This window comes from Capricornis sumatraensis, chromosome 2 (assembly GCF_032405125.1).
Source record: "Capricornis sumatraensis isolate serow.1 chromosome 2, serow.2, whole genome shotgun sequence".
Taxonomy (NCBI): Eukaryota; Metazoa; Chordata; class Mammalia; order Artiodactyla; family Bovidae; genus Capricornis; species Capricornis sumatraensis.
The window spans coordinates 218702299-218845859 of NC_091070.1; the positions used below are offsets into that span (position 1 = coordinate 218702299).

At 51.7% G+C, this 143561-nt stretch overlaps 1 protein-coding gene across 1 annotated transcript; it reads left to right on the forward strand.

The window, feature by feature from the left end:
• Positions 1-43503: 43503 nt before the first annotated feature.
• On the forward strand, positions 43504-96523 carry TWIST2 (twist family bHLH transcription factor 2). Its single transcript, XM_068966198.1, has 2 exons — positions 43504-44021; positions 95959-96523. The coding sequence occupies exon 1, from the start codon at positions 43504-43506 to the stop codon at positions 43984-43986; it is 483 nt and encodes a 160-aa protein (XP_068822299.1). The 3' UTR covers positions 43987-44021; positions 95959-96523.
• Positions 96524-143561: the final 47038 nt, after the last annotated feature.

Below are 143561 nucleotides of genomic sequence, written 5' to 3' on the forward strand. Positions count from 1 at the left end.
GCAATCATTCCTCCGCTGCGAAAATGGATGAAGGCCACCAGAGCTCGCCCCTGCAGGCAGAAAACTCGAGGTTTCCTACACCCTGGGCAGCCATGAGCAGAGATGGAAGAGACGGGAGGACCTACTGCCTCCCGGCCTGGGCCGACCAGGCAATCAGACCCCAGCATTTATTTATGGAGCTAATTTTGCATGTGTTGCTCCCATTTCCGCCTGCAGATAAAAAGCAGAGATAATCAGCTTGGCGCTGGCCGTGGCCGCTGCGGGAGCCCTGTGCCGGGACCGCCTTAAAGCAGAAGGATCCCAGAGAGCCTGGTTCTGGATTTGGTCAAAGAGCGCACTCCACCGCAACCTCGCAGGCGCCCTGCTCAGCATCGCGCCCTCCTGCCGCAGGTCTGCAGAGGGGATGTCTGCAGCCTATCCACCACGTGTGGGAAGCACTTTTGAAAGGAACACTAAGGCCGTGATGTGCTTTCCTACTAAGAGCTCTTGGCCACCATCATTCCCCCTCAGGTCTCCAGTTCCTCTCTGAGGAGGAGTCGGAGCTTTCCTGAATCTTTGTCCCACCACAGTTTGATCAACCAGCTCCTTTCCTGAGTGTGACTGTCTCAGAGATCGTTAATAGTTAACAGGGAGAAAGCCTCCTCCACGACTGTGTTGCAATTTCTGCTACAAACGTGTGTCCCTTTAAGAGTGTTTGTAGAGCTTTGCACCACACCCCTGCACAGTACAGGCACTGCCCAGCACTCTGGGGGACCACTGGGAGTTTGGTAATGTGTAGTTTGCTCTCACAAAATTTCTTCACCTGTCATTGGACTTAATTTTATTAGCATTAAGGTAAATACTTAAAAAAGAAAAAACAAACTCACACCTTAAAAATCAGTGGAGTAGTAGCTGATGAAAGAATTATAAAATTATTTTTGTGCTAATTGAAAAAGAGAATGGTCTTTCCTCCACCCCCCAAAAAATAACTCCTGCCTCTTCAATTTAAAATAAAAATTAAATTAAAATTTAGATTAAAATGCCAGAGACAGAAACAGGTTACCTAATATGTTTTGAAATTTAAACTTAATTTTGTTATTTTAAGAATTTAGAAGAATATTTTTCCTGCTCAAACAATCATATATTCACCTCCCCTAGAAGTTTTCAGAAGTCCCCTCATACCAATGGTATTGCCTTTTTCAGTTAAAACATATTCACAGGAAGCATGAAATGACTAGTTAATTCAAACATTCTCTATTAATCAGCTCTACAGTGAAGGCTTTTAATACTGATGAAAACACGCTTTGCGGGACAAACAGACTCCCTCTCCACTACATCTATCGGGGCGTGGGATCAGATCCAATAACTTGAGAAAATAAATATGACGAGTCTCCTACAGACCTTAAAAGCTGATTTGTGGGAGCTTTGTTGCACTGAAAAGTGAAATTAAATGGGCTTCAGACATAGCGTAGCCTTGTGATTTGAAGCAGACAAGAAAAGCGTGGAAGTCTGAAAGAGCGAACAGGGACGGTAGGCCAGTAAACAGTTCGTCTCAGTTTGCAGGGAGACAGGTTTAGGTGATTGAAAAAGGACACTCTCCTCTCATATTGGTGCATTTTACCCCAAAGCCAAGTAAAGCACAGACGTAGGAGGGGCCCTTCGGCTTTCACACTTGCGCACTAGCCTTCCAAAATGCACAGGCGTGTCTAACTCATCTTTCTGCATTAACTATGCCACTAAACAGTTGTTAATCATTTTATGGGGGTTATTGTTATAGGCAGACTCTTATCTTAAAAATGTTGAAGGAATTAAAAGAAACAGCTGCTTGAAAATTTGGTTGTGAGTATCTTGTAATGAAGTGTCGCCTTGGCTGAAGGCAATCCCCTGGCTCTCTGATCATTTACGGGAGGAAGAAGGGCCTTTGAGTGCCTACTACCTGCGGCACGTGACACCTCCACCCCACGCACTTCCTAGGTGGTGCTAGTGATAAAGAGTCCCCCCTGCCAATGCAGGAGACGAGGAGACGACACACGAGTTCAATCCCTGGGTTGCTCAGCTCCCCTGGAGAAGGAAATGGCAGCCCACTCCAGTATTCTTGCCTGGAAAATCCCATGGACAGAGGAGCCTGGTGGGCTAGCATCCATGGGGCTGCAAAGAGTCAGACACGACTGAGCAGCTGAGCACCATCCCACACCCAGGTAAAAATTCCCCCAAGTCTAAGTCTGATGCACATATATGGGAGAAGGAGCAGGGGTCCACCACAGGGGTCACCCGGCCTTTGGGAGGGGGAGAGCCTCACAGACCGCAGAACCAAGGACCACGCTGGCTCCCAGTCAGGGCAGGGAAGAGCGCCAGTGCGGCGGCTTTCACCCCCACCAGCCCCTCGGCCCAGCTTCAGATTCACACGCGTGCTCCAGAGTCCAGGGGCGTCCAGCGCTCTCGGGCGGCCAGCACTGTTGCTGGAGGGTGCTCTGACTCCTCCCTCCCTCCCACCTCCTAAGACAGCCACTGGGAGCAGGCAGGGTGAGGCAGCGGTGGGGTGCTGCCCATTGCAGGGCAGAAGCAGGGCAGGACCCCACTCAGAACAAAGGAAAGGGGCTGGCACCCCCACCCCACTTTGCTTCTTCCCAGGAGTGACTTAGCTGACTCTTGCCCACAGTTCTTTTTCTGCACTGACCCCCGGGAGTGGGGTTAGGGGTGGCGGTCCTACCCAACACCAACAGCACCACATTGGGGCAGCTGCTAGACAGCCGCCTGCTCCGGAGGGCCACCGAGCATTTCATCTGGAGGCAGACGTGTGCGTTCACTGGGGGCTTTAAATCAGGGAGAAGATGATTTCTCTGCAAGCGTACACGCCAGCTGTTGTCATAGCCCACCCCACGACAGGGTGATGCAGCTGACTCTCCTGCCCCAGAGACATCACAGCTCTGCTCACACTCTCTGGCACCCACTTTAAAGACGCAGTTGTTGCCACGGCACCTTTCTTAGAAGGTGACTCTTCAGCCTGGCAGGGCAGTGAGATTCTCCAGCATATCAAGATTTCACTTACGTTTTATTGTTGAAAGACCTTTCTTCATCGTTTAAAAGTTTAATGACACACAGCATACATTCAAAAGAGTACAGGTGTAAATAAAGGTAAACACGCCTCCGAAGTCAGCCATCAGAGCTAACGGTGCCCAGAAGTCCCTCACACGGCCTGCTTCCGGGCCTTAACGCACCCCCCACGAAAAAAACTCCACAATCGAAACTGTTGATAACACAGGTTCGTCTGGCCACAGATTTGTTTTTATAGGAATGAAAGCATGGAGCATACATGTTTTGTGTCTGGCTTCACTCACTGATTTTGTATACGTGGGGTTTGTGTGTGTAGAGGTAGGCCATTCTTTCTCATGGCGAATGGCACACGCCTGCATGAACACACCACCATGTAGATATCAAGCTGTGCAGTGCTCTCAACACCAACACGAGTGGACATGAGTAGGTACCAGACGGGAGCAACAGCAAAGGCACTGATGCAACTCAGCTGCTTCGCCGTCAACGTTTAAACGGTGGTGTTCAGTCACTAAGTCGTGTCCAGCTCTTTACAAACCCATGGTCTGCAGCACGCCAGGCCTCCCTGTCCTTCGCCATCTCCCAGAGCTTGCTCAAACCCATGTCCCTTGAGTCAGTGATGCCACCAACCATCTCATCCTCTGTCTTCCCCTTTTCCTCCTGCCTTCAATCTTTCCCAACATCAGAGTCTTTTCCAATGAGTTGGTTCTTTGCATCTGGTGGCCAAAGGATTGGAGCTTCAGCTTCAGCATCAGTCCTTCCAATGAATATTCAGGACTCATTTCCTTTAGGATGGACTGGTTGGATCTCCTTGCAGTCTAAGGGACTCAAGATTCTTCTCCAACACCACAATTCGAAAGCATTAGTTCTTCGGCGCTCAGCTTTCTTTATGGTCTAACTTTCACATTCATACATGACTACTGGAAAAACCATAGCTTTGAGTGTATGGAAATTTGTTGGCAAGGTGATATCTCTGCTTTTAAATGTACTGTCTAGCTTTGTCATAGCTTTCCTTCCAAGGAGCCAGCGTCTTTTAATTTCATGGCTGCAGTCTCCATCTGCAGTGATTTGGGAGCCCCCCAAAATAGAGTCTGCCACTGTTTCCACTGTTTCTCCATCTATAGTCAAAAGACTATGTATGCCTTTTTTTCCTTCTGTGATTTAAGCCAGCATCCATTTGTTACCTCATAGTTCCTGTGAGTCAGGAATCCAGGCACAGCTTAGCTGCGTTCTCTTAGCTGAGCTGCATTCTCAGCGAGAGTGCAGAGTCCTCCTCTCAGCCCCTCCAAGTTGCTAGTGGAATTCAGTTCCTAGCAGTGGTAGGACTGAGTCCTCGGCTCCTGTGGGCAGCAGTTCACAAGAGCTTCTCCAGAGTCGTCAGGAACATCTCTGACCTCTGGACCGTCTTTTCCAGGGATCAGCTGATGAGGTCAGGCTGTCCAGGATAATGGCCCCACCCATTCGCAGAAGGTGGGAATAACAAGCACTGAGGCTGTGCTGGAATTCTCCCTGCTTCATCTTTCTGTCTTCACGTGGCTCTCTGCATGGCAGTTTCAGAGAAGCCATTCTCACTTGCTGGCTCAGGGCTCCAAAATACCGAGATCCAGATTTTTGCTTTTTCAGTTCTTCTGTCTCCCTTCCTGCTGGTCCAAGACTTTTTCCACTCTTTCTATTTAGAGGAATTCCTTCCTTGCAAAGCAGGGTTGCGGCACTCAATCCCTTTCGCTTCCCTTTGTCTGAGTGTGTGTTTCCCCCCCTCTTCATTTCTAAAGGGTAGTTTTGTCAGATGCAGAATTCGTAGTTGAGTTCTTTTATTTCAGCATTTGAAAAAATGTTGTACCATGTCCTTCTGGCTTCCGTGAATTCTGTCCAGATACCCACTGTCATTCAAACTCTTCTTCCCTGGGTAAAACATCATTTCTATCTCACTAATTTCAAGATTTTTGCTTTGTCTTTAGTTTTCTGAAGTTTGGTTATAACGTGTTTTGGCATCGGGTTCTTTGAATCTATCTTATTTGGGTTTTTCTCAAGTTCTTGAATCTGTAAACTTTTATCTTTTGCCAAACTTGGGGAATTATTCAGCCATTGTTTCTTTGAACACTTTTAGGGCTTTCCTCTCTTCTTTTCTCCTCCTTAGAGACAAAAATCTTAGCTCTTTCGTTGTAAGCCCATAGATCCTGAGGCTCCTTATTGGTCTATTTTTTTCTCCAGTGTTCAGATGGGGGTAATTTCTACTGCTCTCTCTTCAAGTTCACTGATTCTCTCTTTTTCACTCTCCATTGTGCTGTTGAGTCCATCCATTGTGTTTCTGATTTTGCTATTTCAGTTATATCTTTCAAGCATCCATTATTGTGGATTGCATCTTTGTTTTGAATAGATTGCTGTTGTTGATCAGTTACTAAGTCCTACTGTTTGCCATCTCATGGACTGCAGCACGCCAGGCTTCTCTGTCCTCCACTATCTCCCCGAGTTTGCTCAAATTCTTGTCCACTGAGTCAGTGACGCCATCAAGCCATCTCATCCTCTGCTGCCCTCTTCTCCTCCTGCCTTCAATCTTTCCCAGAATCAGGGTCTTTTCCAATGAGTCAGCTCTTCCCATTAGGTGGCCAAAGTATTGGAGCTTCAGCTTCAACATCAGTCCTTCCAATGAATATTCAGGCTTGATTTCCTTTAGGATTAACTGGTTTGATCTTCTTGCAGTCCAAAGGACTATCAAGAGTCTTTTCTAGCACTACAATTTGAAAGCATCAATCCTTCGGCATTTAGCCTTCTCTATGGTCCAAATCTCATATCAAAACATGACTACTGGAAAACCCATAGCTTTGACTATATGGACTTTTGTTGGCAAGGTGATGTCTTTGTTTTTTAATATGTTGTCTAGGTTTATGAAAGCTTTCTTTCCAAAGAGTAAGCATCTTTTTATTTCATGGCCGCAGTCACCATCTGGAGAGATCCAGGAACCTAAGAAAATAAAATCTGTCACTGCTTGCACTTTTTCCTATCTATTTGCCATGTGATGGGGTCAGCTGCCATGATGTTAGTTTTTTGAATATTGAGTTTTAAGCCAGCTTTTCCACTCTCTTCTTTCACCCTCATCAAGAGGCTTTTTAGTTCTTTGTTTTCCGCCATTAGAGTGGTATCATCTGCATATCCGAGCTTGTTGATATTTCTCTCGGCAATCTTGATTAAAGCTTGTGATTCATCCAGCATGGCATTTTGCATGATGTACTCTGCATATGAGTTAAATAAACAGGGTGACAATATACAGCCTTGTATTCCTTTCCCAGTATGGAACCAGTTACTGTTCCACGTCTGGTTTTAGCTGTTGCTTCCTGACCCACATGCAGGTTTCGCAGGAGACAGGTGAAGTCGTCTGCTACTCCCATGTCTTTAAGAATCTTCCACAGTTTGCTGTGATCCACGCAATCAAAGACTGTAGCATAGTCTATAAAGCAGAAGTGGATATCTTTCTGGACCTCCCCTTCTTTCTCCATAATCCAATGAATGTTGGCAATTTGATCTCTGGTTCCTCTGCCTCTTTGGAACCCAGCTTGTACATCCAGAAGTTTTCAGTTCATGTGGTGATGGAGCGTACCTTGAAGAATTTTGAGCATGACCTTGCTAGCATGTGAAATGAGTACAATTGTACAGTCATTGGAACATTCCTTGGTATTGCTCTTCTTTGGGATTGGAATGAAAGCTTGCCTTTTCCAGTCCTGTGGCCACTGCTGAATTAAATAGTTTACATATGACTTTTTAAATGGTGTATTTCTCACCATGTCCTTCCACGTCATATTTCAAACCTTACTTAAGGCAGAAATGCCTTTGAGTGAACCCTGTACAGTTTTAAAGCTGCAAAATCAGACCTCCATAAATAGTTAACTCACATGCACTGGTCCACCCTGTAGGGAGGAGGCCCCCTGTATCCACAGGTTACTCAATTCGTGATTTCCATGCTTGAACCTTCAGGGGCTTCTGCTCAGACACAAGTCCTCCCTCCATAGGGCTTGCGGTCTGCCTGGTGATCAGATCAGGTGTGAGGCCTTCCTCACTATCACTAAGGCTGATTCTAATCTAAGGATCCTAAAAGTAGAGCCTGGAGTCCTGGGGAAACCCAGTTTTAGAGACTGGGTGGCTCCCCCGACAGTAAGACAAACTTCCCTCAGTTGCCCGTCTCCCTACTTTAGTTGAAGCCTGTGGATCTTAACGTAAACGTGGCAGCTGCTTCGTGACTCAGTTCTGGGTGCTAAGCCTGACAGGTGTGGGTTCTGCTCTTTGGGGAGGCTGAGCCCCTGGCCCACCTCATCTGGGCGGCGATCTAGGCCTCTGCTGGGCCCCCTGATGAATGTGCTGGTCCTCTCCATCTGAGCCAGCAGGAAGGTGCTCAGAACAGTCGTCCCCTCTCTCTGCTGGCCAGAGCCTGGGCCCCCTCCATCCCTTCTCTGCTCAAACCCCGCTTCCTCCCATCCAGTGGGTCTAAGAGACAGGAAGGTGACCCCAGTGGCTCCTGCACTTACCACAGGTAAGTCCTAATACAGGTTCTCTGTATTAGGCCTGTAATAAGTTCCCTGGGGCCACCACAAGGAAGTATCACAAACCTGGTGGTTTCAAATGCCAACTAAATGTTGCAACTTGCCAAGGGCTTGCCTAGTGGCTCAGTGGTAAAGACTCTGCCGCAGTGCAGGAGGCCCAGGAGATGCGGGTTTGATTCCAGAGTCGGGAAGATCCTCAGGAGAAGGGACCTGCTACCCACTCCAGTATTCTTGCCTGGGAAATCCCATGGACAGAGGAGCCTGGTGGGCTATAGTCCGTGAGGTCACAAAGAGTTGGACACGACTTAGTGATAAACAGCAAGAACAGCAGAGATCTGCCCCCACAAGGGCTGAGTCACTGGCCACTGCAGTCTCTGCCCTTCAACACGCCCTGAAGGGTTTGAGGTAGATACGCGGAATGAGGTGCTCCCAAAGGAATGCGTTCACTCACAGTTCTAGGTGCCAGAACTCCAGAGTCCAGGTGTCAGCAGGGCCAGGCCCCCCTGAGGCTCCGGAGGAGGACTCCAGAGGGTCCAGGGGCCTCTTGGGCGTGGCTGCGTTGCTCCAAACTCCGCTCCTGTCTCCACGCGGACTTCTCTTCCCTCCGCGTCTCTCCTCTTCTGGGTCTTGTAAGGACATTTTAGGGTCCGTGCTGGAGAGGACTCCTGAGGGTCCCTTGAGCAGCAAGGAGATCAAGCCAGTCCATCCTAAAGAAAATCAGCCCAGAATATTCATTGGAAGGACTGATGCTGAAGCTGAAGCTCTAAAACTTTGGCCACCTGATATGAAGAGCTGACTCATAGGAAAAGACGCTGATGCTGGGAAAGATTGGAGGCAGGAGGAGAAGGGGACAGCAGAGGATGCGATGGTTGGATGGCACCACCGACTCAATGGACTTAAGTTTGAGCAAGCTCCAGGAGATAGTGAAGGACAGGGAAGCCTGGCATGCTGCAGTCCATGGGGTTGCGAAGAGTCAGACACAATTGAGTGACTGAACTGAACTGAATAATCCGGGGTGGTCTCGTCTTGAAATCCTTGTGTTAATCTACATAGTCCCCTTTTCCAAATAAGATCGTGTTCACAGGTTCCAGAGTTTGGGGCATGGATATTCTTTTGGGGGGCAACCATCCACCTTACTCCAAGACCCAGTCATACCCAAGGAAAGAGTTGACCTCTGGAGCCAGAATGCCAGTTCTGAAAGCCCTCCTCCCAAGACAGTCCTTTCTTCTCTGGAATTTCGCGTTCAGTTTAGTTTGTTCCAGGCTCCTTCCAAGAACAATAGAAAAGGCCCCCAGGCAGGAAAGATGGCCTGTTTCATTCTGACAGTCCCCCCACCCCACCATGTAGCAGGAAGTTTTCACCATCTCCTAAGGCTGATATGATACAGTCCAATGATTTAAAAAAAAAAAAAGTTGTGTTTTTTTTTTAAGTCATCTGGAAATCAGAACAAGAAAGTTCTCCACTTAACTCTGCCACATCTGGGTGTGAGTGATTCATCAAGACGCAGCCTCGTTCTGGTTTTCATTTCGAATGATGTTTACAAGGAGTTTAAAGCGGTTGCCTCTCAAAGGGTCCTCGTTAATATATGGCCACTTGCTTCTCACAGAGCCCAGCTTCTCCGCTTAAAAGCAGAATAAGATTTTCCACAACCATATCTTAGGAAACATTGAAAGGATTAACAAAACTCCTATTTGCAAATCAATTTCAGATCTACTGGTTTGAGAGTGGAAGACGTTGTTATTTCATTTGCTAATTAAAACCATTTCCCTAAAATTTTGCTTTCCTCCCTAATTTGAATAACAAAGAGACACAGAGATAGAACCACATCTGTTGACTCTTCTCAAATATTTCTGAATACGGGGTGGAGGGAAAACATGAGACATCAAGAGCGTGACGCGCAGGCGCAGACAGGCACGGAGGAGACGTAGGCATGCTGATGGCAGGGCGGCCGGGGCCTGGGAGCAGACGTGTCGGTCCAGCTCTGGAGGCTCCAGCGCAGACCCGGGACTTGTGTTCCCTAACCCTCCTTTTGTCAGGATCAAGTCAGCATTCACGCGGCCCACGTTCATTTTAAGTATTCTTTTTTCTCCCCTCCATCCTCAACTTCAACTCCCCCCAAAAAATGTTGATTACATTAGAATGTCTAAGGATCAAACAGAAAGGGAAACAGATGGACACGCAGCAATTCATATTGAGTTAATCCCAGGTTAGGCCTAAGTATGTAAATGGTCTGGCTGAGTACAATCTTTGTAAGATTTTTTTAATGGGAACAATGCAAGTGGTGATTCCATATGGCCGAAGAAGCCAACGGATGTAGCTTTTCCACTTCCCGTTTCAGCCATTCGGCATCTTAAGACACCAGTGCCCTTTCGGATGCCTTTCTTTGCCTTGACCTCAGCCACATCCGAGTACAGCTAGGAAGCACCATAGACCTGAGCGTGCCTGAAGCCTCTCAGCTCCTCATTCCTGGGCCAGGACCCACCTTCCCGGAGGCCAGGGTCTCCAAGTAAGCAGCCTCAGCCAGAGGGCTCTTGCTTGTAACTTGTTTGTTCGTGTTTGGAAACCTGAGTAAGAAACACCCCTCACAGGAGACGGTCCTCTGGAGGGCAGCTATGGACGTGAGGCTCGCGAACCAGCTCTCCGGCTTCTTTGCATTATAGAACTGCCAGAGCAGACGGGGAGAGCTGGACATTTGGGAGATAAAGTGGGCAGGATGGAGCTTATGGTGGTGCCCAGCAGACCCTCTCCCTCTTTCAGACAGTGGCAGGAAGTCACACCCCAGTACTCAGAGTCCACTGAAAAGATGTACAACTTGAGAGCTGTGAGTTAAATTTTATTTAAAATTTAGTTAAAATGAGGACTGTAGTCCGGGAGGTGGTACGTCAGGCAGCTCTGGGAGCCTGCTCCAAAGAGGCAGTGCGAGGGCCGGGATACAAGGTTTGGGAAGGCAGGGTTCAATGCCGTGAAGCATCCATTTTACAAAAGGTCTCTGCCAATCCCAAGGGTCTGATGAAGGGATTCAGCGCTTCTCTAGACGTGAGGAGACGCAAGGATTGAGACCATAAAATCTGTTCCTGGAAACATCCAACTCTCTAAAGACCTGCCCCACCAGGTTCCCTGGAGCACGGAGAGCTTTATTCCACCCTGAATTCCCTCAGGGGTTGCTGATGGTCAACAGCTATAGCAGCAAGGGGTTCAGTCTCTGCAGAGGCAGATGGCGAATGCCTTTGTTGTTCAGTGGTTGACAGTTTGTAGTCGACATCACCTAGCGCTGGGTGAGACGGCGGGGACCAAAGCCCCGCCTCGCCCAGGAACTGCCCCACCCTCGGTTCCTGTACCCATGGCTTCAGTGCACCCACGGTGACCCCTTCTTTCAGTCTCGCAGCCACTGAGTCGCTGGTCACAGCGAGGCCTCCTGGATACGGACGCCAGTGGTCATCTCTGCCCTTGCATTCAGAGCTATGTGCAAGCTATCATCCTGGGCCCTTTTCCTGCAGCTTCTCATAACATCCTTGACACACACACACTTCTGCACAGCAGGAGGGGGAGGAGGGGGATGGGAAGGAGGAGGGGGATGGGGAGGAGGGGGAATGGGGAGGAGGGGGAATGGGGAGGAGGAGGATGGGAGGAGGGGGAGGATGGGAAGGAGGAGGAGAATGGGAGGAGGGGGAGGATGGGGAGGAGGGGGAATGGGGAGGAGGGGGAAGGGGAGGAGGAGGATGGGGAGGAGGGGGATGGGGAGGAGGGGGATGGGAGGATGGGGATGAGGGGGAAGGGGAGGAGGAGGATGGGGAGGAGGGGGATGGGGAGGAGGGGGATGGGAGGATGGGGATGAGGGGGAAGGGGAGGAGGAGGATGGGAGGGGGGAGGATACCCACATTTTAAAGATGAGGAAGCTGTGGCTCACAGCAGTTGGCTGATCTGTGCTGGGAAGCTGACAGTAACCAGGGTTTGGACGAGCCTCCCTCTCCTTCCTCTCCCGCTCACGCTCCTGTTGCTTCCCTCTGTCCCTGCATCCCAGTTTCATCAGACTCCCACATCCTTCCTCTCCCCAGGCTCTCCGAGTACCTTCCTGGCCAGCACCCCTAGGCCCAGCATTTCCTAATCTAAAGCCCTCCATCCATCATTACCAGAAGCAGGTCCTTCTTGACCTCTTTAAGCGACTGAGCTCAGAACCTTGGTCCAGCTTCGCATGCCTCCTCAACCTGACCCCTTCCTGCATCCGGGCTGCTTCCCTTCAGCTCCCGACGCCAACTTCCTTCCCAGGAAGATGGTCCTAATCACTATCCCTGGGACAGCTCTCCTGCCCCTTCTCTCAGACATCTGGTCCCAAAGGAGAACCCACCGCCAGCCCCTGCTCCTGGAAGAGGGCTTTCCCGCATACCCTCCTCCCACGCCCATCCTGCCACCTCGCTCCCTGAGAACCCGTTTCTGGAGGCCTCTCCGTCAGTGCTCCAGGATGAAGGGGACTCTGGGCATCCGTCCTGCCTCACTCTGGGCCACGCCAGAGCGCTTGCGTGGTGGGCGATCTCTGCTCTGCTCTTAGTCTGAGCCTTGCAAGCTCAGGGTATGCGTTCCCTTCTCTCTCTCCCCGTAGCCGTTTCTCAGCATGCTCTTCGGCTATTAGACCCCCAGCCCCTCAGCATCACAGCGCAGCTTTACGACCCTTCATCTGTGTCCTCCTTGATGTAAGGAGACTCTCTCTGGGATGCTCGTCTCTCCTTCTATCTGTTCTGGAGATTGTAAACGGTGCTTCCTGTGTCCTCTGGGGTCCCCTGAGCTGCTGGAATGAGGTCCTTACTGTAGGGGTCTGAGCCTCCACCCCTGACATCTACAGCCAACCAGAGCAGGAAGTGTTCTTCTCCACTCCTGTCACGGAGCACTTGCCAGCCTCCCTGGGCACATGCCTGGCCCAGGGACTGGCCCTGCCTCTTCCTCTCTGCCTGGTTCTTGGGCAGCGGTGTTGGTTCACTGCTGCCTCCCTTTCCTCACCTGCAAACAGAGAGGATCAGCCCTGCCTTGGGGGTGCGGAGGGGATGGAGGGAAGTGGAGAACGCTGAGCTGAAGCCTGGGGAGAGGACAAGCCGCAGAGGCTGGCCTTGCTTCCTGCCTCCCTCCCACTGTTAAGAGTTCACAGCCTCTTGGAGGTTATGGCACGTCCTCGGCAAGACTTCGGAGTGAGCTGCAGGCCAAGTCGGCCTCCTTGCTTCCTCGGGGGGAGCTAGAACCAGCCGCTCTGGCTGAGGGCACTCAGCAGTGGTGAATCCTCGGGAAGGCAGAGCCAGTGGTTACTGAGTACTTGTTCTGAGCTATGTGCTGCCCACCTGGGCATCACGCACAAGCGCAGGCCGCCCCAGAGGCCACACTCCCCACCTCTGATGAGGCTGATCCTCTGATGCCGCGCTGGGATCACAGTGCTTCCTCCTGGCCTGCCTCTCCAGACCCTGCTGGGCTGCCATCTGGACCACTGCTGTCCCCTTCCTCTTCCAAGGAGGTGAGTGTGTGTCCTTGGCACCAGGGTCAGCTGGCAATCTGACAGCGTGAAGTCGAGGTACTGTTGGAGATGTGAGTCCAGGGTTGGGCTGAACAAGATTGTGTGTGTAACAGTGGATCATTCTTGGGGTGTAAGGAACAAGATTCAGACTTCAGATGAAACTGACTGGCGAAGCAAGGCTGCAAGAAAGCAAGTCCATGAGCTTACGAAGAAAGACGACTTCATCGGGTTTGGGGTGTGACTGACGGGTGGTGGTGTCGAGCGGGGACCCATCGCAGACGAGCCGCCGAAGATGGTGGTAAGGAAGGCGAGTCAGTCTGAGGCTGGAGCAGGTGCCCTCCCGCGCTGGAACTGATCCGGGACAGTCTGGAAGAATCTCGGCTCTGGCTTGCTTGTTTCTTTGTCATACTGTCGTGTTTTTCTTGGAGAAAAAGTTTCTTGACTTTTATCTTCCAAATATTCTGCTGAAATGTTTATTTCAGTAATCATGTGTCGGTACAAGTTGTTTAATCATTCACACGTTTGTTTACTTGCGCAGTTCAATCAACGTTTTGTTGCTGTTCAGTCACTCAGGCATATCTGACTCTTTGCAACCCCGTGGACTGTAGTCCGCCAGGTCTCTCTGTCCATGGGATTCTCCAGGCAAGAATACTGGATTAGGTTGCCATTTCCTTCTCCAGGGGATCTTCCTGCTCGGGGATCAAACACACATCTCTTATGTCTCCTGCGCCGGCAGGCAGCTTCTTTACCACGAGCGCCACTTGGGAAGCCCCATGCTTGGTCGTTAGGAGCCTTCTATTCAAACTGATTCCAGCTTTCATTGGTTTCATGAGCCTGGGGAAGGAACTGGATCTCTTGAGGTCTTTCAGTAAAAGGATCTCAACCAGCCCACCTGACCTTAAGTGTTACAATGGTGAGTGGTGTCGTGGGGAAGGGATGGCATGGGAGGGGGAGGTGGGCTTCGTGCCCACTCTGGCCTCCAATATGCTTTCATTTCCAGGGGCCCCCTGTTTCTATCTACAAGGTGTTGTATTAATAACAGAGGCTTCCACGAGAGAAGGCTCATCAGAACTTTAAAAAAGGGAGGCAGGAAGCCACAGTTTACCTCTGATCGCATCCTGCTCTGTTATCAAACTCACACACTGGCTCTTCAAAGCAGACTTTGAAGAGAGCTTTTATTGAACATTTTTATTTGTCCAAAATGGAAAGAATGATCTCATTAAGGCCAGAGCTGTGATTTCACTTTAGGTTCAGGGGAGGATAAACCAGCTCCTTGGTAACAAAGCCCATGAAACACACACGTGTTCACTAAATAGCCAGTGGACGCTGGCAGAACCTTTCTCATTCAGTTCTACAAAATGCTCTCGGTTCTGTATTGCAGACTTTAAAAAAGAATGTGCCTGGGACAGCATTTCAAGTCGAGGACAGCGTGGTGAGCACGGACGGAAGGCGAGTGCCAGGTGCGTTTGCTGGGGGTGTGGAGTGGTGCGTGCAGTGAAAGGCTTCTTCCCCTCTAGGGAGCACCCACCTTGTCTCAGAGATGAGACCACCTCTCATCTGTGCCTCAGTAGCCATCGCAGTGGCCTTAACAATCCCAGCAGCCAACACTGATTGGACACATACTGTGCCCCAGTTCCAAGGCCTTTTCCCAGGCTCTCAGGAGGCCTGGCACGTGGGGCTCAATCAGCAATGTGAATTACCATCCTTGAGGCTTCGCTTATGTGCTGTGTCCTAGAAGGGCCCAATCCTGACTTGACAGTGACTAAAAAGCCCTCAGATATCATCTGGGCCCTGGAAGCAGCTCCAACACTGGCCCTGAGGCTAACTCAGCACTATTGTTTCAGACAAGTGTTACCACTGTGGACGCGTTAGCTCCAAGGCCAGCCTCTGGAGCACTTGGCCTGCATCTGCCTTTGCAGCTTAAAGAGGGCTGACTGCCTGCTGGGAGGGCCCAGGGTGCTCCCTGGTGACAAAACCGCACAGATTGCGTGCACCCAAGCCTCCTAAAGGCCCAGGTGGCTCAGAAATCCCTGTCCAGTGACCACTGACACATGTCAGGTTTGGAGACGACCTGTTTTTCTTGCACAAGACCCTGAGTGACACAGGTTTTCATGCCGTTTGCTTCTGTTATTATTCTCAATGAACTGCCAACTCCTCCTAAAGTTTATTGAGTCACGTTCCTCAGCTCTACACAGCTGACAGCAGCTTCGAATGTTGAAGCTAGAGCAATGCAGAGTGATTATTTTTATTAATTTTACAAACACTTTATTTTGACTGCATCGGGTCTCAGCTGCTGTGTGCGGGATCTTCCAGTGAGGCGCATGGATTCTCTAGCTGTGTCATATGGGCTTAGAAGTTGTAGCGCTTGAGCTTAATTGCTCTACAGCGCATGGGATCTGAGTTCCCAGACCAGGGACTGACCTCCATCCTCTGCATTGCAAGGAGGAGTCTTAACCACTCGACCACCAGGGAAGGCCCCAGAGTGATTTTTCAATTGACAATAAGTTTTTACATTTCTCTGGGGCAAGAAATGTACAGCTTCCTCTACCCCAGGTCCTACACGGTTTTCGTAAATATTTCCTGAATAATTTCTCTAATGTGCCTGGAGGTTGGTATACTTAGGAGAAGGCTCTGGGGCAAATGTGTTAGCAGTGTAGGAAGGATAAGGCATTTCTCCGTCACCCTCGTGCCCAGAACCACTGCTGGAATAAATCCAGGGCATCAAGGACAAGCCCAGCCAGATCTTTTTGGAGCAGATTTTGATTGTGAAAGGATAATTATTGATCTTAATGAGGTTTCACTACAGTCCATGAAAGCCATTATCATATTTGGTCAGAGGCCTCCTGGGAGGGCCTGGAGATGGTGACTCTTAGGAGGAAAATGAAAGCAAATACAGCAATTAAGCAAATCCAACTGTCTGGTGCAACAGGGGCTCCCCAGGCCAGACTTCAACCAGCAAAGCAAACAGCATTAATGGGGCAGCAGACACCAAGCCACTTGGCCTCATCAACTTGGGCTTAACCTAGGTGATCAATCCAGAAGGAGCCATGTTTGCTCCCTGTGGCTGCCGTACACGTTGCCACAAGCCTACGGGCTTTCAGTAGCACACTTCTATTATCTTACAGTTCTAGAAGTAGGAAGTCTGAAGTGGGTCTCATGTGGCTAAAATCAAGGCGGCAGCAGGGCGCTGATCCTCCTGGAGGTCCAGGGGAGAGTCCACTGCTTCATCTGCTCCAGTTTCCGAAGCATTCTTTGACTCATGACCTCATTGCCTCGTTCAGCTTCTGCTTCTGATGTCCTGTCACTGTCTCTCTGACTCAGACCATCCTGCCTCCCTCTTTAAGGATCCCTGTGATTACACTGGCCTCACCCAAATAATCCAGGATAACTTCCCGTCACAAGACCCTTAACTTAGTCGCATCTGCACAGCCCCCTTTGCTGTGTGAGGTGAAGAGTCCACTGGTCCTGGGGATTAAGACAGAGGCATGTTAGAGGGCTACTATTCTTCAAGAGAGTTCCAGAGAAACATCTACTTCTGCTTCATGGACGACGCTAAAGCCTTTGACTGTGTGGATCACAACAAAGTGGGAAATTCCTCAAGAGACGGGGAGACCGCCTGACCTGCCTCCTGAGAAATCTGTATGCAGGTCAAGAAGCAACAGCTGGAACTGGACCTGGAACAATGGACTGGTTCCATACTGGAAAAGAAGTACAAGGCTGTATATTGTCACCCTGCTTATTTACTTCTATGCAGAGAACACCATGGGAAATGCTGGGCTGGATGAAACACAAGCTGGAATCAAGATTGCCGGGAGAAATATCAATAACCTCAGATATGCAGATGACACCACCCTTATGGAAGAAAGTGAAGAGGAGCTAAAGAGCCTCTTGATGAAGGTGAAAGATGATAATGAAAAAGCTGGCTTAAAACTCAACATTTAAAATACTAAGATCATGGCATCTGGTCCTATCACTTCATGACAAAGAGATGGGGAAACAGTGGAAACAGTTTCAGACTTTATTTTCTTGGGCTCCAAAATCACTGCAGATGGTGACTGCAGCCATGAAATTAAAAGATGCTTGCTCCCTGGAAGAAAAATTTTGACAAACGTGACTTCACTTTCACTTTTCACTTTCATGCTTTGGAGAAGGAAATGGCAACCCACTCCAGTGTTCTTGCCTGGAGAATCCCAGGGACAGGGAGCCTGGTGGGCTGCCATCTCTGGTGTCGCACAGAGTTGGACACGACTGAAGCAACTTAGCAACAGCAGCAGCAGACAAGGTATTAAAAGGAAGAGATGTTAATTTGCCAACAAATGTCCAAAGCTATGGTTTTACCAGTAGTCATGTATGGATATGAGAGTTGGAGCATAAAGAAGGCTGAGCACTGAAGAACTGATGCTTTGAGCTGTGGTGTTGGAGAAGACTCTTGGGAGTCTCTTGGACTGCAAGGAGATCCAACCAGTCCATCCTAAAGAAAATCAGTCCTGAATATTCATTGGAAGGACTGATGCTGAAGCTGAAGCTCCAATCCTTTGGCCACCTAATGTGAAGAGCTGACTCACTGGAAAAGACTCTGATGCTGGGAAAGATAGAAGGCAGGAGGAGAAGGGGACAACAGAGGACGAGATGGTTGGATGGCATCACTAACTCAATGGACATGAGTTTTTGCAAGCTCTGGCAGATGGTGAAGGACAGGGAAGCCTGACGTGCTGCAGTTCATAGGTTTGCAAAGAGTTGGACACAACTAGGTGACTGAACAACAATTCTGCCTCATTGGAACAGCAGTCTAAATCAGAGGATGATGATGCTCCTTCTGGGAGGGGAATCATGGAAGATGATGGTCTGTACTGGCTGTGGGGCCCCGCTGGGATCACCTGTGAAGAGGGAACAAGGCCAGTAAAGGAGAAGCCTGAACATCTTAAGGCAGCATGTGTGAGAATGAAAGTGAGGACGATATCTAATGCCTACATCAGGCTTCACTCTTCTGCTTCCTTTTCTTACTTGTTGCAACAGCTGGTTGGAGTACATACCATCATCATCCTAATGTACTGAAACAGAAATTGAGGCTACAAAACAATAAGTTACTTGCCCAAGATCACAACTCTGTGTGCCTCTGTCGTCAGTGGCAGAGTCTGAATACAAACTGAGGCACGGATACTCAGTTTCCTCTCTTATGATGCGGTTAGATTCTCAGAAGCATGAGAGCAGAAGTTCTATCTAATGCAATAAGACAAGAAAAAGAAAGACAGGCATACGGCATAGGAAAAAGAAATACATCGGCCGCAGTTTGTAGATAACACGACCGTCAATGTAGAAAACACCAATATACCTACAAAAAATACAGCCTCCTGGAACTAGTAAGGTATTAATTACAACAAAGTTGAAGGATACGAGGAAGTCAGTTTCTTTCCTATAAACTCACCGATGATCAAGTGGAATTGAAAACATAATACCGTTTATATTAGCACTCCCCAAATATGAAATACTTAGGTATAAAACTAACACAACAGGTACAAGATCTATATGAAGAAAACTTGATGACAGAAATCAAAGAACTAACTAAATGGAGAGGAAGCCCATGCTGACAAACAGGAAGACTCAATATTGCGAAGACGTCAATTCTTTCCAAGTAAATCTATGAGTTCAAAGCAATCTTACTGAAACTCTTAGCCAGCTATTTGCTGGCCATTAAGAACTGATTTTAGAGTTTATGCATAGAGACAAAAAACCCAGAATAGTCAGTGCAATACAGAAGAAGGACTAAGTCAGAGGGCTAACAGTACTAAATTTCAAGACTTAATGGAAGATTTTCAGAATCATGAAAGCATAAGTCCTACGAATCAAGACAATGTCTAACTGGTGAAAGAAAAGAAAAACAGATCAATGGAATAGAATAAAGAACACAGATGGGCTCCACAAATACAGTCACTGATCTCCAATCAAGGGGTAGAGGCAACAGGATGGAGCAAAGGTGATCTTTACAACAAATGGCGCCAGAACAATTGGACATCCACATGCAAACCTGAGTCTAAGGTCTGTGTAAGGCACAGACCTCACACCCTTCACAAAAATTAACTCGAAATAGATCATAGACCTAAACATAAAATGGAAAACTTTGAAACTCCTAGGAGATAAAATAAGAGAAAACTTAGATGACCTTGGGTGTGGTGATGACTTTTTAGGTACAATACTAAAAGCACCCTTCATGAAAAAAAGAATTGATATGCTGGACTTCATTAAAATTTAAAACTTCAGCCCTGCAAGTGTGTTAGTCACTTAGTCACGTCGGACTCTTTGTGACCCCGTGGGCTGTACCCTGCCAGGCTCCTTGGTCTATGGGGTTCTCCAGGCAAGAATACTGGAGTGGGGTGCCATTCCCTCCTCCAGGAGATCGTCCCAACCCAGGGATTGATGCTGAGTTTCCTGCATTGCAGGCGGATTCTCTGCCAGCTGAGCCACTGGGGGAACTCAAGGACAATGTTGAAGGAATGAGAAGACAAACTGTGGACAAGAGGGAAATACTTGCAGAAGAAACATAAAGGATTCTTTCCCAATAAAGATGCAGCCAACCTAATTGAAACGTGGAACAAGATGTTAGCAGACATCTCACTAAGGATGTGCAGATGACAACAGAGATGCCTCCATCACAGGCCTCCAGGTAAATGCAAACAGCAAGATACTACCACACACCTATCAGAGGCAAACTCTGAACCCTGGCAACCTCCAGTGCTGCCAAGAATATGCAACCGCAAGAACTCTGGTTTACTGCTGGTGGGAATGCAAACCGATACAGCCACTTTGAAGACAGTTTATTTTCTTACAAACCTAAGCATACTCTAGCCATAGGATTCAGCCAACATTCTCCTTGATAGTGACTCAAAGGAGTTGAAAACTCATGCTCAGACAAAAATTAGCACAGATATTTATAGCAGCTTTATTCATAATTGTCAAAATGTCCCTTAGTAGGTGAATGGATAAATAAACTGTGGTACATCCAGACAATGAAATATTATTCAGTTCTAAAAAGAAACGAGCCTTCAAACAATGAAGTGAGAGGAAGTTAATCTGAGAAAACTACACACTGTATGATTCCAACTTTATGTTATTCTGGAAAAAGCAAAACTATGGAGACTGTTAAAGGACCAACAGCTGCCCGTGGGTGGAGGAGGCATGAACAGGAGGAACACAGATGATCTTCAGGGCAGTGAAAATACTTTGTCTGATATTATGTATATAATGGTGGATATACTTGTCCAAAGCCACAGAATATGCAACACCAAGAGTGAGCCTTATATAAAGTATGGACCTTGGGTGATTGCGATGTACCAGCACAGGTCCACTGAAGGTGGTGTCTGCAGCCATGAAATAAAAAGACGCTTGCTCCTTAGACAGAAAGCTATGACAAACCTAGACAGCATATTCAAAAGCAGAGCCATCCCTTTGCTGACAAAGGTCTGTGTAGTCACTGGAAGTTTAGTCACTCAGTCGTGTCTACTCTCACCTCCACGTGGACTGTGGCCTCCCAGGCTCCTCTGTCCATGGGATTCTCCAGGCAAGAATACCAGAGAGGGTTGCCATGTCCTCCTCCAGGGCATCTTCCCGACCCAGGGATCAAACCCACATCTCCCGCCCTGCAGGCAGATTCTTTACCAACTGAGGTACCAGGGAAGCTCTATAGTCAAATCTATGGTTTTTCCAATAGTCATGTATGGATGTGAGAGTCGAACCATAAACAAGGCTGAGTGATGAAGAATTGACGCTTTCGAACTGTGGTGCTAGGGAAGACTTTTGAGAGTCCCTTCAACAGCAAGAAGATCAAACCAGTCAATCCTAATGGAAATCAGTCCTGAATATTCATTGGAAGGACTGATGTTAGCGTTGAAGCTCCAGTACTTTGGCCACCTGATGTGAAGAGATGACTCATTGGAAAAGACTCTGATGCTGGGAGGGATTGGGGGCAGGAGGAGAAGGGGACGACCGAGGATGAGATGGCTGGTTGGCATCACCGACTCGATGGACATGAGTCTGAGTGAACTCCGGGAGTTGGTGATGGACAGGGAGGCCTGGCGAGCTGCGATTCATGGGGTCGCGAAGAGTCGGACACGACTGAGCGACTGAACAAGCACCACGAAGCACAGGGCCGTCAGCTGTAACACAGGCACCACTGCTCCCACGGGGGATGTGGATCGGGGAGAGGCTGTGCTTGGGGTGGGGGGCAAAATGTATACGGAAATTCTCTTCCTCTAGATTTTATTGTGAACCTAAAACTGCTCTAAAAATAAACTTGAAAAAATAAAAGAATTGGGAAAGTACCATTTCATTTTTCGTGATGCTTTCCAAGGGGCAGTCCTTACTGGAAGGAGCCATCAGGGTAAGACCGTCAGACTCTGGAATGAAGCATTTTGCCTGTGATGCAAAGATCTTTCACCCATGATTCATGATGCCAACAATTTCCTGCTGATTCCTCTAAGTTTAAATCAACTTGACAATACGCATTCTCATGTGTTCTTCAGATCCAGTCTCTTCACAGGACCACGCTTCATGATGTAAGCCACAGACAATGCAAGTCTGTGAAGGATGATCAGTGTGCCATGTGTCAGAGGAAGGATCAAAGGTTGTGGGTGCGTGCTCTAATATGGTAGGATGTCCTTCCAAAAGTCCAGGGCTCGGGGGCTCCCTTCCCTACGGAGAAGTGGGGGGGGGGACAGCTCCTCTGAACAAAGGAGAAAGACTCAAAGGAAAATGTACATCATATGAAATATCTTTATGACGCCAAAGATAAGGAATGTCAGAAAGAAGAGAAGAAAGGTGCCAAACGATGAGTATGAGTTGCCATGTGACCAGCATCAGGCGCCTCTCTCTGTTCATCCGGAAAGAAGGGAAGTTGCTTCATGGCTCCTGGGTCTGTACAGATCCCCAGCTCAGAGGCGCCCTCAGCATCCGACAAGCTTGGATTTCAAGATAAATCCACAAATGTGTGGGCCAGCTGTTCCACTTAATGCAGACTCTGCACGTGAGAGTTCTGCCTCTCTGGGCTCTGGATTCCTCGCAGCAGCGCTGAGCCAACCCTGTTCCTGTGCAGAAGCCTGGGTCACTTGAGTCAGCACCTGGGAAGGAACCTTGAGGCAGAGGGGGACAAATAGCACCCTTCCCCAAGGCTGCTTCCAAAAGAAGTGTCATGGCCAAGAGTGAGGGTCAGCCCTGAGTGGTCATCACTCAGGATGAGAATGGGACCAAGCAAGAGGTTGGGGGTTGGGAGAACACAGGAGCAGTTCAAGGGGCAAGACACACCTAGCGCCAAGACGTTCTGGATGCATGGGGTCACCTGATCCCCGAGGAGGTGGGTGCCTGCTTAATAGATTGTCCAAAAAGTGACACTTCTGAGAGCAAATGAGAGTGTTCTGATAGCCACCCTGGGGTCTGTGATTCACACCTCCTGCGAGGTGGTAGCCCTGGATGAGTGTTCTGGGTGAAAGGGAAGGACAGAGACTAGGGACCTCTCTGGATGTGCCCATCTCAGTCAGAGATGGGCAGATGCAGGCAGAGAGAGACACGACTCGTCCATCTGCATCCTGGATGGGACGAGGGGTGCATGGATACAGTGCACTTCCTGATACTAGATTTCACACGGGAAAGAACTCTCACTTGGAAAGCTCACACCTTTGACAATTTACAAATTAGTTTCCCCTAAGTGCAGGCAGCTGCGACCGGCGCACTAAGCTTGGCCGAGAGGAGCTATACGATGTCCGAGGTCTGGGGCAGAAGCCGGGAGGACCCCATGCCTGAAGGGCGGCGGCCAAGAGGAGTTACCCCACGTTCGAGGTCAGGGGCAGCGGCTGAGGGTGCCAGGCTGCAATGGTGCAGGAATGGCCAAGAGGAGCTAACCCGCGTCCAAGGCCAGGGGCGGCGGCCAGGAGGAACAACCCCACGTCCAAGGAGCGGTGGCTGCACGGGCACAGGAGGGCCTAGGGGAGCCATCCCACGTTGAAGGTCAGGAAGGGCGGCGGTGAGGAGATACCCCTCATCCAAGGTAAGAAGCAGCAGCTGCACTTTGCTGGAGCAGCCGTGAAGAGATACCCCACGCCCAAGTTAAGAGAAACCCAAGTAAGATGGTAGGTGTTGCAAGAGGGCATCAGAGGGCAGACACACTGAAACCATAATCACAGAAAACTAGTCAATCTAATCACACTAGGACCACAGCCTCGTCTAACTCAGTGAAACCAAGCCATGCCCGCAGGGCAACCCAAGACGGGCGGGTCATGGTGGAGAGGTCTGACAGAATGTGGTCCACTGGAGAAGGGAATGGCAAACCACTTCAGTATTCTTGCCTTGAGAACCCCATGAACAGTAGGAAAAGGCAAAATGATACGATACCAAAAGAGGAACTCCACAGGTCATTAGGTGCCCAATATGCTACTGGAGATCAGTGGAGAAATAACTCCAGAAAGAATGAAGGGATGGAGCCAAAGCAAAAACAATACCCAGTTGTGGATGTGACTGGTGACAGAAGCAAGGTCCGAAGCTGTAAACAGCAATATTGCATAGGAACCTGGAATGTCAGGTCCATGAATCAAGGCAAATTGGAAGTGTTCAAACAGGAGATGGCAAGGGTGAACGTTGACATTCTAGGAATCAGCGAACTAAAATGGACTGGAATGGGTGAATTCAACTCAGATGACCATTATATCTACTACTGCGGGCAGGAATCCCTCAGAAGAAATGGAGTAGCCATCATGGTCAACAAAAGAGTCTGAAATGCAGTACTTGGATGCCATCTCAAAAATGACAGAATGATCTCTGTTCATCTCCAAGGCAAACCATTCAATATCACAGTAATCCAAGTCTATGCCCCAACCAGTAACGCTGAAGAAGCTGAAGTTGAACGGTTCTATGACGACCCACAAGACCTTTTAGAACTAACACCCAAAAAGATGTCCTTTTCATTATAGGGGAGTGGAATGCAAAAGTAGGAAGTCAAGAAACACCTGGAGTAACAGGCAAATTTGGCCTTGGAATGTGGAATGAAGCAGGGCAAAGACTAATAGAGTTTTGCCAAGAAAACGCACTGGTCATAGCAAACACCCTCTTCCAACAACACAAGAGAAGACTCTACACATGGACATCACCAGATGGTCAACACCGAAATCAGACTGATTATATTCTCTGCAGCCAAAGATGCAGAAGCTCTATACAGTCAACAAAAACAAGACCGGGAGCTGACTGTGGCTCAGATCATGAACTCCTTATTACCAAATTCAGACTCAAATTGAAGAAAGTAGGGAAAACCGCTAGACCATTCAGGTATGACCTAAATCAAATCCCTTATGATTATACAGTGGAAGTGAGAAATAGATTTAAGGGACTAGATCTGATAGATAGAGTGCCTGATGAACTATGGACTGAGGTTCATGACATTGTACAGGACACAGGGATCAAGACCATCCCATGGAAAAGAAATGCAAAAAAGCAAAATGGCTGTCTGGGGAGGCCTTACAAATAGCTGTGAAGAGAAGAGAGGCGAAAAGCAAAGGAGAAAAGGAAAGATATAAGCATCTGAATATAGAGTTCCAAAGAATAGCAAGAAGAGATAAGAGAGCCTTCTTCAGCAATCAATGCAAAGAAATAGAGGCAAACAACAGAATGGGAAAGACTAGAGATCTCTTCAAGAAAATTAGAGATACCAAGGGAACATTTCATGCAAAGATGGGCTCGATAAAGGACAGAAATGGTCTGGACCTAACAGAAGCACAAGATATTAAGAAGAGGTGGCAAGAATACACAGAAGAACTGTACAAAAAGATCTTCACTACCCAGATAATCACGATGGTGTGATCACTCATCTAGAGCCAGCCATCCTGGAAAGTGAAGTCAAGTGGGCCTTAGAAAGCATCACTACGAACAAAGCTAATGGAGGTGATGGAATTCCAGTTGAGCTGTTTCAAATCCTGAAAGATGATGCTATGAAAGTGCTGCACTCAATATGCCAGCAAATTTGGAAAACTCAGCAGTGGCCACAGGACTGGGAAAGGTCAGTTTTCATTACAATCCCAAAGAAAGGCAATGCCAAAGAATGCTCAAATTACCGCACAATTGCACTCATCTCACATGCTAGTAAAGTAATGCTCAAAATTTTCCAAGCCAGGCTTCAGCAATACGTGAACCGTGAACTTCCTGATGTTCAAGCTGGTTTTAGAAAAGGCAGAGGAACCAGAGATCAAATTGCCAACATCCGCTGGATCATCGAAAAAGCAAGAGAGTTCCAGTAAAACATCTATTTCTGCTTTATTGACTATGCCAAAGCCTTTGACTGTGTGGATCACAATCAACTGTGGAAAATTCTGAAAGAGATGGGAATACCAGACCACCTGACCTGCCTCTTGAGAAATCTGTATGCAGGTCAGGAAGCAACAGTTAGAACTGGACATGGAACAACAGACTGGTTCCAAATAGGAAAAGGAGTACGTCAAGGCTGTATATTGTCACCCTGCTTATTTAACTTCTATGCAGAGTACATCATGAGAAACGCTGGACTGGAAGAAACACAAGCTGGAATCAAGATTGCCGGGAGAAATATCAATCACCGCAGATATGCAGATGACACCACCCTTATGGCAGAAAGTGAAGAGGAAATCAAAAGCCTCTTGATGGAAGTGAAAGAGGAGAGTGAAAAAGTTGGCTTAAAGCTCAAAATTCAGAAAACGAAGATCATGGCATCTGGTCCCATCACTTCATGGGAAATAGGTGGGGAAACAGTGGAAACAGTTTCAGACTTTATTCGTTAGGGCTCCAAAATCACTGCAGATGGTGACTGCGGCCATGAAATTAAAAGATGCTTACTCCTTGGAAGAAAAGTTATGACCAACCTAGATAGCATATTCAAAAGCAGAGACATTACTTTGCCCACTAAGGTCTGTCTAGCCAAGGCTATGGTTTTTCCAGTGGTCGTGTATGGATGTGAGAGCTGGACTGTGAAGAAGGCTGAGCGCTGAAGAATTGATGCTTTTGAACCGTGGTGTTGGAGAAGACTCTTGAGAGTCCCTTGGACTGCAAGGAGATCCAACCAGTCCATTCTGAAGGAGATCAGCCCTGGGATTTCCTTGGAAGGAATGATGCTAAAGCTGAAACTCCAGTGCTTTGGGCACCTCATGAGAAGAGTTGACTCAGTGGAAAAGACCCTGATGCTGGGAGGGATTGGGTGCAGGAGGAGAAAGGGACGACAGAGGATGAGATGGCTGGATGGCATCACCGACTCGATGGACATGAGTCTGAGTGAACTCCGGGAGTTTGTGATGGACAGGGAGGTCTGGCGTGCTGCGATTCATGGGGTCGCAATAAGTCGGACATGACTGAGCGACTGAATTGAACTGAACTGAACTGAACTGAAGCCCTGGAAGACTAACAAAATTACTTTGACAAAGAGACTCATGAGACGCAAGTTGAATATAAGCTCTGGTAACAAGTGATGTAAATGACAAGCTTGATGTTTCTCTTGGCCACAAACAGCCATGAACGTGTGAGGCCACCGCACAGCCTGTCTCATATATGCCTGCAACAGTGACCGGCAGGGGGACAGTGGCAGTGAGGCATGGCTGGGGAGAACTTTCAGTGGAATCTGCTTCCATCTGGGGCTTCCCAGGAGACTCATGGGTAAAGAACCGCCGGCCAGTGCTGGAGACGCTGGAGACACAGGAGGCCTAAGAGTTGAAGGTTCGATTCCTAGATCAGGAAGATCCCCTGGAATAGGAAATGGCAACTCACTTCAGTATTCTTGCCTGGCAAGTTCCATGGAGAGAGGAGTCTGCCGGGCACCAGTCCATAGGTCGCAAAGAATCAGACACGACTGAGCGATGGGGCGATTGAGCTTGCGCGAACTGTTTCTACTTGGGTTGTAAAAAGTTGCCGGGGACCAGCACTCTTACTCTGACAGTGAGAAGCTGGATAATCTACAAGGTCATCATGTTCCTTTAGTCCCTAGCGAACTGAATTCAAAAGGCCACAGAGAAACTGAATCCCACGTGTGAGGAGAGGTGGGCCACGTGGATTGCCCTGTGTTTGACAGGGCATAAAAGGAGGTAGTCAGCATACAAGCAGGCAAAAAGAAACAGTTAATGAAAGTTAACGATTTCTTAAACTCAGAACATGGGTGCACTGGGCTGAATGTGTGTACTCAGTCATTCTGTCGTGCCCAACTCTTTGCGACCCCATGGACTATAGCCAGCCTGGCTCCTCTTTCCCAGGCAAGATTACTGCAGTGGGTTGCCATTTCCTCCTCCAGGAGATCTTTCCGACACAGGGATCGACCCCTCATTTCTTGCATCTCCCGCATTGGCAGGCGGGTTGTTACCTGCTGAGCCACTTGGGAAGCCCCAGAGGTGGTCTCCAAAAGCTATGTCCATGTCCTGATCCCTGGAATCTGTTTCCTTACTCAGAAAAGGGGTTTTTGCAGATGTGAGTTGAGGATCTTGAGATGAAATCACCCCAGATTATTCAAGTGAGTCTTAGGTCAGATGGCAAGTTTCCCTCTAAGAGACACACAGAGAAGACAGACATAAAGACACAGAGGTGGTGTGAAGGCAGACGCCGGTGTGCGGCAGCCATGAACGGAGGATGCCAGCAGCTGCTAGAAGCTCCAGGAGGCAAAGAGACCAGGTCTCCCCTAGGGCCTAAGGAGGACTTCTGTCCTCTAGAGCTGCCAGAGAACAAATTTCTGTTGTTTTAAACCAGCAGCCATGGTAATTCCTTAAGGCAGCGCTAATCAGCTAGTACAATGGCTCACAGGGCAGCTCAGCATCCCTGGTAATTCCAGACGCGAGGGGAGTCTGGACTCGGTCCACAGCATTTTCCTATGAGCCTTTACCAAGTTCTTTCTAGAAAGGTCGGGGGAGAGGGGGGGACTTCCCTGGCAGTCCAGTGGTTAAGACTCCATGCTTCCAGCGTGGGGGGTATGGGTTTGACCTCTGGTGGTTTTCCCAGTAGTCATGTATGGATGTGAGAGTTGGACTATAAAGAAAGCTGAGCATGGAAGAATTGATGCTTTTGAACTGTGGTGTTGGAGAAGACTCTTGAGAGTCCCTTGGACTGCAAGGAGATCCAACCAGTCCATCCTAAAGGAGATCAGTCCTGGGTGTTCACTGGAAGGACTGATGTTGAAGCTGAAACTCCAATACTTTGGCCACCTGATGTGAAGAGCTGCCTCATTTGAAAAGACCCTGCTGCTGGGAAAGATTGAGGGCAGGAGAAGAGGGCGACAGAGGATGAGATGGTTCAGTGGCATCACCAACTCAATGGACATGAGTTTGAGTGAACACCAGGAGTTGGTGATGGACAGGGAGGCCTGGAGTGCTGTGGTTCCTGGGGTCACAAAGAGTTGGACATGACTGAGCGACTGAACTAAACTGAACTGAACAGGGAACTAGGATCCCACATATCGTGTGCCCAATAAATAAATAACATGTAAATTACAATTTCAACTTTCCCAATTAAAAAAAATATATTAAAAGAAAGATCAGGGGCAGAGAAGGAGACCTTGGAGGCTTTCTCAGTGGTGCAGAGGCAAGAAACCCTTCCTGCTTCCTTTTTTATGATGAAGCAAAAGAAAAGCTGGGGGGGAGGGTCAGCCCCCAGGGCCCAGGGGAAGATGCTCTACCTTAGAGGCGGGAAAGAAGCAAAAGCTGTCTCCCCCGAGGGAGGGGCTAGACCAGCTCAGTAGGAAGAGGGTCAGGAAACTCTCCAACCCAAGACTCTCCCCCATGCTAACAAGGGAGGATCTGGCAGTCAGGAGGGAAGGGCAGGAGTGCTGAGAAAGCCTCATGGCTGAGACCTCGGTGCAGACCTGAGACAGACCCAAGCAAGAGAAGAGAAACCTCTCTGAATCCTGCCTGCAGGGCCTGCAACCACAGACCACCATCGGGAGAGGGTCAAGAAACCCCTCTTTGTGGAGCAGAAGCACAGGGAAACCGGAGCTGAGGCTGCAGTGTGAACATGGAAGAAGATTCCACAACGCTGCGGGCGTTGAAACCAGACCCAGAGATGGTCTAGATGTTAGAACTATCAGATTGTTGTTCCGTTGCTAAGTCATGTCTGCAACCCCTTGGACTGCAGTGCAGGAGAAGGCGATGGCACCCCACTCCAGTACTCTTGCCTGGAAAATCCCACGGACGGAGGAGCCTGGTGGGCTGCAGTCCATGGGGTCGCTAAAAGTCGGACACGACTGAGCGACTTCAATTTCACTTTTCACTTTCATGCTTTGGAGAAGGAAATGGCAACCCACTCCAGTGTTCTTGCCTGGAGAATCCCAGGGATGGGGGAGCCTGGTGGGCTTCCGTCTATGGGTTGCACAGAGTTGGACATGACTGAAGCGACTTAGCAGCAGCAGCAGCAGCAGCATCTGTGTATCTGAGGTTATTGATATTTTCCTGGAAATCTTGACTCCATCTTGTAAGTCATCCAACTCAGGATTGCACATGATGTGCTCTGCACATAAGTTAAATAAACAAGGTAACAATAAACAGCCTTATTGTACTCCTTTCTCAATCCTGAACCAGTCAGTTGTTCCATACAGGGTTCTAACTCTTGCTTCTTGATCCATATACACGTTTCTCAGGAGAGGTAAGGTGGTCTGGTATTCCCATCTATTTAGCAGTTTTCCGCCATTTATTATGATCCATACAATCAAAGATTTACTGTAGTCAGTGGAACAAAAGTAGATGTCTTTCTGGAATTCCCTTGCTTTCTCTATGATCCAGCAAATGTTGACAATTAGATCTCTGGTTCCTCTGTCTTTCCTAAACCCAGCTTGAACATCTGGAAGTTCTTGGTTCATGTAATGCTGAAGCCTAGCTTGGAGGATTTTAAGCATAACCTTACTAGAATGGGAGATGAGCGCAATCATCCGGTGGTTTGAACATTCTTTAGCACTGCCCTTCTTGGGAACTGAGATGAGGACTGACCTTTTCCAGTCATAGCTGAATATTTAAAAACCAAAGATAAAGACAAGATCTTAAAAGAAACTGGAGGGAAAAAATATATACTCTGTATACAGAGGAACAAAGATAAGAATTACAGAAGATTCCTTGTCAGAGACTTTAAAAGCCAAATGACAGCAGAGTGGCATCTTTGAAAGATGAAAGGCAAAAGCTGCTGTCCACCCAGAATTCTATAAACTATGGAAATATCGAATATCCTTCAAAAGAGAAAGCAAAACACACACTTTTAAAGACCATAACAACCGAGTCAATTCTTTCCCCATCTTCTTCCACTACAAAAAAAAAAAAAAAATTAAAGAAAGTTCTTCAGGCAGAAAGTGTGATATCAATGATACCAGATATATATCTGAGTCCACACAAATGAATGAGGAATGCCAGAACTGGTACAAATGAGTAAATATAAAATTATATTTTAATCTCTTTCAAAGGGAAACAACTGTCTAAAACAGAACACAGGAGTGATATGGCAGGACTTTTCACACGTGTGGAAGGAAAAGTATGGTAACAGAAGCAGAGTGAGCAAGAGGGAAGGTGGGAATAAGCTCGCGAGTCCCATGCAGCAGCGTGTGCAGTGAAGACTGTCATCTGGAGACAGGCTATGGTAAGGTAAAGGTGCGCACGGTAAAGCCTGGGACAACGACAGAGAGTAGGGGGAGAGGAGAATAAGCCAGATGTGAAGCAGACTCGAATACGCACCAGTATTTACTTAGTCTGAAAGAAGACTCAAGAACAGGGAAAAAGGAACGAAGTAGCCGAACAGAAAACAAGATGTAAGACACGGATTTAAATTCAGCTACGTGAACGGCTGCATTAAATGCAGACTCTCCCTTTAAAAGACAGAGATTGCACAATTGGAAAGGAAACGAGACAACTATACACTTTTTTGAAAAAACAACAAACTTTTAAGTATACTGCCACAGAAAGGTTAAAAGTAAAGAAAAGTATATATTCAGAAAAATACGTATGTCATGCAGACACCAGTCAACAGAAGCTGAAGGGGCTGCATGAATATTAGAAAGACTAAAATTTAGAACAAGGACGGTTACGGAGAAAAAGGGGGACCTTATAAATGGACACATTAGCCAATCCATCAAGAAGACATAATCTTAACTGTGTCTCTCCCTACTAACTGAGCCTCAAAATACATTCAGCAAAAGCTGAGAGAAGTGAAGGCGAAAAATGGACAAACCCACAACGATAGCAAGAGATTTCAACACTCCTCTGTCAGTAGCTGATACCAACAAAATATAGAAAAAATTAATAAGGCTGTAGAAGATTTGAAAAGATCCATCAATTTGAACTAACTGATACACTTTAGTACACTGCACCGAATATTATTTTCAAGCGTCTACTGAATATTCACAAAAATAGAACAGACAGCCATCAAACCAGTCGCAACAAAATTTAAAAGACTGAAGTGGTACAGAAAATAGATATGGTTTTCACTGTAATGTACCTAACCCAGAAACCAGCGACAGAACAAGATCTGGGCATCCCTATATTTGACTGTTAACCAACAAATAGTCCAGTCAAAGAAGACACAATGAGAAGTTAGAAAATAATTTGAATTCTCAGAAAGGAAAATATGCTAAAATTGGTAGGATGAAGGCACAGCAATGCTTCAGGGAAACTTATATCATTCACTACTTATATTAGAAAAGAGGGGGGTTCCCTGGTGGCCCAGTGGCTAAGACTCCACAATCCCCTTGCAGGGGGCCTAGGCTCAATTCCTGGTGAAGGAACTTGGTCCTACATGTCACAACCAAGAGATGCGGGAACTGAGGACCTTCCACGCTGCGATGAAGGAAGACGAGCCCTCATGCTACAACCCAGGCTGGGCAGCTAAAGAAACAAAAACCCAAATAAATACTGAAAAGAGGAAACTCCTCAAATCAACTCCCCAAGCTTCCAACTTGGAAAACTGCAAAAAGGAGAGCAAACTAAAGCCATGGCAAACAGAAGGGAAAACAAAGATAGGACCAGGAGTGAGCAACGCAGAAACAAGAGAAACAGTCAACAGAAGCGCCAAGCTGATAACCGCACGCACAGAGCGAGCAAGGAAAGCGAGCGTACACAAGGCACAAATATTAAGGATAAGGCAGAGGGCGCAGAGACTAAAGGGACGGTTAGAGAATGCGATTACCAGCTTCACAAACTTACCAGGCAGATGAAACACTTTCTTTAAAGGCACAAGCTGCCAAAATTCTCCCAAGAAGAAGCAGATAATCTGAATAATCCTACATCTGTTAGAGAAATTAAATTCATCGTGGATTGAATTTCTTTGGATTCTACAAAGAAAAGTACAGACTTAGATGTCTGCATGAGCTTATATTACCAAACATTTAAGAAAGAAATGGGGCTTCCCAAGTGGCGCTACTGGTAAAGAACCTGTCAGTGCAGGAGATGCAAGAGGCGTGGGTTCAGTCCCTGGGTCGAGAAGATCCCCTGGAGTAGGAAATGGCACCCCACTCCAGTATTCTTGCCTGGGAAATTCCATGGGTAGAAAAGCCTGGCAGAAAGAGTTGGACATGACCGAGTACAGCAAGAAAGAATATCCATTCTCCACAACCTTTTCCAGAAAATACAAGTGGAAGGGACGCCTGCCAACTTATTTCATGAGGCCGATAATACCTTCGTGTCCAAACCAAGGAAAGATGCTACAAAGGAAAACAGCCACACTAGATATAAAAACTCTTAACAAAATGTTAGCAAATCAAATCCAACAATGTATACAGAGCAGGATCAATCCTGTCTAAGCAGAGTTCACCCAAGAGATGCAAAACTGGTTCACCATATGGAATCAGTGAACGTGACTTGCTGTACCAACAGACTGAAAAAGAGGAAACAGCGTGAGCCACTCAGTAGATGTAGAAAGAGAATCTGGCAAAATCCAACACCTATTCATTACAAAAACTTCAAGAAAACTAAAATTGGAAGGGGATTTCTTCAACCTGATAAACAGAACCTATGAAAAGCCTACATCTAATATCATACTTGATGGCAAGAATCTGAATATTTCCCTCCTGCATTTGGGAAAAAGGCAAGGGTTTCTGCTCACAACATTTTTTTTTTTAATTTTCAGAATTGTATGGAGGTCCTACCCAGTGCAATAAGACAAGAAAAAAAAAAGGCACATAATAAGAACGAACGCAAACATTTTATTCAGAGACAACATGTCTGTCTGTGTAGAAATGGAAAATACAGGATAAAGTTTACCCTTCGAGACAATTAGCACATTCACAATGCTGAGCAGCCATTACCACTACCTAATTCCAGAATATTTTTATCAATCCAGATGGTAAACCTGTACACTTTAAAGTCACTTCCTATTCCCCCCTGTCTTAAATGTTCCTGAGGTTTGTTATAATTAGATGAACTAAGACTTCCCTGGTGGCTCAGACGGAAAGCGTCTGTCTACAATGTGGGAGACCTGGGTTTGATCCCTGGGTCGGGAAGTTCCCTGGAGAAGGAAATGGCAACCCACTCCAGCACTCTTGCCTAGAAAATCCCATGGACGGAGGAGCCTGGTGTCCACGGGGTCGCAAAGAGTTGGACACGACTGAGCGACTTCACTTTCACTTTAAGGCACCTAGAAACAGACGTGACTGTCAGGAAGCAGGAACATTTTATACTCCCAGATTCAAGGAAAGAGACAGCAGGGCCACTGAAGAAATGCCAGGGTGGTCCGGAGGTAGATGAGAGGGGGGCGTGTGGGTGGGAGCCTGTATCATGGTCTGTGTGGGACCGGCAAGGCTCAGTGGGGTAGCAAGTTGAGCAGACTTCGGGCTGGAGAGTGAAACGCTTTGAGCAGCTGGGTCTTGAAGATGGTCCCAAGTTGTTGGTAACTGGCCCTGGGATGCTTTAGGGAAGGAACCGTGTTCCAGACAGAGGAACTGGGTTGGTTTACATATCAAAGGGATGTCCTCAGGCAAGCTGTTTGCTATCTCCAGGAATCAGCTGACTCTGGGAGGGGCAGTCCCTCTCTGGGCCCGCGAGGCCCCAAGATGTCAAAGCATTATAAAATACAGAAAATGGAAAACATGATTAATACATCCCCTCCTCCTAACCCCTGGCAACTACTAATCTAATTTCTGTCTCTATGGATTTGCCTCTTATAGACATTTCATATAAATGGAACCATACAATACGTGATTTTTTATTTCCTGGCTTATTTCATTTTATACAATGTTGTTAAGGTCCATCCATTTTGTAGCATACATCAGTATATCATTCGTTATTTTTAAAAATTTTGTTACATGATGTTGAAAGGTTACTTTCCATTTACAGTTATTACCAAATATTGGCTGTATTTCCCAAGCTGTAAATACATCCTTGAGCCCATCTTACACCCAACAGTTTGTGCCTCCCACTCCGCCAACGCTAAATTTCCCGTCACCACCCCCACGGGTGAGTACCGGCCTGCTCTCTAGCTCTGTGAGCCTGCATTTCTGTTATTGTCACTAGTATGTTCTATAAGTGATACCCAACAAGAACTTCATTCTTTTTAAAGACTGAATAATATTCCGTTGTATGGCTACACCACGTTTTGTAAATCTGTCCATCCATCCGTGGACATTTGTGCTGTTTCCAAGTTTTGGCAATTTCGAATAGCTCTGTTATAAACATTTGTGTACAGGCTTTGCTGAACACCTGTTTCCAATTATTTGGGGTATTTAGTACCCAAGGGTGGCATTGCTGGGTCACGTGATCATTCTATATTTAACCTATTGAGGAATCACCAAATCGTCATTCTGGGTAGCTCAGCCATTTTACACCCCGATCAGCAAGGTGTGAGACTTCCAATGTCTCCACATCCTTGCCCACTCTTGCTATTTTCTGGGCTTTTGCTGTTTATAGCCATCCACAGCTGAAATCTCATACATTGTTGGTGGGAATGCAAAATGGTCCTGCCATTTTGGAAAACAGTTGACCAGTTTCTTCTTAAGTATCTACTTACATAGGATTCAAGAACCCCACTGCTAGGTATTTACCTGAGAGAGAAGAAAAAAGACTTAAACGCAGCTTTATTCATATCACCAAAAGCCAGATACAACCCCCACGTCCACTGGCTGACAGATGGATGAACAGACTGTAGTGTCTCCCTATGACGGAATACTCAGCATGCACGCACAGTGTGGGTGGATCCAAAAGGCAGTGCTCTAAGCGTGAAAAGCCGGACACAAAGGGCTATGTCCTGTACCACTTCGTTTTTATGACTTTCTGGAAACAGCAAAACAGGCACATAAATTAGATCTGTGGGTGCTGGTGGCTGGGGAGGAGGAGGGGCATAGGGGAACTTTCCAGAGTGATGGAAATGTTTGCATTGAAGAGATGGTTCCCCATTCGTCAAAAGGCATCACGTTTTAAATTCAAAATGGGTGCAGTGTACTGGGATAGGTGATTGGTGGGCTATATTTAGCCCATGAGGTCGCAGAGTCGGACACAACTGAGTGACTGAGCACACACACACATGCCTTCAAAAAGGATAAAGAGACCCAGTTCTTCGTTCCATAACTTAGAACCACTTTCCTGCCTGAGTATATGGAATACACTTGCTTATTGACTGGGGATCTCAGGGTCTCAAACACACAACAAAGGAGTCAGAGGAGGACGTGGGGAGGGAAGCTGGACCATTCTCCACCCACCCCAGCGACAAGAGCTGGCAGGCTGGCTTCTGTTTCTTGTTTTCTTTCTTAATTAACGTAACCAGCATCTTCATCATCTTCTCTCCTCCTCCTTCACCTTGCTCTTCATCAATCTGATCAGTAAGAAAACACCTAGTTACTTGAGGATCTCCATTCTTTGCGCTGCTGCTATTTCCATATTAGTATATCCAAAAACTTTTCCTGCGGGATTTAAAAAACACAATATTCCAGAGTTTTTACACGAAGACTGTAAAAATGGAAAATGTGTGCAAACATTTTCCTCTTCAACTGCAAACCTCTGTACAGCCAAAAATATGATCGATTATGATCCAAGCTGTTCAGCCGTGAGCCAGTAAGCCACAGATTTCAGAATGGATCCAGAGTATAGAAGTCACACCCAAAAGATGTACCATGTATGAGCAAAATACTTCCCCTGTGGCCCAGGGAAATAAAGGTGACACCTCCTTCCTTTGATATCAGTGTTCATGAACTGTTCCTCAGTGGGGGGAGGGTGCAGTATCCATCAGAAAAATAAAACAAAACCAGCTTTCCTTTACATTCAGAGTTCAGAGAGCATCTCCTTGGACTTAGGTGTGAGGGCCTCTTTGACGAGGAGGAAGGGAAGGTCAGCAGAGCCACGAGGGGGAAGGCAAATTAGAGGGAAACCTGGGGTGGGACTCAGGCCCCTATCAGCTTCCGACCAGACTTCCACCCCAAAGGAGGGGAAACGGAGGCATTCTTGGTTGCTATTTACGCATCTTCCCTAAAGTATGAGATGAAGAAATGAAGCAGGAACATAGAGTCAAGTAAAATAATTAAAAATGCTTTAAAAAATGTGTAGCCTGGGGAAGTTCATCTTGCCCTTTCTCCCTACGTAAACACACACACACAAACACACATTTTCTTCTTTAAACAAGGGCAGCCAATTGCTCTGTCTCCTGGTCACTTGGGAGAGCCCTGCAACCCACTTCCTCACTGCTCTGTTGACCTCTATAAAAGAGAAATTTGCCATACACCCTGAAGTGTTTCCCCTAGAAGACTTCTTTGATGAGATTTTATATCTAAGATATAATCAGAGTTTTAACGCACACATTTAATTCCACATGTGTTCTCTAAAACATTTGAGGTCGAATTTGTATGTTTATTTAGATAAACGTTCAGGACCTTATCGAATTTTCAACTTGCGCATTTCAAGTTTCCCAAAGAACATTTTGAAACATGTATACAGTTTTAATTTAAGATCTGCTAGAACTCAAAAGTGTCATGTGGAAGGGAGATCGTAATTTCTAATTGTAAAGTATTGGGGACGATAAATCCACATGACCTTTTCAGGAAAGTTTATGACCAGGCCACGGGAGGGCAAGGGCTTTATGAGGGGTCAGGGCATGTGTGGTCACCAAGGCTCCCCTGCACATTACTTAGATTAAAGAAAATCAGAGTCCCTAGGTTCTGGAAGTAGCCACCCTGCCCCCTGCCTTTCTAAAACTCCACAGTGCATCCAAGTGTGACAAGAAGCTTAAGTTTCCAAACTTGGATTTCAGTTTCTGAAAACAGAGCCTAGACACTGTCATGTTCAGGGAACCTCAGGAATCTTTCACCCCAGCCTATTATTTCAGAGGGGAAACTGAGTCCCACTGAGAGGAAGAAACTAAGCCAAGTGCCTAATCCAAGGACTAACCTTGGCCCTAACCCTGGTCAATGACAGGACATCGAATCCTGACTCCTCCTCAGATCAAATCCTGCAGCCTCTCTCTCTTAAATCCCTCCTCATCCTCCCCCCCTCACGCCTTGCCTTTGCCTGGTTCCCGGCCCCTTGGTCCTCTGGTCCCTTGGTCCCCGGTCCCTTCGTTTCCTGGTCCCTTGCTTCCCTGGTCCATTGGTTCCCTGGTTTCTTTGTTCTTAGGTCAGCTGGTTGGGCTTTTTCAACAGCCTCCCAGTTGGCTGTCACCTTCCATGTGGCTGTCAACCTCTCTCAAAGTAAAAGGTGGTCATCACATCTTTCCTTAGAACCCTGCTTTGATCTCCATCACCTTCAGAAGGAAATCCAGCCGTGGTAACTGGTCTCCTGAGACTGTGGAGAGCCTGGCCCCGACTTCACCCATGGTGCTGCTGCACCCCGCCTTGCTCATGGGCCCAGTGTCTCTTCTGGGGGAACCTACCCACTCTCGGGGCCCTTAGCCACATGGTGGAGTCCAGCCAGATGGGGTTCCATGCTCACCTTTTATGCTGAAGCGAGAGGAGAAAACTATCGAATCAGCGATGCCACCCCACGGGGATGCGACCCTGGAGAGTGATGCCTGTCACCCTCAGGCAGAAGGGGGAGGCCCCCTTGCACCAAGACAGAGTGAGGCCCACACACAGAGGGAAGCACAGCTGCAGGGTGGAGAAGGAACAGAGAGATCCAACATCACTGAAACTCTGGACCCAGCCAACCCTGACGCCCGCTGGAGCCTGAGCTCCCCGAGTTGTGAGCAGACTCTCTTTCTGTTAAGCAGGTACAGGCTATATGTGTATCACCTGCAGCCGGGAGTGCCTGCCACTGCTCTTGAGCTCCCAGCTGCAGGAGCCCTCCTACAGTGGGGACGCCCATGCCTCTTTCACCCTGCGGGCCTTGCACACCCTCACCTCTCCTGGTGGACTTGCTCACCCTTGGCTGATGTCCTTCCCAGCCCCCCTGACCTGCCGTGCTCTGCCTTCTCAGCCTGGGCTCACCACTCCACCACACCCCTCGACGTGCTGCACCGTGAAGTCTCTGCTGTGTGGCTCCCTCTCTTCCTTAGCTTCGATACCAAGCGCACAGTCAGTGATAGTTACAAGGCCTGTACTGATACTCTTCTGTCTTCCGTTCATTTCTCTCTGCAGTGTACAACAAAGTGCATGTTTCTATTAGAGTGTGACCACAAGCCATATTATCTCTGCCCCCATCAGAGTCAACAGGATCTGCTGGGCTCCACTGGAAAGTGCAAAGTCTGAAGAGCAGGGTTTGATGGTGAGGGGGAAGGAGAAGGCAGACGATGTAAGTAACAGATTTTAAGATTAAAAACCAAAATGACAGGGCAGTGAGAACTCAAAGGAACTATTTGAAAAGGGTGGGGACGGGGAGAGAAAACAAGCCTTCCTGAGTCATGAATTAGAGTGAAGCTCATTAAAGTTTGGTGCTTTCAAACTGTGGTGTTGGAGAGTGGTGGGACTCCTGAGAGTCCCTTGGACTGCAAGGAGATTCAACCAGTCAATCCCAAAGGAAATCAGTCCTAAATATTCATTGAAGGACTGGTGCTGAAGCTAAAGCTCCAATCCTCTGGCCACCTGATGCGAAGAGCCAGCTCACTGGAAAAGACCCTGATGCTGGGAAAGATTGAGGGCAAGAGGAGAAGGGGGTGACAGAAGATGAGATGGTTGCATGGCATCAGCAACTCAGTGGACATGCTGCTGCTGCTGCTAAGTCACTTCAGTCGTGGCTGACTCTGTGTGACCCCATAGACGGCAGCCCACCAGGCTCCCCCGTCCCTGGGATTCTCCAGGCAAGAACACTGGAGTGGGTTGCCATTTCCTTCTCCAATGCATGAAAGTGAAAAGTGAAAGGGAAGTCGCTCAGTCATGTCCGACTCAGCGACCCCATGGACTGCAGCCCACCAGGCTCCTCTGTCCATGGGATTTGCCAGGCAAGAGTACTGGAGTGGGGTGCCATTTCGGAGCAAACTCAGGCTGGTGTGCTGCAGTTGATGGGGTTGCAAAGAGTTGGACACTACTTAGCGACTGAAAAGCACCTCCTAGAACCGCATTGGATGATGGCCCCTCCCAGTCCACCATGGTCGGGAAGCTCTTGCGCAGTGACAAGATCCCCACAAGACCAGGAGCCATCGAAAGCTCCCGGCTCTCTGGTGAAAAGATGCACCTTGTCCACCGCGTCCACGTCTCACTGCGGCCCTTAGTTCAGCTATTTCTCCAGGGAGAGACTGTAAACTGGACCCCAGGGGCGCTCTCTGCCCCTGGGTCACTCAGTGCTTCTGTGTCTTTTCAATGGTCAGGCTCAGCAGATGCATGATTTAAGAGGAAGTACTAAGTGAGCTCACACTGATATTCCAGCAAATTTAGCAAGACACGCTCTCCCTTCTTTCATTGTATATTTGTATCTCTCTTCTTTTAGGCTGGAAATCTTGGCTCCCAAAGATGTAAACATAATACCTTGCTCTAACTTACAGTTTCAGAATGACGGCAGCAATCCCGTTACTAGGAACATGGACACCGAAAACAAATTCAGACTTGATGCGCTTCTTTCCTGTCCGCTTTGCAGTGTGCCCCTCCAGGGATGCGTGCAGTCAAGTCACAGCATTTAAAGTGATCTTTAATTATTCCTGCCTGCTCCAGTAAGCCAAGATGACACAAAATTAGGTACATCTGTCTGATTTTGCTTTTGACTTTTTAGGGATTTCTATTTTTCCTCATTTTGCTTCAATTTTTAAATAATTATGCGGAACACTTACATGGTTCCAAAGTCAAATCTACAAAACAAGGTTTATGCAGAGGAGACTGGCTTCTGTCCCAGAGTCCTACACTTTCTTCTCTCTTTACATTCTTTTTAGGCCACTGTTGATCTTTCCAGGGTTGTTTTTAAATTGAAATTTGGTATATACATTCCACGTGAAAAAAAAAAGTCAGAGTGTGAGTTAGTTGTTGATTTGATGTTAAAGGCATTTCTAAATGTGTGGCAAAGGCCCGCGTTATCTCACATTACGAGTGAGTGCTGTCAGGAAAACAAGGGCCCCTGGGGAGAGCCCTGGTGTTTGTCTTCCACACCCCAGTCCAGAGTGGGGGTGTCTCGGGGTTCTTTGGCAGAGGACAGGGCCCATGCTGTGGCTGGTTTATGTGGGAAACAACTTATTAGGGACTATCACATAATTGCAGCGGGGCTGATGACAGACTCTAGGTAGAGTGTTTTGGACTGACTTGCAAACTGCAGTGCAGAAGTGGAGCCCTTAACTCACTGTATCAGGAAAACTGGTTCCAGAACCAGGCTGGAACCAGGGAGCGACTGCCACCGCCATCTCGGCCAGCCCCCCGGGCTGCTGGGTTCCGCACCAGAAAAGGGACGCCTTCCTTCCCCTCTAGATGTGACCAGACACTGCATTACCAGGAGCAATCAAACACCTCCACCCTGGACTCACCAAGGACGGGGCAGGCAGGGCCGCGGCCCTCTTCCCTCTCACACCCCATAAGATGGCATCTTGCAGACCAGGGCTGCCAAAGGCCGAGCGAGGTCATTTGCAGCCTTTCATCCCCTGCGATTCAGGAAGGAATGGTAGAACAAGGATGCAAAGGAGACTGAGCACCTACCTGGCCACCATACCCACCATGCACAGCGGGAACCATGCTTTTAAGCCTTGTTGTGCTAAGACTGGAAGGTCCCCCGGAGGAGGAGATGGCACCCCACTCCAGGACCCACTCCAGGATTCTTGCCTAGAGAATCCCACGGACAGAGGAGCCTGGCGGGCTGCCGTCCACAGGGTCACAAAGAATCGGACACGACTTAGCGACTTAGCAAGCGAGTGTGCAAGGCAAGGGCGCCAGTGTCAGAATGAGGGCCTGTCCTGTGCCCTCCTGAGCGACGTTTCAAGGGGAAATTTTTAAAGCGGGTTTTCCTACAGGAGAATCTTACCTGTACGCAACAGTTTTACTTGGACATCAGTTGTCAGCCCCTCACAAGCCCACTCCACCTACTGCGGCAGCTGAGCTACATGACCGGCTCTCAGACCCCAACTTCCAGACATTATTCTTAGGCCCAAGCGCAGTGAGACAGACAGCCCAGTGGAGCAGACTACCAGGCCGACTCCTCTGCTCCTTAGACCGCGGGGTTCAAGGGCAGGCGGGAGGCGGAGGGATGTCTCTGGACTTATTTAAGCTGGGCGGAAGCGGTGCTCTGGCAGCTGGCTCCCCACACTGAGTGACACAGAGGAGGTTAAGAGCAGCAAGTTCTTATTGTCTCCGGAAGGCGAACGTCCGTCCTTACGGGACCCAAGCCTCGGGGAGGCTGGGGCCCTTCGAGGCCAGATCACTCCCTGGGCCTTTCTCGCCCTCTCTTTAAGCTTTTATTTTAGACCTTCTAAAAAAGAGACAAGGAAAGCGCTGCTCTGGATAATGTGAGGGCTATGGCAGAGCTGGAGAAGGGGGCGGGCGGTCAGGCGGGGAGGACCGGGTGCGGCGACTCCCAGGACGCTGCAGTTCTAGGACCTTGCGGCCCGCGGGCCCGCCCGGGAGAAGCTGCAAGCCCGAAGAGCGGGGACGCGGCCGCGTTGCGCTGGGCCTCGCTCCGAGGCTCTGCCCCGCAATCGCTGGCTGTGGGGGCCGCCCTGAGCCGCCCGGCCGCAAGCGCAGCCCTCGCCCTCGGGTTTCCTAACGCGGGGGTCGCGGCCCGCCTAGGAGCAGCCGAGGCCGAGCTCCCCCGGCCCCGAGTGCAACTCCAATAAAAGGGCCCAGCGCGCCCTTGATCACGCGGCTTGCCTGACAGCCCGCTCAGGCCCGGGCCTAATTGAGCCCGGCTCACCTGGGAATAGGTTCAAAGGCATCCAGGCCGTAAACCACCTCCAGGCCCCGAGCCAGAGCGGCCTGGCGAACAAAGAGTCCCCGAACCACTTCAAACGCGCCCGCGCTCGGCGTCCAGATGGCGCGGGGCCGCCGGCCCCCCGCCCGAGGTCGCCCGCCAAAGCCCGGCCGGGCCCCGCGCCGCGGCCGTTCGGGCTGCCCGCAGGCGCCCAGCGTAGGGGAGGCCGGGCGCCTCCCCAGACCGCCCTCCGTCCCCGGCCGATTCGCAGAGAGGGAGCCCCGGGGCGGGGGCCCGGCCCCGGGGCCTAGCCTGCGCCTTCGCCGGGCTCTCGTACCCCGGGCTGGGCCAGGCAGGTGGGCTCTGTGGGCCCCGGGGGCTCCCGCGGAGGCGCGCGCTGGTGCTGAGATTTTAATGCACTTGGACCGGCTGTGAAGGGCGTCGGGGGCCGGGACTCCTCAGCAAGTTGGGGTGAGACACCCCCCGCCCCCCATATAACAGCTGGGCAAAGCGGGCCGCGCGCCTCCAAGGATCCCCGCGGCGCGGCCGTAGGTAGCCGCGTCTCCGAGGGCACCCGAGTGTCAGGCCGCCCGCGGACGGGGCCACTGGTCCCGCACGTCCCCCTCCCCTGGCCGAACGTGCGGGCCACCTCGCCGACTCTCTGTGCGCCCGGGGACAGGCAAGGCTCACACTGGCCCGGGCGTCCCCGGGGGCTCCCCGCCGCGTCCTCACCTCCTGGGAGCGCGTCTAGGGTAGGACTTGCCTCCCGCACCCCTCGCGCCTCGGGAGAGACCCCGCAGCCCGGCGGGGCCCGATCTCCAGTTAAGGAGCAGACAAAGCGGGATCAGCTGAGCCCGCGGCGCGGCCGGAGAGCGGTCAGAGCTCGGGGCGGAGGCGCGGGCGGCGCGCGCGAGGGCCGGGCAGTCCCGGGTGCCCGCCGCGGCCGGGGCCGAAGGGGGAGGCAAAACTGAAAGCGCCGCGCCGGGGGGCGGGGGCGGCCGGCGGAGGCCCCAGAACTCGTCCTGCCCCCGGTCGCGGCGACCAATCAGCGCGCCGCCCTCGCTACTGACAACTATTTAGCAACCCAGCCCGGCTAGGGTTTCCAAAAAAGTTAGAATAACTTCCTCTCCCGGAGACCTCGGTTTTGCACAAGCCGGCCTTGAAATCAGAGCCTTTCGAGCAACTCGGGGAGCGTGTGCTCGGCGACCGCGGGCTTGGCCAGCGGCGCGCGCTCTGCGCCCGGCGCCCCCAGCCCCTCGCGCGCCGGGCGGGCGCCATGGAGGAGGGCTCCAGCTCGCCCGTGTCCCCCGTGGACAGCCTGGGCACCAGTGAGGAGGAGCTCGAGCGGCAGCCCAAGCGCTTCGGCCGGAAACGGCGCTACAGCAAGAAGTCTAGCGAAGATGGCAGCCCGACCCCCGGCAAGCGCGGCAAGAAGGGCAGCCCGAGCGCGCAGTCCTTCGAGGAGCTGCAGAGCCAGCGCATCCTGGCCAACGTGCGTGAGCGCCAGCGCACCCAGTCGCTCAACGAGGCCTTCGCCGCGCTGCGCAAGATCATCCCCACGCTGCCCTCGGACAAGCTCAGCAAGATCCAGACGCTCAAGCTGGCCGCCAGGTACATAGACTTCCTCTACCAGGTCCTGCAGAGCGACGAGATGGACAATAAGATGACCAGCTGCAGCTACGTGGCCCATGAGCGCCTCAGCTACGCCTTCTCCGTGTGGCGGATGGAGGGCGCGTGGTCCATGTCCGCCTCCCACTAGCGCCGCGCCACCCACGTCCGGACCGGCGCGCCAGGGTAGGTGCTGCGCGTGCGGTGGGCGCAGGCCCGCGGGCCGCGGCTGCGAGGATGGGGTGCGCCTTTCGTCCTGGCCAGAGATGGGGGTCGGTCGGGGAGGCTGCCAGGTCCCAGGGGCATCCCTGTGGTTTGGGGCAAGCTCCCAGGCAGGGTATCGGTCGGGAACGGGCGGACTGGTGACAGTCGTCATTTTCCATCCTTGGTGCTGTGGGAGTGGTGGGTAAAGGTCTGTGGTTGACCGTCGGGGAGTGGACATCAGAACTGCCTGGAGCCGGCCGGGGGCAAAGGGCTGAGGACCAGTTGTTCTTTGCGTTTCTCGGAGCGGAGGCCGCGCGCGAAGTTGCCGGGCCTGACGGTGGCTTCGCCCGGCTCCCGGGGAGAGGCAGGGCGCTTTCGTCGTGCGGACACCCAGTTCTCCTTGGCTGCTCGTGCAGGTACCCCGGCCCGCGCCTCGGGGACCCGGCCGTCGACGCCCTGGCTGCCAGGGTGGGCGCAGAGGTACGGACCGGCGGCGCCTCGGTTGGCCTAGGGAAGGCGGGAGGACCCTGCCCCGCGCGGGCGGCGCCGGGGCCAGTGCAGCCCGGGAGCCGAGGACCGTCCGCATCGGAAAGGCGGAGGACAGGGTCGAGGCGGAGGCGCGGCGCAGACATCGCCGCGGGGAACCCCGGCTGCTCGCAGGCAGGTGGAGTAGACCTCGGAGCTGGCGGGCTCTGGCCCCAGCTTTGACCCTCGAGAGTCTGGGCGGGGGCCGAGTATTCGGTCCGAAGGGTCCAGGCTGGGAAACAGGTTTGCGGGGGCAAAGGGAGGCGAGGCGGTGCAGCGAGGGTCTGCGCGGGAGCGGGCCAAGGAGTGCAGCCGTCGGAGCCCGGCGAGTCCCCGCTTTCTCTAGGGGAGCGCTTGGGGCGTCCCGTGCCGGCCCCCTTTCACCGGACACTTCGGGAGATCCTCAGACCGTCCCTAACCGCGGAGATGCTGTTCTGTCCCTTCCAGAAGGCTCTGTGACCGTGGCTCTCTCTCGGACGATGGAAGGAAGAGCTCACGATTTTTGGTGGGGAGAGGGCCCAGTTAAAAATCCTCCCTCCTTGGTCCGTTGGACTTTCTCGCTCATCTTGCAGTGTTTTTCTTCGCGTCTCCACTGCCCACAGAAGGAGTTTAGATTAATCGCGGGCGTGCAGCCGCCCACTCTCCCAAGCATTCCCCCTTCTTTCCTACGTGCTATGTAATATCTGCACACGTTTTTGCTGTGGGGAGGAATGGCTCCTCTAGCACAGGTGGATTTTATTTCTTCTTTTTTTCTAGTTTTTATTTCTGTGCCACTGAACATTCACTTTTGAAATAGGCCTCTAAGATAATAATCATTTTATAGGCTTTTTTTCTCTTAAGAATTTTTAGTAGAGAGTCACTTATGGGGATCTTCTCCGATCTCTGTCGAAAGCAGATGGAAAATGTCTCAATCACATATTTTCCCAGGAAAGAAAGTTTGGATTGGCGAGTACTAAAATGCTACAGTGGGATAATACATTAATTCTGGTTTTTGCTGCCTAAATTATGAGCGTCCATTAGTTAATTCCATTTACCCTTTCCACCATGCATAGTTTATAGCACATCTGAAATAAGAACAAACAGATGAGGAAGGTCATCTTTTTAAAATGTACACATATATAGCCTTGTTTAAGGAAAATGTCAACACAATTATCATTAAGGCTTCCCTCCAGAAAATTATTGAAAGCAAAAGCAAGAGGTATTACCTTAATGCAAGAATTTCTTAGGATCATTTAAAATTCACTTAAAAAGAATTGCATTCCTGAAACTTATCAGACATAGATCACAATTAAACAATATATACAGTAAAAGGTATTAATTGTAATGAATAAATGAAAAGCATTGAAGAGTTTACTTGGGGGAAAAATCTGCAAAATGTAAGAGAGAAACACATTTAGCTGGAGAGCAAATGATCTTTGTGGGACCCACTATTTACTTTCATATACTTCAGTGTAACTGACCAGGTCTGATAAAGCAGTTTCCTTAGTAGACAGATGCCCACTGTGTACAGGATGAGAAGGAAAATGTGAAAATTGCTGACACGTGGATGATTCTGGACTTGCCGTGTTTTTACTATCGCATGTTTAACCAACTTTTGCTCTCTTTCTGTTTTTAACCCGTTCGTCTGTATGAGAGTGAATACAGGCATAATTGGTTTGATTTCCTCCAAATGTTGCTACGTAGGTTATGTTAATGTTAAAACATAGGCGTATGTATTAGTAAAGAATTTCTAGACCTTCCCATCAGTGGTGTGCGGTTTTAGTGTCTGTTGAGATGCATGAGAAGGTCTGTTTAGATGAGCAGCAATGCTATTAAATGCTGAAACTGTCCCTTAGTACAAAGAGACACAGGAAATGTTGGAGTTTGGCTGGTGCTAACGTTTATCCTGACCTTCTTCTTTGGCCTGGTATTTAAAAATGCAAATACACAATAAATCAGGTGTCTTTGGACAGTCATCTGCGTTCATCTAAGCAAAAAATCTCTAAAGGAGTTTTCCGTTTTCTCAATGAATGCCTGAGTCCCAGTGCATGGTCAGAGGCACCTGGCTGAGGTGGCTACTTGCCGGACATTTTTCCTGTTCCCCGCTTTGTGGATAAAGAAGACATCTCTCTAACTTCAGCCCTTTGTGCGGGTTTCCCACAGTTCCCTTCTCCCAACATACTAGCTTTGTTTCCCTGAGAACTTTTAGTTACTTTGGAGAACAGAGGGTGACCCTCTAACCGTCCAATACATGTAAGCCTTTTCCTCTCTGCAGAAAACTGACTTCTTGGAGGTACCTGTCAACAGCTACATTCGGAATGCTAGCTGGTCTCTAAAGAAAATGAATTGCCTATGGAAAATGGAAATGCAGAATCCTAATTGACCTTTAGCTTGGTCATGGGAAGAAGTAGAATGAATGCCCCAGCTACTTGAAATGTAAGCAACGTTTTGTTATAAAACACTCATTGGAAAGATCCGATGTAGGGGCTGACCTCCCTTTCTGGATATCGTTCCCTTAAATGTCTGTAGTTACTCTTTCCATCTTGCAGGAAGCAGGTCTTGCTGCCCATCTGGCCAGAGTGGGGGCTGGAAGCGTGGGACTTTGAGAGTGGCTGTTTGAGGTCATTTGAAATGTAGTACTTTATTGAGGTTTTCTGAGGGCTGTACTCTTTTCAGACACGTCTCGAGCCTGAAAGAATTGAGTTTTCATGCTCGCTGCTTCTCTATATTTTGGACAGACGGCAGAGATGCCAGATCCCTTTCGCCTGGCAGAAAGATCATAACGTAAACTCTTTCTGAGCGGAGTACTATAACTCATAACTGCCGTTTAAATCTGGGCTTTAAAAAAACAAATATTTTAATAAGCCAATTTTAAAGGCTGAACTTTTATGACAGTTTTTAAGCTTAGTATTTATATTAATCTATTCTCACTGGTGTCTTTAAAAACCCTGTGAATGTATGCTGGAATGTCTGTTTATGTTTGTGTCTTGTCCTGGGAAAGGATAAATGTGCCGCAAAAAGCAAACCAAAAACAAAGCCTTCTGCGAGAAAGAGTTCATGGATGAGGCAGTGAAATTCAAGGAAGAGATGACTAAGTTAGCGTAGCCAAGATGCAGAGAGAGCCATAAAGTAGACACGGAATCTAAGGGAGACGGACGTGGATGCGTCAAAAGTAAAGCCAGGATGGAACAGTAAACGGGGAAACCGCTTAAAACCATATTTTACATGGTCACCTGAGTCCACATATGTGATAAAACTGTATAGAATGAAATATGCATGCACGTGTGCACGCACACACACACACGCATGGGTGCATATGAAACTGGGGAAATCTATGTAAGATCTAGAGAGGGTATCAGTGTGAGCCTCCTGACTGTGGTATTGCATATAGGTTTTTGAGATGTTACTAGTGGGGGAAAGGAAATGAAGAATGTAAAAGAATCTCTGTGTATTATTTCCTACAACGTCATGTGAATCTAACATTGTCTCAAAATAAAAAGTTTGAAAGAAAAGATATTCCAGGGGACTTCCCTGGAAGTCCAGTGGTTAACACTTTGCCTTCCAATGCAGGGGCGGGGGGTTGGTGGTGTAGGTTCCAACTCTGGTCCGGGAGTTAAGATTCCCATGTGCTTCATGGTCAAACACCGAGTGTAACAATAGAAGCAATATTGTAACAAGTTCAATTAAGACTGTAAAAAATGCCCCACATAAAAGCACTTTAAAACAAAAGAAAAGATATTCCACAAGAATTTTAAAAGTTTCATTCAAGTGAGCAAATTATATAAGAAAGGATTATACCCATCTCAGAGTAATAAGCCAAAAATATGCTTTGAGAAAAAATACACTTTTTTCCTGAAGTCATTTGCATTACCGCACTTTTCAGAATATAAGGGGACTGCTCATATTTTCAACATGTAACTGTTTAAAAGTGGTTCCTTATCATTCAAAAACAAAGAGTAACATCACAGAAATCTGAAGGAGAAATACCAATCAATATATTTATTGCTATGCTAATCAAGAATATATTTTTCAGAGGAATTTTAGGAAATATAGAAACTGACACATTTCCTTGAAAGATACTGTCTGAAACTGACAACATTTGCTTGTAAGATACTGTCTGCATTGACTTACGTTTCTCTCTCTCACACACACAACTGTTCTAAAGCCAATGATTTATCAAAATGATTCATCCAAGAAGTGGAGAGATTGAAATTTTAGTATTTGGAGTCATACACAGTTGAGAGGTGGAGAGAGAGAGAGAGAGAAACAGAGAGACCCAGAGAGACAGACGGAGAAAGAGAAAGACAGACAGGTATCAAATCCTAAACTCAGTCATGTTTGTTTTACATTAGGATTTGTTTGTTGTTAATAGGGACGTTATTTTGTGTGTAGGTTCAGTAGTAAGTATTTGAATGCAATTTAGTTATATTAAATGAGCTTTAATTTAATGTTTGTTTTGGAGTGAGACACGGTGACATTAACACTATGATTTTCATGCTGATGTCAACTAAGGCACGGTGGGATTTTTCTTCCGTGATTGCTAGCAGTTGTCACGCTAAGAGCAGACTCAAATCAGAAATTGGAAAAGTCAACAGGTAACTTTATTCCGACACAAGAGAAATGTTTCATGGTTAGTTGAAAAGAGAGTCATTTTGAATCAAAACAATGTCTTTCGTGCTTTGAATATCTGTATTATTTTATCCACAACTCTTTTGTTCAGAATAATATGATCCTGTGATTATGTGTAAGAAGGGACCTGACTGGGAGGGTTGAGGCATGGTGTGTCTGTGGAGGCTGTTAGTTATTGCTCAATTTCTCCCCATCGTTTTGTTTTCCTGTTATTTGATCAGGGAAAGACGAAGATGACCCAGCTTCTCATGACAGCTCCCGTGGAATGGTCATTTCACTTTTCCCATCCTAAGAGCGGTGCCTCTTAAAACTGGGCACGTCTCTCCTTTCCTTAGACCAGAATTTCCCGTCGGTTGAATGAAGGGCGGGGTTGAATCCAGCGAGCTTTAAGTTATCAAATTCGGTTATTCTGAAAAATACTCCTTTCTTTTTAGCTTATATTCAGCCTTGAAAATAGCCACCTGCATCTTTGGGGTGGGGGGAATGGTCAACTGAGTTGTCTGACATTAAATTCCTTTTTCTTGCTGTTTATGATGGAAAGTTTGCCTTTGGTTTTCTGGACATGCAGATCTGGCGTGTGACTGGCAGGAAAGATTTGGGCAAAGACCGTAATTCGTATTAACCCTTTGATGGTGGCCAAACATCCAACCCCAACCCCGGGGGCTGAGGTTTCTGGCGGGGTCACAGCCAGAGCCTCTTTGGAGAGTCAGGCAGAGCAACTCAGAAGGCAACCTGAGGGTGGGCGTTTAGCCTTGTGCTTGGAGAAAGGAGGCGTGGGGAGCCTTTTTCCGACTCCCCGTGGAGAACAGAGGCCCCGGCTTCTGTTGTTCCTGCAGTCTTCTGTGGCTGTACAAATAAAATGTCACACTGGCCTTTCTGTTACCTTCTCTCTGAGAGTCTCCCTCTCCTTAGAGAGTCAGGAGACGTTTGCCTGCTCCAGAGACAAGTGAGGGCTTCTTGAGGGATGGCTTGTAAGATAAACAAACTCCCTGAAAGAAAACACAGGCCCGTGGTTTACCGTCTCTGACTCGGCTGCCGCGGTGGATTTCTTTGTGTGTGCGCTTTGATTTAACATCCTGGAAGTCAGAACGTGAGCAGGCAGCGTGCTCTTTCAATCAAGGAGACCCAGAAATGGACGTTGAGCTGCTATTTCCCTTCATTAATCTCAGTCCCTTAAGTACATTCGTTTGCAGGGAGTGCGGTAGGATCAGAAGTCAAAAGCTGTTTGACTTCCTGGCCCCGTGGGTGCAGAAGTGCCTGCTCCCTGCTGGTGTGCTTTTCAGATCTCGGACACTCAAGTCCATGGAGGAAGAACAAGGCAAGCTCGCCTGCAGCGTTAGCAGGATCGATCCTCACTGGGTCACTTCCGGAGGGCCGGGCACATTGAAAGCCCTGTTCTTAATGAGACCACCTTGACCAATTCACAGGTGCTTATTGTTTCTTCGGGAAATGCCTGCCTCACTGCAAATTGGAGAGGAAAGGAGGGGGGAGGAGTCTTTATTTTCTGTCTCAAGTTGAGCATCAGCACATCTCTGTTCACATGCATCTGTGCGTGCTAAGTCGCTTCAGTCGTGTCTGACTCGGCAGCTCAATGGACTGTGGCGCCAGGCTCCTCTGTCCATGGGATTCTCTAGGCAGGGATACTGCACTGGGTTGCCATGCCCTTCTCCAGGGGATCTTCCCAACCCAGGGATGGAGCCACTCTGGTCACATAATTGGATTCAATTGACAAATAATGTCTTCCCTGAAGATTAATTTTCCTGAATTTAAATCTTTCCAAACTGCATACTATACGCGGGGGCCTAAACTGTTCAAAGTCTTCAGGATACACACAGCCAAGTGGCTGCCCTCTTTCACGGTATCTGTGTGCAGGTGGAACCTGAGGTAGACTTGGTCCTTTGTGCTTTTTTTTTTTTTTTTTGGTCTCGTGAGTGTTTCTTCTTCAGCTCCTGCCCCTCCCCGACCCCCACAGCCCCACACCCTTTCTTGTGGTTATTCTTTAGCTGAACTCTATCACGATTACTGACTGGAGTCCACATAAGGTTCTATCTCCTAGTAGGTGATACAGGAGGAGCGCCAAGGCCACCATCACGTCCCCACAGTATCACGCTCGGGCACAGGGAATAAGCGCGCGTCTCAGGTTCTCCGAGTTGAGCAGTCCCGGGTGTTCTGGAAGTCCAGTGGGCTCAGCCGTACATGTGCAGTCAGATCCGCCCCCCCCGCTCCCACCACACACACCCCTGTGCTTGGCGACTCCTTCTCCTTAGTGACCGTTGCTAACATTTTCTAGGAAAATTGCTTCACTGATACTGGAAGTCCCCCAGTGGATATCTGTACCCCAGGAAGCGTGGTGTGTCCTGTTTTGTTGATTTCTCTTGTGTAAAATGACCTGCTTCAGCCGGCCAGAGCTGCATGGACCACATGGTGATTCCACCAGCAGGAGCGTCCGGGGCTGGGATTCCATAGAGCCCGTGTCAGAACTGCACAAAATTTCCACGTACCTCCCTCTCGTGTCAAGAGTCCACACAGTCAGGTATCTAAGGGAAGAATTAAGTCAAGGCTGTTTTGCTGGATGTTAAATTATTGCCAATTCCAGAGGTCTCCTTAAAACAATTTTTTGAGGATAGAGATTCTCTTTTAATTAAACGGTAAGCAAAACGCAGGGACTATGATATATTTATCCGCTCATTTCAAAGATTGCTATTACCTACACCCACTTCTGTTTTATTACATTGAACAACTGTGTTTGAGTAATTCAGTGTTTGTCTGCATCTCCAGTGATGCTGTAAACACGGATCAATCACTCAAAGCTTTATAATGTGACAAAGGTAACTTTTTCAGGAGTGGCAAAATAAAAGAGAAAGTGAAGGTATGAACAGGAAAAGTGGTGTGTGGAGAACTTCACACGAAAATAGGGCGATCGAGGGGATTGAGCCCCCTTGGTAAGGAAACAGAAGCTGGACCTCCCCCTGCTGGTCCCTGCAGACCCATCGCCCGCCCTCCCCCTCCCCAGGCTCCCTCAGGAACCTAGAAAAGAGTAGTTTATCAGAGCTACACCCTCCTGGTCTTCCCAGAAGGTGGCACTTTGTAAAGTCCGGTAGGGCCTCCTCAACCCGGCTGGGATGACACACCGGGCCAGAGGTTGCAGGGCCTCTAAAAGAAGACCTGAAGAGCCTTCACCTGCCACATGCCCCCAGGGCTCAGCATCACCCCAGACAGCATCAGAGGCGTCCCAGAGGTGGCCCCTGACTGCAGGACCCTGCCCCCGTCCCTGGGTGCCTCTGGTGCCCGAGAAAGCAGAGGTCCCTGAGAGCTCTGTGGCCAGGGTGGTCCCTCCGCCTAGGGGTGGGGACGCCAGGTGGCGGTCTCCACAATGCGGATCTCCACAGTGCTCAGCTGGACTGGACGGGTCTTGGACCTGCTCCTGACCCACCCTCAGGTCACGCGGACGGATGCCTGAGCGTGAGCCCAGTGTGGCTCGGTCTTTGCCAAGGTTAACGGGAGGCAGTGGGAACTCAGCATTTATTTCCTGCTCCTGGGGTTCCAGCCCCTCCGTCAATTTCACTTCCAAGCTCCCCCTATCTAAAGACACTTGCCCACCTTCGAGGGTTGCAGGGGAAACAGACAAGCGTGGCTTTGCCGAGAGAAGCCGAGTGTCCGTCTCGTGAAGTGTCCTTCTGCTGGAGTGGCCAAGCTCCTAACGGTGATAAAGTGTTACTTGCACGGACGACAGAGCTCACCCTCCTGGCTTGTCCTCAGCAGTGTGTCAATGTGCAGATTCTATGAAGCACGCTCTTAGACAATCTGCGTGTGTTGTGTACTTCTTGAAAGTTGCGGCAAGTGTCATTCAGTGTTAATTACATAATTTCACTTTTTCTAACCAGAAAGAGGCGAAGGGGACGTGAGGACACAGAGGGCAAAGCTGGTGTGTCTCCATCATGCACTGAGCTCTCTTCTGCTTACGCTTCATGGGGTGGAGCAGTAACTCATGAATTCTGAGGGTTTTAAATGTCTGTGACTGTATGTGGTCACCTTGTCTCTCCACAATGCATTTTGCTCTTCAGTGAAAATACTGTTTCCGGACTAAACCGTCTGTAATTCTTTCCCTTAGGAAGAACTCCTCTGACATGGTCTTTTTCTATTTGGGGAGACTATAATTAGAAAGCAAAGGCTTTGCTCTTGTGGGAGCAGGTTAGGTCTCCAAGTGAATCTGTTGGGGGAAGCCCGCTGTCTTGTGTCTAAGGGAGGGAGGGTCTGAGTAGGACTTCCCCGGATGTGACCAGGCAGTGGGCACCGCTTTCTTGCTCTCAGCCCTGCACTTCTGGGCTGAGGCATGTCAGAGCCTCGCTGAAACTCAGTCTTCTTGTGTCTAAAAAAGCGGAGTAAGGTGCAGATAGGTCTCTGGTTATCAACATTCCAAGAGCCAGTAGGACCCAGCCATTTCCTCCTGGGTGGATACACCAAAGAATTGAAAGCAGGTGTTCAGACCGAAGTGTTCACTAATGTCCATAGCAGTACTGCATACAGCGGCCAGGGGTGGAAGCGATACAGACGTCCACCAGCTGAGGGGGGTCAGTGTGCTGTGCCCTGTCTGACGAGTGGAGTATTACTTGGCCGAGGGAATGGAGCTCTGACTCAGGCTATTCATACAACACGGGCGGGGCTTGAAAACATTTTATGCCGAGTTAAAGAACTCAGACACAAAAGACCGGAAAGTGTGTGACTCCATTTGTATGAAATATCCGGGACAAGCAAAAGCCGATTCGTGGTTGCCGGGGACCAGGGCTGGGTGGGGGCGGGCTGGGATGGGACCGCTTCACGGGTGTGGGATTGCTGTTTGGGGTGATGGAAAAGGTCTGGAACTCGATCGTGGTGATGTTTGCACAACTGAGTGAAATTCTATTGGATTGTATACTTTAAACTGGTTGAAATGATAAATTGTATATTATGTGTATTTTAGCACCAAAAAAACCCCGTATGAGTCAGACCATGGGCCTCTCTGGTGACCAGTAGGCCTCGAGGGTGGAGGTGGGTTAGACCGTCTGCTTTCGTCCACTTTCTCGAGATGTTATCTGCTGGTCCACGTGGTTCAGCCCTTATCAGAGGCTTCTCATCTTGTCGGCTTGTGCAGCCTAAAAGCGTTTTCCTTTCGAAATCTCTCTCTTACATCTTCATCAGAAAAGTTCCTCAAACAACTCTGACAGCACACTTGGCAGCCTGTCGATCGTACCTCTCGAAGCCTCTGCTTGGGGGCCGGGCACTGGGGTGGGGGTGGCAGGGGGCAGGGGAGTGAGTGGCCCCAGGGTTCTGCCCTGCTGGCTGGCAACCAATGGACCAGAGCAGAAGCATCTTCCACACCCGTGCGAGTGGCTGGCCCGGGATCCCTGGAGCCCATTGCATCCAACACTGGGCTCCCCAAAGCCCAGGGCCCACCCACTCATCAGACCATTTCAGTCCAGTTCTCAGGCTCAAAGGGGACGGATTCTGTGGCCGCCCTGACGTGGCGATTCCTGAGAAGGGGGCCTCAGGCCCTGAGCTGCTCTTGTGAATGAATCCCTTTCTTTCTCCAGAGTTGCCTTTCGCGGGGGCGGGACCCTGGCCCAGTGCAGAGTGGACGTGTGACCAGCCTCTTGGGGGCTGCCTGCAGAGAGAGGGGCGAGGGGAGGAGGGGGGGTGGGACATCGTTCAGGGCCAGCTGGGGGTCGTCTCTCCTTCCCTTGTGGATGCGTGCTCTCTGTCCCCCCTGGAGTGTTGCCCTGGCGTCCACGGGCTGTGGCGCCCAGAGGGGTGGGGCGAGACCCCGGTTCAATTGCCCTGAGCAGAGGCGCTCGGACAGCAGACCAGTGTCCCCGGGCACAGCAGTGCCGGGCTGCCGACGGGCATGGTGCCATCATGAACGTGTTCACCCCTCACCTGCTTCCTGGCCACCGCCCCGGGGACCCGCCGAGAGGGCTGGAGGGTGTGTGCTCACCTGCGGCTTCCTCTGCTGGGGTTTGGGTCCGTTTCTAAAGACACCACCGCCTTCATGGTGTTGCCCAGTCCGCACGTTGACTTACTTGCAGAAACCCCACAGGTGGGGCTGGGCTCACGGGCTGTTTGGAGAATCCAGACGAGAGGGCCCAGGAGAGCTGGAAGCTGAGGGAGAAGGCTCTTCCCAGGAGGGGTGCAAGCAGAGATGCTGCTGCTGTTCCCCTCTTCCTGGTCCCCTACACCCTCCCCCCAAAAAGAAGGCCACCGGGGGGGGGGAAGAAGGGAGGCAGATTCCCCCGAGCTGCTGCGCGAGGACTCGTGTGGGACCCAAGGCTGCCTGCCGGCTCCCCGAGCTAAGTGGTTTGGTTCCCTGACCAGAACCCAGGGGCCCCCCACAAGCCAGACACATCCGGGGACCCCGATGCCTCCATGCGGTGCGTTTTCTCCCGCAGGTGCGAGCGCAGACCCCGAACGCGGAGGGCGTGAGCTTTGATTCACGAGGGCGCCGAGCACACGTGCGGTCCAGCGCTGCGGTGCCCGGGGACGCTGCTCTGCTGTCCCGCCGCCTCTGCCCTGAGCGACGGGCTCACCGTGTTCCCCTGTGGGCCACTCTGTGGACGCCGGGCCAACACTCCAGGGAGGGCACTATCCAGGGTTGGAGGTGGTGGGTCTCCATCCTTCCTCCAGCTAGGTTCAGAGATATCAGTTCAGTTCAGTCGCTCAGTCGTGTCCAACTCTTTGCGACCCCGTGGAGCGCAGCGTGCCAGGACTCCCTGTCCGTCACCAACTCCTGGAGTTCACCCAAACCCATGTCCATCTCGTGGATGATCCCTTCGAGTCAGAAATATCAGATTGGCCAAAACGTTCATTTGGGTTTTCCCACAAGATGTTACGGAAAAACCTGAATGAAATTTTTGGCTAGCCCTCTACCATCAGGGGGATGGGAACTAAGCTGGCACCCTTGGATACTCACACGCGGGGAGCACTGTCTAGCCACCTCGTTCTCTCACTGTGCCCAGAGCTGGTCAAGTGTCACCCAACCTCTCCGTGAAAACGTCTGCCACCAAATCAGGCCTCCCGGTGAATCCGGGCGGACACGGTGAATGCAGTTTGTCCCATCAAGGTCCGCAGTTCTGTTTGGCAGGAATCACTGACATGCATCCCCCCCGCGACCCCGGGGTGCACCCACCCCAGAGTCTGACAGGGGACACGGAGGGGGCTGAAGGCGCTGCTGACGGAGCCTTCACAGCGTGGCTCCTGCGTTTAGAGCTTCATCTGGGAACAGCAAACAAGTCACAGAGAAAAAGTCTAAAAAATTAAACTTCCAAGCACCAAAGAACTAGGATATCCAGAGTTTTGAAAGGAATTGGGAAGTTTTTACAATCTGTTTCATAAGGAATCAATATTCTTAACAAGACACAGAACGCTTAAAGATCCATAAGAGAAAAGATAATTACCCAGCAGAAAATAAGGGCAAAATATATGAATTTATAAAACAGGACATTCAGTTGGCCAGTACACATAAAAAAGTGTTGAGCCTCAACAGTAGCCAAGAAACTCAAAATAAGAGGACATGATTTTATATTAAAGTGGATTTTCCACTTTTTACACATCTTATAATATATTTTATGCATTATATCAGTTCAGTTCAGTTGCTCAGTCGTGTCCAACTCTTTGCGACCCCATGAATCGCAGCACGCCAGGCCTCCCCGTCCATCACCATCTCCCGGAGTTCACTCAGACTCACGTCCATCGAGTCAGTGATGCCATCCAGCCATCTCATCCTCTGTCGTCCCCTTTTCCTCCTGCCCCCAATCCCTCCCAGCATCAGAGTCTTTTCCACTGAGTCAACTCTTCGCACGAGGTGGCCAAAGTACTGGAGTTTCAGCTTTAGCATCATTCCCTCCAAAGAAATCCCAGAGTTGATCTCCTTCAGAATGGACTGGTTGGATCTCCTTGCAGTCCAAGGGACTCTCAAGAGTCTTCTCCAACACCACAGTTCAAAAGCATCCATTCTTCGGTGCTCAGCCTTCTTCATAGTCCAACTCTCACATCCATACATGACCACAGGAAAAACCATAGCCTTGACTAGACAGACCTTAGTCGGCAAAGTAATTTATCTGCTTTTGAATATACTGTCTAGGTTTGTCATAACTTTTCTTCCAAGGAGTAAGCATCTTTTAATTTCATGGCTGCAGTCACCATCTGCAGTGATTTTGGAGCCAAAAAAATAAAGTCTGACACTGTTTCCACTGTTTCCCCATCTATTTGCCATGAAGTGATGGGACCGGATGCCATGATCTTCATTTTCTGAATGTTGAACTTTAAGCCAACTTTTTCAGTCTCCACTTTCACTTTCATCAAGAGGCTCTTTAGTTCCTCTTCACTTTCTGCCATAAGGGTGGTGTCATCTGCATATCTGCGGTGATTGATATTTCTCCTGGCAATCTTGATTCCAGCTTGTGTTTCTTCCAGCCCAGCGTTTCTCATGATGTACTCTGCATATAAGTTAAATAAGCAGGGTGACAATATACAGCCTTGACGTGCTCCTTTTCCTATTTGGAACCAGTCTGTTGTTCCATGTCCAGTTCTGACTGTTGCTTCCTGACCTGCATACAGATTTCTCAAGAGGCAGGTCAGGTGGTCTGGTATTCCCGTCTCTTTCAGAATTTTCCACAGTTGATTGTGATCCACACAGTCAAAGGCTTTGGCATAGTCAATAAAGCAGAAATAGATGTTTTTCTGGAACTCTCTTGCTTTTTCCATGATCCAGCGGATGTTGGCAATTTGAGCTCTGGTTCCTCGCCTTATTTATTATTATTTATTTATTAAATAATAATACATATAATATATGATGATAATTCCTGTTATTGAGGAAACTGTGAGGAGCCGGGCCTCTGTCCCTGCCAGGGAGAAGATAAGTTGTAAAATCTTTCTAAAGAGGTTTTGACAGTAGGTAAAAAAGACTGAAGAATTGGAAAGCGGCTTGCATGGAGCAAACCCACTTTCAGGAGTTACCTTGAGTGAATCACCGTGGCTCTGTCTTGCAACGAAGACCCTCTTATCAGCTTTGCTAACACTAGGGAGTGTCCTGGGAAGCTGTTGAATAGGTGCTTTATCCCTACGCTGGAGCACTATACAGTCAGCAAATTTTGTGGTGTCAGCAGATATGTAGGGCTTCACCCTGTGGTTCAGCTGGTAAAGAATCCGCCTGCAGTGGAGGAGACCTGGGTTCCATCCCTGGGTTGGCATGGTCCCCTGGAGAAGGAAACAGCTACCCACTCCAGTATCCTGGCCTGGAGAATTCCATGGACTGTATAGTCCGTGGGGTTGCAAAGAGTTGGGCACAACTGAGCGACTTTCACTTGGCTTCACCTCTCAGCAGAGATGTAATAATGGGAGGGAAACAGGTATACGGCCCTGTACGACCTCGGGTTGGGGGTCCAGTGTGTGTGCTTGCATGGGCGTCCTTGTCCAGAGAAAGGGTAAGGGCAGGTGTCTGTGGACTAGAATCAATGCAAGAGCCTCGAACTCTCCTCCTTATTTTTATTGCTTTCCTTTATTTTCCAAATTTTCCACAAATGTCGTGTATCACTTATGCGGTTTGAGAAAAGCCACTGGGACTTTTTGAGAGAGAGAGAGTGGAGGGCTCATCCCAAGCACCCCTTCCTCCAGACTCTGTTCACCCTCCCACCCCAGTCCCGCCCCCACCCCGTGAAGCCCTCTGCCCCCCCACAGACCCACCCTCGCTGGAGCTTCCTTTCCGAGTCACAGCTTCAGTTCCTCCGGAAGCAACTCCGAGATAGTTTCTGCATCTTCCATGATCCCCGCTCCCCTTTCCATCCCCAGTCGTCTGTATTCGCACCGCAGTGCCTTTAATGCCACCATCATCCGCTGTCTTCTCCTGGAACCGGCCAACCTGGCCCAGCTGGGCTCCCTAGCAGAACCCTGGGCAGGCTTGTGGGGTCTGGGGGCGGGCATCTTTCCGTTTTCCGCCCTTTATCTCCGGGGCAGATCGGCACAGGCGCTTAGCTCATCCTCTGCCCCCGTGGTCACCCCCGCCCTCAGTTTGGGTTCAGCCTCCTCATTCGTTTTTCTTTTCTGTTCTTCTCTCTGTATTGGGGGATATTTGCTCTTAATCACGAACCGCTTCAGATTTGTATTAATAGAAGCAAGTGGAGAAGATACAGGGAACAGGGGGTCCCCCTAATCCAGATTCAGAGGGACCCAGAGAGGACCTTCTGGGGGCGCTTATGTTCACTGGTCACTGGGACTCGAGACAGAAATCGCTCACCCCTCGCTCCTGGCCTTCGGGACGAACCTCACACATTCAGGACCCGAGGGGAGGTTGGCGGTGCTGGTGGGCTTCCACTCCCTCCCATCTGGGCAGGTCAGATTCTCTGCAACCCTGGACCCTGGTTGTTTATAGCCTTCTCTGGGGTCTGAACTGTGCCTGCAGCCTCCCAGCCAAGGGTCCCCAGGCTGAGCCCGGCTCTGAGCCTCACGTTTCCTTTCTGATTCTGAACCATGATCGAATTATCTCTGAGCCTGGCTTCTTTCACCCCCGGGGCTATGTTGGTGCACACTTCTGGCACATCCTGGAACCACCCTTGTCAGATGGCCCGATCCTTTGCAGGACGATGATTGAAATGTTTGTAAGTTTCCATTACTGCCGGGTGAGGTGGTTCTGAGGTATCCAGGAGGGGAAGCCCGGGGCAGGCCCTCTCCTGTGGGCCGCCCGTCCTCAGCAGCTCGCCCACGAGCACGCAGATGCAGCGGGCCGTGCTTCAATTCTCAATCCGAAACCACACATGCCTTTGCTGTAGAGACATAAAGAAACCAAGAGGTTAACGGCCGGGTTAGTCCCCGCCGTGGGCCTCCTGCATGAATCAGAGCCGACTGGGGAACAGGAGTGACTCAGAGCGACGGCTTTTTGTCTTCTGGCTGTGCAAATAAACAGATCAGGAAGGCTTGAATGGGGCGCCAGGAGCCCGGGGCAGGAGGCAGCACCCAGCTCCTGAGGGTCAGCCTGGGCAAGGGGACGAGGGGCCCAGGATGCCAGGACCCAGGCTGGGGCCAGGACCGCGTGGGATGTGTCAGGGGCGCCGGCCTGGGCTGCTCTGCAGAGACGCAGGGCCCAGGGCCCACCCTGCCTGGGGCCCACCCTGCCTGAGGCCCACCCGCCCCTGGGTGCCTCCGGCCTGGCCCGCTCAGGCCCAGATGGAACACTGCTCCATGCCCTGCAGCCCACCCTTCAGGACTGCCTTCTGGGCACCTCCCCTTGAGCAGCCCCTTCTCTGGACTCCTGTGCTCTAAGGGATGGATGGGTCCATGGGGGTCAGAGGCCCCCAGGGAGCAGCTGAGTGAGACCAGGCTTGGGGGTGGCTTTGGTGGAGGTGCCTCCCACCCACAGTCCCGGCTGCGTGGATGTGTGAGGGACCCCCCTCCAGACTGGTGTCAGGGGCAGAACCGCACGGCCCAGGAGAAGCACAGGGGGCCAGGGAGACCAGTGAGGGCCCGCTGAGGCCGTAAGGGCAGCGCTTCCCTCCGGGTCCCGGCACGTGACGAGCAGCGCCTATTCTCCTGCAGCCGCCCGCGAGTGGGCGCTCTTACTCTCAGCCCACAGACGGGGACGCCGAGTGGCTTTGGCTGAGGCCCGCCAGCTGTGTTGTGTGTGGCGCCCTCCGACGCCCCGTGCTCCCCGCACTGGCCCTGGTGCTGGAACTGTCTCCAGCCTGACCCTCAGGGTGGCCTGAGCACCTTGGGGACCACGGCTTGCCTATGGCCCGGCCCGAGGCCCGGCCTGTGGCTTGCACACGGGGCGTGTCTGCATGATGGAAAATACAGGCGAGGGGGTCGCGGGAGGGCCCTCTGTCTCCTACCAAGTGCACAAAGAAATCACGCTGCGTCTGTGACACAAACGTGCATGTGGGATAAAGTGCTGGGGATGTGCAGTTCCCCGGCTGCTGGCTGGGGCCTTGGGCTTGTGGGCGACAGAGCTTCGGCCTCAGCCATCCCAGGAGCCGGTGATGGTTGCGGGAGTGGGGGCGGGCTGTGGCGTTGGAGGGGCCACAGCTCCTGAGCCGCTCTCTGCGGAGGGGGAGGGACAGAGAGCTGCCACAGTGTGTCCTAGCAGGGTTGGGGTTGGGGCGGGTGATGTGGGGAAGACACACATTCCGATCTGGGGGGCGTGAGTGGTGATTTTTGATGATATGCGGAAGACACATATCCGGATGTAGGGGTGGGTAATTGGTGAATTGTGGGTGTGACTGGTGATTTTCGAGAATTGAGATGCTCTACGCTGTGTGATATCTCCTCCGACCTCAATACACTGTCTCACACACACGCACACTCACCAGGCTCTCTACAGTGGCTTTGAGGGTCAGGGCGCACCGAGAAGAGCCCAGTCCGGCTCCTGGAGTGGGGCGGCTGCAATAGGAGGGAGGTGAGTCTGGGTAGCCATGGAGAGGACAGAAGACGCGTTGCTGCAGAGGCTGCAGGACGCCCTGTGTACCCAGGTGCACGGGGTGGGCACTGGGCAAGCCACCAGCAAACAGCCTCCAGAGATGGAGGCCAGGGCGGACAGACTGGCTGCCAGGTGTGGGCTCTGGGTCATCCTGCCACGCCTGGGATGTGCCTCGAACCCAGGGCTGAAATGCAGTAGCATCCTCACCAGAAAGAAGCTGATGAGCAGGCTGGGTGGCCAGGGGCGGGGTGGCACCCCTGCCTCCGAGGTCTCTGGGCACATCCCCAAGGGCCTGGATGATGTGAGAAGGAGGGCCAGTGGGACCCAGAAGGTGGGGTGTGCCAGGTGGCTGCCAGAAGGAGGAGATGAGGCCCTGCCCTGCAGGACTGAGACAGGAGGAGGGCTTGCTTCCCGCCTGAGTGAGGCTCTTTACGTGGAATGAAAGGTTGGCTGAAAGAAGGAACAGAAGTAGCAGAAGCCCAGGGCAGCAGCTGGCACCCCTGAACCACCTCCCTGACAAGCACGCACTGGCACAGCGCGGCGGGGACTGTGTCCCTGAGATGCAAGCCCGGGCGCCAGGGCTCCGCTGACCACACCAGCCCGAGGCTCCCAGGGCACTCAGGGGCCTGGGCATCGTCTGGCACATCGTCCTGTTTAGAGTGGGACTCAGTGGGGCTGAACGCTGGTGGGCTCCAAGCCCCCAAACTGACATCTGCCTAGAGCTGACCTCTCACCCCAGCACATGCTGGGCAAAACTCCAGTCCAGTGGGTTTTGGGGCAGAGATGATGCTGCAGGTCTCAGCCAGGGGAGGGGAGGGGGCCGAGTCACTCCGTTCTGCCGTCCCCAGCTGGCCCACGGGAGCCCCTGGCGGGTCCCCCAGGACAGAAGGTGCTGTCCTCTGGGGTGGGCTGGGGCTCGGTCTGCCTGGTGAGCCGTGTTCTGAGCTGGCTGAGTCTCCGGGCCCCGGGCCCCCACGCCATCCTCTGTCGCTCACACGTGCAGATGTGGCTGGCCGGGCTCAGCGTGGATGGGACACAGGCTTGGCAACTGCCTGGTCCTGCACCCACCAGTCCCCATGACAGTCCAGCCTCTGGGTGGGGTGGCGGGGAGATATGGGAACGAGAAAGGATTAGAGGTGGTGGCTCAGCACAGCCACGGTGGGACGGCCCGCACCCTGGTCTCTGCCCACTCTGACGCTGGTGATGGGGGTGCCACGGGGTGGACTGTGCTGACCGTGGGCAGTCAGATGGCATGGAGTGGGGAATGCAGACACCTGAAGGTTGAGTTGTTTCCTGCAGAGGCCAGGGAGGACTCCACGGAGAAGTGGCTAGGCGGGCACGGCTCAAGGAGGAGGGGGCATCATGGGCTCGAGGGCACAGGACGGAAGCCAGGCAAGTGCACGAGGAGCTCTCTGGAGGAAGGGAGTCCGCGAGAAGCGCTGGCACTGGCTGCTGTTGCCGTGGCTTGTTTACCCTGTGGAGACGGAATCTTCTCCTTCCAAAAAGAACAATCTGGGCTCTGGCAGTAAAACTTTCAGGAGACAAGCAAGGCAGGCGAAAATAGGCCGATGGGCCTCCATCCACTGGAAGGACTTCTGTGCACGACAGGACTCGACAAGCAGAGTGAAAAGGGAGCTACAGATGGGAGACGATGCGTGCCAATCGTGTGTTTGAGAAAATGCGTGCAAGTCCAGGATACGTGAAGGACTTCTGACCTAAACAGCAACGATTGAGATCTGATTTAAAAATGGGTAAAATACCTGAATAGGCGTTTCTGCAAAGTTGATACACAGGGACTCTCCTGGTGGTCCAGTGGTTAAAACTTCACCTTCCAATGCAGGGTGTGCAGGTTTAATCCCTGATGGGGGAGCCAAGATCTCACAAGCCTCAGGGTCAAAAAAAAAAAATCATAAAACAGAAGTAATGTAACAAACTCAAAGAAGACTTTAAAAACTGTCTGCATCAAAAAACATAAAAAAGTAGAACTGGAAAAGATGATATACAAATGGCTGACAAGTACAGGAAAAGATACTCAACGTTGCCCGTCATGAGATAAATGTAAATTAAACCCGCGGTAAGATACCGCCTCACACCTGTTACGGTGCCTGCTTCCGTGAAGCAGGAAAGCAGCAAGGGTTGGCGAGGCTGTGGGGAAGCGTGCCCTGGTGGCGGCACGGACGACGGTGCAGCAGCTGTGGAAACGGAAAATCCCCTGAAAGGACAGTGAAGCGGCGGGGGCCACCTGAGTATTCGCTGAGGGCTGAATGGATGAGCAAAACGGAGTTTATCCCTTGGGTGGAATGTCGCTCAGCCTTGCGAGGGGAGGGCCTGCTGTCACGGGCTCCGCTGTGGGTGGACTTTGAGCATCTTAGGCCAAGAGAAATGAGCCAGACACAGAAAGACAAATACTGTGTGATTCCGCTCATGTGAGGTCTCCGGGATGGTCAGAGTCCTAGAGACAGACGCTGGGCAGAGGAGGAAATAGGAGAGGTGCTGCCGCACGGGTACAAAGCTTCAGTGTTTCAAGATGAGAAAGTTCTAGAGGCTGGTTGCACAACTGTGTGATATTTAAATGCTACTGAACTATACACCGAAAATGGTAAAGACGGTAAGTTTTATGCTGCATTTTCCCCATTTATTTAAAACATTTAAGTATAGTTTACAGTATGTTTGTTAGTTTTAGGTATAGAGCATAGACTCAATTATACACATACGTGTGTGTGTGTGTGTGTGTGTGTAATCTATTGGAAAAGGAAATGGCAACCCACTCCAATATTCTTGACTGGGAGATCACACAGACAGAGGACCCTGACTGGCTGCGACCCATGCAGTAGTAAAAGAGTTGGACACAAGTTAGTGACTGAATGACAGTCTATAACAGTCTGTACTCATATATAAAGCTGAACCACTGTGTTGTATGCCCAAACTAGCAAGATACTGTAGATACACGCACACGTATATCCTTGGAGTATGCATTCATATATCCTTGGAGTGGAAGCTGCAGTACTTTGGCCACCTGATGTGAAGAGCTGACTCAGTGGAAAAAGACCCTGATGCTGGGAAAGATTGAAGGCAAAAAGAGAAGAGGGAGGCAGAGGATGAGATGGTTGGATGGCATCTCCGACTCGATGGACATGAGTTTGAGCAAGCTCCGGGAGGTGGTGGAGGACAGGGGAGCCTGGCGTGCTGCCGTCCATGGGGTCGCAGAGTCGGAGATGACTTAATGAGTGAACACCACCAATGTATCCTTCAGAGTTTCTTCCCTTATACGTGATTGTAAAACGTTGAGTATAATTCTCTGTGCCATACAGTAGGTCCTCGTTGGTTACCTGTTTTATATATGGTAATGTGTAATGCTGTGTATTTTTTTCTACAATCTAAAGAAAGACTTTCAAGAAGAGGAACAGATCCTGGGTGCTGGGACGTGCCTGAGGGCAGGTGGCCTCACCGGGGCGGTGGGTGCGTTGGGCGCAGCAGGCGCCGGTTCGCCTCCCTGCAGGTGCAGGCGTGAGGTCTGGGATGTGCGGCCCGGAGCACACTTTCTTGGGCTGGTCCAGAGGCGCTGGTGTTCAGAGCCCTGTCTCCATGTCGTGCACACGTTTACTGAGCACTGGCTGTTCAGAGACTAAAGGTGATCGTGATCGAGTTTCTCCTGTGGAGGAACCCCGACCCAGTTGGGAAGACAGACGTGCAGGCCCCCACTTGTGATGCTGGACGTCAGCGTGGTGTGAGAGTGGTTTGCAAACAAGGAAGCAGTGGGTTCGTCTCCTGGGAAGGCCAGACAGAGGTGTGGCACGCTGTGGACTCGGCCCTTCATTGGGGCAGAAACTGGTTGAGCTCCGTCTGTGTGCTGGGCTCCTATTAGAGGCTGGGATTCAGGGCAGAGGAAGGCGGTTTCCGCCTCCAAAGAGCTTGGCCTGATGGGCCGGGGGCAGCAGGCAGGGCACACACCATGAGATTTCAAGTCATTGTTGGGGGGGCTGTGCAGGACAGCAGAGCTGGGGGCGCAGGGAGGGGGGACAGGAGGCTGGCATCACCCTGGCAGCTCGTGGCTTCTCTGAAGAGGCAGCTTGAGCAGAGGGTTGCCTGGAGCAAGGGGATCCCGCCAAGGTCGGGGGTTAGCAGAGCTGAACAGAGTCGCCGGAGGGACCCGGGAGCAGGGGACAGCAGGCATGGGATGTGAGCATCCAGGGTGTGGGGTGTGCGTGGGGGCGGGGCGGGCTGCAGAGCTGGCTGGAATCCACACCTGCACGTCCCCCCTCAGCTATGTGCTACCAAGTACCACCCCCCAACCCCACCTCCCTGGAGGACAGAAGCCAAACTCTACCCAGAGTCCCATTTGTCTTTGAACGACTTAATAAGTGAGCCTGTAAGGAATGTTCTGGAACGTCTCAGTGCCAAAAACAAAATAATGAAATGTGTTTTTTCACATCTCGCTTGGATGAGCCTGGAAACCTACACTTCTCTGGTCTACGGTCCCTGTCCCCAAACCTGCCCTGAAAACGGGGACACTGTGTCACCCCAAAGCTGGGCTGTAACTTGCTCTAACCTTGCTGATAATCACTGGCTGTTCTCCATCAGGCTGAGACATGATCTGTGTCTTGGAGGACTTAGGAGCCCTTCTGGGAGACAAGGGAGCTGGGCAGGCTGGTGAGGGGTGGGCACCATCTTCCCAGAAGACGGGTTTCCTGTGGCATGGCAGGCCGAGACGGCAACCTGGTGGGGACGAGGGTGGTTAGTGGCCTCCGTTGTTCAAGGGAAGCAAGGATGTGGGGACACGGCTGTCTGCAGGCCCTTGGTGGACTCCTCCTGTGTTACTGAGCCCAGTAGAATGGAAACCTCATTTGCTCAAAGCTCCCGCCTTTCCTCTGGTGGTTATCTTAATTGCAAGCACAGTGCTCCTCTTCAGTCCCATGTTACTGGGGCTTAAAGTGTCCAATTTAGTTATTTAATGTTCGCCTTTTGCAAAAGAATGGAAAAAATGTTAGGATACAGCCCAACGAGACATTGCAATGTCCCTCGCCTCCAAACAGAAGGCTGAACTTTTGCAATGATTTGTGTCCTGGTTGGACCCCGGCCCACTGACTTTCTCCCTGGTGGATGCCAGTCTCCACCAACTGCCACCGCGGCCCATTTCCCACTGCCTCAAGGTAGTTTGCTAAAAAAATCTTTCATTCCGGCCCTTTGCTCCTCTCCCGGAGCACCGGCAGGGCCCGCCTCCCTGGCAAGGTCAAGGTTGGCATTGTTTGGATGCTTGCTGTGGTCAGGTAGAGAGGTATCTGCCCTGGGCTCCCGTGCACCTGAGCCGTCCAGGTGCAGGGGCACGTGCTCCTCTGTCACTGGGACGTGCTCCCTCTCTCTGCCACACCGGGCCCCTCCCTGCGGAGCGCCTGTGCTCATGTGAACTCTGCCCGTGACTTGGTGCCGAATGCATGAAAGCACAGAAATGAGTGAAGGACGGCAGGGTGTCCGCAGCCTCACACGATCTCCTGTCTTACAACCAGAGGACTCGGGAAGCAGCGCAGAGCTGTCCCTGGCTTTCCCGCCTCTTCCATGGCTTGATTCAAGCGGGCAGACCCCAGCCACGGACAGAGGACATCTGCAAGCTGCCACGGCTTCGGCCACAGTGGAAACAGCTATGCGTCTTCCTTCTGGGGTGGGACACGGAGGACACTTGGCCCTTCAGGGAGCCCTGGTGACAGGTGAGAGGGAAGGTCCAGTTGCAGGGCTTAGCCGAGGCTCAGAAGGCCACTTCCCAGACTCCTGCAGCGGTGCGACCCCCGGGACAGGCTCCAACAGCCTCCTCCCTGGAGGGGAGAACCAGCAGACTCAAAAGGTCGAAGAAGAGCAATGAAAAGCGTGTGTGATGGCGGCCAAGCCTTCCAACCCAGGGTGCGACCTGGGTGCTCCATTTTAGCCTGGCTGGCGTTTGTTACTTGTTAGGAAATTGAAGAATTACACATCACCTTGAGATGGGGACTGGCTTGCAGTGAGCTGGACGTTTAGGAATAGAGGGGCGCCAAGAAAATGCTGTGAACTTGAGCTTCCTGACCTGGGTCACGGGAGTGCCGTAAATCAGCCGGACCGATCCCCATGGTGGTTCCCTCGGCCCGCTTTCTGGGGGTCATGGGTGTCTGCACATTTCTGCCCTGTCCCCAAGCACCAAGCAATAAATAAACAGATGCAAGCGTCACCTCGCAGACCTTTGGCAAAGACCCTTGAATCGCAAAGCTCCTTCCCAAGTGCACATTTGCTTCAGAAGATTCTGATGCAATAGAGAAAGGCAGGAAAAAGATAAGGGGACCCATCTCTCGTGGGGCTCCCCTGTCTGGGAAGGCTGGAGGGAGGCGCCAGGATGGCAGGAGACAGGGGGCTCCCGAGGCCCACAGACCAGGGCTCAAGTCCAAAATTACTCATTGCCTGTGGCGAGGGGGCCAGCAGAACTTAGCCCCAGCACCCCGGCCCGCCTCGGCACTCTGGGTGACTGTGGGATGACTGGGGGTCCCTCCGGAGACGCAGCAGCCGCTGAGCCCTCACTAGAGGGGAGTCGAGGGTCAAAGTGGACATACAGGCAGCTCTGCACTGGGGACCAGGCGGCTCTGAGCGGCTCTTAACTTCCTCCTAAAGAATTTCAAAACTGTATGGAGCGGAGCCTGGGAAAAGAATGGCTGTCGGATGTTTCATGAAGAGCCTCTGGAGACGTCAGGCTCCAGGTGAGCTCTGTCCAGGTGACTCCTTCTACTCTGAAGCATCCTTCGGACAGGAAGTGGGCTCCCCAGTGTACCCACTTCCCCTGAGGACTGAGGAAGAGTCCCCCTCTGGGGACCACCTCCTCCACCCAGAAACTAGTTAAGAAAAAGGAAAGAACATCTCAGTGTTTGTCATATCTATAAATGAAAACCTGTAGGAGATTTAAAAAACAGACAGACCCACCTCCTTTTAGATCACATTCCATATAAAGTATAGGAAAAATAAACTCAGCAGTATTTCCAAAGATTAAGGCGGTCTCATTGGAAACCTGGAAGGAGGCTTCATTTATGGACTAGAAGGCCAGCTGAGCATTTGGGTCTCCTGGCCAGGTTTTGGGACTTCCCCGGTGGCTCAGCGGTAAAAGCACCCACCTGCAATGCAGGAGACACGGGTTCGATCCCTGGGTCAGGAAGGTCCCTTGGAGGAAGAAATGGCAACTCACTCCAGTATTCTTGCCAGGAAAATCCCATAGGCAGAAGAGCCTGGCGGGCTACAGTCCGTGGGGTCACATTCAGACACGACTGAAGCAGCTGAACATGCCCGCGTGCCGGGTTTCTGGACGTACTGTCAATGGGTGTCAGAAGCTCTGGTATTGCTTCTGCTTCTCCCCTGAGTCACGCCGTCCAGTCCACCCACAGTCAAAAGGGAAGATGAAAATAATCATCTCAGTAGATGCTGAAGATGCATCTGGGAAAATGTTACGCATTCCTGATAGTAAAATCTCTTTTTCTGGTATTTCAAGTCTCCAGAAGCTACAATAAGATTCGTCCTCAGCCTCACCAAGCGTACCTATTCCAGAAGCTGTTGTGGCCGTCACTGCCTCGGCATGAAGGTCAAGAGCATCCTCAGCAGCGTTCTGTATCGCGACACTGCCTGGGAAACAGGAAAAAGAAATAGAGATGGGACTATGGGAAACTGGAACAGCATAGTGATCTACCTGGGACCTTGCCCTGCCCCTCTGGCCCCAGCAACGAAAAAAGAAACCAGTTCAGAACCATTAGAACCAGCCAAACAAACATTTAGAATGGAGGCCAGTTACTAAGGGAAAATTAATGTTAAGAATGTCCTCATACACACTAGGGATAAACAATCAGATTATATAATGAAACAAAAAGATTCCATTCAGAGAAGCAAAAACTAGATAATACCGCCCATCCCCTTAATGAGGAGAGTGAAGGACTCTTTTGAACAAGAGCTGAGAAGGTTTCTGTGTGTGCCTTCACGGCAAGAACCACGACTCTGCCGCGTCTGTTTATCGCAATTTTTTTTTTAGACTCTTGGTACTTCACATGGGCTTCCCTGGTGACTGGGCTCAGCAATCAAGAGTCTGCCTGCAATGCGGGAGATCCCGGAGACATAGATTCGATCCCTGGCCTGAGAAGATCCTCTGGAGGAGGAAATGACAGCCCACTCCAGTATCCTTGCCGGGAGAATCCCATGGAGAGAGGAGCCTGGAGGGCTGCAGACCATGGGGTTTCAAAGAGCAGAGTGCAGCTGAGCACAGCACCCCGCCAGCTTTAACACACGCACGCAGAGTTTTCTCTCCACACCCGTCCTGATGGGTCAGTGGCTCTCTGCTAGTCCTTTCCCAGCTCTCTCTCTCTCTCTCTGTCTTTTGTGCCATCTGTAGATTGTGCCTTGATAAGGCGCCTCTCTCAGCTGGGGAATCCAATACGATATTTTTTTGAATGAGAAGCTCCACTTACTGTGAGGCTGTTTGGAAACACATACGATAGTGAAGGTGCTTTTTCTTTCCCAATGTAATTAATATTTTTAATATAATTTTTAATTCAAGAAAGTTGTCAGGGAAACACAGAAGATGAAGACGGCAGACACAGCGAGGAGATTTTTGACGGGGGAGAGTGTGGAGGACGGACTGGTCTGGCCCAGGCTGGGGTCTCCGAGAGAACCCTGGACTGAAATCACAGGAGGGGTAGAAGACCAGAAGGAAATGGCATGAAGCAGAGCCCTAGGGAAAGCTCAGAGGCACCCCAGTATCTGCAGGCAGAGGGGCCACTATTCAGAGTGTGATTCCAGAAAGGCGAGGCTTGCCAGATCTCTGTAGGAACAGCCATGGGGTTGTGCAGAGCCAGATTCTCTGCCAGTGAGCACGGCCCCCAGACTTAAGCGAGCATGCTGCCCAGCTGCACCCCACCTCGTACACAAGCCGGCGGCTCAGCAGTGAAGGCCTGGGCGTCTGCAGGACACAGGCCCCACAGCCGGCCTTTATCAGGCCCCGTCTGGAACCCCTGCACCAGCCCATTCGTGCGTTCGGATTCGCAGTGTGGGGGGTCTGTGCTTTCAGCTGGAAACCCCATGCGCCCACCCCTGGAGGAGCCACTTTTCTTCTGCACGCTTCATTAAATGTTAGTGCTAGAGGCTGCAACGAGCATTTGTCGATGACACATACCCAGTGAGGGCATGTCATCGCTGGAGGGACTGGGACACCCAGGATAAACCCGAGGCCATGGCTGTGAAAAGAATTCTGACTGTGTAATACCAGGGGCGCTGGGTGCTCTACATGGAAGGCAGGAGGGGGCCGCTGTTGTGGGCGCACTTGCACGGACGTGTGCCTGCTGGGGCTGTGCGTCTTGCCGGGAATCGAGCATCTTAGGGAGGCGCGGGGCTGGTGCGCCCACGGTGAGGTCCACCACGCAGGGCTCCTCTGGGCTGAGGCGAGGCTGTGGTCCGGGGGAGGAAAGAAATGGATGCCCTGTCGATGGGATGACTGTCCCTGCCCATCTGCCTGGGGCCACCCTGGTTCAGCCCTGGTCAGTGACAGTGCCCGTCACTCTCAGGAGTGTCTCAGTTTAACTGATGTGCCCTGTGGTCATCCTGTCAGTGAGTGCATGTGCACACACATGTGCAAACACATGTGCACACGTGTGCGCAAACAGTGCACACGTGTGTGCACACACACACAAACACACAAATGGGCACAGACACAAATTCACACACACACACAAATGCACACATGCACAAACGTGTACACACACACACACAAACACGCACACGCACAGCCCCCTTCCAGGGTTGCCGAGCTGCTCTCTCACGCTTGCCGCTCCCGGGGATGTTTGCTAGGATTGCTCCTCGCTCCCTACGACACTCCTTCCTCTCTCTGCCCTGCTCCCCGCTGCCCATCCCTTCCTGCCCGGCTAGAGGCGTGTGCTGAAACCCCACCCCGCCCCCCGAGCCTAGTGCTGCCCCCACCCCGTGATAGCAGGGACCTTGCGTCAAGCCCAGTGTTAGCAAGACCCCATCCCGGACTACGCTCATCACAGCCACACTGACCAAGCCCCTGGTCAGGCTGCCCTGGTGGGAAGCCTGCTGGACACGTGGAGGAAGGGCTGGGCTGGGGTCAGGAAGGGCTCCCAGAAGAGAGGGCACTCTGCTCCCATGAGGGGGAGCAGAGATCCGTCACCTTCTTTCACGGCGCTCTTGTTTGCAGTCGTCTGCTCAAGACAGTGCGGGTCTCCACGTGGAAGGTCAAGGTGGGGTGAGGGGCGGCGCCAGGTGGGGAGTGACTGGAGGCCTGGAGGGAGGGAAGCCCCCAGGCAGAGTGTGTGCCCTGTGGGTAGAGAAGGACCTCGGCAGTCTGAGGCAGCCGATGCCTTAGGGCAGGGGCAGCCGATGCCTTAGGGCAGGGGCAGCAATGGGGCATTGCTATCACTTGTTACCACTGTTGAGTGAGCAGCAGGTGCTTGCCCTCCAGCCACTGAGCCCGGAGCATGCACATCCCCCAGCGGGGGTCGGGGGTCCAGAGGGCGGTCAGCACCCCTGCCTCTCTGCGCCTCACTCATCCATGCCCTCACTCACCAGTGCCCACAGCCTGCCTCTGTTGCAGGGAGGATTCCCGGGATCCTACATGGGCTGGGCTGGGAGGACGTGCCCACCTGGCGCAGGGCTGCTGCCCAGAGCTGGGCTGGGCTCGCCTCCCTGGCTGCGAGCTCCGGTCCCCAGTACGCTCAGCTCCGTGCAGCAAACGTCTCCTGTGCATCACCTGTACCTGCAGATCCGGTGGGATCCTGCATCTGCGTGCTTTCTGGGGGCTGCTCAGCCTTCGATGGGGACGCTGGGCATCACAGGGCTGGAGGAGGGGACAGTGCCCACCCGAGCAGAACTGGGCTTCCCATCCATGTGCATCGCCAGCCCCACTCCATGAATCAGGTATCCTGTCTCTCTCTCTCTCATACACACACACTCTCATACACATACACACATACACACATGCTCACACAGACACATACACACTCTCATACACACACACGCTTACACACACACACACACATGCTCACACAGACACACACTCATACAAACACACACACACTCTCATACACATACACACACTCATACACATACACACATACATGGTCACATAGACACACACACTCATACACACACACACTCATACACACACATGCTTACATACACAGACATACACTCACACAAACACACACTCTCATACACTTACACACTCACACAGACACACACAGACATACTCTCCTACACACACACACACACACACAAGCTCACATACACACACACTCATACACACACATGCTCACATACACACATATACACACTCATACACAGACACACACTCTCATACACACACCCACATACATAGACACACACTCAGACACACACACGCTTTCATACACTTACACACAGACACACTCTCATACACACACACTCACACACACACATACACTCACAGACACACAAGCTCACATACACACACTCACACACACACTCACAGACACACACACAAGCTCACATACACACACTCATACACACACACGCTTACATACACACATATACACACTCATACACAGACATACACACATTCTCATATACTCACACACACACACACTCATACACTTACATACACACATGCTCACATAGACACACACACAAACACTCATACACACACACTCTCATATACATACACACATAGACACACGCTCACACAGACACACACACTTGCATACGCATGCACACTCTGAAATATACACACACACGCTTACACACATATACACACACTGTCATACACAGACACGGACACACACACTCACACAAACACACACATACACTTACACTCTCATACACACACCACACACATGCTCACACAGACACACTTTCTCTCATACACACACACTCTCATACACACAGGCATACTCACACAGACACATACACACACTCACACAGACACAGAGACACAGACACACATTCTCATATATACACACAGACACTATTACACACTCATACACACACAGATATACTCACATTCTCTCTCATATACACACACACACAATCATACTTTTACACACACACGCTCATACACACATGCTCACACAGACACATACACACTGTCTCATACACACACAGACACACGCTCACACAGACACACTCTTTCTCATACACACACACAGACTTTGTCATACACACTCACACACTCACATAGACACTCATACACACAGACACACACACTCATATACACACACACACAGAGACACACACACACTCTCTCTCACACTTACACACACTCACTCTCTCTCTCTCACACACACACAGACCCACACTGTCTGCTCACGAGCACACAGGGTGAGGATTCAGGTTCAGGCCCCTCTGGCCTTGACCCCTGTCCACACCGAGCCCCCTCTCCTCTTCCTCTGAGGGCTCTCTCCTGCCGCCCCAGCAGCAGCCTGGGTCCCGCGAGCCCAGGGCGCCGAGCGGGACACACCCCTGCTGCGAGCTCTCCTGGGAGCCCAGGGCCCCTTGGCACCAGCGCCGCTGTCCGCCTGCACTGACTGACCTTCTCCGAACTGCCGGGACCTGAAATCAGATAACGGCTGGAAAACAGATCAGGACGTTTTTCCACTTTTGTGCCGTGGCCCAAACAGAAACGCAGAAGCCCCAAGGCCCTCCCCGTGCCAGTGTGCCCGGCCTCAGAAAGCAGACAGCGCTCAGAAGCATGTGCAAATTTCATTTGGCTGAATGTTGACTCATGTTACTATGATTTCAGAGCTTCTTAGGCCGACTCTGATTGGTCTTTGGGGTGGCAGCCCCCAGGACCCCAGCTCAGCTCTCTCCCTGCTCCAGCCCCTCGGCCAGGGAGTCAATGACCTGTAAAAGCACTTAAGTTCAGGACGAGAACTCCTTGGGAGGAGCACATTTGTCTGTAGCCCACGGGTTCACTTTGCTTTGTGTGAGGAAGCTTGTGGGGAGTGAGTCTGTTTGAATCACTGAGAAGCGATAACTCGGTTTTAAGAGTTCTGCAAGGACAGAGCTTCTTTTAGCAAGCAGAATATACTTCCTGAGGAGCCCTTCAGAAACTAGGGCGCTGGGGACAGTTCCAGCGGCTGAGAGCCAGGGCAGGTGACGGCCGGGGGGACAGGAGACCGGTCCAGGTGTGCGCCCAGGGAAATTTGTGTCCAGGGGCCTTGGGGTTCAACGGCAGAGCCTCTTGTGATGGGCAAAAGGGCATCATCCAGTGTGACCCAAGTCTCAGAACCTGAGACAGTTGGAGCTGACCCCAGGTGCGGGAGTCTGCACTGTCCTCAGACCCCGAGCCCAGGGGCGTTCGGACAGGGCTGGACAGTGTGGCCCCTGGGGACGCAGCCCAGGGGAGATCTGGGGCGAGATGAACCTGAATGTCTCTTTGATGATTCTTTCTTTCGAGCATCTATTTTTCTGCTAATTCAAGAGACCTTGGGTTTCTGGGGCTCCATTTTCTGCCTCTGATGCCTGCTGTCCCTTGGAGGAGAGCGTGGCGTTGCTGAGAATCCTACTTTACCGTGAGGATGGAGCTGGGGGCTGCTTCCTCGACCCCTGAAGCCACCCTGTGCCTGTCCGTCCTCGCCCAGAAGCGGGGGAGCCGGGAGCACAGGTGGGGAGCACGGACGGTAACCACGTCCCTCTTCTTAAATTCTCGGTGATTTAAATCTGCCTCCCACTCCCTCCTGCACCGGCATGTACCTGAGGGGCCGGGCTGGCTCTCCTGAGTTAAACAGGAGAAATAAGGAGAGAAAAACCAGGAGCCAAGGCGGAGGATGGAGACAGGGCAGAGTGAGGCCGCCCCATCGTCACCGCACATCCTCCTTCCGTTCCAGCAGAAAGAAAAGGCCGGGGGTTTGAAGACAGAACGGGGAAGCTGTTCAGCACTGGAGCAGAAGAGTTTTCTAGAGGCCTGGGCAGGGAGGAGCTCTGATGCAAGGAGGGACAGGGGTCAGCGGCACCCCAGCTCCTGGGGCCTCCAGAGGGGGGCCAGGGCGGAGGGCACCCGCTCTCGGGAGTGGGTGGCTGAGGACTGCATGTGGCTGGCCTCCCGGCTGTGAGGTGGATGGAACCAGCTTTTCTCTTCTTGTGCATCTGCGAAGCGTCAGGAAGCGATGGCCGATAAGGGCCGCTCCACAAAGCCAGGGCCGTGGGCGGCACGTCTGGCTTCAGTCCATCTGGATCCACAGCTTCAGCTGCTCCTGGCCTCCCCGACCCTGCAGTGTTTATCTGGGTTCCTTCTAGCCTCTCGCTTCCCTTCAGAAATCTGCTGTTTAAACCAGCCTCCTCCTCAAGAAGGGGGTGTGTGCATGCTTTCCGTGCTGAGCATCTTCCGGGAAAATTGAGGATTCCACAGCTCTAACCAGGTCTTCTGGAGAAGGAAATGGCAACCCACTCCAGTGTTCTTGCCTGGAGAATCCCAGGGACGGGGGAGCCTGGGGGGCTGCCGTCTCTGGGGTTGCACAGAGTCGGACATGACTGCAGCGACTTAGCAGCAGCAGCAGCAGCAGCCAGGTCTTCAAACAGGTTTATCAAATGCCACCTGTGCCCCCGGGGCTGCCCTGCTGGCTCAGAGGTGAAAAATCCACCTGCCAGAGCTGGAGACGCGGATTCGATCCCTGGGTTGGGAAGATTCCCCTGGAGAAAGGAATGGCAACCCGCTCCAGTATTCCTTGCCTGGAGAATTCCGCAGACAGAGGAGCCTGGAGGGCTACAGTTCACGGGGTCACAAAGAATTGAACATGACTTAGGGACTAAACAGTGATGAGCTGTGTCCCCACGGAGACAGGTGAGTGAGCTCTCACATCTCCCTTGAGATTCTCAAAAATCAGCAGAACCCCAGGGCCATGGAGACCTCAAGCCAGGTGCCTGCTTCCACCTGGGAGATGTGAGGTCCAGCCTAGGGATTAGCTGTGACCAAGGTCATCAGATGGCCGGTGGTGAAGGGGAGGTGGGAGGGCTCAGCCGATGGAAGCTTCCTCTGTGAAGCTGCCTGATCCCCGAGGGCAGCCCCAGCCCCAAGGCTCTGAAGCTCCTCCTGGAGTGGGCTGCCCCCGCTTGTTACAGATGATGGCTGAGATGGAGGGCTCGGGGTCAGGCAGACGCAGCTCTGTGTCGGCAGAGTTGGGCCAAGCGGGGCCTCCCCACGGGGCTGGGGTGTCGGAGTGGGGAAGCTGCGGGTGAGGGGGTGGGGATGTGCTCCCTGCAGCCAGCTCCCAGGGGCCTGCGCTGAGCACTCGGCTTCCCTCCCCACATCCACCTCCCCTGAGCGGGGCGGATAAAGGGGCAGAGGGGCTGCGGTGCCATCCGTTGAGTTTCCCCCATGAGAGAAGACACGGCGGCCCAGGGTACACGTGAAGCTTCACCCCTGAGACAGTCGGAGTGGTTTGGGGCGGCTTCTCACAAACGGGGGAGATGGGGTGGTGGCGGGCAGCTGAGCCGTCTCCTTCTCGGAGCCCTCGAAGTCTGGTCCCCAGCGCCCATGCCTCACTCCCTGGCTGTCTGCAGGGCTGGCAGGTCGCCCCCTTTGTACGTGATGTCCACTCATCGCTCTGAGCTTCAGTGGCCCACGGGGTGCCCTGCCAAGGCCCTGACACCTGCTACTTGGCATGGCCAGGTCTGTTTCATCCGGGCAAAGTGACAGGAGGTGAAAAGCTGAGCTTACTTTGCACAGTTGACCAAGGGATGAATTCAGGCAGGAGGTTTATTGATGACTCTTCCCCTGTGGCTGTGTGGCTCCCTCGGGGTCCACTGTGTCAGCCTGCAGCCCAGCAGGGACGTCAGGGTCTGGGGGTGGTGCCTCCCGGCTGCCCTGTATGTCAGTGCCAGTCAGCAGGTGAGGTTCTGTTTGGAGAGCTTGAGGGTGGTGAGGAGACTTCACCATGGGGATCTCCGAGAATCCTGCAGACCAGGTCATCAGCGCCCTCGGTGGCCCTGGGGCAGCGGAAGGAATGTCACTGAATGCTGTAGCATCACTTCCTGAGGAAACCAAGGTGATTTTACATTTTCTAAGTATGTTTGTGATCTTCACCGTCTGAACTTCAGTTCAGCTCAGTTCGTCGCTCAGTTGTGTCCAACTCTTTGTGACCCCCTGAACCACAGCACGCCAGGCCTCCCTGTCCATCACCATCTCCCGGAGTTCACTCAGACTCATGTCCATCGAGTCGGTGATGTCATCCAGCCATCTCATCTCTGTCGTCCCCTTCTCTTCCTGCCCCCAATCCCTCTCAGCATCAGAGTCTTTTCCAATGAGTCAACTCTTCGCATGAGGTAGCCAAAGTACTGGAGTTTCAGCTTTAGCATCATTCCTTCCAATGAACACCCAGGACTGATCTCCTTTAGGATGGACTGGTTGGATCTCCTTGCAGCCCGTGGGACTCTCAAGAGTCTTCTCCAGTACCACAGTTCAAAAGCATCAATTCTTCGGTGCTCAGCTTTCTTTATGGTCCAACTCTCTCATCCATACATAACCACTGGAAAAACCATAGCCTTGACTAGACGGACCTTGATTGGACGTCTTATTGGGAAAACCATTAGCTTTTGTAAATCCCCACTAAGACAGCCACTGTGTTGTGAATTTTCTTCTAAAGACCAACAGAACAGCCCCCATGCTTCCCACCTGCTTAGAGCCTCTTCTGGGATCTGAGTCCCCAGCTGCTAGTGAAATGACATTAACCTCTGAAGCCCTGTAAATATCCCAGGTCACAGCTTTACTTAGTATTAATTCTGTCCTCAACTCAATGATTAAAATTCTTGAAACTTAAGCTGACCTATATTGGGGGAGGGGGGAGGAACTGGTTTCCTTCCACATCCTTTTGGTTCACTGAAAAGCTTTTATTTATGCTTCTCTAGTCCAAGGTACCTCTAGACAAGGTATGAGAGAGAACCCGAGTTCCCGCCCAGAACATGCCATAGGGTTCCCGGGTCTTTGAAGCTAGATGGGCGTGGTGTGCATGGTTACCCCTCATCCAGCCCCGACTTCCCCTCACTCAGAAGCTCAGAGAGCTGGCTTTCAGGTTGTTTTCTGGAGCCAGGGGGATGTTGGGTGTGTGTGCAGCACCCAGGCTGCCGTTCTGTGCAGGGCTCTGGGAGGTCCCCCTGAGCTGAATGGGGCTAGTGGGCAGGGGAGGTGGGGGAGTCGAATGTCGGGTCAGTGGGATCTCTGTCTCCAGAGAAGCTTCACCGTGAAGGACATCCCAAGTGAGCCGCCCAGCTACACCTCCTGGTCGGGATGGGAGTGAAGTGACCGGGAAGAAGAGGGGAGACCTTCCAGAGCCCTGGGATGCTGGATTTGGAATTAATGAGTTAGCAGTGTCCTGTGGAGCTGTCTTTCGAGCTCAACGAGGAGCCTTCACAAAGCCCTGGAGCATCAAGCAGGGATGGCTGTCCCCTCCGCCGTGACGAGCCTCCTGAAGTGACGAGCCTCCTGAAGTGACGATGGAGCTGTCACGGCAGCACACCCGCCCCCATCCTGAGAGCCAGGTGGCCCGTCGTGGAGCGGGGAGAGGAGAGTGGGGGCGGCGCCTGGGAGCCCAGCGCTCACCCTCCTTCCCTCCCTTCCAGCCCCACACCCTCTCAGTTAACGGGGTGTGCGGCAGTGAGTGAGGCCCCGCCGCTGCGGGGTTTACTTCATCGTGTTTACCTTGGTGTTTTGCTATTACGGCTGATCTTTGTGGTGGTGGTGGTGGTGGTTCAGCAGCTCAGTCGTGTCTGACTCTTTGCAACCCCAAGGACTGAAGCACACCAGGCTTCCCTGTCCTTCACTATCTCCATGAGCTTGCTCAAACTTGTCCATTGAGTCAGTGACACCATCCAACCATCTCATCCTCTGTTGCCCCTTCTCTCTGTGCCTTCAGTCTTCCCCAGCATCAGGATCTTTTTCAGTGAGTCAGCTCTTCCCGTCAGATGGCCAAAGTATTGGAGCTTCAGCTTCAGCATCAGTCCTCCCAATGAATATTCAGGATTGGTCTCCTTTAGGACTGACTGGTTTGTTCTCCTTGCAGTCCAAGGGACTCTCAAGAGTCTTCTCCAGCACCATAGTTCAAAAACATCAATTCTTCGGTGCTCAGCCTTTTTTATGGTCCAACTCTCACATCCATTCATGACTGCTGGAAAAACCACGTGCTGTGCTGTGCTTAGTTGCCCAGTCGTGTCCAACTCTTTGCGACCCCACAGACTGCAGCCCACCAGGCTCCTCAGTCCCTGGGTATTCTCCAGGTGAAAAACCATAGCTTTGACTAGATGGACCTTTGTCGGCAATGTCTCTGTCTTTTAATACACCGTAATTTCATGGCTGCAGTAACCATCTGCAGTGATTTTGGAGCCCAAGAAAATAAAGTCTGTCACTGTTTCCATTTTTTTCCCATCTATTTGCCATGAAATGATGGGACCAGATGCAACAATCTTAGTTTTTTGAACAGTGAGTTTTAAGTCCGTTTTTTCACTCTCCTCTTTCACCCTCATCAAAAGGCTCTTTACTTCCTCTTTGCTTTCTGCCATGAGGGTGGTGTCATTTGCATATTGGAGGTTGTTTATATTTTTCCCGGCAATCTTGATTCCAGCTTGGCTGACCTCAGTGACTGTTTTCTAAAAGTTGCGTTCTTTCACACATTTATCCAGTGTCTGGCTCTCTGCACCTTTGCCCTCATAGGCACGATTTGGGCATGATTCTGCCACTTGGAACCTTCAGGACTCTGAGGCTCACATTTAGAGAAAGTCGTCTAATCAGGGGCTTCCCTGTAGCTCAGCTGGTAAAGAATCTGTCTGCGATGCAGGAGACCTGGGTTCAGTCCCTGGGTCAGGAAGAACCCCTGGAGAAGGAAGTGGCAATCCGCTCTGGTATTCTTGCCTGGAAAATCCCATGGACAGAGGAGCCCTGGTGGGCTGCAGTCCATGGGGTCCCAAAGAGCTGGACACAACTGAGTGGCTAGCACACACATGGTGTAATCAGACAATCAGATGGTCTCCCAAGTGACTGTCTGCAAATTACCGTTTGTGTTTTGGAGAAGCCTTTGTTTAAAACCTTGCCTTGGCCCTTGGGGTGGACTCAGCGGCACCCCCACAGCTTCACTCCTCAGAGCCTGCGGTCAGACCGGGCCAGGTGACTGGCACCAGCCGGGGGGCTCCTGGCGGAAGTGGGGGTGGCGTGTCGGGTGGACGTGTGCAGCAGTCAGTGTGGGCAGCTTCGGGTCTGTCCGCCGCCGTCCCGAGTGCCTGGGGGGCTGTGCGCCCCCATGGGGCAGCTTCGAGACAGCGGAGACTCTACCAGCCTGAGTCCTGAGTGGCTGTGTGTTGAGTCCCAGCCAGCCTGGAGGAGCAGGAAGACCAGACCAAGGCCCGGCGTCGCCCCGGGAAAGGCGGCGCGTGTCTGTGACTGCAGCCTCACCGTCCTCGCCCCGACTGGAGCCGCCCCGTGACGCGAGGGAAGACAGTTCGACAGCGCAGGGGTTGGTCCCTCGTGTTCTGAAGCCTTAGACGTGTTCACTGTACTTTGTGAAGTGGGTGTGTGCTTGGGAAAACTGTCTAAATGAACTCGTTTCAGATTCATTTGGGAGGGCAGCTCCATTTCTAAAGAGGGCACTTTTCACTCAAGTTCTTAACAAATCGTAAAGCTTTTTCAGAATGTAACCACGGCTTCCTTTCTTTGTTTACCGAATGTGAGACCCCAGATTTCCTTGAAGTAACTCCTGTTAGAGGTTGAAAGTGTTTCGGTCTTTCTGTGCTTTCGCTAAGCATTATTCAAATTTTTGTTTCTGGTTCAAGGTGTATTCACTGATTCTCTGCCTCCATTTCGGGTTTTGTTAAAGCTTTCTGCAGTCTCTTCACGTCTCTCCTCTGTACGTGATGGCTCGGTAGTGTTTTATTTTAAAGTGGATTCAACCTGAATTCTTTAAAACTGCACAGAACATCTGCATCGCATCTATTTATTGACAAAGCTTGATTAAAGAGCGTCTAGAGGGGAAGGTGGATTGCTGGGTCTAAGACTCAAAGTGGAAGCTGAGTTCCTTTATAAACACTGACATACACACCGCTTTCCTTATTCATGGGTCTGTCTCGGCAAAAGAAATTACTGTAGAATGTTAGGCTGGAGTCCGAATGGCAAATAAACGCGTTAAAAGTGGGTGACTATGGAAGAGTGACTCCCTTTAAGGAGCAGCAGCCTTTGGTTTATTCATAAACGTGAGATCACACTTTCAGAGACTGACCTACTCTGATTTGACCCTAACTCTGCAGTCTCATCCCCTATCTCTGGGTCTTGCCACTGCTGTCTTTCTAATAAAAGTAGTCTTTTCTGGCTTGCAAACTCAGGAATATGGTTGCAATCAATGAAAGACTCCAGAGGAATACTGGGCAAGTACACAGGTCTGTGTGGCACATGGACATCTGTGATTCCCACGAGTGACTGTCAGGCTAACTCGACCAGAAAGGAAGAGACGGGAAGTGTTAGCATGAGTGATCAGAGAGGTACTTTTAAGAAGAGGGCATCCGGTGTCCTCCTTGGGCAGAGACTCCAGGGCGCAGAGTTGCCCCTTCTCCATCTGCTGGCCATGCCCGGCCACCCCAGGGCTCCTGGCCTCAGCGGAGGAGCTGTGGAGGCACCCTGAGCCATCACACCCAGGGGAGTAGCTGGGTCTGATTGAAGCTGGCCCTGAACTACTGCCAACATCTGTGCGGTGGGCCGTTAGGAGCAACGTGAGTGCATGATCTCAACCCCCAAACCGCTAAGTCAGCAGCAGACTTGGGGCAGAGGTGAGCCCTCTGAGAGAGGAGCGTGGCGGTACGTGTACATATGTGTGTGTGGTGTTGGTATATGTGTGCCCCGTGCGTATGTACACAGGTAGGTGGACCATGGCAGCGTGTGTGCACACACAAATTCACGTGCGATCCAGGTGCCGAAGGCCTGCTCCCCGCCCGGTCCACTCCACCTGCTAGGTCTGTGCACGATAGATCTTTGATATATGCGGTTGCATTTCAGAGAAACATCTATTTGTATTTGTACCATCCAACCTGGCCACTCGAGTTGCTCAGCCTGTGCCGTATGATCTTTCTGAATCCAGGGGAGCTGGTGCGTGTGACCTGAAATGGGGCTCCGTCCCTGGAATGCCAGCCAGCTCATTCATTAATGTTCCCCACAGACACAAAGTGGGCATCCATCATATAGCAGGTGTGCACGCACCTGGACAGATAGATAGAAGCAGCCCGTGCTGTAGATGAGCGAGACAGGACCAGGCTGCAGGCTCACAGACCCCCGGCCCCAGCCTTGCAGGACGTCCTCAGGTCAAGCCTGGTCACATCCCCTGGGCAGAGGTCAGCGCCTCCCTGTCAGGGCATCCAGGAAGGGGTTTCATTTATTTTCAAATGCTTCACCGCCACAGCCCTCAGCTTAGGAAGAGTCTCTGAAGAGCCAGCCGTTCCACGAAGCCTTTAAAAAAGAGGGGCCACTGGGTCACCGCATGGCCTAGGATGGGCTGTGCCACTGAGTTCTGATGGCAGAAGTGTGTGGACCTGGCGGTCACTTCTCATTCCTGTCACTTTCTATGGAAAGACACTGGGTAGGAAAATACAGAATAATTCAGGGTTTTCTTTTTTTTCCTATTCCAAAATATTTAAAAAACACAGTCTATTCCGTAGGATTTGAGTCTTCTGTAATTTATAAATGTGGGATTTCAGTCCAGGAAAATTGAATTTTTAAAAATTGAGCAATAATGAGCATATTTCTGTGTCTCCATCCTTGGCCCCAGGGGCCACGAGCTGTCCGGGACAAGGGCGTGACCCAGAACTATCTCGTGGAAGCCAAGGCCGAGAAGGGCCCCCTCCCGGCATCAGTCCCCGAGAACCCACCCTTCCCAGACTGGACTGCTCAGCCCCTCAGTGACAGTCAGCAGCGGGCAGTTACCAGTGGCCTAGTAAGAGTCTCACACTCAGGGAAGTAAGTCAGACAATGACTAGTACCACATGATAGCACTTACTGTGGAATCTGAAAAAAAAATGATACAAATAAATTTATTTCCAAAAGAGAAGCAGACTCATAGACATGGAAAGCCACCTTTTGGTTACCAAAGGGAAAAGTAGGGTGGGGTAAGTTAGGAGTTTGGGATTAACAGATACACACAGGCATATATTAACATGTATACGTGAAATCCACAATCCGCAAGGGCCCACTGTATAGCCCAGGGAACTAGACTCAGTGTCTTGTAAGAACCTGTAATGGAAAAGAATCTGAGAAAGACTGAATATATCTGTGTATCACTGAATCACTTTGCTGGCCAACTGAAATCATCACAGCATGGTATACCAGCAATCATTGGATTTAAAGAGTCTGTCGCCCACACGCACAAGTCCTTCCAGGTTCAGTGGACCTTTGTCTGTTCAGCAGACAAAAGAGCCCTTAAACTTGTGTATTGTGAAATTAGAAGTTTGAATCTCAAAACCTGATTGTTGGGGATTGTGCTCTTTGTTGGAAGGAGAGTGGTGGATGACTTTGTTTTGGAGAAATTATCTAACACATTTCCCAGAGGCAGCAGCAGCTCCAGGTTCTTTGAAGATCAGCAGGGTAACCATGACTGATAGCTCAGCTGGTGAAGAATCCGCCTGCAGTGCAGGAGACCTGGGTTCAATCCCTGGGTTGGGAAGATCCCCTGGAGAAGGGATAGGCTACCCACTCCAGTATTCTTGGGCTTCCCTTGTGGCTCAGCTGGTGAAGAATCCGCCTGCAGTGCAGGAGACCTGGGTTCAATCCCTGGGTTGGGAAGATCCCCTGGAGAAGGGATAGGCTACCCACTCCAGTATTCTTGGGCTTCCCTTGTGGCTCAGCTGGTGAAGAATCCGCCTGCAATGCGGGAGACCTGGGTTGAATCCGTGGGTTGGGAAGATCCCCTGGAGAAGGGATAGGTTACCCATTCCAGTGTTCTGGCCTGGAGAATTCCATGGACTGTATAGTTACAAAGAGTTGGACAGGACTGAGCGACTCACAATCACACACACACACACACACACACACACACACACACACACATCTGGAGGGCTGAGACCCCCGGCTGGTCCTCCTCAGCTGACAGCAGAGCCCCCTGTTAACACCCCGAGGACCCCACTTCCTTGCTACCAGGAACTCGAGTGTCTGTACAAGCGAGGGTGTCGGCTTCCCTGCCAGCAGGAGGCCATGGTCATGAGCAGCATGTGGAGGCCAAGGGATAAGACAGGGTGGGAGCCACGGGCCTGGGGCCTGGGGGCTGCCAGGGCAGAGCGGCCCGTCCTGGCCCCCAGTCCCCAGTGTCTGCACTGCTCTCTGCATTTGCCCTGAGACACATGAACACCTGTCCTGCAGGCCCAGCAGGCAGGTGTCTTTCGGTCAGTTAGTGACCACCGGGGGCCGGGGACCGGGCTCTGCAGGAGGGGCTGTCACCATGCACACCTTTCCTCTGGACCCCAGGCCTGGCCTCCACCCGGAGGGCAGTGCTGACTGCTCACAGCCACCTGGCCGGTCCGGCCCGGGGTCGCTCACTCACCCTGCCCTGCTTCTCTGAGCTCATCTTACCCAAACGCCTGAGGGCCTTTTGCGCTTAAGTGAGGACCCGTTCATTTCTGTCCTGTCTTTCTCTCTGTCTTTTATGGCTGTGCCCAGAGGCATGCAGGATCTTAGTTCCTGACCAGGGATTGAACCTGTGCCCCCTGGTCCCTGCAGTGGAAGCGAGGTGTCTTAACTGTAGGATTAGCAGGAAAATCCCTGGTTGATTTCTAAGTATGATGTTTCCCAGCAAAGATCGGTTATATTCAGGTGGTGCTAAAGCTTGAGAATAGGAAGTGGGCTCAGAGCACCCAAGTCCAGGGGTTGTGAAGCAGAAGGGGTGGGTTGGCCAAGCCCCCGGCTTCTCCCCAGCACCTGGGGTATCCCCATGCCCAGAAGGACACCCTCCTGCGAGGAGCCCCTGTGAGCTGTCGGTTTGTCCACATCAATCGCCAGACTCAGGGCTGCCAGAGACGGGGCGCCTGGGGACCGGGTCACAGTAGGAGTTTTCCTGCCGCTTACCAAGGTTTTGTTTCTTCCTGGGTTTGCACGCCTGTGCACATAATGTTTCAAACGTAGCAGGTTTTTTCTTGGTGGTTGGAAGAAAGAGTGTCCGGTAAAATAAATCAAGGTGAAGCTATTTCTCTGTAAACCATTTTGCGTTTTAAAAATTGCCTGCTCTTCTGAGATTCGTTTGGGAACTGAAGGCCAGCAGTAGTCAGGGAGAGGTCGTCATCACAGCCGACGTGTTCCTGGAAACAGTTTTCTGTCCCCCATTTTCATCATTCATGGGAAGTGTTCTTTAGCGTTTTCCAGGCCGTGCTCCCCTGAAAGGGATGGGGCGGCGGCCCCTTCAAACAGCGGGGTTCTCGGTTTCCTCCCCAGCTCTGGCTCCTCTGCTCTGACCCCAGCGGTTCACACGGTGTGTTAACGTGGACGATGTGGGAACGAGAGCAGAATCGCCTGTGGAGAGCCAGCTCCGGGCACGCCCTGTTCCTTCCAACATGCAGAAGACTGCTCCCAGCCAGCCCCGCTCACCTGGGGACCCCGAGGGCCGGGTGAAAATCTTAGCTTTCTGCTGCGATGTGGTCCTCCCGCCAGGAGGGGGCACTGCTGGCCAGCTGCGCACACAGACTCTGGACGACCCCATGAACTGCAGCACGCCAGGCCTCCCCGTCCATCACCAGCTCCCGGAGCTTGCTCAAACTCATGTCCATTGAGTTGGTGATGCCATCCTCACCATCTCATCCTCTGTCGTCCGTTCTCCTCCTGCCTTCAGTCTTTCCCAGCATCAGGGTCTTTTCAAATGAGTCAGCTGTTCACATCAGGTGGCCAAAGTATTGGAGCTTCAGCTTCAGCATCAGTCCTTCCAATGAATATTCAGGGATGATTTCCTTTAGGATGGACCAGTTGGATCTCTTTGCAGTCCAAGGGACTCGAAGAGTCTTCTTGCAAAGACTTCTTACAGAAGATTCAAGCTCAGCCCCACACATTCCCTGAACATGTGACCCCAAAGGCCCGTGTCCCCTGGTTCTGTCCCCAACAGGGTGCACAGGAATGGAGAAGGATGCTTGGTTTGGGATCCAGAGGCCTGGGTTCAAATCCTGGCAAAGCAGGGTGCCTCATCACTTCCAAGGGGAGGGTCTTGCTCCCAAGTCTGAGGCCCCCAGCCCTCTCCTGGGGCCAGAGCCGCACATCCTGCTGGCTGAACTTGACCTTCAGGGAATCCTGAGACCACCCGCCACTCACAAGACTAGGAAACAGACCTAGTCTTGTTTCCCCACAAAGGCGCCTTCTCCCCTGACCCCCGTTTAGTTCCTGAGATCACGGCTCCTCCTGGGGCCTGCTCTGTTGCCCGGCTGCCTCACCTCTGGCTGACTCTCTGCAGCTGCTGGGTCTCCCTGGGGTCCTCGGCCCCCTCCTCCTGGATGGCAGCAGGGGCCCTGCCGGGCTTCTTCCCCACCAGGCCTCCTTGGGGCCTCCCCACCACCATCTCTGGAAAGCCCAGCTCGTCTTGCAGGGTGCTCCTCCCTGTCCACTCCCTGCCCGCTGCCCCGTGGGGTCCTGCCCACCTCTGACCCCCAGAGCTGCCTTTCCATCTCCCCCGGTCCTGCCCACCCTCCAGCCCACCTGTCTGTGCCTGTGTGCCCTTGCCTCCCCCCGCAAGACTCTCCCCCTTCCTGCCTGAGACCAGGCTTCCTGAAGACCCAGCGCCAGCCCCTGACTCTCTGAAGAGCTCCCCAAAGCCTGGAAACTTAACCTTTGCTTTCTCTGTGCTTTCACGATGTGTCTTTATAGGTTTACTTCTGTTACAACATTTCTCATGTGCATATATGTTCAGTGACTTCATCCGTGTCTGACTCTTTGCAACCCTGTGGACTGTAGCCCACCAGGCTCCTCTGTAGGATTCTCCAGGCAAGAATACTGGAGTTGTTGCCACACCCTCCTCCAGGGGATCTTCCCTTTCAGGGATCAAACCCAGGTCCCTTATGTCTCCTGCACTGGTAGGTGGGTTCTTTACTGCTAGCGCCACCTGGGAAACCCCAACATTTCTTACATTTTTGTATAATCATTGATATTTATATGTTTGTACTTCCCTGGTGGCTCAGACGGTAAAGCGTCTGTCTACAATGCGGGAGACCCGGGTTCAAGCCCTGGGTTGGGAAGATCCCCTGGAGAAAGAAATGGCAGTCCACTCCAGTACTATTGGCTGGAAAATCCCATGGACAGAGGAGCCTAGTAGGCTACCGTCTATGGGATCGCAAAGAGTCGGTCACGACTGAGCGACTTCTGGGATCTGGGATTTTTAAAGTGAGGGCTTCATGGGTAGCTCAAACAGTAAAGAATCTGCCTGCAAGGCAGGAGACCTGGGTTTGATCCCCGGGTTGGGAAGATCCCCTGGAGGAGGGCATGGCAACCCACTCCAGTGTTCTTGCCTGGAGAATCCCATGGACAGGGGAGCCTGGCGGGCCACACACAGTCGGACATGACTGAGCGACTCTCACTGAAATAATCGGAGACCTTTATGTGCCTTCTTTATGCCTTCATTAGAGCCCACTGCAGTTTGTGATAATGTCTGTCCCCAAGTGAACTGTGAGCTGGCTGGAAGCAGGGACCAGGTGCCGCTGGCCGTCACTCAGCAGTGCCAGCAGAACACGTGGCGTCAGAACCTTCAATTAATGTTCTCTCAAGCTGGTGCCGCCGTCATGAGGACGCTTGTGTGTCCACACACTCACTTGTCAAACACGTAAGGACATTTGTTAAGTCGGTACCCCCAGGTTTGGACCCGAGTGAAGGGTGTCTTGGGAATGAAGTTGGCTGTGGGTGGGGGAGGGTTTCTGACCCAGGGCTTAGCTGACCCGAGTTCTGCGGGTGATTTCACACCGGCCCGGTGACCTGGGGTAAGTCACCCCCAGGCTCCTTCTAGTCACCTCTGAAATGATGCCCCTGGAAGACTTGCCTCTAAAGGCACTTGCTGCACTTCCAGGCTGAAAGGGGGCGCCTGCAGGGTGGGTGTGTGGTCCCGTCTCTTCCACTCGGGAGTTTTATGTGGAAGCTGGATGCGGTGGCATCTGAAGAAACGCTGGTTTACTGGTTAAAGTAGTTCCAGGTCGGGAGGCCGTGTACCAGGAAGAGACTGCACCCTCCTTGTCTGCTGACTTACTCTCTGTCTGTCTCTGAAACATGGGAGGACCCTTGGCAGCGTCTCGTGACTCATGGAGAAGAAATGGGACAGCCTCCCTCGGAGGCAGGCTGCACGGGGTAGTGCTGGGGGTGGGTCGGCGGGGACCTGGGGCCTTCCTGCTGTAGCCCCCGGGGGAGCCGGGCTGGCCCTGCGGAGGCGCGGGCCGCCGGGGTGGGCTCCACAGGGTGGGCCTCTCCAGGCCTGGACGCTGGGAAGCAGCCAGCGGGAGGGAGCTGCCGGGGCTCCCAGAGGCAAGCTCGCCCCCTCCTCAGCCTGTTCTCAGGGCGATCTCCCCTTGGCAGACAGGCCACTCCAGACGCAGTCAGCCTGAGTCACTGAGGCCAAGTCCAGGGAGAGGATGAGGGGAGAGACAGAGAGAGAGAGCATACGCCAGCTCCGGTTCTAAGTGGACGTGAAGTTCCCGCTGCCTGCAGGAGCAAGGCCAACAGCTCGCCTGCAAGCCACCAGGGCGCCATAGAAGAGCCCTGGCATCACAAATGCGGCCATCCCAGAGGGCAGTCCTCTTTCTCACGGGTGGTGGACGGGCTGGGCTCAGTCGTCTGAGCCCCAGAGTTTGGAGAGACAGGCCCTCACCCCTCCTCACCCTCCCACTGACCCCAGACCCTGAGCAGGGCAGGGGCCCCAGGCAAATGGGGCCTGCAAGCTGGGGGCTTGTCTGGGAGGCTGAGGGGACAGAGAGCCCCCGGAGGGTCCGAGGCCACCAGCACAGACGGGCACGGTCCGTCTGGAGCCCACAGCCTGCGCCGGGGTCAGAGCGGCGGTCCTGAGTGTCACTCTGGAGCTGGACATACAGATCCTGGAATCTTTGTGGTCCCAGCAGAGCTGAGCAGAGTGGCCAGGGCCCGAGCTTCTCTGCAGAGGAGTAGAAGCCCCTATTCCTGCCAGGAGTCCTAAGAGCTTCGAGGTGTGGTCAGGGGATCCCGCCAACCCAGCAAATCCAGAGTGAGCAGGCCTGTCCAGGGGGGATGGGCCGGCCCCCAGCAGAGAAACTTGGGGTCTTAGCTCTGGCCCCGTATACTGCCAAGTGGCTGATGGCTGGGCTAAGGAGACTCACGTGGCCACGGCCTCTGTCCCCCTCTCTGACAAAGCGCCCAGGGGCCTGCAGAGAGAGACCAGTCCTGCCTCTTAGAGCCACTGCCTGGTTCAGGGGCCACTTACAGCCCCTTAAAGGGCAAGGAGGACAGGGAGAGGGAGCGGGATGCGTTCAGGGGAAGCTGGTAACAGCGCGATGCTCTCACAGGCCGGGTGCTTTTCGATTTCCACTTGCTGGGAGAGGAGGCAGGCTTTGCTTTGCTCCTCCTTGGCCCACCATCATCTCACAGGAATGTGTCCTTAAGCGTCTCTGAAAGTCGAGGCGTTAATAGCGGCGGACCTGCAGAGAGTGGCTTCCGGCCGTTCCTGGCCTGCTAGGCGTGGGTTCCCAAGCAGCCGCGGGATCAGGTCCGTTTTGTCATTCGGCAAGGCCGTTTCTCTACGCTTCCGCCCCACTGGCCTTCCAGCCAGGAGAGGTGCCCAGAGGTCGCAAGGAGGACGGGGCCCGAAAGGCAGGACGCCCCGCCTCTGAGCCACCCTCGCCCGCCCAGCACCCAACAAGGGCTGCCGGACCCCGGCCTCTCCGATGGTCCAGGGGAGCCCACCCCGTCCCTGCGGGCCTCGGCCCCGCCCCCAAAGGGGCGGTGCTGTTTACCGCCTGCCCGCTTTCCTGTTAGCCAGGCCAGGTAGGAGCTCGGTGTCTGGAGCCCCGGCTTCCCATTCTCGCTCGTGGAAGCAGAGCCCCTGTCTCCTCTCATCCCTGGACAAACGTGTCACAGAGACGGCCTTGGGGCGGACACGCGGCCCTGGGCATTGACCCTGCCCATCCCAGTCTGGCCAGGAGCAGGCAAGGAGGTGTGCAGAGCCTGCTGCACCCGGGGCCCCAGGGTCTCTTAGAGGCCTTACCCAGCGGGAAGAAGAGAACCCGGCCAGATCAGTGGGTGACCCTCAGACTCCCACGGGGGCCTGTCACTGGCACCCCTGCTGCCCGCCTGTTCAGGTGGGTGATCATCGAGGTACAGACACTGCTGGACACAGGTTGGCTGCATGGCTATGTCCACTGGGTGTCGTGGGTGGGCCCCGGGCTTCTCTGGGTCTGGAACTCTCAGGCAGGATTTCAGCGGTGGGCACAACCTCGAGGCCTGGCTGCCCACAGTGGGCCCCACCCCCAACAGGGAGCATCGTGATGCCCAAGTTCTTGCTCTCCACCCAGCCATGTGCCCCTGGCACGCCTCTGCCCATCCCAACCGTGGTCTAATCTCTGAATAGGGATGCAGGTGATAGGGGCTGGGCACCCCACACCCAGTTCTCTGTGCTCGAGACTCTCTCCAAAGAGCAGCAATTTTGCCTGAGTGCAGATGCTGAGTCCTCGGCTTGGGGTGAGGCCTGCCCTCTGCACTTCTCACAGGCTTCCGTGTGCTGGTGCCACCGAGGCTGGTCTGGAGGAGAGATGCTTAGGATGCTCGGGAGTCCGAGCGCTTTATGTCGGGAGGGCGCTGCACGGAGCACGGAATGTCACACCTGGGCGACCGACATACCTGGGCTTTCAAACTGTGGCACTGGGGAAGACTCTTGAGAGTCTCTTGGACGGGAAGGAGATCAAACCAGTCGATCTGAAAGGAAATCAGTCCTGAATATTTATCAGAAGGAGTGATGCTGAAGCAGAAACTCCAATACTTTGGCCACCTGATGGCGAAGAGCTGACTCACTTGAAAAGACCCTGATGCTGGGACAGATTGAAGGCGTAAAGAGAAGGGGACGACAGAGGACGAGATGGTTGGATGGGATCACCGACTCAATGGACATGAGATTGGGTAGACTCTGGAGTTGGCGATGGACAGGGAGGCCTGGCGTGCTGCGGTCCATGGGGTCGCCAAGAGTCGGACATGGCTGAGTGGCTGAGCAGCACCACACCTGGATGACCGTCTCCTCTGCTGTCAGTCCGATTTCTTCACTGGAGCCCCTTTTCAGCAGGTATTTATTGAGCACCTACCGCATGCCAGGTGCCACACTAGACCCTAGGGACCTGGCTGGAGAAAAGGTGGTGCCCAGCCCTCCCGGGATTATAAGAGCGTTGCACACAGCATCTTGTCTGCCTTTCTGGTTTGCAGTGGGGAGACTGTCGGGCCAGTTGTCACTGTGCCTGTGGAGACAGAGCCCAGGCTGCTCTTCATCTGGATGAGAGGAGTTTCCTGGCAGTGTTTCCCGGAAGTGGCATCCGAGAGGGGCGCTTGCTGAGGACTTCAGTGCCTCAGGTTTCTTTTCCTTCCTGGGGGTCTGCAGATTCTCGGGGAGCAGCTCCAGGGACCCCACCCTTCTCCATCCAACCTCTGGGCGTCCTGGGATGGTCAGTTAGCAAGTGGTGTGAGCACGGGGGCCATCACCCCTGGCCGGCCAGATCTTCTGTCTGGAGGCCTGTGGGAGAGGGGGCCGTCCCCCCAGCCGGCCAGGCCTCCGTGCGTCTGGAGGCCTGTGGGAGCTTCTCTCCAGTCTTAGGATCCAGAACTTTCTGTGTGCTGGGGCTCGGTTGCTTGTCTCGTTCGGTGTCCTTCCCAGAGCTGGGTGTTCCTTCTAACCTGACGCCCCCGGTCTTTCCTGAGCGCGGGACCCTCCCCTCTGGATCTCGTGTGTGATTGCGTCCGCTCCCTCCTTTGCACACGCCTCGTCTTTTGGCTGAGATGCTGGGAGACTCCAGGGGTCAGTCTCCAGTTTAGGAATGGTTTCTCGGCAGTGTCTGTTTTGCTATTTTGCTTCTATTCTTTCCGTGATTTCCTGGAGCTCTTCCCTTGTCTCCTGTTGCTCCTTCTCTTTCAAAGCAGAGAGTCCCTGTTTCATCTCCACACGCACTGCTGGCTTCTCCCGAGGTGATACCTTCCGCTTGCTTGAGGGTTTGGTCCCTGTTCATGGGGCTGTGTGTGTGTGCATGTGTGTGCGTGTGTGCATGTGTGTGTGCGTGCGTGCGTGTGTGCGTGTGTGCATGTGTGTGAGTGTGCGTGCATGTGCGTGCATGTGTGCGTGTGTGTGTGTTGCTCAGCAAGGCCGTTTCCACTCTATGGCCCTCAGTCCCCTGTTATGAATCGTCATTTGTTTTCTACCTGTATTGATGGTGCATTTTGTTGGTTCTCTCCCTCCAAACCGCTCTTGGGAGCTGTGTTCAGATGGTCAGAGGCTGGGTCCAGGCTCGGTGAGGGGCCAGAGGGCCCCAGCTGAAGGGCAGTGCTAGACAGACCCCAGAGGCAGGAGGACCGACCTGCACAGACTGGGTGAGACCCGCCAGGGTGGGGGGCAGCTGTCAGCGTTTCCGCCACTGGGCCCATTCCTGCCATCTCCCCTGGCACCCCCACCCCCACCCCAGCGTCCGTGGGAGCCCAGGAGTTGAGGGTCTTTGTTTTAGGTGCAGCGAGTGGGAGGAAGGAAGAGCTGTGGCAGCGAGAGCAGCCTGGCCCTTTCCGTGGGTGCCGGGGTCTATGGAGGTGAAGGGGCCTCTACTTTTCACTCAGAAGGGGCAGTGGGAGCTGGGGCAGGGCCCTGGACGTCTGCTCTGTGCTGCGACCCACAGCCACAGCCCTGGACTTCAGAAAGCAGCTCCTGGTCTCCTGACCCCCCTTCTACCCTTCAGTGTCCCTCTGACAGCCTCTTTTGGCAGCCCTGACAAAAGTCAGGGTATTTTGTCCCTTTCCTTCTGGTTGCAGAGTCTTAGCTGCACTTCCTGTAAAATGTTGCCGTTGTCTACGCTGAGCTCTAGTTGTTTGTCAGCACCTTTCTTCTCCCTTGATGGACTTCTTGGATCCATGCCTGGGCTTTTTAAACAACTAGCAGCATTCTTGGCACATGAAAGGCGCCCAGTGCCTGTTGGAAAGAGGGATGGATAGATGGACGTGTGAATGAATGGATGGTGGGTGGATGGTGGGTGGATGGATGGATGGTGGGTGGATGGTGGATGGTGGGTGGATGGTGGGTGGATGGATGGATGGTGGGCGGATGGATGGATGTTGTGTGGATGGTAGATGGATGGATGGTGGATGGATGGTGGGTGGATGGAGGAATGGATGGTGAGTGGATGGTGGTGGATGGATGGGTGGATAGAAAGAAGGAAGAAAGGACGGGAGGGAGAGAGGGAGGAAGGAAGGGAAGAACGTGGGTGGAGGGATGTGTGGGTGGGGATCAGTGAGTGAATGGAAGACCCTAGAATGAGCGCTTCCCCCTTAAGCCCACCTGCTTCTATTTCTGGAGAACTCTCAGGGCGCCCCTCCCCGTGTCAAGCGCTTGGGACACAGATTGGAGTAAGACCCTCCGCTGCTTCTCAGTGCCCTGTGGCCTGGCCTGGGTGAGAGAGGAGGGCACCCACCCTCTCAGTCCAGCCGCCGCCTGGCCTCTCCACCTGCCCCCCTTCTGGACCGGGCAGACTGAAGCCGGCTGAGCTGTGCGCAGGACGCACGCACACGATTTCAGGTGGCTGTCCCACGCAGGAGGCAGTCGGGGCCCCAGCTGTCTCACATTTGTGGCTGAGAGCGCCGCCCACGTCAGCAGACCCGGCCAGGGTCAGGGTGACATCAAGGGGGCGGGCCCAGGGGCCTCAGCCAGGAAAACTAATGAACCTGCCGCTTGCTCTCGCCTGTGCCCCGGGCCCCACGGGCGTGCAGAGCGAACCCCGAAACCCACGCTGCTCAGGGCGGCCCTGCCGTCCTGGCTTCCACGGATGGTGCCGTTTCCCCTTGGAGGGCTGGTGAGGCTCATATATCAAAACCTGTTGTAATGACTTCCTCCCGCGGAGGAAGGCTTCCATTTAGCTTTCTCTAGCTGCCCCCCTTATTAATTATCTAATTACAACCACATTCTCTGAGAGAGCAGCCTTTGACTTTCTGCCCAGGACCACTTTAAACGACTGACATATTTGGAGTGCTCAGAACTTGGAAAAAAGGAGTGCGTGTGTGTCTCCAGGCGCTGGGGTTCAGGGAGGCAGGGTCTTCACGCTTGCAGGGGTTTGTCTGGATACAGTCAAGGGTCCCAGAGCCCCCTGAGCTACAGGGCCTCAGTGTGGAGCCCAGGCTCCAGGGGAGGGCGGGGCACTTCCCTGCTGCTGCTGCCCACTGCCCAGCGGATCAGACCACACACACACACACGCGCGCGTGCGCACACACACACACACACACACGCACGAGTGAAGTGTGAGTCAGCCCGCCAGCCACGCCCAGGCCCCTCTTCTGGTTGAGACGCCTCACTTGACTAGTGCAAGGTGATAAGAGTGGGGGAACCCAGTGAGATATACGTGGGACCTCCCTATACATTTTTTTTGCAGCTGTCTGTGAATGTATGGTTATTTCAGAAGCACAGGTTTAAGGACTGACCTGGTGGTCCGCTGGTTTAGAATCCGCCTTGCAGTGCAGGGGACTCAGTTTCGGTCCCTGGTTGGGAAACTAAGATCCCCCAGGCCAGGGGGCAACTAAGCTCACCCACCACTGCTGAGCTCGCGCGCTGCAGCTAAGACCCAAGCAGTGTAAATAAATAAGCGCATTTTGTAAGAAGCTTGGGTTTAAACAGTCACCTCCCTTTGCCAGCCCCGACTCCACGGCTGCCCCGTTGCTCTTCATCCTCACTCCCCGCCCCCCACCACGGCTGGCTTTGCTCTCACCGTGACCCCGCAGCCCCAACAGTGACCTCACCCTAACCCCCTTCCCTTGCCAGGGGGCACCGCTTTTGTCCATGGGAGCCCACCTAGGGGCAGCTCCTCCGTGGGGCGGCAGCGGCCTGCGGGGTACTGTGCGGGACGAGGTTCTGGTGGGCGCAGGAGGCAGGGCATCCGGCCCTGGGGTCTGGGAGTGGCAGCAGAGTGTGGAGGTGGGGACACAGGGAGCCCTCTGGGCCGGGCTTGGGTCCCTGGGGGCAGCGGCCTGCAGGTGCCCGGTGGACCTGACCACGGCTGACTGTCCAGCTCCTGCTGGGAGGATGGAGCAGGCAGGTATCAGAGCAGCTCACAGCTGTCACGTCCTGTCGCGGGGAGGCCACGGGCTGAAACGGCCACGTGGCCCCGGAACACGAGGGCTGCAGCAGCTTCTCAACATTCCTGTGCCTTGTCTTCCAGACTCTTGCGGGGCTGAGTACAACTGGCATCGGGGAACGTCCGAGTCTGCAGCTTCTGAAACCCAGCGACCTCCAGGAAGCCCCCCGACCCCATCATCTCGGCGCTCCCGCACGGAGTCCAGACAAGGGCCCAGCGGCAGCCCCCCTGGACCACGCGGCCTCCGCCCCCAAGACGCGCCCCCTCCAGGAAACGGCGCTCACGGTCCATTTCGCCGGTCCATTTCTCACAGTCCATCTCGCTGGATAGCTCACGGTGCCATCCTCGCCGCTGTTTGAGAGTGTTCATAGACCCAACCCTGGGTTCTATTTTTTTTATTTTTATTTTTTGAGGGGGCGGGGATTGATTCTGAAGATCGCTGAATTCAGGAACACATTTACGAGGATTTTATTTTGTATTTCCCTTTAAGTGCCTTTTTTTAGTGTATATTTTTTAAAAAATAAACCAGAAATGCCTTCCTGTACATTCTGTTTCAACTGGACCAAGGCTCTTAACAAAGGAACCTCGAGCTACACCCCCCAGCCCCAGCCCCAGCCTCTGCATGGCTGTCTCGAGTTAGCCTGGAACCCTCACCTCTCCCCTTTCTCTTCCTCTGTGATTCACTCAGCTAACCTTTTTTTTAATATTTTCTGTTCCAGTGTATATGTTGCCTATTTGTTTTATTTATTGAGATGTCTTTAACAAGCTCAGTGATTGCAGTGTGGCTGTGTATACCGCACCCCTCCCAGGAACAATAAAGACGTCCCTGCAGCCCCCGTCTCCCGTCTCTTTTCTCTACACTGCAGCATGTGCACGGCCTGAGAAACTTGGAACCGGCTGCAAAAATAACAATCGTGTCACTTTAAAGGGGATCAGCAGGGATGTGAGACGTGTTAGGCTGTGCGTGACCCTAGAACTTCCTAGAACAACCAGCGTTGATGTGGTTGAGCATGTTCAGCGGGCCCAGGTCTGGGAAGGCTGGCCTCAGCCCCTCCATGTGCCCGTCTGCTACCCCCGGCCCCCGTCAGCCACCCATCCTATGTCCTACTCCTACGGTCTGAGATCAGTGCCAGCCAGGGCCAGCCCGGCAGAGCCTTCCCGGGTGGAATTCCTTGCTTCCGCCGGACACGGCCTCTGGGCTCACTTGCATTTATCTCCTGGTGGGTCACTGTCTGCTCTGTGTGCCTTCAGTCTCCCTGATGACGAATTCCATGGCAGCTGGCCCGCTCACCGCAGCTGTCCCATCCCCTGAAGCCCGGTCTGTGCAGCTGGGCGAGGGTGAGGGTACGACGCCTGCGTGTGCAGGTAAGGAGGGAGCCCTGGGGCAGAGGCCCCATGGAGGCTCCAGTCTGTGGCCAAGGAGACTCTGGCCTGGGCAGGCAGGGGGACGGTGCAGACACGCTCCACGCGGGACAAGAAGTCCCACTCCCCACCTGCTGGCCTCCTTACTGTGTCTGCGGGCATCAGTAGGAGCTGGGGTGACGCCCAGGTAAAGGGTTTCCAGCCGGGGAGCTGCTCACCACCCTGAGGCTCCAGAAGCATAGCTCGTGGGGGACAGCTGGTACCTGGGTCAGCTGGATGGAGCTGTCCATGGGTGAGAGGCCATGCAGACCCCGTGCCGCCTCCAGACAGGGTTCTGGAGAGTGGGGTCTGTGCCAGAACGTGGTGGACCCTGAACCTTCTCACCTCAGTCTTTACTCCCGTTCCCGAGCCCACAAGAAAGGCAGGCGCTCCAGAAATGCCAGTCTGTTAACTTCCATCACTTTGCTGGCTCCTAGAAGTGACCTTGGTGCGGCGCCCTGCAGCACGAGCCCCAGGGGCCGCTGCATACAGCAAACACAGGCAGATGCCTACACATACACGTGCACGCACCTGGGCTTCTTGCTGAGACCTTGGAGGGCAGAGCTGCTATCTTGGCAATGAAGTCCCGCCATGTCCTGTGCTGTCCCGCAGGGTCCCTGAGGCCTTTGGAGGTCATGAAGACTGCAAAGGTCACGGTCGTCCTCCAGGGGCTCATTAGAGGGAATGCCAGATCAAATCATCGAAAACTTACGGATGGGGTGGCCATAGAGAACGTTCTTGATTTCCGAATCGCAAAGTCCATGCCCCCTCCTCCTCGAGCTGGAGGGGTGTCTTGCGTCCCTGCAGACTGACCAGCCCCTCTGTCTCTACGTCCAGTGAACAGGCCCTGTGAGCCTCCCACGCCCAAGCCCAGGGCAGAGGGCCTGGCCAGGGGTGACCACAGAGGGGGCAAGGAACAAGGAGTGCCCGTGCAGGTGGGCACACAGGTACCCACACCAGAGAGTCAGGAGACCCCGAGGCCAAAGTCCAAGGAGAGAACCCAGGCCATATCCCGGGACCCACGAAACCCGACTCTTTGCCCCTGGATCCCTCCCCTGTGTGGACACATGCTCAGAGGAAGCCCACTTCTCCAGGTCCAGGCCTCCAGGTCCAGTGATGAGAATAGTGATACCCCAGTTAGCGGTTTGATAGCCACTCTCTACCTACTGTGTTGTCTGAGGGCTCACCTATCTATGTCTCCCTCCCTCTACCTAATCAGGTAGAGTTTCTTAAATTAACATTGCCATCCACAAGTTTTCCATGGAAATGTGGGAAGAGGAGTAATACCTAGGCCATGAGAAGCATCTTTCAATAGCACAAGGGGTGTCCATCTGGGTCTCTGGAACTGACAAAGCCAAGGGGACCATTCTAGGGGGCCCTGAATACACATCACAGGAAAGGCTCTGGATAAAACTGCTACACTTTCGGGTTCCACTTAGCAACAGCTGGAGGAGGCCGTCTAGGCAGCTCATTCTCCCAGCACCGCGTCAGGTCTCATGCAAGGAGAAGAACCCGCTGGACTCCTCCTGACTGAAAGTAGACATCACCATTAGCAGTTGAGCCAGGCTGCCTGGCCGACAGCAAGATCACTGCCCAAAAGAGAGGCCCTCTAGCTCTTGGTGAGTGTCCACTCCACTGCAGGTATGTGTCCAGCCTCTCTGGCCTCTAGTTCTGCGGTCACCTCTCCCTTCAAAGCAAAATGTCCTGCTTAGAGTGAAAAATAAAATAAACCTGAATACAGGCACAAATCCTTCACAGTCTGAGCCCCTACTTTACAAAGCCCCCTTGGGCAGTGGGGAGGGGGCAGAAGCCGTAACCCCGCTCCCAGCTGGGGCCTACCCTGTAGCCCTTCTGACCTCAGGAGTCTTTGCAAAGTTTGCTGCGGTGTGGGAGTCCCTTCCGAGGGGCAGCCAGAGGGGTGAGCAATCCGACCCTTTCCTGCTGTGTTCAGAGCTGCTGAGGAGACTCCCGGCCTCACTGAGTCCTTTCCCGGTCCCTTCAGGCCAGTGTAAATCTACAAAACTTGGGGCTTCAAAGATCAAGCTTTGATTCAAGGGAGGAAACTGCGGGACTGCAGGGGCCATAGAAACTCAGTGCTCCCCAGAGCCCAGTGTGCCCAGGGAGTGGGAGGGAAGTGGCCCGCTGCAACTGCAGGTCCCTTACCGCCAGGCCTGAGGCCACCTTGGGGTGTTTTTACCCAAGATGTTTCCAACTGGGATGTGGCGGATTGGGCACGTCTTCTCGGGCAACGATAAAACCCCAGGGCATTTATAGATGAGCTTACCAGAATCCTGAGACACCGTATCACAGGGGCAGGAAGGAGATGGAAGCTCTGAAGTCCCGACATCCCTGCTGTTCTAGATTTTGCTATAAATGTGTCCCCTTCGGTGGACACTTCCGCTCTTGCGCGTGCGTGAACAGAGCTGGCGGGTGCCGAGTTTCTAGGGACTGTGGCTCCTCAGTGTTGTTGGAAGGGCTGAGCTGTGGCGCTCCCAGCCTTCTCTCTGGGCTGGATGTTGGATGTGTCCTGCTTCCCACGCCGTGGTCCAGCTCTGCTCACTGAGACATTCCAGGCCGAGAAGTCTCCAGACATCGTTCCTGGGAAGAGAGGCTCAGAATTGGCGCCAGGCGGACTTGGGCTGGGGACCCCTCTGATAAGGCTTTGGCTGCCGCACCCACTAATATGTAAAGAGAAAAGGTCAGCAGGTGTTCTGACCACAGGGGTGGCCGAGCACCCAGCCCCTCCCCACTCCACACCTTCTGGACTCCCCGTGTCACGCTCAAGGGGAAGGCCCCTCCCAGAGCACCCCTTGGTGTGGCCTGGGCGACAGTGTCCCCCTGTGAGTGGACAGGGACCCATCTTGGGTTCCTCAGTGGGCTTCAGGTGCCCAGCTGCGCTCAGCACTCACTTCTCGCTGGCTGGCGTCAGCACCAGTCTGCGTGCTTCACCGAGGCGTGTGAGTTTTTCCCGGCATTGCTATGCAACCCACATCACCTGCTGGGAAGGCGGCAGGTTGAGTGAGAGGCGACCGGAGCTCTGAGCGCCCAGTCCGGGGGAGGCGGCTGCCGTCGGGCGGGTGGGCGTCCTGACCCAGGAAGTGGGGGGCTGTCTGTGCTCCCTGCAGGGTGCAGCCGCCCCAGTCCCGGGGCTGGCCGTCGGCCCTCGTGCTCCAGGCTTGGGACTAGAGGACAGAGGAGGGCGTGGAGGCCTGACCCTCCCTGGCCTGAATAAGGTGCCCCCCGCCCCGAGCCTTGGAGGACACAGCCTGCCCACCAAGGCGCGAACAGCTGGGGCCCCAGAGACGGGTGGCTCCAGCTCCGTTTTCACTGGTGCCTCCTCTCTCCGCTTGGTGGGCCCACAGCTGTTGTTTGCAGCGTCACACGGCGTCCCGGAGCAAGCAGGCAGTCACCGTCGGGGACTGGCTTTGAGGCCTCAGTCTCCCCAGCTGTGGAATGGGGATAAAATGGGGATAAAACCCCACTGCTGCCTTTCTCGTGGGGCTTTGTGACAACCGGCCAGGCCATCTGTGTAGAACCGTCCCCAGCCTCGGCTCCCTGTCCGTAGGCTGCCCATAGGGTCCCGGAGTGAGCAGGCCCGGGGCACCGCCAGGCCCTGCTGACCCCACGGCGTGAGTTTTGTGTGTCTCTCCAGTTTGTCTTTTAACCAGGTGATGGGCTTTGGGGCAGGGACCGAGCGGGAGGGAGGCTGGGTCTCCCTTCACACGTGCCTATTCCCACCCCCTCCGCGGAGAAAGTCGGGGAGAAGGTTTTCTCTGCACGACCCCGGCTCCCCATGGTTCTTCAGTATCTGTTTCAAAACACCGAGTGCGTGGTCAGCGGAAGCTCAGCTTAGCCGGTGGGCTGGGTCCTCGGTTCTCAAACCAGCGGAGAGTGAAGTTTCAGCCGGGGAGGGGACGGGCAGGGGAGACAGCCCCTCCTCCACCCGCCTGGTCCCCCCAGGAGGTCATGCAGAGTGACTCGTGGGTGCTGGGGGGAGGCAGAGGCCGAGAGACCCTTGGCTTAGTCAGACATCTGAATGAGCTCAGAATAAGAGCCTTGGGAGAAGGCACTTTGGAGGACGGGTGCTTTCCCGGAGGAGCCCCGGCTAAGCTCAAGAAGGTCAAAGAAACCGCAGGAGAATGGCTCCAGGAGCAGCGCTGTGCCCGGGAGGGCCAGGTCCTCAGGGCGGCCGGGACGGTGCCTGGCCTCAGGGCCCAGGAACGGACACAGGGGAGGTAGCCACGTGGCCGCCCGTCTCCCCTGGCTCTGAGCGGCCGGTGATTGGAGCAGGTGCTCGTGGTAGCTCCCAGAGAAGGTGCCGGCAGGGTGGGCCTCCTCTGAGCCACCTTACCCCATGGGGTTCCAAGCCTTGGGCTTCTAAGGGGAGCCCTTCAGCAAACGGCCCCCCGAGACGAGTGCCCCCCAGTGCATGGTCCCTGCAGGGCTCCATCACCTGGGAGCCTGGATGCTTCAGGAAAACACCCGTGGGTCCCAGAAGGGACAGGAAGGAGGCTCAGTGAAGCCCGGGACTCCTGCTGGGGACAGTCACCCTTCAGGGCAGAGTGCGGGGTGCAGAGAGGGGACCCGAAGATCCAGCAGCTATGACAGGGGAGCAGCGTGCCTGAACACTGACCCAGCCTCGCCCCAAACCCCGTCCTTCCCCCCGGAGTGAGACCAGGGCACGGTCCGCGCAGCCTCCCCCTTCTGAGCGGAGCTCCCTGTCCCCTTACAATGCAAGCAGCCCTAACAGCGTGCGCAAAACTCCGCCAAAATGGAAGTGAGACCATCGCTTGCCAACAACTGTCACGGTTTCAGAATTTTACGAGGTGAAAAAAAAGCCTTTTGGACATACTGGCCTCATCATAACCCACCACCAAATAGTGACCTTCACGATGACCCCCGGGAGAGAGCGCCACAGCCAGGGTGACGAGTGGGGATCCAGGGGAGTGCGAGGGGCGCCCTCACGCCTGCCCAGGCCCGGAGGGGCCTGTGCACATAGAAGCAGAAAGAACCAGGAGACCCGTCTCTGATCTGATGAAACACAACACAAAAAAACAACGACAGCAAAGAGCCTGTTTTCCCCGTTTCCCGTCTGCGAGGTAGGGGTCCTGGAGACCGGCTGCCATCCGCAGACCTCCTGGGGACATAAATGTGACAGCATGGGGCCCGTCTCCTGGGAAGGGCAGCCCAGACACGTGCTCTCGCTGCAGACTCTGGGGGGCTGTGTCGACACCCACCTTCTCAACACCCAGGGACTGGAAGAACCTCCAGGAGGGCCTCCAGCACCCTGATCTCAGGACCAGGTCATGAACCCAGGTCTGCGAATAGGAAGGCGGACGACTCTCACCCTCAGCTGACCTGCTGAAAATGCACAGCCTCTCGGGGTCAAGGTCCCCACAACCTGTGCCTCATTGAGCTCTTCTCCGTCTGTGGTGACATTCCGTCTGCCGCAGCCCTCAGGAGGGCGGGGACTGCATGGTACCAGGCAACATGACCAGTGAGTCATGCCAAGGCCTCGGGGAAGGGGAGGGGGGTGATGTGTCCATCCTGAGACTCGTCTTCTCATGTCCTGGTCAGATACTCGATCTCCCAACAGTAAGGGGGAGGGGCGGGGGGGGTAGGGGTGGGTAAATATTTACTCTGCACACAGAGTGTTTTTTCTCACGTATTTTTTTTTTTTTTATAAATCAGACCCTCCATAAAACAGGATGTTGCTTCTTTCGTCTTGTTACTGCTTTATTTTAGTTCCGATTTCGAAAACATCATTTGGACGCCAAGATGAACAAAACCTGGCTCTTCATGATGTTGGGAATTGACCCAACAATTCACAGATAAAAAAAAAAAAAGCAAAACTAATCACGCTGGAAAGAGTTGCACATTCTGTTCATCGGAGGATCTGCTGACCCTGCAGACCCGGTTCCTCCCACTGTCCGCGTGGGGAGTTGTGAGAATTAATAAAAACCAAAATGAAAGCTCCCTGCCTTCTCCTTGGTGTCCTCTGTGTTGATAGTGCCTTCCTGCCCACAGCTCCTCTGAGTAAAGAGCCATCCCTCTGTGCAGCCACCGAGGTCCCCGCCCCTGTTCCCCGCCCAGGCTATCTGTAACAGGGTGGACGCTGGACAAAGTGCAGCCGGCTGCTCAGATGCCAAGGGCATGTGGCCTGGGTGGCCGTGGTCAAGAAGATGGGCCAAGCAGCATCCTCCTGGGAACTGGGATTCAGGCATGTCTTGGTGGCAGCGGGAGCTGAGGCCATAAGCCTACATCTCTAGAGTCACAGCTGGGATGAAGGTGCGAAGACTTCGGTCCCCAAAGAAGCTGGAGAGAGAAAGGGGCCGGACCTATGAGGGAGGAGAGAGAGCTGGCTGGTGGGGGAGCCCTGGAGAGAAGCAGGGATGACCGCCCCATGCCAGGAGCACGTAGTGAGAGGGGCCATCTGATCCTTGCTGTCCTCACCTTCCAGACCGTGCGTTCTGAGGTCCAGACGTCTCTCAGGGCCTCGCTCACTTCCCCCTGCGAGCAGGCTAGGTCCTTCCTGTCGTGTCTGACTCTTGGCGATGCTTTGAGCCGCAGCCCGCCAGGCTCCTCCATCCATAGGAGTCTCCAGGCAAGAACACTGGAGTGGTTTGCCCTTGTCCCTGGGGATCTTCCAGACCCAGGGGTCAAACCTGCCTCTGTTATGTCTCCTGCAGCGGCAGGTGAGAGCTCTTGACCACCTGGGAATCCTGCATCCTCCTGACCCAGCTCTTCTCCAGTTCTGCGGAGAGATGAGCTGTGTGGAACCCTGTCCTGACTGCGTGACCTCAGGGCTCAGATATTTCTCAGCCTCTGCCCCGTGGCTCCCAGCCACTTGTCCTGGACCCCTGGTCCCTTGTGGTTCGTGCTTTCAAATGCACAGGAGGGAGTTCACACACCCCCAGGGCAACACTCGACCCACAGGACACGAGCCAGAGGAGACACATTCCTCTTCCACGGCTCGGGAGGATGGCTCTGCTCAGCAGGCCCTTGGCAGCATGGAGCCCCCTGTCCACCGCTCCCCCAGCACAGCCAGGCACCCTTGGCTCAGTTTCCCCTCCTCCCCGGCTTCCTTGACCCAGTGCCCCCGTCTCTCGTTCCCTGGAAACTTTATGGAATAAGCCACTTGGGCAAAAATGTGTCGTCTCAGACTGTGCTTTGCCGGGGAAGCCAAGCAAGGACAACCCTTCTCTAGAGGCGATGAAAACGAACCTCTCTTCCTGGCTACACAAGCCACCATCCAGAAGGTGCTTTACAAGGCAGTTTGACACTTCGACTTCCAGGAACATGACGAACTTGGTGACTCAAACGAAATTCCTGCTGATAACCAATGGGCTGGGGAAAAAGTCTTTTAAAATCTTCTTAAAAGCAGGGAAGAGCAAACAAGATGCTGAGAAATTGACAGGCTAAAATGGAGGTGGAAATGGGGCCCCAAGACACAGAGTGTGGCAGCGGCTTGCAGCCTGAGGGTATTTGGAGACTCAGGACAACGTGGGCTGCGTGGGTTTACATGATGCAGAAACCTCTCGAAATGGGTAGTTGAATAAGAGAGCCTGTCTACATGGATCTGAGACCCCCAGATGGACCCCTGCTGTCCCAGATCACACTGAGGGGTTTAAGGACTGGTGACTTGGAGCTGAGTGGAGAGGGAGACACACCCGTGAGAAGCTGTAAACACGAGCCACCCCTGGCGTGTGTGCACCTTAAATTTGTGTTACTCTGTGGCCAGAACAGAATGAAAACGGGGTTCCGAAAACACGTCCAAGTAGCCCACAGGCGGCGGGAGAAAGATAGCAGGGAAATGAAGAGCACTGAGAGCAAACAGAAACGGCCCCCAAATGCAGATTTAAAGGTGAAGCAGTGTTGAGAGGGAAATTTTTAGCACTAAGGGCTTGGGTATGGAAAGAAGAAAAACCTCAGATCAGCATCTGAACTCCCGCCTGAAAAACCCCCCAAACAACAAAAGAATTCAGAACGAGCAGAAGTAAGAAATTAATAAAGATAGGAGAAAGCAGCGTCACTCAAAACACAGCAGTAGAGAAACTCATGAATAAAGGAGGGATGGTGCTCTGAAATAATTGGTAGAATTGGCACTCCTCCAGAAATACTAGCTCAGAAAAAAAAGACAAAAATTGCTAATAAGGAAACAGGATTTTACTCTAGAGACTTTCGATATTAAGAGGGTAGTAAGCAAATCCTGGGCTTCCCTGGTAGCTCAGATGGTAAAGAATCCTCCTACAGTGCAGGAGATCCTTGTTTGATCCCTGGATTGGGAAGATCCCCTGGAGAAGGGAATGGCAACCCACTCCAGTATTCTTAGACCGAGCAGACTGTCGGGCAACAGTCCATGGGGTCACAAAGAGTCAGACACAACTGAGCAAATACTACAAACACCTCTACGTACCTTTGCCAGCTTAGATGAAATGGACAAATTCCTCAGACAGAAAAAGTACTGCAATTCACCTAATAGGAAATAGAACTCTCTGGCCCAGGTGGCTTCACTGAGGATTCTACTGTTTAAAAAGAGTTATCACCAATTTTGCACACTCTCTTCCAGAAAATAGAAGAGGAGGAAAACTTTCTAGTTCATTCTATGAAGTTACACCCTGATGCCAAAACTGGAGAAAGACATTACAAAAATAGAAAACTATAGACCAACATCTCTCACGAATATAGATGCAGAAATCCTGAACAAAATGTTGGCAGATAAGTTCAACAGCTTGTAAAAGCAAATATACACTGCAGCTGGAACCAAGATTGCCGGGAGAAGTATCAGTGACCTCAGATATGCAGATGACACCACCGTAGGACAGAAAGTGAGGAGGAATGAAAGAGCCTCTTGATGAAGCGAAAGTGGGGAGTGAAAAAGCTGGCTTAAAACTCAACACTCAGAAAACTAAGATCATGGCATCCGGTTCCATCACTTGATAGCAAATGGGAAAACAATGGCAACAGTGACAGACTTTATTCTCTTGGGCTCCAAAATCACTGCAGATGGTGACTGCAGCCATGAAATTAAAAGACGCTTGCTCCTTGGAAGAAAGGCTATGACCAACCTAGACAGCATATTAAAAAGCAGAGACATTACTTTGCTGACAAAGGTCTGCCTAATCAAGGTTTTCCCAGTAGTCACATATGGATGTGAGAGTTGGACTATAAAGAAAGCTGAGCACTGAAGAATTGATGCTTTAGAACTGTGGTGTTGGAGAAGACTCTTGAGAGTCCCTTGGACCGCAAGGTGATCCAACCTGCCAATCCTAAAGGATATCAGTCCTGAATATTCATTGGAAGGACTGATGCTGAAGCTGAAATTCCAATACTTTGGCCACCTGACAGGAAGAACTGACTCATTGGAAAAGACCCTGATGCTGGGAAAGATTGAGGGCAGGAGGAAAAGGGGATGACAGAGGGCGAGATGGCTGGATGGCATCACCTACTTGACGGACATGAGTTTGAGCAAGCTCTGGGAGTTGGTGATGGACAGGGAAGCTTGACCTGCTGCAGTCCATGGGGTCACGAAGAATCGGACACGACTGAGCAACTGAACTGAACTGATGACCAAGTAGGCTCTATTCTGGATATGCAAGGAAGTTAATCAATATAACCCATCATATTAAAAGACTAACAAGGAAAAATCAAATGACTTTATTATCTGATGCATAAAAAAGCATTTGAAAGTATTCAAAATCCATGATAAAAAATTCATTATAAAAGTAAATAAATTTCTCAGAAAGGGGGACTTTCTCAATAAAGAACATGCCACTCTTACCACTCTAACTTAACATATAGCTGGAAATTTTAGTGAGTTCAGTAGGTCAAGAAAAGTAAATAAAATGCATACAGTTGGAAAGAATAAATAAAATTGTTGCTATTTGCAGATGACCTTATTGTCTACATAAAAAATCCTAAGGAGTCTATTTTTTTTTAATTCCGAAGACTTGTGTGTGCGTTCAGCAAGGCAACAGGATACAAGTTGAACATACAAAAATCAATTGCATTTATATATATTAGCAATGAACACACAACCCCCCCCCTCAGTTTAAAACACAACACCATTTACAATTAATCTCTAAAATGGAAATTCCTGGGTATATAAACCTAAAAACACATGTACAGGACTTGCATGCTGAAAACCACACAATGTGAGTGAAAGAAACCAAAGCTGACCTAAATAAATGGAGAGACACACCAGGTTTATGGGTTGTAGGAATCAACACAGCTGAGATCCCAATTCTCCTCAAATCAGTATATAGGTTGAAAGCAACCCCCACAAAAACCCCAGCAGGAACTTTTATAGCTAGAGACAAAATTATTCTAAAATTGATGTGGTGAGCAAAGTAACTGATAGCTAAAATAATTTGCAGCAGAAGAAAGTAGAAGGAATCAATCAGTCCTACTCCAAGACTCACTGTTTAACGTCAGTAGTCAGTATTCTATGATTTTGGCAAAGGGACAGACATATAGGTCAACCAATAGAATGGAGAAAATAGACCCATGCAAATATCCTCAGCTGGTTTTTGATAAAGGACAAAAACAATTCAGTGGAGGAAAGATAAGACTTTGTAACAAATGTAGCAACTGGACATTAACAGGCAAAACAATGAACCTCAGCCTAAGTATTTCTCTTTATAAAATATTAACTTAAAACGGATCACACAGGAAACGTAAAATCTAAAACCGTAAAGTTTAGGGGAAAAGAAGAAGAGAAAGACTTTATATGTTAGGCTTGGCAAAAAGTTCTTAGAGTTGATACCTCAAATGCAACCTAAAAAAGGAAAATTAATAAGCTGAGCTGCTTCAAAATTTAAAACCATTTGCTGTGAAAGACTGTGTCAAGAGAATAACAGAAACAAATGACAGACAAGAACAGTTATAAATCACTTACCTGACCAAGGGCTGGCATCTAGAGCACGTGAAGAACTTCTAAACCTCAACAGTAAGAAAAAACCAAGCAGTTCAGCTAGGAAATGAACAAAAGATGTGCACAGACATTTCACCAGAGAGAACACACAGAACAGAAATAAGCTCAGCCTCATTAGCCACCAGAGAAACGCAGATTACAATCCAACGTATAACCACACAACTACCAGAATGTCTAAAATACACATTAGTGACAACACCAAATGCTGATGAAGATGTGGGGAAACTGAATTATTCATGGCTCGTGGAAATGTAAAATGACACAGCTGCTCTGGAAAAGTACTTTGGAAGTTTCTCAAAACATTAAACATGCAACTACTATATGACCCAGCAGTTTCACTCCTGGGCATTTATCCCAGAAAACGAAAACTTAGGCTCACACAGAAACTGTACTCGAATGTTTATAGCAGGTTAACTGAAAATAGCCCTGAACTGGTAACAACCTGGATTTCCTTCAACAGGTGAGTAGTTAAGCTGTGGTCCACCCACAGCACGGAACATCACTCGGCAATACACAGGAATGAACTGCTGATACACACAATAGCCTGGGTGGATCTCCAGGGAATGATGGTCAGTGAAACAGACAGTTCCAAAAGATGACATGCTGTACAATTCTATTCATGTAACATACTTGAAATGACAAAATTATGGAAATAGAGAGCAGAATAGCAGTTGCCAGGGGTTAGGAAGAGGAGGCAGAAAGGAAGTGGGTGTAGCTTTATGGAAAGCGGCAAGGTGAGGGGCCCTCGTGGTGATGGCATGTGGACTGACTGAGTGATGAGAAGCTCTGTAGCATGCCCGTGTCAATGTTTGTTTCCCGGACGTGATACTGCACTGAAGCCTTAAGCTCAGCTGGTAAAGAATCCACCTGCAATGCAGGAGACCCCAGCTCGATTCCTGGTTCAGGAAGATCCCCTGGAGAAGGGATAGGCTACCCACTCCAGTATTCTTGGGCTTTCCTTGTGGCTCAGCTGGTAAAGATTCTGCCTGCACTGTGGGAGACCTGGGTTTGACCCCTGGAGAAGGGGAAGGCTGCCCACTCCAGTATTCTGGCCTGGAGAATTCCATGGATTGTATAGTCTGTGGGATTTCAAAGAGTCAGACATGACTGAGTGACTTTTGCTTTCACCACTGGGGGAGACTAGGTGATGCATACGTGGGGTCTCTGTATCATTCCTTCCAACTGCATGGGAATCAGCCAGGAGTTGTCACAAAATAAAAATTTTAATTAAAAAGTAAACCTGAATGAAGTGGATGCTCTCCACTGTGAAGAAGGCACCTCTTTGCATGTGGTGACGTTGGAAAGGGTGGTGATTGACGGGCGAGTGTGGGGACCTTGTGCGGAGTCACAGTGGACCTTTAGCTGGTCGCTGCCTTACTTTGGGTGTCCCCACTCCTCATGTGAGATATGAAACAAGGCACGTTTTCAAAAGCCCCCACGATCTTCCAAAAGTTCTCCTTCCAAGTTGGAAGCACAGTCTGTGCTTGTTGGTGTCATGGCGGTGTCTCCCTCGAGGTCTGTATTTCTGATCTGCGAAGCTATGAATCTTCATTTAAGCTCCTTCGTGAAGCCCAAGAGGACAATGGTCAGAGCCTGCATCTTTCTTCTGCCTGCACTGTCTGTCTGTCTGCTCATTGACTGCAGCGTAAGCCCCAGGAGGGTCTGATTGTTCTCTGTCTTGTTCCCTGCTGGCTCTCCAGGCCCTACCATGGAGCTCAGCCTACAGGGTCTGCTCAGTGAAGTATTGAACTGATTGAGTGGCAAGCCTGTTTCGGCTTTGGTCTGGTGTGCCAGCCAGAACTGCTGATCCAAGGAGAGGGCTCAGCCTCTCATGGGAGAGCCTCCCTGCAGCTGTGTGAATATTCACTCCACTTGCTGATTGTGCTAAGTCACTCAGTTGTGTCCAACTCTTTGCGACCCCATGGACTGCTGCCTGCCAGGCTCCTCTGCCCATGGGATTCTCCAGGTAAGAATGCTGGAGTGGGTTGCCATGCCCTCCTCCAGGGGATCTTCCCGAACCAGGGATCGAACCTGCGTCTGTCTTTTGCACTGGCAGGTGGGTTCTTTACCACACGCACCACCTGGGAAGCCCAAATCAGGTGACTGACTCCTGTTTAATTTCTCCCAGCATGAGACAATGAGTATTTGCTCTAACAAATCACAGCTGAATGAAAAGTGCACACACACTGGTGAACACAAGTCCTGGGGCGCACGCAGCAGTTCCGGTCACACCTTTTCTCCCCAGGGCCCCCCGCGAGGCGCAGGCCCCTCTTAGAAGTACTTTCTGGGTATGTGTTCTCCACCTCCTTCCTTGTCCCCTTGTTTCTGCGGTGTCAGCCCTTCTCACGCTGCCCATCAAGCTGCCCCCTCCTTTTGAGGCAAAGTCTGATATTTGCCGTAGAATTTCTGTGTTAGTTAAGGTTCTCCAGAGAAATGGTTCCAACAGCAAATAGATAGATAGACAGACAGACAGCAGACATAGAGATACAGAAGAGGAAATCTGTGATAGGAATTGGGCTTCCCAGGTGGTTCAGTGGTAAAGAACCTACCAGCCAAGCAGGAGACGTGCTTTCAATCCCTGGATGAGGAAGATCCCCTGGAGAAGGAAACGGCAACCAATTCCAGTATTCTTACCTGGAGAATTCCGTGGGCAGAGGAGCCTGGCGGGCTCCAGTCCACGGGGTCACAAAAGAACCACAACTTAGCGATTAAAGAACAATTACAGGAATCAGCTCCCACGGATTCTCAGAGGCTGTGAAGTCCCTCATTTGCCATCTGCAAGCTGGAGAGCCAGGAAAGCAGGCGATAAATGCAGACCCAGGAGAGGCACAGACAACTCAGGCAGCTGATGTCTGAGGTGGCAGAGGGCGGGGTCTCAGCTCAAGCAGAGAGCAGCTTCACCTCCCTCCACCTGTTTGTTTCATCCGAGCCTCAAGAGCTTGCATGACACCCACCTCCGCTGGGAGGGTGATCTTTACCCAGTTCACCATTCCAAAGGCTTATCTTTTTGGGAAGCACCCTCCCAGGCAAGTGCAGAAACATGTCTTACCAGCTATTGGAGCATCCCTTAGCCCAATCAAGTTGAAATATAAGATTAACTGTCACAGTTTCATTATATACTGAGCACTTAAATGTCTTGGGACTGTTAGGTTTTTTTCAGTCTCGACGTAGGTTCCTTTGTTTAATTGAAGTTTAGTTGCTGTACCATGTGAGTCTCAGGTGCACAATAGAGTGATTCACGGTTTTAAAGGTTATACTCCATTGATGGTTACTATAAAATGTTGGCTGTGTTATACAGAGTGAAGTAAGTCAAAAAGAGAAAAACCAATATCACATATATGGGATCTAGAGAAATGGTACCAATGAACATATTTGCAGGGCAGGAATGGAGGCTCAGACAGAGAGAAGTGACCTACGGACATGGCGGGGGCAGGAGAGGGTGGCGTGAACTGAGAGAGCAGCATTGGAATGTATACATCACCGTGTGCAAAAGAGAGGGCTAGGGGGCATAACTGTACAGCTAGATGTCGAACAGCTATAGAGATAGCTGCATAACCCAGGGAACTCGGCCTGGTGCTCTGTGACGACCTAGAGGGGTGGGATGGGGTGGGAGGTGGGAGGGAGGTTCAAGAGGGAGGGGACATGTGTGTACCTGTGGCCGACTCATGCTGATGTGTGGCAGAAACCAACACAACGTCGTAAAGCAATTATCCTCCAATTAAAGACAAATACATTTTTAAAAACGTTGAAGCCATGTTAGCTGTAGTCCCCGTGATGTAAATAAATCCTTGCTGCTTCTTTTATACCTAATAGTTTGTACCCCCGGAGAAGGCGATGGCACCCCACTCCAGTCCTCTTGCCTGGAAAATCCCACGGACGGAGGAGCCTGGCAGGCTGCAGTCCATGGGGTCGAGAAGAGTTGGACACGACTGAGTGACTTCACTTTCACGCACTGGAGAAGGAAATGGCAACCCACTCCAGTGTTCTTGGCTGGAGAATCCCAGGGACGGGGGAGCCTGGTGGGCTTCCGTCTGCGGGGTCGCACAGAGTCGGACCTGGCTGAAGCGGCTCAGCAGCAGCAGCAGGAGCAGCAGTTTGCGCTCTCACGCCCCTCCCCCTACATCGCCCTTCCCCTGCGTTTCAATCATGATTTTAAAAATTATGACGATCGCTCCTCTGTTGGTGCTTTGGTTACAGACTTGTAAAGGTTTCATCCAAGGGAGCACACTCCCCTGTGGGTTCTCACGCACCACCCCCCCCACCGCCGTGACGTGAAGCGTGCAGCCCCCCACAGTCCACACCACTGCCTGGCCACCCCAAGCCCGGCCAGCCTAGATGCTTCCTGGCATGACGACTCAGCACGTCCTGGAGGCTGAGACTTCTCCCATCTGCTGCCTGAACGGGCTTCTGTGGGCCAGGAGGTCTCACGGTCCCTGCCCAGAGGTGGGACAGCTGAACACAACACAGGTTATTTACCCACCAGGATGGGCAGAATCGGGAGTCAGAGTCCTCGCTCTTGACCTCCCTGTTTCCCAGTGTGTTTCTCTCTCTCACACACACACACACCCTACAGTTATGAAAGCTGCTGCTGCTGCTGCTGCTGCTGCTTCAGCCGTGTCCGACTCAGTGCGACCCCACAGATGGTAGCCCACCAGGCTCCCCCGTCCCTGGGACGCTCCAGGCAAGAACACTGGAGTGGGTTGCCATTTCCCTCTCCAATGCATGAAAGTGAAAAGTGAAAGTGAAGTCACTCAGTCGTGTCTGACTCTTTGTGATCCCATGGACTGCAGCCTGCCAGGCTCCTCTGTCCATGGGGTTTTCCAGGCGAGAGTGCTGGAGCGGGTGCCGTCGCCTTCCCTGGCGGTTATGAGAGAGGCAGCCCCCATTAATACCGCCTCTGCTAGTTCTCATCTGTCCTCAGTCTGTGCCCAGGGGTCAAGGGTGAAGGGGCCTCGTGGAGTGTGATGTTTCCCATCTCCCACAGGAGGCCCAGGAGGGCCTGTGCCCCAGAATGTCTGTAGGTGGGAGGGATGCTCCCAGCTCTGAACTGAGAGCCACGGAGGGGGTGTCCATCCACCACGACAAGGGTCCATCCGGTCTCTGCATGGAGGGAAGTCCATCTGACTCGCAAAGGAGCCCCAGGTTGTGGGCCCTCCAAGGAGCAACCAGGAGGCTGTCAGCTCTGAGTCAGGGTGTCCCGTCACAGCAGGGCCTGGGGCCACTCGGCACTTGGAGAGAAAACGCACGTCTCGGCGTCCTCCTGGGCTCTCACGTGCTCCAGGTCGGAGGCGGGAGGCAGCCGGTTCTGCCCCGTCCGGTCCCCACTGCATTTGGGGAATGAATGGCTCTCTTCTCCGTCCCCCAGGCTTTCAAGCCAAAGCTGGGTCAGCCAACATGGCCTTGCGTGGTTGGGTCCATCTGGGAGAGGCGACGTCCAGGCCGCAGTGGTGGTGGGTCGGGGGGCCTGGCAGCCTCCGCGGCCCTGGCTTCTGCTGTTTTCCCGGGAATCGAAACCCCAGAACGCTGGCAGGTCCATCCATCTCCCGCAGGGCGACCCCCACAGGAAGCATGCCAGCCAGATGTCCCTGCCAGCTTTCCTCGGGAACACACACCCAGCGCCCATGCACGTGCACGCGCACACACACGCACTCGCACACCCACATTAATCAGAGCTCTGTCTCCATTATCTCCCTGACCTCCTGCCAAAGCTGCCTGATCAAGGCGGTTCCCTCGCATGAGGACCGCGGATGCTTTCCGAGGGCTGGGAGGGTTTCGTCAGTTGGGTTCTTTCCAGCATGAGTCACTGTCCGCCTCTTCTCCGTAATTAGTGTTCTGGGAGTTGCTGGTGTAACTCTGGTGAAGTCCAGAGAAATTAATCAAAGTGTATCTTACTCTCGAAACGCAGTCAGAAGCGCCGTCCAGCCAAATTCCCCCGCACTGGAGCGCAGTCAGCTTGCGCTCCCCTCCGCTCCCTTTTTTAAATTAGTTTGCAGTTTCCCACATGCTTCTCCTCACCTTCCTCCCTCAATCTGGGTGCTTTCCTCTTCAGTATTTTGTTCTGGGAGGTTTTTTCATTGTTTTCCCAACCGCCGGCAGTTTCTCAACCGCTGCATACCATCCGTCTCAATAAAATGGTTCTCACGGAAGCCGGGCCCAGGAGGAGCTGGGTACATGCCTCTCCTTTGACACGACCCCACTGTGTCCACGCGCTCCAGGACTGCCCTGCCTTGTGGCCATGTCAGACGCGAGACACAAGAGGCCCCCATGAACCGCCAGACTGCACTTGTACCCAACCACGCTCCAGACTGGCAGGTGTCAGAACGTGGGGTGTTTCTAGTGTGATGACCAACTTCCATGTCCCAAACCCCCATTTCACCAGAGAGACTGAAATTTGAGTGAAGGATGGCAAGACTGTGCAAGCAGAACTCTGACTCACGGCCTGCAGCAGCAAGCCAGCCCCGGAGACCAACCCCTTCTCTGCACTAACCAGCCAGGAGGCCAGCCCCTTCTCTGCACTAACCAGCCGGACCACCAACCCCTTTTCTACACTAACCAGCCAGGAGACGAACCCCTTCTCTGCACTAACCAGCCAGGAGGCCAGCCCCCTCTCTGCACTAACCAGCTGGACTACCAACCGCTTCCCTGCACTAACCAGCTGGACCACCAACCCCTTCTCTGCACTAACCAGCCAGCAGGCAGCTGCTCTGAGTCAGGCTGTCTTATGTAGGAAGGCAGACAACTATCTCTAGGAACCGGTCCAGGAAGTGAGACAATAACCCCTGTAACAACTGGCCCCGAACAACCGGGACTTGATTAATAACTGACAGCATCTCTAATTTCTGTCCTCTTTTCCAGTTTCCCAGAGAAAGCCAGATCTGTACCCTAATGAATGATGGGGGCGCCCCACTGCTGGTTGGCCCACCCCCACTTCCCCGGGCCCCCACCTCTATCCACTGTACAGCTGCCCTGGCCTCACCCTGCCCAGCGTCTCTGCCAGACCAGGCTGTGTTGGCCGAGCCCCTCGCTAGAGCCAGCACTGCGGGGACAGTCTTCGTCCCCGTCTGGGTGGTCTTCATTCAGTCCACAGACTCTGGTTCCAGGCAGCATGCCCGGTGCTCCGCAGTCACTGGGGGCCCCTCTCGGAAGCCATGGTATGTCCCGGGCTGGATTGCTCCCCTGTACTGTGGGGTCCCTGCTCTCCTGTCCTGTGGGGTTCTTCTAACCTGGTAGCTAATGTTTCTGGAAGGCAAGCTATGACTTTGTAGGAGACCTTACTTGGTGGCCTGGGGCCAGAAAGAGGGGATTCAGGCTCCTTAGACTGAGTTCTCAGGCAGCTCGGGCCTCCCAAGCCCCCTGCCTGCACAGAGCATGTGCCCACGTGTGACCAGGTCCACGCGGGCCCCAGTCCTCCCACGTCGCACGGGCTCAGCACACTTGCCTGTCACCTGCTGGCTCTCAGTCTGTCCCCTCTGCAGGGAGGGCCCCGTGCCTTTTCCTGGCCATTCCTTACACCATAGCAGACTCAGCCTAGGCACCCCCTCCTCCAGGAAATGTGCTTGAGCTTGGCAGGACCCCCGCCTCGCGTGTGTCCACAGCCCCCACACGCTCCCGTGTCTGGGCCAGGACGCCGTTCCTGAAGCCCTTGTCCACCTCCAGGTGAGGATCGCACGGCCGGCACCCTCAGCCCCGTCTGAGCCGGGACAGCAGGCATCCACCTGTGGGGGTCAAAGGCACCCCCAGTCCAGGGGAGACAGTACAGCTTTTAAACAGGGGATGTGCTGGGATTCAGCCTACAGACACAACTCTGGTGGGCGGTGTGGTGGGTGTAGATGGAGAGATGGCACTGGAGAAGCGCTTGAAGAAATACTGGTGAGTCCAGGGGCTGGCACAGGGCAGGGAAGGGTGGGGGAAGGTTGGGGGAGGGCACGAGGCAGGGGGGAGGGGGGAGGGCGGGGAATCCTGAGTTGTTCAGCTCCTGGTCCCCTTTCAGAAGACAGACTCCTGGTGACCTCTGGCTTTCTGCACACAATGGCTCTAAACTGTCCTCCTGGCCTGCTGCTTCAAAGGATAAAGTCTGCCAGGCATCTCGATTAGGATTTCTGGGATCTGGTGCCATTTGTGTGTGTGCACGACTTTGGGGGGTAGTAAGGATCCCACGGGGCCAAAGGACCAAGACCCCAATCGTGGCCACTCACATATTTGGCCACCTGAGTAGGCAGGTGAGCCACTCTCTGTGCAGCTAACTACGGGAATGGTTTGAAAACGAACTGTCTTGTAAAGTGTCCCTGAACTTGGCTGCAGTCTTTGTGCAGAAGCAGGGAGACGCCTGTGGGCTGGTAGCAGGTGCAACACTGACCGGGCAAGACTAGGCTGGGAAGCTGGCCTCCCTGCCGGTGCCCCTGCAATCACGTTCCCCCTGAAGGAATTCCACCGACTAGGCCCCCAGAGGTGCAGCCGCTCCAGCTGGGTGGGGAGGCGCTCCTTCGCCCACGTCTGCTGGGGTATAGCCCAGCTCTGATGCCTGGAGGCCTGGGTACTTGGAGCCCCCGGAACCCAGGGATTGAGGCTGAAGGGGAGACCTCTCCCAGTCCTGGGGAAGGAGGTGAGTGCCGTCCAGGGGACGGGGCGTGAAATGGCAGCCACGGGGACAGACCCCAGGTGCACCGGCGGCCAGTGAGGGTCTTCGTGACCAGAGGCTCTGCCTGCAAGGCCTGGGAGGGGTAGCGGGCCCCTGCAGAGCCGGCGTGTGCCTGGAACTGGGCGCTCCTGACACTAACGTGGCTCAGCTGGTGCCCGCAACCTACTGGTTCTTGGCCAAGTTCTTAGCCTTCTCTTCCAGAAAGTGGTCCATCTAGGAGACGCTATGTTATCAGAGATCTCTCGTCATCACTCATCAACAAGAGACGTTCCTCTGTCACCTCGTTTCAAAACCTTGGGTCTTTTCCCAATTTTTCTTGAACGGAAGCAAAATTTACCAGTTGGTCAGTCTCTGCTGTCCCTTCATCCCTTGCTGATTCTCACACTCTATCTAAATAATAATCTTGCACCTGAACTCTTCTTCAGGTTTTCTCATCCCGGGGTATATACCTCAAAGAATATTCAGAAAGAAATTATGTACCATGAAAATCATTTGTCGTTGAAAGGAGGAGGTCAACCAGATAACCCATCAGAAGGGTCTGGGGACTTCTGATCTTATTCTAGAGCCACAGTTTTCCACCAGGGGCCATTCTCCCTCCAGCCCCCAGGAACATCTGGCGATATCTGGACACATGTTAAGCTGTCACATCTGGGGGGTGTTTCCAGTAGAAGCTGCTGCTAAACACCCTAGGGTGCACACCCTAGCCCCAGCAAAGCATGACTTGCTTCAAAATGTCAATAACAGAGGCTGAGAAACCCCCTTCTAGGTTTTGTCCAAATATCCTCTCGTCTGTTTTGTTTGGATGAGCCCTTGGCTTTTGTGACTGATCTCAGCTTTTTCCATATTTTAAATACATTTATTTCTACTCTTCACGCCATGCATGTTTACTTCTGCTAAGGTGATCTATTTCCATTTTTACTGTTTTCCCTCCTATTTCCTTCTTGGATCATACGCTGCAGACTTGGTGCTGCCGAGACCATAGTCCTTCGATCTTTTATGTGTGACTTTTTTCAGTTTCCTCCCGTGTAAGAAGTCCGACTGCATTCTCTTTATGTTTATAGTTTCACTTTACTCTTCATTTCCTCGTGGACCCACCGTCTCCGGTGGAAAGTGTCTTTCATCACCACGTGGCTGGGTGCCTGTTTACGTTCCTGTCCTCATTAGTGTCTCACTGTGTCCAGAGAAGGAAGGGCGGGCTCCAGCCTCTGCTTGTGGTCCATCTAGATGGGGAAAGGGTAGGAACATGTGTGCTCTTGTGTCCATCGGCTAAGGGAGGCCTCATCCTATTTCATCTTCTCTGAACGTGTGTCCTTCCTTCTCCAGCTCCCGCTGTGACCCAGTCCCACCCAGGGCACGTGTACCCCTCCTGGTGGCCCACCGCAGGCCCTGTCCACCAGGACCTAGACCAGGCCAGCACTCCATTCTCAGCCCAGGTCGGGGCCCTGTGGGGAGCAAAGACTGGAGCAAAGACCAGGACCCTGAGATACAGGATGGGGACCGCCAAGCCGATACCCTAGAAAGCGTCCAGCCCCCCAGTTCCTGCCGAGGAGCCCCCTCCAGCCTGTGAACCACGAGTGCTCCCCTGCCTGAGAGGACACAGGGTCCCCTGCTTCCTGACACAGCACAAGCCTGGGCCCACACCATCCCCCTCGGTCATCAGAGCAATCAGTAGGTTCACGTGTCAGTGGCACCCGACAGGAGCCGTGGAACTCGGCCAACGTGACCCCAGGTACCAGGAGGCCCCGGGGCGGCTGGACCACCAGGTGGATGGCGGAGTGTCCCAGGGAGAGCGAGCTTAGTGACGGGAGTACTCGGGAGAAGAGCCTAGAGGCTGCATTCTTCCAGAAACTCAGAGGAGCCCCGGTCCTCACGAGTGATAGAGACAGGCAGGGGCCGCTGTGGGGACTGGCAGGGACAGCAAAGGGGCTTGAGGCCAGCGACCTCCCCCCATCCCGCTGCAGGGTGCCCTGCGTCACTGGGCTCGGGCTGGGGGCTGACCTCTGGGGATCTGGGGGTGGCGAGAGCTGTTCCAGGGCTGGGCTCCCAGACAGCAATGGGGATGGAAGAGTCCCGGGGGGTCAGAAGCTGGGACACAAACACGTGGTGAGTGGGGTTCGGAGGGCAGTCAGGAGGGCCTGGCCCTCCGAGAGCTGAAGGACGTGACCACTGCTGTCCACGCTCTCCACAGTCCCGACTACAAATGGCCCTGGGCCTCGTCTTCCCAGAGACCAAGACCTTCGTCCGCGTGTTTTCTTCTAAGGTGAGGGGTGCTGTCAGTCAGGAGCTGACCTCCTCCCACCCACCCTGGGTGCAGGCTGCAAGCTCCCAGCTCCTTTTGGAGGGGAGGAGCCACATTCGGGATGTTGGTTTTCCCCCCAGGCAAACCTCATTCTTGTCCTATCCCTTCCTCAGAGAATTCTCCAGAAACAGCACTCTCCACCAAGCATCAGGGGTGAATTTCATTGACCGTTTTTCTCATTGGCCATTTTGTAGGGAAAGGCAGAGAAGAGGACTCCCCAGTCTCTCCAGGTGTGAGTCCCCGAGATCCCCTTCCTGCCTCGCTCTCTGGCACCACCACAAGGCAGGCCTCTCCCCTCCCCTCTCCTCCCTCCTGGAGCCTGAGATCAGCTGCTTCCTAGACCCTGGTCCCAGCCCTGCAAAACCCTGGAGGAAACCTCCTCAGCCCCTGAAGCAGCAGCTTATTATGACTGGTTACTGATGCTGAGTTTGCCCTGGTTTCTCACTGTCCACCCAAGTTGGTTTCCCCAACAGCCACGTGAATTGTGTCCCTGAGAAAAGGTTGTGTAGAGATCACTTTCTCCATCTTGATACAGAAATGGGGAAAACAGATACAAACAAACTTAGGTACCTGGTACTGCAGGTTGAGTAGTACCCACTCCCCCAGATTCACGTCCTCCAAGAACCAGAGTGCAAGAGCGTCTGCACAGATGCAGTTAAGTGAGAATCTTGGGATGACAATATCCTAGATGCAGGGAATGCGTGCTCAGTCATGTCTGACTCTTCGTGACCCCATGGACTTCAGCCTGCCAGGCTCCTCTTCTGTCTATGGGATTTCCCAGGTAAGAAGGCTAGAGTGATTGCCATTTCCCCCTCCAGGGGATCTTCCTGATCGAACCCGCATCCCCCTCATTTCCTACATTGCAGGCAGATTCTTTGCCTGCTGAGCCATTGGGGAACACCCTCCTTGATGTAGGTTGGGTCCTCAATCCAGTAAACGGGTCCTTAGCAGGCGAGGCGGGGACCCAGACACAGAGAGAAGGCCGTGCGAAGAAAAGGCAGAAACTGGAGGCTGCAGCCCCGAGCCAAGGGATGCACGGCTGGAGCCCCGAGAAGCTGCGAGAGGCAGGAGGGAAGGACGCTGCCCTGGGGCCGCAGGAGGGAGGGTGGCCCTGCCAACCCCTGGATCTGGGGGCTCTGGCCTCCAGGCTGCGAGACAATGCATTTCTGTTGCTTTGAGTCTCTGGTGTGGCGACTGGTTACAGCATCCCCAGGAAATGAACATCCCTGAAGACGGGGGAACAAAAACGGTGCTGCTGAGATCCAATCCTGTCGCCTGTGAGGGTCCCCTCGGCGATGTGCCAGCTTCGCCCCTGCACTCCTGACCCCCTTGGACCCAGACTGTCTCCCAGTGGATGACACAGGAAAGAGCTCCTCCTCCCTCATGACCTGACAGTTCTGTGTGCCCCTCATTGTCACCCAAATGTCTGAAGATTTAACTCCGGGTCCCTGGCAACCAGCCCAGGCCGTGCCCGGCAGGTGCTCCCGGCCTGAGCAAGGGTCAGTGCCCAGAGGCTCGGCCCCTCTGCAAGCCAGGACAGTTTCCCAGCCTGAGGTTAGGACAGCAAAATTTGTAGTCCAGCTCTGCCCCAGAGAACCTTCCAGATCAGCCAGCATCAGCCAGCATCAGCCCTTCAGAGGTAACTTCCTGGGGGCTCTGACCCGGCTTCCCATGGCTGCCCTCCTCCCCACACGGCAGGCAGCCTCGGAGCTTTGCCGTGAGGGTTTCGTTCTCTCTCTGTGGCTACTTACAGGTCTTTGGAAATGAGAGGCCCCTCAGAAGGGCCAGCTGTCCCTGGGACCTGGTGATTTCTCACGGCCGTCTGAGGGCAGTACCCACTCGGGGCTGAGCAGCAGGTGGGAGGCATCTGGCCAGTGTCCCCAGCTGCCACGGCCGGTCTAACCCTCGCCCGGCTGTGCCTCCATCTGCAGAACGGGTCCCCGCCTCCCAGGCAGCTGCGAGGGCAGAGCCCCCTCTCCCCGGCTCCCCCGCAGCCTGACTCACTGTTTTTCTTTCCTCTCAGGTCAGCCCTGCGGCCAGAATCCTGGCGGCTCCTTCTTTCGGGCCTTTTCCTGTCGTAAAAGACATTCCTGTTCAGTACAAACTCTGTTTCTTTTGTTTCCAGTGATGTTCAAAGAACACAGTAAAAAAAAAAAAAAAAAAAAAAGGACCTTCCTTTAAAAATAAAAAAATCGAAAATAAGAATCAGTCCTCAGTTCCCACCAGGGAGAAGGCACCAACCTCTTGCTGGAACGTGATCTGCTCTCACCTCAGTTAAGAGACCACATCTGCTTGAGCCTTTTTCTAGACTCTCTGTTCTGTTCCATACCTCTGTTTGGTCGTCTGTATGACAGTGTCAAAGTCTTGATTTCTGCGATTTTATAGAAAGCCTTGAAATCAGGTGGCGTAAACCCTCCAACCCTGTTCTTTTTATGTTTTTTTTTAAATTATTTGGGTTATCGGAGGCCCTTTGTACTTTCATATAAATTGAAAATCAGCTGTGTGGTTTCTACCCCCAGGAAGTTGCTGGACTTGCTCGCTTAGGCAGTTTTGGCCGCGCTGGGGCTCCATTGCCGCACGCAGGCTTTCTCTGGCTGTGGTGAGCAGGGCTACTCTCTACTTGGGGTGCGAGGGCCCTCCTTACGGTGCCTTCTCTTACTGGGGATCATGGGCTTAGCTGCCCCTTGGCATGTGGGATCTTCCCAGGTCAGGGGTTGAACCTGTGTCCCTCGCATTGGCAGACAGATTCTTAACCACTAGACCACCAGGGAAGTGCAGAGCTGCTAGGATTTGTATTGGGGTTGCATTTAAAACCTGGATCAATTTGAGAACTGCCATCTGAAGCAGTATTGAGTCTGCTGACTCAGGAACATGATATAATGTTCCACTAAGATGGGCACCTTTAATTTCTGATTTTTATTTTTATTTTTTTTTGCTTTTCAGCACACCTGTCTTGGACATTTTCTGTTAAATGTATTTACAGTATTTCATTGTCAATGGTACTACTTAAAAAAAATTCGATTATCATTTGATTCTTAATAGTGTATAGAAATGCAGTTGATTTTTGAACATTGATCTATTGTGCAACCTGCCAAAATTAATCACTCTTGGCAGCTCTCTTATAGATCTTTTAGGATTTTCTATACAGACAACCTGTCACCTGTGCATTTCGACAGCTTTTCTTTGTTCGTTCCATCGGTGTGAGTTTCATTTCTTTTCGCTGCCTTATTGCTACAGTGAAGCCTCCAGCACCATGTTAAACAGAAATGTGAACACAGACGTTCTTGCCTGGTTCCCAATCACAGGAAGCAAGTATCTTGTTTTCTTACCGTAAATTTATGCTAGCCACAGTTTTCAGTAAGCCTCACTTGCTGAGCTGAAAAGTTCCTTACTAGTCTTAGTTTTCTGAGATTTTTTTTTTAATCATAAAGAGACGCTGAACTTTGTCAGTGCTTTCTCTGCATCTACCGAGATGTGACTGATGCATCTTTCCTGGCACCCTCCCCAACTAACTTGCCACTCCCTCCCCCGCCCAGATTTGGTTGGAGGGGTCTGTGTGATGTGGCAACTGTCTGACCCACTGAAGCTGGACTTGGGTGAGGGCACACATTTCCCGGGGTGGGGCACCTGCCGGGGAAGACTCTTCAGAATAGGCCTGTCCCAGGCTGTGGGCAGGTGCGGCCCCTGGACAGATTCACCTTGAGGGCAACAGGAAGGAAGCCTGACTCAAACCTGAGGCTGAGTCCCCATGCCCCCAGCGAGGACAGAGCCACTCAGAGCAGAGCCTCCAGACTGAAAGGGGCCTGCCTGGCCCTGCCTGAGCCCCCGGGAGCTGTTTCCCTCTTTTGCGAAGGAAACCAGGGTGCTCACCCGTCCATAGTGGGAGATGTCTGGACCCATCCCCCAAGGAAGCCTACTTTAACGGTGAGTCTGGGGACAATCAGCCCTCAGGCATCAAGCCTTTTCCTGCTGGGCACACACTTCTGTAAAATGGGAGGAGGGTGGGTAGAGGTGTGCTTGTTGGGGGCAGAAACAATGATGGCTCTTGTTTCCTGACTTCCTTCTTTCATCCCTCGGTCAATATCAAATAATGTGTTCTTGCTGAGAACGCCTCTAGGCAAAGCAGAGGAAGTATCACCAGGAACACTGGGTACTGAACACAGGTCTTATGCCGCCCGATTAAGCAAAAGCAGTTGGCTAGGATGTGTCCCCAGCTGGGGAAAAAGCATCTGTAAGCAGTCACAGAGTGTGGGTGAGACGTGGTGATTCTCCCCAGTGTGACTGGCGCCTGGTCCAGGGTGGCCCACCTGTTCAAGCTGCGTCTGTGGCAGCTCCTTCCTCGCAGAAACGCTGCCCACCCCAGCCTCCTCACACCAGCTCTCCTGCTCCAGGTCCTAAGCCAGGAGGATGGGTGTCCTGAAGAGTGACTGATTCACCCAGCCTGGGTCTTGGGCTGTGGAGATCCACAGAGTGGAGACCCAGCCCCCAGGAGCCTGAGCAAGCAATGGGAGCTGTGGGCCCTGGGCATTTTGAGCTCATTTGTTATGCAGCCTAACCCAGCAAAAGCTGACAAATATAACTTCTGGGACACCATGGGTAAATGTTTCATGTGATTTTTTTCAGATGGGATGTTTGCTCCTTAATCAAATATTTAAAACATACTTTTCATAACATTTTATTAAATATGTATTCTGCTTCAGTTATTCTTCACCCTGTCTGTTTTAGAAAATTGTTCAGATTTTCTGTCTTGTATTAGCAGAAGAATAGTCCAGCTGTCTGGGCAACTCATTTTGGCAACATATATCTTTCCTTTATTAAATGCATAGGAAAAGTTTGAGCACAATTTGTGAGAAAATGCTGCTTTTTTGCTTGATATTTACCAAATTTAAAACATATTTATATAATTTTGATCATTAATAATTAATAGCAATGACATTTTAATAATTAATTAATTTAGTCAACAATCATTTAATTTAATTGTTTTAATCAAAAAGTTTTAGAGACTTCCCCAGCAGTCCAGTGGTTAAGGTTCTGCTTTCCAATGCAGGGGGCTCAGGTTTGGTCCCTGGGTGTGGTCAATTTTTTTAATATTAAAAAAAGAAAGAAAAATGTTTTAATACTAGAGCTTCATGATTATTGGAAAAAATGCATTTTTAAATTTTAATATATATAAATATTGTCGTTTGTGATAGGATTAGTAGGAGACAGAATAATGACAGGGTGATCCATAAGAGGCTTTTCAGCATGAAAATATATACATTAAGACAGACATAGGTGGAGGAAATGGAAAAGAATTAGGAGTTAAAAGAAAGGAAAGGAATATGCACATCCTGACAGGTAATGCTTATGATGCACTTTTCAAGTTAATATTAGTAAGGGATTCATTATGGTATTTACAGTCTAACAAACACTTTTGGAATATAGAAGTAACAGTTTAGTTTAAATTTATCATCTATAATATCCTGGAAATTATAGACTTGGCAACTTTTTAAAACATGACTAAAATGTTTATGTGTAAACTTAAACTGTGTGAGGTCTGCCCAGTTTCTCCAAAATCTTTCAGAGGAAGCGAGGATCACAGACCCACAGCTTGCCTGTCTGCATCAGCGGGAAAGGCCCCAGTGACCCAACCTTTAACCCTTGGAAAGCTTGACCTCATGAGTCACAGTCCTGGAATCCGGCCCCGAACCCTCAGGAATGATGAAATGTGCTGAGAGGCAGAAGGAGGGCTCCCAGAGGAGGTCTCAGCATCCCTGGGGACCATCCTTCCCCCTGGAAGCATCCCTGGGGACCATCCCGTCTCCTGGAGCCATGGCGGGCCCCAGCCCTTCTTCCCCATCCTCTGCCTGCATTATCTGATGTCCTTTCCTCGTCTGAAGCGCTTCCCCAGTTTTCCCCTCGCTCTCCTGATGGAGGTGCCTTCCTAAACTTGGACCCAACCCCTCTGACTGTGCTTCGCGTATCCCTAAAGCCTCATGTAGCGGACCTTCAGAGCGGACTGTAGGAGGAGTCAGCAAAGGCCACGGGGAAAGGGGAGAAGCATGGCCTAGAGGGTGCGGCAGGGGCTGGCAGGAGCCGAGGGCCAGCTGCAGGCAAGGACTCGCGTGGGCTGGGTCCCCGAGGGTGGAGGGCCAGAGAAGGGCACCACCGCTGCAGCCCCCGGGGCCTCATGGTGCCTTCTGGCTCCATCCCTTCGCAGCTTCCTATCTGCCCATCAGTGTCCCAGGAGCGCTGAGGTTCTTCCTGTCACATATGCCTTAAACAAAATCTCCAGTCCTGATGGGAAATGAACACTTCCTGCAAATATATGTATATAGGGAGAGAGAGAAAGAGAGAGAGTGTAACGAACTCCAGAATCATCAAATCTCTCCTTCTGTCTTTCTCTCCGAGCGCACTGCAACCTAAATTCGAATAATAGAAAATCTACTGGCTAATTTGGGGGAATTTTTAAAGTTTCTATTGTGTATCGGAGTATAACCGATTAACAAATAATGTTGTGGTAGTTTCAGGTCAACAGTGGAGGGAGTCAGCCACACACACACATGTATCCATCCTCCCCCAAAATCAACACTGGGTAAGTTTTGCGTTTTCAGCATGGACTCTTCCCGCTCAGGGGCAGGGCCCGCCTCTGCACTCCTGCAGGGGTCCTGCTGCTGCTGCTGCTGCTGCTGAGTCGCTTCAGTCATGTCCGACTCTGTGCGACCCCAGAGACAGCAGCCATCAGGCTCCCCCGTCCCTGGGACTCTCCAGGCAAGAACACTGGAGTGGGTTGCCATTTCCTTCTGGCTCCTAACAAAGTCCTGAGATTCTATTTGCGAAGGTTTTGCACATTCCGTATTGTATTCTTGGCTTTTTCTGACCATGCTGCACAGACTTTTATTACATTTTTTCCTTTTTTTTTTTTTTTTGGCTTATTAAATGAAATGGAATAGACAAGTTTTCTAATAGAAAATCATCCGGCATTTCTGCAATACATCCTTCCTGCTGTGGACGTAGTATTCGTTTAGTAGACAAAGAGATTGACTTGCAAGTATTTTATTTTGTATTCTTGGGCTTCCCTTCCTAAGCGACACAGTATTTTTCTTTTTTGCATTATTCTTGTTAATTTTGAGAACTAAAGTTATATAGATATGTTTATAAAATATATTAGAAATGTTTGATCTTTTTCCATATCTTACATCATTGTGGAACACACAGGAATCATATGTCCTACTGATGCTTGAAATAATTCAACCCAGTTCATTTAAACTTGGCGCCTATTTTGGAAATAATACTCTCACAATGTTTTCAAATCTTAATGCTTTTGGTTTGTTTAGATTTTAGTGTTTCTGAAACTAATGTTGTGATTTATATTTTTTTCATTTATCCATTTCATTAAGACTTAAAATTTTTTATGTCATTTCCCACCATGTATCATAATCTGTTTTCTCCATTCCTAATTTTCTCTTTTTTCTCTTTCTTAAAAAGTTAGGCTAGCCAGTGATTTTGTCAATTTTTTAATCTTATTAAAAAGGACCAGCTCTTGATTTTATTTTCAATTCCACCACATTTTTCAAATTGGAATTTCTAAATTCTTTTATTCTTTTCTTTTCTAGTTTTCATGTTTTCTATGTTCAATGTCTTTATACAAGGTCTTCCTTATTTGATGTTTAAGTTGTTTAACCCCAGAATTGTTCTGTGGGTGAAGCTCTAACCTCAGCATCTAGTAGTGAGTTTTAGGATAGAGGGCCATCTTTGGCTCGTTTAGACCACACTGAAACTGCCATGTCTACTGTAACTTTATTAGTCTCTACATAGCCTGCTATGACAAACCTAGACAGTGTATTAAAAAGCAGAGACATCAATTTACTGACAAAGTCCATATAGTTTTCCCTGTAGTCATGTACAGATCTGAGAGTTGGACCATAAAGAAGGTTGAGCACCAAAGAATTGATACTTTTGAATTGTGGTGCTAAAGGAGACTCTTGAGAATCTCTTGGACTAATCAAAACAGTCCATGCTAAAGGAAATCAACTCTGAATATTCATTGGAAGGACTGGCGCTGAAGCTGAAGCTCCAATACTTTGGCTACCTGATGCAAAGAGTCGACTCATTGGAAAAGACCCTGATGCTGGGAAAGACTGAGGGCAGGAGGAGAAAGGGACGACAGAGGATGAGACGGTGGATGGCATCACCGACTCAATGGGCATGAGTCTGAGCAAGCTCTGGGAGTTGGTGATGGACGGGGAGGCCTGGCGTGCTGCAGTCCATGGGGTTGCAAAGAGTCGGACACGACTGACAACTGGCCTGCACTAGAGCCCTTTCTTGCCCACTCCAAAAACACCCATTGTTTCCGTGTCTTAAAGCACAGAGTAACTCATATACAACTGTAACGATTTTTCCCTGTCTGTGTACCCCACCAAATTTCGCACTGTAGAAGGAAGTTCTTGTAATGATTAGACATAAATCCCCTGATACAGTGACTGGCATTTAAACAACTGTGATAAGAGTAATAACGATAGCCTTTATTCAGTGCTTACCAGGCAATATGCTAAGACTTTCTTGCACGTGATCTCGTTTAACTCTCACGAGAGCCCTAAGAAGTCAGCACTCTTTCAGCCCCATTTTACAGATGAAATCACCAAGGCTCAGAGCTGGGGGTTGCCCAGTAAGGAGGAAACTTGGGATGCAGGCCAGGCAGAGGTTGAGGCTTAAATCCTACCTGTTTTGATATTTACTGAGTCAGCAAGTGAGTTTGCACGTCCTTGGCTCTGGGTGTTCTTATGAGATGTTATTTTATCTTGCAATTATTTGATCGATTCTTTCCCCACTTGAAATGGAAAGGGCACAGAGGCCTCTCTTCTCGTCTGTCCTGGCTTCACATAATACAGTTAAGATTCCCTTTCTCAGCCCTGCTTTGCAACCTGAAACCTTTTCTTCTCTGTTTCTTTTCGTGTTTCCTCTTCTCCCATTAGGAAGTCAGTCCGCTGCTTTCCCAGCACAGAATACGTGCCAGGCACTCCCTTCTAGGGCCCGGGCCCCTGCTGGCAGCCTCCTGACCTCAGCAATTGGCCGGAACCAGGGATGGGACATCGAACCTTTTCAACCTTCCAGCCACGACTGGAACACCAAGTGACTGAGAAAGAAAAGTTTAAACTATTCCTGCGATGCGCCGCCTCCTGCCTTCGCTTCCCACAGCAGGCAGGGAGACCTCCCCACCACCCAGCAAGCGTGGCTCAGGAGGTTGTCAGACCACGGTGGGGGGAGTGCTTCGGACATCAGCTGTGCTACGTCTGTGCTCTAATACTGAACACTGATGGGACCACTGACCTCGGGTGCCTTTAGCCTTGGATGCATCCTGACGCCCCTTCTTGGGGACCCGGTTATGACACAGTGGACCCGCACATGGCTCCCCTGCGAGGGGCCCATCCCAGCCCTGCCAGTCAGTGTCCCCAGATCAGCCCTGCGTGTCCCTCCAGCCCACCTCCGGCTCCATGCTCTGTCCCCACCACTTGCATCTGCGTCCCCCCGTCACTCCCTCCCCACCCGCCCTCCCGACATGCTGGCCCCTGCAGAGCTGGCTTCGACCCCCGGGATTTCTGTGGGGGCCTCACCGAGCCTCCTGCAGGCTCAGCCCCCCTCCCCTCCTTGCCCCAAGCCCTCTCCATCGCCATCACCAGTGAGCTGCGGGTGCATCTCCGGCTGAGCGGGGCTTGTTCACCCTCTATTCTAACCACAGTGCCCCCACACCGTGGTGTTTCTGATGCCTGTTGAGCATGTGCCTAAGTGATCTCACTGTGCAGAACCTCTGGTGAGCAGCACAGCCCACCCCCACCCACCTGTATCCTGACTGTGCCTGTCCAGGAGGGGGACCAGCCCAAGGCAGGCCTGCTAACCCCCAGCCCACCCCAGGGTGTGGGCCTTGGAGCAGTCAAGTCTAGAACCTTCCTGGCCCTTCTCTCCTGCTGAGAATCTGGGTTTCCATACTGCAACCAGGACACCCAGATTTCCAATCCCACTCGTCCCATGAGCCTGCCCTAGAGGCTGCGGTGCATTGAATGGGGACCCCAAAATGCATCCAGCTCTTAAGCCCTGATCCGTGTGGATGCGAGCGTGTTTGGGGAAAGGGTCTCTGTGGATGGGATTGGCTTGCCTGGTGGCTCACTGGTAAAGAACTCACCTGCCAATTCAGGAGATGTGGATTTGATCCCTGGGTTTGGAAGATCCCCTGGAAAAGGAAATGGCAACCCACTCCAGTCTCCTTGCCTGGGAAATCCCATGGACAGAGGAGCCTAGTGGGCTACAGTCCATGAGGTTGCAGAGAGTCGGACACGATTTAGCGACTCAGCGATAACAAGATGGGATTAAATCAAGAGTCTTGAGGTGAGCCCATCCTGGTTTCACTGGATGGGCCCCAAGTCCAATGACAAGAGGCTTGATCAGAAAAGAAATGGAAGAGAGACCCAGAGGCAGAGATGGAGCAGTGCAGCTGAGGACTGTCCCCGCACCAGGAGCTGGCGCGAGACAGCAAGCGTCTTCCCCCGGGGCCTCTGGAGGTTCACGGCCCCGCAGAGACTTTGATTTTAAACTCCTGGCCCAGAACAGCGAGGAAGGAAATGTCTGCTGCCTCAAGCCGCCCCGTTCGTGGTCATCTTGCACCAGCGCCAGGACACTGGTACCTGGACCCCGGTGGTCCTGGCCCACCACCTCTTCTCTCACCCCGCTGGCCGCCTTCCTCCACCACGAGGGGCTCCTGTCCAACCCCGATCCCCCCTCCAGATTTCTGTACAGTAGCTGCCTTTACACCGAGATCCACCTGGCCCGCCGTGGCCAAAACGCAGACCGCCCGCACCCCGCAGCAGCTCCACCCGACCCCCGTTCCCACAGTGGCCACCGTCCAGCTCACTGCTGCCCTTTGCCTGTGAGCCGACCCCCCCACCCACCAGAACACAGTCCACTAGGCCAGAGATCTTGATATAGTTTCCTTTCTTCACTGATGTATTCCTGGAACAAAACCTGGCTCCTAGTAGGTACACAGCATACACTGGTGAATGAACGAATGAGACCTTCAAGAGCAGAAAAGCAGGCTCTCCTGGGAGAGCCCAGGGAAAGGAAGGGCAGGCTAGTGGCCAAGGCGGAAGCCGCCAGCCATGCTGGCCCTCCGGCCCCGCCTCGCTCTCCGGTGCACCGAGGGCTACCACTGCTGCTTCCCGGCGGGAGGAGGAGGAGGAGGCGGCCTGCATGAGGTCCCTGGACCCGCAGACGCACTCAGATCAGATGTTCTGCCTGAGCAACGGAGAGCCTGCCCCCTTTCCTAAATAGCCCCTTGTTTTTGTGTGGATCCGTTTCATATATTAAGTGTAAGAGCAGATGGGGAGGCGCGCGATATTTTCTCAGTAAATACCGATTGGGGCTGGGACAGGCGTCCATGCCAGCTGACCTGCAGGTGGAAGGGCCCCAAGGGCTCTTTCCAGCTAAAACAACGTGCTGTAAATTTTTGGTGCTCACTGTAGCTAGGGCGGGCTCGCCCCGCTGCTCTCTCCCTGCCATTAATTACTTCAGCGGGGGAAGCCGGCTCAGGACTCCCACCAAGGTGATTTAACTCTCGGGGTTGCTCCTTGGTATTCGGGAAGGTGTTTTTCTTATCCTCAGCATCTCCCCTCTGCAGCCAAGAAATTCCTCAGAAGGGGGAGGCTGGGGAGCTGCTTTGGAGTCCCACAGACAGGCAAAGCCCCCAGGTGCCCAGGAGCAAGGCCTGTCCCTCTGAGCTCCTGGGAGGGAGCTCCATGCTAAACGCAGGAAGGGGCTCATGGAGCCGGGACCTAGTCCTCCTGCAGGGTCCGAGGCCGAGGACTGCAACGGCCCCGACGTGAAGTTAGGAGACAGGCTCGCAGAGGCTGAGACCTGCGTGCTTAGTGGCCAACCCAGGATGCGGCTCCCAGTTCCTACGGTGACCCCCGGGCGTGCCCCTGCCGAGGGGAATGCTCTGGGCCGTCTGCAGCCCCGGTGAGCCCCCCCACGACCCCCATCTGTTTCCGCCCCCCAGGATCTTTGGGGCTCCTGCGGTCAAGACCACCTCTGCCAGCGTCAGCCGTGTCCTGAGTCCTGGAACCGGCAGGGGGTTGTCATCGGCCCTTGGTGACGGGCTCTCCATTTAATTAAGTGTTCCCGAGGCCACCCAGGGTGCTTCGAGCCCTGAGCTCTGGTGTGCACCTCCCAGAACCACAGCTATTGCCGGGAGATGATTAGAAAATCCACCCGAACCGAGATAAAGGGTCCCGTACTTCATCCCTGAGGTCGTGACTGTGGTCAGCGTTCAGACATCTCGGTTCCACCTGAGACTGGAGGCGTCAGCTCCTTGGGCGCGGCCCGCCTGGCCCTGCTGTTCCGTCTCCAAGCTCCCTCCCTCACCCATCGGTCTGGGGCCTCTGGTCCCAGGGTCGCCTCCAGGCCCCCGCCCCCTTCTCCACCATCCAGGTGCACCAGTCTCTGTGCTTTCTCACCAGCTGGCGTTTTCTTTCCTCTGCAGCTTCCTGAACTGGTATCTGTGGCACACGCGCGGACAGGTTCGCGGCGGACACTCTGCACCCGTGAGTCTCTCACGAAGGCGCGAGCGTCTTTCGCCCTCGTCTGCCTCCCGTCCCCTGTCAGGACCACTGGGATATCTCCCGGTTTCCACCCTTCCCAACCAGAGTGGGCTTTATACGCACTGACTCTCAGGCAAGTGGCTCAGCCTCTCTGCACACACACTCACATGCACTCTATGTCCGGAGACGTGTGTTTTTAAACCCACTGACCTACATTCTCCTATCTCACAGCCGTCCAAATGCAGAATGCCTCTAGCGGCAGGGCTGCCAACAAAAACATGCTTCCTGGGGCGCCTGCTCTGCCCTCGCGCAGCGCGGCTCTGGCCAGCCTTCGCCTGTCTCTGCCAGCACAGCCAGGCTCCTCTGAGGCTGGGCTCCCGGGACACCACCTCTGTGAGGCCTCCTGGGTTTCTGCTGGGAGACTGCCTCCATTTCCCCACTGCACCCAGCTTTGCCCCAAGCCTGCGGTACCTTTTCATCTCTGTAAATATTTGGTGAATTTAATCCCTTATGTTGGAGAGGCCCAGCTGACCAGGGAAACCCTAATGCCTCTTTTCTTCTGGGTTGAAAATTCGAGAGCAGATTCAACATTCAAGGTGAGGCCCAGATCTGTTAGGAGTTGTCAGATGTGGTAGAGAGGGCTAACGCCTGGGGCCTTGAAGGCTCTCTTGTTAATTAAGTGGCTGTGGGTCCTGGAGGAGGATGTCAGACACCCGCCCTCCCAGCTCCATCTGCCCGAGTCCCGGTTGGGGGAGGAGTCATTCCTTTCTGCACATGTTGTAAGGTTTCATACGTTCATAAAACAGTGACTTGGGGCAAGCAGGTACTTCTCAGATAGGCAGGGGGCGGCTGGCCCCTGCAGACCCCTCTGCCTGAGTGATCCTGGGGCCTCTGCCAGCTCCACGGGGCCTCAGTCCTGTACAGAAGGCCGAGCTCCTGGCCCGCATCACTCCAGGTGCACGTGAGAGCCCAGTAGGGTGATGGACACGAGAGCGCTTTGGCCAGACGGAAGTTCGCACAGACAGACCCTCACACGTCCAGGCCACCATTCGCAGCCCTAAGGGAGATGCCTCACCAGCCTCCCCTCTGTGGGTCCCACACCCAGGAGAAAGGGGGACAGTCCCGGCCCCTCTGACGTAAAACCCCAGTGGCCGCTTCTCCGTCTGCAGGGTCAGCTCCCTGGAAGCGCCGTCCTGAGGACCCCACAGGAGACATGGCCTGCGGCTCAGCCCCCCTAGTCTTCCCCAAGTCTGGCACCCAGCCCGAGCCATAATCCGCGCCGCCGCTGAAGCCCGACCAGCTGACCTCCCAGTTCCTTCTCAAAATACCCCTGACAGCTCCCTGGATGAGAACGCAATGGCACTAAATGAAAATTTATGTGACAAGGCCTTCCAGGAAAGAACCAGGGCTGTGGCGAGTTTGTTTAAAAATGAATGCATCGAGCTGGGGTCGGCCTGGCCACCTCTGCCGCCCTGGCCCTGGGGAGGGCAGCTGGGGCCGCGGCCACAGGCCCCGGCCCCCTGGGTACCCTCAAGGCTCCAGGTCCCCCGTCCCCGGGGCAGGTCCAGCTTCCTCCTGGCTTCCCCCAGGCCTTCCCTACAGGCACGGCCTCCTCAGGCACATCTGCCCAGGGCCCGCTCCTGGGAAGCGCAGCCAGGGCATCGAGCCCCCCAGAGTTGCCACAGCTCCAGAAGGCGCTTCTCACCTTGTGACCAGCTCTTGACGACTTTGCAGGACCGCAAAGCCGCCTCCCAGAAACCACATGCAGAGTGGATCACACAAGGGACTCTGGACCTGAAAAGAGAGAAGCACATCCTATAAACTGTCCTTGGGTTTGTGACCCGCCATGGAGCTGAGTGCACACACATGCACACACACACACACAGACATACATGCAGACACACACACACACACAGACACAGACACACACAGACACACACAGACACACACACACAGAGACACAGACACACAAACATACACAGACATACAGACACACACAGACACACACACAGACACAGACACACAAACATACACAGACGTACACAGACACAAAAACATACACAGACATACACAGACACACAACCATACACAGACGTACACAGACACACAAACATACACAGACGTACACAGACGTACACAGACACACACACAGTCACACACACACAGACACACACACAGACACACACACACACAGACACACACACAGAGACACACGCAGACACACACACAGGCACAGACACACAGACACAGACAGAGACACATGCACACACACACACACAGACACACATGCAGACACACACACACACAGACACAGACACACAAACATACACAGACGTACACAGACACAAACACACAGACACACACGTGGGCACACACGCAGACATACAGAGTCACACACACACACAGACACACAGAGACACGTGCAGACACACACAGAGACACAGAGATATACACACGATACAGATACACACACACAGAGACACACACGTGGGCACACATGCAGACACACACAGGCACAGACACACAGACACAGAGATACATACACACACGGACACAGACACACACGTGGGCGTAGACAGACACACAACACACACAGACACACACACACACACACACACAGGGTCCTGGTGAAAGAAGGGCCCTCCGGCCCCGAGGGAAGACTGCTCCGAGAGCGAGCGGTCTGCGTTGACAGGTGCCACCTAGCCTTGATGAAAATGTCCAGTACTGCGGGAAACAGGACAGGGTTCTTCAGGGTTTGTTCCCGCGGCTGGAGCGCGACGTGAGCTTGGGCGCCCTGGACGAAGGCCCCCACTTGTCCCTGCTCCTGGCCCTCCTCCTCCTGCACTTCCGGGGCTGTTCCATTCTGCTCCTGGGCCCCTGCCTCAGCTGCTGGTGCCAGTGAGAGGAGGGGGCTTTCAGTCCCACTCCCCTTCGCACGCTGGCACGCCAGGACTCACAGTCAGTCTGACGCTACTGGAACTCACAGAAGGCCTCGCCTCACCTGTAGACGGCGTGGGGTGGGCTGGAGGCAGGGAGGGGCCGGGTCTGGAGCCCCGGGCTCCGGAGTCCTTCTGGGCAGCTGGCAGGACACTCGGCCACGGCTGCCCAAGCTGGACGCTCCTGTGCCCCCTGGCGGCTGCCATCTGCAACTGCAACAGCCTTGCACTGCCTGAAGCGCTGACGCTGTGGGCCGCTTCCCGGTCAGTGAGGCTGACCCAGGGCTCCCCTGCTCACCCCAGCCTGGGCAGCATTGCCCCCCAGCTGCCGACAGAGGCTGAGTCACTCTTCTGTGGCTGGGCCGGAGCCCGTGGGCTTTGGAGAGTGGACAGGGACTCTCTTGCCCCTGATGTTAACTCTGTCCTCTCTGTCCCAGAAGGTGCCCACTCTTCCCATGTCTTGCTTGGCCCTGGGTGCCCCGTCCTACCAAGTGTCCTGGCGTGTCTCAGGCTCCCCACCTGCTACACCAGGGGCACCTTGCCTTGAATGTGCGTGTGTACACTCAGTCGTGTCCAACTCTTTACGACCCCATGGACTGTAGCCCTCCAGGCTCCTCTGTCCATGGGACTTCCCAGGCAAGAGTACTGGAGTGGGTAGCCATTTCCTCCCCTAGGGGTTCTTCCCAACCCCGAGATTGCATTAGCAAGCGGATTCTTTACACTGAGCCACTATATGTATAGGCATATAGCACACAACATAAGGCTCTGATAAGTCCTGGAGCAAAGACATCTGTGCGACTTTGTTCAGTCCAGTATTTTGCCAACCAGTGTGATCCTGGAACCATTTTCAAATACTACTTCTGAGTCTCCCACTAAACTAGAGATTCATGGAACCAGGGAGACTAGTTCATCCCAGGACTTGGCCCAGGACCTGCTGATTTTAGCAGGAAAATCTCTGTGTCCTGGAAACACCTGAGCCCAGGCAAACCAGGATGGTTGGTCAGCCTACACGGAACCCTCTTTGGGAAAAATGCTCTGACAAATTATTTCCGCAGCGCATTCCATTTGATTCTTCCTTCCCCTTTGGACACCTAAATAAATAAATAACAGGACAGAAATGCAGGAGGACAGCTCTGGACTACTGAGCGAAGCTGGAAGCCCTTAGATTCAGGGGGAAGGAGTGGGATGGGAGGAGAGGTGGAATGGGCTGGTCACCCATTATCATCAGGAAGGGAGCGCCCCCTCCCCAGGGGAGATATGGGCGTCTCTCAGAAGCCTCCTCAGTGACCCTGTGCAGACACTGAGAGATTCCTGGATCCCTCAGAGGCCAAATAATTCAAGGCTTATATTTCACTTGGGACTTCACAGTTATTTATTGGAAAAACATCTCTTCTAGGAGGGGAGGAAGAGAACACTCTCTTCCCTCCTCCTCCTCCCCTCCTCCCTGTCCCCTCCTCCCCCTCCCCTCCTCCTGGCAGCCTGGCCAGGAGCTGCATTCCATCCCATCCCAGGTCCCCAGGGCCCATCACCATGGCTGAGGAGGCAGCGTTCTGTCCCTGGGTCATGTCACGGAGGAATCACCTGGCCTTCTCACAGACCCTGTCAAGGATGCCTTTGACCTGTGCCCCATCCAACAGGGAAGGGCTGTGGGAAAATCATTTTTTTTTTCTATTAGACATGCTGACCTATTTTTCAAACTTCACATTTATTGCACTCACAGCATAAGAACAAGATGGAAAAACATCTAATTTAAAAACACCCCCAGTTCTCTCCACCCTAACAAACTTTTCTCTGTTCATTTTTCTCTCTTGCCTTCTGGCCATTGTGCACGCACATATATAATTGTTCCAGAGTTATAAATATGGTGCTATTAGGAGTTTGCCCTTTTTTAAAAAAATAAAGACATTCTCAAAAGTCCTCCATGTTACTTTGTCTTCACAATTACTTCAGAAAATGGGACATGCCCTTCTATCTAGTGAGAAAATGCAGGATCATTTACCTACCCTTTCTCTTAATTCAGACTTTGAGATTGATTCTAGTTTTTCACTTTATGACTCTGGTTGCAATGAGCGTCATTGCACATCTAGGCTTTCCTGTGTCCAGATTATTTACTGGCATCAGTATCTAACAATGAAATTTGGATTAGCTATCCTATAGCACTGCAGATTCCTTTGAACACCCCTAAGATAGAAAGACACTATTATTCTGTCTGGGTGCAAGAAGACATCACACAGATTTTGTTTTTGTTCTTCTTCTTATAAACACAGATGACTACATAAGCCATACATAAAATTAAGAATAATTGCAGGGTGATGTCAGTGGGAACATCAGAGAAAGGACCTCTGAAAAATCTTCTCTGAGCAAGCTATGAGAACACTGGCAAATTTATCAAAATCAATTTTTTAAGAGCTCTGGAAATTAATCAAAGATGTACAGCAATCCAGGGGGGCATTTATTCAAGAAAATGGGTGAAGCCAGAAAAACGGAGATTTGGTGGCTCCATTCCTATCTTCTCCACCCCGGCTCTGCGGTAACCTTGAGAGTCAACAGTGCCAGCGTCCAGCGAAACCTGGCAACTTGGCAGCCGCTGCAGGTGGCAAACCTGAGCTGGAGCTCCTCCAGGGCCCCATGCTCTGAGAATTGTCATCACTCAGCCTGTTTGCTCCAGTTTCCCAGAAAATGGCAATTATTTATCATCATAACAGCCTGAGGTGGCGATAACCATTAGGGCAAACAATAAGATGACCCCAAAAAAAAAAAAAAAAGTAAAAGTAAAAACTAGAGAAAAAGAGTTGTTCAGAATGGGGTTTTGAAAACCTCTGACATATTCTTGGGAGTCTGGAAGTCCACATGAGTGTGCAGGGCTGTGTGCACACTCAGACCCGGGCACGCGCCCAGGAGAGACCTGATGAGGACTCAGGTCTCGCCCGTGGCTGGACTGAGGCTCTGTGCAAGCAGGGAGTGAAGGCTTATGCAGAGTTGCAGCCTGTTTGCCTGAGAACTGAAGGACTGCCCCTAATACATGGACAGAGTCCATCAGAGAAAGCTGTGAGATTTGTTGGTTCCAGGAATTTGAGAAAATTTCTGTCTAATCACAAGCTGCCTTCTAAGCTAACTAAACATAGACTTTGGTGTTCACACATGATAAGGAAAACAGAATTCACTCAGAAGAATCAATAAATAGGCAAATAGCAGCACAAATCCTGAGGAGAATTTGATTTCCAGAGCTGCCATATTATATTATTCAAAAGTTCAGTTAAAAAAAAAAAGTATGAGGCAAGTAAATAAATATGACCAGTACAAAAGCGTAAAAGCAGTTGCTAGAAATTGTCCCTGAGGAAGCCTAGATGTTGGACTTTCTAGACAAAAAAGTTTGAGTCAGCTGTTTCAAATGTGTTTAAAGGACTAAAAGAAAGTATGGAACTTTGTCTCACCAAATACAGGAGCTCAATGAAGAGCTCAAATTATTTTAAAAGCAGGAGAGCCACATAAAAATTATGAAGTCAAAAAGCACGACAACTGAAAAATTTCACTAGAGGAAGAGCAGCGCATTCAGGCTATAAGCAGAAAGAATAAACCAGCTTGGAGATGGGTCAGTAAAGGTTTTCCAGTCCAGGGACAGAAAGAAAAAGGTTTGAAGAAAAATGGACAGAGCCTCAGAGACCTAAGGGCATCATCAAGCATAACATTCACATAAAGGTGGGCCCAGGAAGGGAGGAGATCGGAAAGGGGACAGAAGGAACATTGGAAAAACAACATGCATAGCTTCCAAACTTGATGACAACACTGAGTCTACACTTCCAAGAAGCTTAGCTAACTTGAAGTAGATGGGATAGAAAAGGTCCACACACAGACCCATCATAATCGAAGTCTCAAAGCTAAAGATAAAGAGAAACCTTGAAAGCAGTCCCAAAGAATCAATGCATCACATGTATGGGATCCTCAGCAAGACTGACTGCTGATTTCACATCAAACACCATAGAAGTCAGAAGGTATTTGGACGACATACTCAATGTGACGAGAGGAAAAGGCTGTCAACCAAGAATTCTATATCCAGCAAAACTGTCCTTCAAAAAATAGGAAAAATTAAGACATTCCTAGATAGAAAAAAATTAAGAGGATTTTTCACAGATATAACTGCCCTACAAGAAACAGTAAAGGAAATTCTTCAGGTTAAAATTACGGGGCGACACACAGTATCCAAAATCCATGTGGAAAAATAGAGAACACTCATAAAGGCAATCACATCAGTAAGTATAAAAGACGGTGTGCATGTATCTCGGAACTGGTTTATTTTTTCTATCTTATCTTAAAAATATGCAACGGCATACAACAATAACGATAAAACTGTGTTACCATATAAATAGGTAATTTGTATGAGAATTGTGTAGCACAAAGAACAAGAGAACCATGGTTCTACCTAAGAGCAAAGTTTTGTCTACTATTAAAATTACGTTTGTAGTAATCAGAACTGGATTGCTATACATTAAGATGTTAACTGTAATCCTCAGGGCAACCACTAATAAAATATCTCAAAAATATACGGAAAAAGAAATGACAACAGAATTAAAACGCTATGTGGAAAAACACCTCTTTACTACATGAAAGAGGGCAGAAATAGAGAAACCAAAAAGATATACGATGTATGGAGAAGACTGCCAAAGCAGGCCAGTGGAGAAAGAACAGTCACTGCAACGAGTGACACGGGGACAGTCGGACAGTCACACACAGAAGAATACAACTGTGCCCCTGCCTCGTATCATATACAAAAAATTAACTAAAACTGTTAGTTTAAAAGTCAACTTAAAAAACCTCAATGTAAGCGCTAAAACTGTAACACATGCAGAAGAAACTACACCTGCAAATCTTCACGACTGTGGATTAAACAGCGGTTTCTCAGCCATGACGCCAAAAGCGCAGCAGCTGAAGAAAATAAAAGATACACTGAACTCATCAAAGTGTAGACCTTCTGTGATCTAGAGCACACTGTCGATGAAGCTTAAAACCCCACAGAATAGAAGAAAATAGTAACAAGCCGTCCATCTGATAAAGGGCCAGTACCTAGAATATATAAGGGATTCTTATCACTCAACAATAAAAGTACAAATAATCCAATTATAAACAGCTAACAGATCTGAATAAACATTTCTCCAAAGAAGGTATACAAATGGCCGATAGGCATGTGAACAGATGTTCAACATCATAAGTCACTTGGAAAATGCACAGTGAGATTTTATACCTACTAAGAGATTTCATACCTGGAGAAGGAAATGGCAACCCACTCCAGTATTCTTGTCTGGAGAATCCCATGGACAGAGGAGCCGGGCGGGCTACGGTCCATGGGGTCGCAAAGAGTCAGACCTGACTGAGCGACTTCACTTTCACTTTCAAGGTATCTATATCAAAATGATGGACAATAGCAAGTATTGATAAGGATATGAAGCAATTAGAACCTTCATATTGTACTGGCGGGAATGTAAGATGATGCAGGTACTTCAAAAAACAGGTAAAATGTTAAACATATCATTACCATATGACTCAAATTTCACTCAGGTATATACCGAATAGAAATGAAAACTTGTTCTTACAAAAACTTGCACATACATGTTCATAGTGTTGCTATTCAGTAACTAAATCATGGCTGACTCTTGGTGACTTCATGGACCGCAGCACGCCAGGCTTCCTTGTCCTTCACCATCTCCTGGAGTTTGCTCAAACTCATGTCCACTGAGTTGATGATGCCATCCAACCATCTCATCCTCTGTTGCCGCCTTCTCCTGCCCTCAATCTTTCCCATCTTCAGGGTCTTCTCCAGAGAGACAGCTCCTCATAACAGGTGGACTGGACAAAGTATTGGAGCTTCAGCTTCAACATCAGTCCTTCCAATGAATATTCAGGGTTTATTTCATTTAGGATTGACAGCCTTGATCTCCTTGCTATCCAAAGGACTTTCAAGAGTCTTCTCCAGCACTTCAAAAGCATCAATTCTTGAGTGCTGAATCCTCCTGCAACACAGGAGACCCCAGTTCAATTCCTGGGTCAGGAAGATCCCCTGGAGGAGGGATAGGCTATCCTCTCTAGTTTTCTTGGGCTTCCCTGGTGGTTGCAAAGACAGGTTGGGCTTCCACGGGGTTGCAAAGCGTTGGACATACTGAGCGACTTTCACTTTCACTTTCAGCCTTCTTTACGGTCCACCTCTCACATCCATACATGACTACTGGAAAAAACATAGCTTTGACTAGATGGTCCTTTGTTGGCAAAGTGATGTCTCTGCTTCTTAATACACTGTCTAGGTGTGTCTTAGCTCTTCTTCCAAGGAGTGATGAACAGGAATATAAACATGGCCTATCCATATAACAGGATATTCTTCTAGGCTTTCTGCTGCCATCACTGGTGGTGGTTTAGCCGATAAGTCGTGTCTGACTCTTGCAATCCCAAGGACTGTAGCAACAGGATATTATTCAGCCTTAAAAGGAATGAAGTAAAAATGGATATTCGCTACAACATGGATAAGCCTTGAGAACATTACACAAAATGAAACAAGCCATACATTAAAGGCCACATATTGTGATGCTATCTATATGAAACATCCAGAATAGAAAAATCCAGAGAGGCAGAAATTAGATTAATGATTACCAGGGGTTGGGGGAGGGAGAAGGCGAGTGTGCTTGCTGTTGGGCATGAGGTTTCCCTACAGAGTCTCAAAAATGTTCTGGAAATAGGTAGGGGTGATGATTGTACAACTTTCTGAATATATTAGAACCCAACAGAATTTTGCAATTGGTGACTGAACATGTTATGTAACAGTATGATCTCATATGGGTAGAAAATGCGTCTGTGTCTTATACATGTTTAGAAAAAAATGTGAAAGGATATGTAATAAATTACTAACAGTGGCAATTTCTAGGTTATGGGAATGTAAGGTTTCCATTTACTTATTTTTGTTTTCTAATTTTCTACAAAAGGAATACACTGCTTCTATTTTAAAAAGAGAAAGATTAGTTCTAATAAAAAACAAATGTAATTGCAAAAAATTTGCAAAGCTAATTCCTATGTAACCAAAAAATATAGAGCATCGTCAGCCCCCAGAAGCCTTTTTAAATTCCAGCCTCCTCTATCCACCCTCCTGTTAGGGTGGCCACTGTCCTAACTTTTGCAAAGACCACCCCTTGCTTTTCTGTTGATCCCCAGACACGCACAGTTTAACCTGGCTTTGAACTACGTACTAATGGAATTGTACCTCAGGTACTTACTTGGTTCTTGCCTCTTTAGCTCATCATGTTTCTGCGTTTCTCTGTATCGTTGCAGGTCACTCGAGTTCCCTGAGTTCTTCACCCATTGAATAAATATGTCACAGTTTACACCACAGTTTGTTTATCTATCCTGTATATGCTGAAGGATATTTGGGGTATTTATGAGTACTGCTCTGAAGATTCTGGAACTTCCTCTTAGTACCCAGGGGCACATGTTTCTCTAGAGCAAATGAAGGGCAAAGCAGTTCCCAGGGATGTATAGCCTCGATCCTACTAGAAAACGCTTCTACTTCAGAAGTGGCTGAAACAGTGTGCACTCCCTCTGCCCCGTGTGAGAGTTCCTAGTGGCCCACACCCTCAGCGACATCCGGCACTATCTTACTTGTTTATTTCTGTCCATCTGGTGGGTGTGTGATGGTATCTCATTGTGGTTTAACTTGGATTTCTCTGACCACTGAGGAAGTGGAGCGCATTCTCATTCATTTATTGGCATTTGAATGTCTTCCTTTATGAAGTGCCTCTTAAGAATTTTGCCCATTTTTGTCTCATGGGTTTTCTGGGTTTTACTATTAATACTTCATAGAAATGCTTTTTGTAGCCTAGGTATGAGCCCCTTGGAAATTGCGTGTGTGGCTCCTACGCATGTATCTGAAGACAACTCAAATTCAAAAGTCACATGCACCCCGGTGCTCATTGCAGCAATGTGTACAAAGTCGAGACATGGAAGGAAACAAGACGTTCCGACTGGTGAATGGATAAAGAAGAGGCAATGTGTGTGTGTGTGTACATATGTATGTGTGTATACACACAATGGAATGCTTCTCAGCCATAAAGAAAGAATGAGATGACAACATCTGCAGCAACATGGATGGATTTAGATTATCATACCAAGTGAAGTCATACAAAGACAGATACCATATAGAACTTGTATGTGGAATTTAAACAAAAATTATACAGGTGAACTTATCTACAATGCAGAAACAGACTCACAGACACAGGGGAAAAACTTATGGTCACCAAAGGGGAAAGGAGAGGAGGAATAAGTTGGGAATTTGGGGTTAACAGAGGCACACTACGATATAAAATATTAATAGATAACGAACAAGGACCTACTGCAAAGCACAGGGAGCTATTCAATATCTTAGAATAACCTACAATGTAAAATAATCTGAAAAAGAATAAGTAGATAGATACGTATAATTGAATCACCTTGCTGTACATCTGAAACATAACTCAAGTATACGTCAATTAAAACCTTATGTATGTGGTACAGGCTGTTGCACTTTTTGGCTTTTCTTTTCAATCCCTTTGTAACATCTTATGATCAAGTAGAAGGTCCTACATTTATTGAAGAGCAATATAACTGTCTTTTCCTTAATGGTTAATCCTTTCTCTGTCTTACCCCAAGGTCATGACGATAATGTCACTATCATCCTCTGAAAAATTTATACCTTGTCTTGTGTGTGTGTGTATTTACATATGTATTTATAAAGGAGATTTATTACAAGGAATTGGAGCATGCAACTGTAGAGGCTGACTAGTCCCTAGATCTGCAAGGGAGATTGGCAAGCTGGAGACCCAGGAGAGGCAAAGATGCAAGCCCTCCCCCAAAGGCCAGTAGGTTCAAGTCCCAGGAAAAGCCAAAAGTATGGAGAAAGCTG

What these genes read in the sequence shown, in the direction of transcription:
- TWIST2 (XM_068966198.1), top strand. Translation starts at nt 43,504, where the DNA reads ATGGAGGAGGGCTCCAGCTCGCCCGTGTCCCCCGTGGACAGCCTGGGC.